This window comes from Rissa tridactyla, chromosome 4, assembly GCF_028500815.1.
Source record: "Rissa tridactyla isolate bRisTri1 chromosome 4, bRisTri1.patW.cur.20221130, whole genome shotgun sequence".
NCBI classification, from domain to species: domain Eukaryota; kingdom Metazoa; phylum Chordata; class Aves; order Charadriiformes; family Laridae; genus Rissa; species Rissa tridactyla.
Window position 1 is genome coordinate 90963329 of NC_071469.1, and position 143093 is coordinate 91106421.

General features: G+C 44.4%; 3 protein-coding genes across 7 annotated transcripts; 2 read left to right on the forward strand and 1 right to left on the reverse strand.

Annotated features, from left to right (window-relative positions):
* Positions 1–2968: 2968 nt before the first annotated feature.
* LOC128908388 (hepatocyte nuclear factor 4-beta-like) lies at positions 2969–40526 on the forward strand. Of its 3 annotated transcripts, XM_054198492.1 has the most exons (13): positions 2969–3396; positions 3998–4109; positions 8609–8770; positions 18699–18920; positions 19249–19420; positions 21347–21441; positions 29890–29996; positions 31114–31269; positions 31820–31907; positions 32718–32870; positions 34656–34892; positions 35545–35658; positions 36663–40526. In XM_054198492.1, exons 4-13 carry the CDS (start codon positions 18854–18856, stop codon positions 36797–36799), a joined length of 1326 nt encoding a protein of 441 aa, XP_054054467.1. In that variant the 5' UTR covers positions 2969–3396; positions 3998–4109; positions 8609–8770; positions 18699–18853; the 3' UTR covers positions 36800–40526. The 3 variants fall into 3 exon arrangements, with proteins under 3 accessions (XP_054054467.1, XP_054054468.1, XP_054054465.1); XM_054198493.1 differs by lacking the exons at positions 2969–3396; positions 3998–4109; positions 8609–8770; positions 18699–18920 and adding an exon at positions 12458–12689 and having other exon boundaries at positions 36874–40526; XM_054198490.1 differs by lacking the exons at positions 2969–3396; positions 3998–4109; positions 8609–8770; positions 18699–18920 and adding an exon at positions 12460–12689.
* A 149-nt stretch (positions 40527–40675) lies between these two features.
* Positions 40676–62356, reverse strand: ZDHHC7 (zinc finger DHHC-type palmitoyltransferase 7). 2 transcript variants are annotated; one of them, XM_054198494.1, is made up of 9 exons: positions 62183–62356; positions 56650–56740; positions 55694–55779; positions 53401–53723; positions 50595–50719; positions 45900–45996; positions 45347–45428; positions 43997–44127; positions 40676–42932 (listed from the first exon to the last, which is right to left on the reverse strand). In XM_054198494.1, the coding sequence occupies exons 4-9, from the start codon at positions 53704–53706 to the stop codon at positions 42756–42758; spliced, it is 918 nt and encodes a 305-aa protein (XP_054054469.1). In that variant the 5' UTR covers positions 53707–53723; positions 55694–55779; positions 56650–56740; positions 62183–62356; the 3' UTR covers positions 40676–42755. The 2 variants fall into 2 exon arrangements, with proteins under 2 accessions (XP_054054469.1, XP_054054470.1); XM_054198495.1 differs by lacking the exon at positions 56650–56740.
* Positions 62357–67647: 5291 nt separating this feature from the next.
* On the forward strand, positions 67648–79061 carry LOC128909508 (uncharacterized). Of its 2 annotated transcripts, none has more exons than XM_054201252.1 (11): positions 67648–67928; positions 70299–70433; positions 71913–72037; positions 72355–72423; positions 72942–73055; positions 73896–74011; positions 74305–74360; positions 75816–75868; positions 76514–76641; positions 77154–77310; positions 78562–79061. In XM_054201252.1, the coding sequence occupies exons 1-11, from the start codon at positions 67725–67727 to the stop codon at positions 78662–78664; spliced, it is 1260 nt and encodes a 419-aa protein (XP_054057227.1). In that variant the 5' UTR covers positions 67648–67724; the 3' UTR covers positions 78665–79061. The 2 variants fall into 2 exon arrangements, with proteins under 2 accessions (XP_054057227.1, XP_054057228.1); XM_054201253.1 differs by lacking the exon at positions 67648–67928 and adding an exon at positions 68469–69906.
* Positions 79062–143093: the final 64032 nt, after the last annotated feature.

A 143093-nucleotide genomic window follows, 5' to 3' on the forward strand; every position in this document is an offset into this window, starting at 1 on the left:
TAACTATTATTAGAGCCGGTAAGGACCTTCCCTTTGGCTTTCATTGCTTTTCCCTCTGTTAAATTTTTCCTTCACTCCGTTGAAGTTGTACGCAATGCGAGGGGGCAGGATCGATGCAGGTTAGATAGAAAATGAAATGACAGATGTGACAGTTTGTGATGAGTTTGGCATCCACAGGGTAAACCAGGGCAGGGCCAAGGGGGGGCTTCCCTGTCCCTTCTGCTCTGGGCCATCAGATACGCCAGTAAGCAGAGCAAGGATGGGAAAGAGGAACTTTATATCCCACGTGTATATTTAAACACACGTATAATATACACATGATATATATTGTACACAATATATATACACATTATATATATTATATGCAATATACATACACATAGTACACACAAACACACACATATATATATAAACTAGTAGCTAATTCTCAAAACATTGAAAAATCCCAGTGCTGTTACATGATATATATTCTCTCCTTTCTCTTTAAAAAAATATTGTAAATGCCACTGCCTTCTTTTCCCCTTGATTTACAGAAGGTGAACCAGTGACACCGCTTCCGTGAGACTGGTGGGATTTTTTCCCCCGGGCTGACTGTTGCACAAGCAGAACTACCAACAGCTAAAGCGTAATTGCCCTGACCAGGTAAGCAAGCGCTGAGCTTTCTAGGGAATTTTCTTTAAAATGAGCGAACACACGACCAAAGCTGGGGAGCGGGGAAAAGGGAAAGCAAAAAAAACCTGTTTTTTTTTTGCTTCCTGCTCGTTACCGTTTAGCGACGCAAACTGCAGCCTTGACGGAGACGTTTTCCAAAACAGTGTTGGTGTTCAGAAATTAAAGCTCAGTGTGAGACGTAATTTTTTGCCCCCACTGTTGCTCTTAGGCAAAGGCAAATGATCATGCAATGATTCAGGTTGAGAGTGGCTTCAGCATCAGGAAGCTTCCAGATGGTCATTTTTGAGGCAGAGAACTGGCTGGAGGGTGCGGAAGGATGTTCCATATTTCATTCAACCGGAATGATTGTGCCCGTATTCATCGTAATAATAAAAAAAAAATCCCTTTCCAAATAGGACTGTGAAGGACAGAGGTGAGCTTCCTCCTTTGTTGCGCTCTTCCCAAACTGCCTCCCAAAGCTCTCGGACGCGTTACGGTCAGTACGTGGCTCTGAATGGGCTCGGGTCTCCAGGTCAGGAAGGGTCCTGCTTGTCGGAGGACTGGTATGGGGCTGAGAAGTAGATGATGATGGAGAAACGTGGTTTAAATCCACATGGTCTTTTTCATAAAAGGAAGATTTTTGTGCGACTCGCTGCTAGTGTGCCCCTTCAGGTTAGATTTAGGCTAGATCCTAATGCTTTTTGAACCCATATGGTCTGACCAAACGAAGTGGATCGAATGACGATCTGCAAAACTCTCCTGATTTCAGTGCTGTTCCCTAAGGAAAGGGCTGGTTCAGTGTGACCACTGGTCACGTAAATTGGTACACAGCATAAAAACACGTATCAGATCTGTCCCTGAGACTGCGACATTTGCTACACATTTGGGTTCAGAAGATTTGCTGAAAACTCTGCTTTGAGGGAATTTTGACACTGCGGCTACTCATGAATGAAGAAACGAGGACTGTGGCATTTGCTGGTTAACTCCAATTTCCAAATGATTCATTTGATGTCACACACTCTTTCAGATATGAAACTGGGCTAATTAAAGACATATGTGAAAAATATAGCCTATACGATGGATATAAGGAAAACATACTTTTCCATGTGAGTGGTAAAGCCCGCAGCCACAAATACCTCTCCAGTTTGCTAGCCTCAAAAATGCATCCGCAAATATTATTCATCTCAGTGGTTTGCAAAGATTTATCAGGGGTTATAGCTTCCTGAAAACATCTGTGAAACTGGGAGTTTTGTGTATGTGTGTGTGTGTGTCACTCAGTAAACAGTCACTTTCTTTTACTATACCCACTAGCCTAAGAGAGCAGTAATTATGAGTAAGGCAGTCCGGAAGAGACTGAAGTGTTCAAAAAGGGATATTATGGGGAAAATATAGCTTGATGTTTACAATAATTTCTCCAATTTAAAGCCATAAAAAACATCTTTCCTACACGTCGATGTGTCTGCTTACCACTTTTTTGTGGGAGAAACTTTTGGAAAGAAAAAATCTGTCTGAATTTGCCCCAAATGCTTTTAAAATAACTTCTCATTTTGGATGAGGAAGGCAGAATATATCCACCTATAGATGAATCCTGAAACTCCAGGAGTTGAGTAACATGCGTCTGGTATTCATTGATTTTGTTGAACAACCGCTTCTTGGTTTATGGGTGTTGTTGAATCACTGTGTTAGATCAGATTTCTTCATGGTCACTAAGGCATGTTTAAAAGATATGTCTACTAGAAATAAGAAAAAAAAGGAAAAGTCCCCATGGGATGCAGGACTGATAGCTTGTTAGAGATTATAAGCACACTTGAGCGTGCTAAAGACTAAGCGTACAAATATGCACCCCAACCAATACCAGCATTTCTTTCCTGTGTTCACAGAGACTGGAGTGCCATTAACGTTACTCAGAGCTTTGGTTTGTGAAAGAACCGCAGGAGAAGCTACTGAATGACAGTGCTGGATTAAAAATTTGCTGATGATACTCATTTTCGGTCTTTCAATGTCTAGCTGGGATGGATGGTTTATAACGACCACTTCTGGCTGTGTAGCTGTGGAGCACAGAGGCAGTGATTCCTAGGAACTACTGGGCTTTCTCATCTTCTGTTTTAAAAACAGATGAAAAAGGGGCTGCTAGTAGGCTAAGCTATCTTTTCCTATTGACTTTGCCATATTTCTTTTTAGCTTATCCCTTTGATGTTGTCCATTAAGACTCACTGGTATTGTTCCCGATGCCTCATTAATTTTGATGATGGCCATTTCAGATAATCTATCATTTACAAAAAATCAATATTTCTTTAGGTTTGTGCCTGTTTCAGTTTTCCAGTCCCTCGCATAAATGGAAGGGTTTTCTCCAGAGCACTCTACACATGCTGGTTGAAGGTCTTTCCTTCTTACCCTGATGCCGAGCTCCAACAAGATCTTTGTGCGTGTACAAGAGCTGCAAGATAAGACATGCAAATATATAACGGATTATTACAGCTAAAGTAGACTAGACCTGTTGTTGGGGGCGTTTTTTGTTATTTTTGGTGGGTTTTTTTTTTTTTTGAGTGTGATGTCTTCTCTCTTTTCTGAGCTTTTTATATTTGCACCTGGTTTACTTAGAAGATAACACTGAAAAGAGTAATTTGGAGGAACTCCATATTTTTTCTGAACCGTTAATTTATCTGAGCAATGGCAAAGCTGGAAAATCTAGGGGGCGAGAACAGAAACCAAAACTACCCATCAAAATGCTGCACAATTTCCCAGGTAGGAACCTTGGTTTCAACTCTTCTATTTACTGTAACACAGATGACGATCCAGATGACCACAGCCAAAGTTCAACTCATTCTTGATGCTTCTCTGGAACCGAGCCAAAATCTTTTGATGTTTATCTCATGTACTGAAAATATAGCACAAAGATATAGAGGGGAATGGAATCAAAATTTTACAACCGGGAAAGGTGGATTTTGGGTGAAATTTGAATCCTCGTAGGGGTAAAGTTGGATCTAGATTAGTCCACAGAAATCTTAAAATACAAAAGAAAATCAAGGAAAAAGGTAAATGCTTTTAGACCCACAACTGGGAATTGGTAAGATACAAGCCAAAATCTAAGTCCTGGGTTAATTTTTGGAAAAGTGGGATGTTCCGCTTAAAGATATATGAGCATGACATTGATAGAAGAATACCTTAAAAAGGGTGCTTTGTACGATAGAAAAGGGCTTATAAAATAAGAAAGGCTTCCCCTAAAATAGAAAGAACAACAGCAACATAAAACACTCATCGTGCTTTCAGTGCGAAGTGAGAATTTGCACTCCTAACCTCCCACACTGGATCTTGGTCTTCAATAACGTTTCTGTTTTCTCTTCAGCTGAGCTAACGACAGATCTGAAGAAGTGTCAACACTGCAACCGAAAAAGCCCGAAGCGGCAGGAATGTCGTTCGCAGGGGAGATGGGAGTCATAGCAAATACTCTTTTCAAGGTTGGTTACTCCTGACTAATGGCATGTCGTTTTCAGCAAGAAAAGCCAAAAAACTTGCCCACAGGCAGCGGAGTGCTCCAGATGAGTCCCATGCCTACCCCAAGGAGCAGCCAGTGAGGTAACGCTGCTCCCGCTCCCTGGCTCCGCTCTCCTCTCCTGCTGCCAGCCCCGGTTCAGGCTGGGGTGTTTGCTTTAGTCAGAGGTTGACATCACCTGCAGCCGAGGAATCCAGCCTAATTCATGATGGCTCTACGTGTCATGTTCTCTGTTGGCAGGGGGAATTCATCTTATGGGACTTTACCTTCCAAAAGGTCACCCGTGCTCCCCCTCCCCATCTGTTTAGAGATTGGCGTCGCTATGCAATTCATCCCTGGTCTCTTGGAGTCTTAGTCTGGGATGAATCACCCTCTGGACATGCCAATTTTTCTCCAGTGGCTGCAGAGATGCTGATGTTTCCAATCTGGATCTCAGTCTGAGATGGCAAAAATTAGGAGAACTGAGTTGCTCAGTGCTGTAGATGGTGAACTGGAGCAGGCGGTCTGCTGTGACCCCATATTTTTCTCAAACTGGCATAAATCAGGACTAGTATGTGGGGAAAATCTCATCCTGAGGGCAATGAAGTGAGTGAATAAGGGAAGGACTGGCAGGTTGAGGGCTTCTTTGGTTTTCTTCATAGGTTTTGGTTCTCCGTATCGCATGGTCCAATGTGTGCTATCTGCTTTCAGTTCAGTGTTGAAAATGTCAACAGTTTGGAGGAGTTTGGGCTGGTTTAGTCTAAAACAGAGGAGAGCTCAGCCCAGACCCTTGCTATTATTTGAGTCTGGATTTTCCTATGTAAGTCCAACCCAGGAAAGACTTGTGTGGAAAAGAAGCGGGTGTCATCTTTGTGGGAAGAAGGTGGAAACGGGGTATTTCCCGGACAAAGAATGAACGAATTGCAAAATGTCTCACCTGTGAGACACTAAAATGAGTTCATTGAAATAAGTTACATGTTCCGTTTTGGTGAGTGAGCTGGAGTTTCACAAATGTATTCATGTTTTCATGAGTTGATGATGTCAGACACGATCTACTCTAAAATCCTTACCTTTTCAGACAAAACTTGTCATTCCCCCACAAATTTGTCGGTCTTGCTTCCTGGGACACAGCTTTCCTCTTAGTTACAGAAGGTAAAATAAAGCTGATCATGAGTTTTGAAATCTCAGCCACATGCACTGAGCAGAAAGCAAGTTGCCAAGGGTCTCAAACTTAAGTCAGAAGCTGGTACCATGGCTGATGTTTGCAAACAAAAACAAGAATGATTTTTTTTTTTCTGTCGTTTCCGTATTTTTCATTTTGTTCATTACTAAATATTTTAATTTCCCTCCCTTCTTCTGTGGCTTTCAAAGTTCAATTGCAAATGAGAAATCATTTTGAAACCAACAGATATTCTTTTCCCCCAAAAGTATTTGATGAAGTGTGCTCCCTTTTTTCACAATTATTTCAAGTGTTGATCAGCTGATCTCTTTCAAGAAAGGAGAACAAACAAGAAGTCCTCTGAGATATCCCCAAGGAATACCCGCCGCTAGAGGTATTTGTTGATGTGAGGAAAAACATGCCGTTTCAAAAATATTGCAGGCATTTCCTCTTTCCGCGAACTTACTCCTGCTTGTGGAAAACAAAGAAGAGAAATTCAAACTGGTGCATGTGGGCATCAGGTGTTTGCTATGAAGCATTTGCCAGCAAGGGACAGGTTTGCAAAGGGCATCAGACTCCAGGAGACCCCATGTAGACTGGGAAATGAGGCTTTACTCAGGTGTCCAAAAAAGGGGATTTATTTCTAAAATATCGGTGATCTGTGGCTACATGAAGATACCTTCGTAAATCCAGTCGTTATTCCCAGTGGGAGCTCCCGTTTCTCAAGAGATCTGAAATTCAGGCTGCTTCATTTTTTAGAAACCTAAACGAGCACTTAGCGCTTCTGAGATTCTGGCCTTGGCCAAACACACTGTAGCCAAGAACGAAAGTTATATGAACTCAGAAAGAACAAGCCATCAGGTTAACCTTTGGTCATCAGAAGAATGTAAAACATCTTAGATTTATTCCCCAAATCCAATTCAGGATTCATCTGCACTGAACAGGCAGTAGATCAGGGAAATAACTGGGAAATTCATGGATTAACCAACCTGAAGTCATTGCTGGCAGTAGGGTCTTTGTGTGATTTGTGCTCGACAATTTGTAAAGACCAGAATCTGTCATTCAAACCTAGTGGAAAAAGTTTTTTGGTGGGTTTTCTGTTTTGTTGTTTTTTAAAAAAAATCATCCTAAAGGAATTTTTTCAGCATAGTGATTGGAGCTTGCTTAACTTTCTATTTTTCCCAAAGAGTTGCTATGGAAGATTGAATCTAATAGATCTAAAAGCACCATGAGTGAACGCTAAATGAATGTGTTTGGCAGCAGTAAAGAAAAATAAGTTTGTACGGAGGGAAAGGAGGCAAAAATCCTGATCCTCATCTCTTTTGCTTTTCTCCTCTCCATCCTCCTGTGTGATGAGTGATATTATTCCATGCCCATCACGTCACTGAACATCATGTCATGTCCATCATGGGACTTGAGGAAAGCTGTATGGTTGGTGCCATCCCTGATGGAGATGCTGTCAAGTCATTGCAGAGAAAAGCCTATGTCCTTACTCAATTTTGTTCACCACCTCAGGGTGTGACTCATGACTGCTCCAGAAATTTGGTATGTCTCTGAACAACCCCAGATTTTGGTGGGTTTGGATTCTAAAGGATGTCTGTCATGCCTGGAGGTCTTTGAGGCACAGCTACTGAAGGGTAGGTTTCCAGCAGGGGAAGAAGTGAATGCTAATACAATACTGCCACCAAGCCAGACCCAAGATGTGTTGAGAGTTTTGCCTAACTCTTTTTCTTTTTTTTTTTGGGGTGGGCACATTGTTTCTTAGTTGCCATTAGCTTCAATGGGAGTGGTATTAGCTGGAGGTGGAGGGGCCTTTTGAGGACTGTAGAAAAGTGAGCAGGGGGTAAGACTGGAGCCACATCTCATTTCCCCTTCCTTGCTCACATAGCTCTTCCATAGCACCGGAAGAAATAAATTGCTTCGATGTCACTGATGGAGTAATTTGCCTCTCTTGGGTTTCCACCTATTCAGAGGGTGGATGAGATGCGAACTGATGGTCGTTCCCATGGCTGTTGCCCAGCACCACCAGATGCTGAATGTCAACGTTAAACCTCATCAGCATCCTCCATGATCAGTCCTGAGACCTCCAGCTTGGGCTGCTGTGATATTGACACTCCCAATGGGTACCTGCGTGTTTTAAACATACAGTGAGTTTAAAACGCGGTAAATTAATTGGCGTGATGCTTTTTGGAAAAATAGAAAGAAATTTCTTAAACTACTTTTATTTTATGAATAATCACTAGACAGACAAAATATTTCTAGGTGGTAAGAGCTGGAAGAACAAGTAGCCCCTCACTATACTGTGAAAGCCACAGCACTGTAGAAATGTAATATTTATTGTAAAAAGAGATACCTGAAAATGTCAAGAGACATTTTGCTGCTAACTGTGTCACAAATATCGTTCAGTGATATATACCGTAAGAAATTGCACCCAAGAAAGGAGGGAACTGATGTAATAGACATCTGGTCTAGATAAATTTGTCATGTCTGCTGTTGTAATTATATGCTAATGATATGATTTCGCACTGCTTATAATCTCAGAAGCATACTGTTTCTAATTATATATTACTCAGAAAAAAGGCCTTGCTTGCTTCTGGCTTTCAATTATTGTTTTTATCCAAACACCCTCCCCCTGCGTAGGTAATTTTACAGCTACAGTTGCTTCTGGTACCTGAGAACCACCTGAACGTTGGTGGGTTTATGCTCACTAATCCCTGCAAGGCCAGGGAAAAGTATAATTATTGCTGCATTTCAGTTGGAAAAAATCTTCAAAAGAGTGGTAGGGCTTTTAAATGTGCTTCTCAGAATAAAAGAAGAAAAATTCTGCGCCAAAAATACAGTTCGTTGCTTAAGTCCACCTCACCGTTTTGCATAGCAACACGTCTGTCCTTCAGTTTTAGTGTCTCGGAGACCTCTCCCCGTGTGCAGCAGCGTTACTTTAAAAGCCAGCCTCCAGAGATGGATGTGCAGCTGCCATAGTTTGCAAACATCTCCCACCGCTTACCTTGCCAAAGAAATGTTTTTTCTGGTGGCTTGCTCGCGGTACTTTGTGTTCTCTCTTAATTAATCAAAGAGTTCTTATCTTTTCTGCACTTCATCTTGTTTAACAAGCATTCCCCAAAGCATCCGAATTTTATTTCTAGGAATAAGCTTGTTGTCTTATTGGGACCATGTGTTCTCCAGAGCTTGCCCTGTCCTCTCTGCAGTACGCACGAGAAACCATATTGTTTCATTCCCAGAGCACTATCTTTGAACATTCATATTATTTTTATTAAACAGAACTCTGGTTTTTTTCTCCCTTCTCCCCTTTCCCCTGCACCCTCCAGCTAGATCCAGCCTCGACGAGTCAAAAAAAGAATAAATGGAAAACATTAAAGAGGCTTATGTCCATATGGAGGAGGATTGACATCGATTTGCAGACTGGGAATGCTGTGTTACACCGTCCGGTTCTGCCTTTGGTTATCCGTACACCGAAGATGCCTGTGCAGGTGAGTCAATGCCTGAGCATCTGAGGAAAAGGACAGATGCCCCCAATCCTCTCCCCTCACTGGAAAACCAGCAAGATGTTTTGCAAAAAAAATGCAGTCACCTCTGCATGCAATGCGTTGTGGTCAGCTCGCCTCCGCGGGCATCGGTTCGGCAGCCCAGAGGGAGTGCTCTTACACAGCAGCTCCTCCCCTCTTGCAGGACTGCTTGCTAAGGCTGGCGTGCGGGGCGCCGCTTCCCCAAGGGGGAATATTTGCTGCTGTTGCCAGCGGGGCTTCTCACGTGTCCCACAGCTGGGTGGCTGCTCCCCTCTCGTAGCCCCCGCAGCAGCATGGACATCTGTGCTTAGCACAGGCTCCCCCCCCCTCCTCCTCCTCTGGGTGAGAAAAGGCAGCAGTACGGGACAGGCAGATGGTTTTGTGCTTCCCTTATCTGTTCTGGTGAAAGCTCTTCAAGCCCGTAGATCTACCTAATTGGGGTTAATATCTCTGAACCATGTTGGAGTTGCCTTTACCTGTGGTCAGCGCTTGGCCTAGGAAGGACCTGAGCAACCCCATCTTTGCACTGAGAGAAGTTTAGAAACAGGTGGTGGAGAAAGATCAGAGCCTGGCTTGCGTCCCACCAGGTCTCCTCTCACCCCAGAAGCCAGGAGTTTCTCCCAGAGCCTTGTGCATTCAATGTAGTAGCCCTTGTTTGACCTGGTCAATTTTTCTCAGCATTGGCACATTGCAGGGAGGCCCAAAACATGCACTTGCAGCCCGCAGACATGCCTAGCTGTAGCTGAAGTAGCTCCTTGAGAGCTAACGTGTCTCTGCCTCATGGGCAACTCAAGTCCTGGGAACAGTGTCTCAGCAGAAAGCTGCTGGCCAACTCCACAAATCTCCACTTTCAAATCTTTCCCTACTGTTGCCCGCCTCTGTGAAGGATTTGGGATTCCTCCTGTCCCCAAAGTGCCTCTTGTGTGCTAAACAAGTGTTTCCACCACAGACCGATCAAGGCTGATGTGTGGCCTGTGGACACCCTGGGAGATGCTGTTGAGGACAGCAAAGGAACTGCAGGCTCGCTGTCATAGAATCATAGAATCATTTAGGTTGGAAAAGACCCGTGGGACCATCGAGTCCAACCACATCCTTCAGGGTGTCCCTCAGATTTCTACGTCTAGCACTTGCTTTAGGTCAACTGGAGAGAGATCTCTCCCTAGCTCCCCAAGTCGTCCACTCTGTCAGGTTAAACCATTGTAACGTAAAGAAGAAACCAGCTAGAGACTTTCGTCTGGGAGAGGTATCTGCTTCATTGCAATAATGAACCGCGCTGAGCAGATGTGAGGGCCCCTCAAAGTGAGCTGGATTTCTTCTGATGTTAATAAAACTCAGTCCCAGCCTTGAATATAGATTACAGTTGAATTGCAGCTGTGACTCAGAAAGTGACGTAAGAAACCGAGGAAAGGAAAAAGAAGAAACTGTTCAACCCTCAGCAAAGTTTTGGTACTCTTCAGGGCTGCTTTTGTGCTGGAGTGGTTTGGAACAGGGTGCCGACATCTGTTTGAAATAGATGGAAATGCCATGTAGTATCACTCCAACACCACCTTCCATAACGTCAGTCCTGATTATCAATATGGATGGGATGTTGAAATCTGGTCCTGAACTACGAAATTTCTTCTGTAACCTTTTCTTGCTCCCAATACCCTTTTCTCATTCCCAGAATGAAAAATGTCCAAGCGCATCCCCACTGCCCAGATTTCTTTGGAAATAAGTCTTAACTCTCACTTTGGACTGAGAGATCAAGAACATCAAAGGATCCCTAAAGCCAATGAGCAGGGGCTGGAGCTCAAATGTCTTCTCTCTGGGCTACAGCTACTCAAAAGCATGGTGAATACCAATATGGCTACTTTAACTGTGAGAAACCCATACAGCTCCCCCCTGGAACTGTAGAAATGTGAGAACTCCTAGCTGCGATAGCGGCAGACTGCTGAGAATCAGGCAGGGTCGTGCCTATAGCGCAGTTCAAAAAAATGTGCCAGATCAATAGGCATAATCAAGACCGACATTGAGTAAGAGGCCAGAACGACTAATCAGATGCTAACTTAGCTGATGCTGGCATTACTGAAAGCCTGGGGGCATAGTCCAAGGATAAAAACATAACGTCTTATCTAACCAAGGAGTCATTTGTGCACCACTAGTTACAACATGTACTTAAAAAAGGAAAGAAGGAAAGAAAAATATCTGTGGCACATGAAATTATTTTATGCCCCAGAAATGATAAGAAAATAAAGCTAAGTCTTCCTGCACCCAATCTTTATAGGGGAAAAGCCTATCTAGAGTTAACCCATGGCAACGTCTCCACGCTAAGTCCCCAGGATATGGAAAAATCCATTAAAAAAAAAAAAAAGTAAAATGGGGATAAAATCAAGATGAGTATATCTAAGACATTTCAAAACTCAGTTTTGGCGCATTTCTTGCTATTTGGAGATTGCTAGGATACATGGGGCCGCCCTGCTCCTTGGTTCAGTGAGAGTTCAGGCAGTCTGGCAGTCCTTTTGGCCAAGGCTCCTTTTCTGGCAACACATCTCCCTGTTTCTCAAGACTCTTCTTTTACTCCAGATTCAACAGGATGTTGAACTGGATCTTGCAGAACAGCTCATGGAGAGGAAAGGCCCTCTGACACAAAACAACGTCACTGGAGAGGGAGCTGTAATGTCAGGGAAGGCATCTGGAAGATGAAACCAAGAATAAACTAAGTGCTTCAAGCTATATCACTTCGTACGCCTGTGTTTTGTTTCCAGCCTTATGCAGTACAGCTCATGAGTCTTAACAAGGAAAGAACTCCTGTGCGAAGTTCAGTAAATTAAAAAAAAAAACACCCCACAACCAAACCACAGTCCTGCGGGGAAAAACTGGAATTGTATTTCCATAATATGGGCCTTTCCCAGAAAAGCCAGGCGCAGGTCAATGTGAAATGCAACACCTCATATGTGCAAGGGAGTCTGCCGGGTTCCTTCCAGCCTTTTCCATTTTCATCATTTGCCATCACTCGAAATATTCTGCCCTAACAACTCGCAACCACAACCGAGCTCTTTCTCAATGAGAGCTCTGGAAGAGCTCTGGCTGCCTAGAGTCAGGAGGGAGAAGACGCAGGTGACAGGGATGCTGAGTGCTGGGTGGGAGAAGTTACCTCCCCTCTGCCTATGGGGCAGGGTGAAACCATGCGGCCTCATTTTTCCCTTCCAGGAGTAACTCAGGGTGTGGTCTAGTGTGCAGGACCGTTGGTGTCTCATGGGAATGCCTCAGGTTCTCAGTGTTGGCCTGTCTTGATGGTCTTCAGCCAGTGGTGACACTGACTCATTGTCTTCAAGTGACATAATTTGGTCTTTTCCCAAGGGCTGGTAGCCGAGCAAGGTGACATCGGCACAGGTGTTATTTGATGTGACCACTGCTTTGCCCTGGAAGAACACGCATGTGCACGAACGCCTCTTCGCAGCCCTTTTCAAAATGTTTGAGCAGGAACAGCCATAAACCGGGCTGTATTGCCCCGAAGATGCAATCCAAGTCATTTGAGTCTAGGCCTTATCTACATCATATTATCAGGACCGAGAGAGCACAGATGCACCCCGGGAAGGGAGGGGACTGCGTGCACGAGAGGGAACGGCTTCGGCCCTTCTCTCCTGGCGCGGGGAGGGGACTGCGGGCAGAGCTGGGTAATGATTTGTCATCGCAAGGGCTGGGGTGTCTCTCTCTGTGGAGGAAACCTTGGCCGTGATTGACAGCAGGGCTGTTTTTTGCCGCTTCCCTCCCTGTTGACAAGTAAGAATGAAGCTTTGTCAGTCCATCATGGACATGGATATGCCAGATTATGTCGACTCCTTGGACTCCTCTTATACCATGCTGGAATTCGACAACCTTCGGGTTCTCCCAAATAACCCTGGTGAGATTTCTCTTTGCTTCCTCTTGAATAACCTCCACTACCTTTGTTATAAAGCTGAACACCCAGGAAAGGCAGGTAGGAGGTGTGGGGCAAAGGGTGGAAGGGGGAATATTTAAGCAGCTGACCTGTCAACTTGTGTTGCAGTTGCCGTTATGTTTGGGCTGAAATGTGACCCCTTCACCTGCCAATCCTATTTTGAGTTATTCTTTTCCTTGGCGGGCTGAGCGTCATGTCCTGGAGAGCCCGCAAGGTATTGTAAATGTTGGTGGACCTCTTGATGGCATGCTATAGGTTTGTCCCCCTGTATGATTTACAAGAGGAGTTATTACTAATATTTCTTCCTTAAAATGTGTGTTTCATCCCCATATATGGCTTAGGTCCATATTTAATCCCTGGGGAAAAAAAAAGTCATCTTAAATGGCATTTGTCTATTACTCAGCCAATACACCGTGTGCCCAACCGAGCACAATTTAACTTAAATTGAGAAGCAATATTCAAGTTGTTACTCGCCTTATATTTTTTTCTGTCTATGAAGAGCGTCTAAAAGCCTTTACAGCACACAAAGAACTTGGCTGCGAGGCGTGAATGTTTATACGCAAAGACTTCCGCTTTGTTCACAGAAACAAAGTGTATTACGTGATATTTAGGTTTTGAGTAGTCCAAAGTACTCTGACATAAGCGGACACTTTTCTGTTAAATTAACTGTTCACTGTGTGAAAAATGAAGGGCGTTTTAGTCATATAGCATGAAACCAATTGTGTAACCGAAAGAGATTCCGACTTTAGCAATGCCTTTGGAGAGTTTTGGCAGCATTTCATTTAATTTGTTAAGAAGCTTAGTGAAATTAAGATGGGATTTTCAGGGTCTCACGTTTGCTCATTAGCTGACTCATAAGAAAAAAATCAGAGTTTCAGTAGGGCTATTGTCTACAATACAAAATGATTGGACTTATTATTGTGGTGGGACATGGAGGGATGTCAGGAGACAAGAAAAGTTAAAAGGCCCAAAGAAATTTGAATTTAATTTGACTTCAAGAAAAGCTCCGTCTGTCCTCAAATAAAGGATTTTCAATACTTTTTTTTTTTTTTTTTGCCAGCTACAGATAGACTGGATCTTATTTCTTATTCTTGCAGAAAGGTTTCCATCTGCCATCCTACTCCAGAAATGTTATTTAACACAGATGTTTCTCTTTGTCACTTGCTGCTGAACAACAGGATATTTTTTTACTTTTTGGAGTGGTGCAAGTTTCCTCAAAATTCAATATAATTTTGCAAATTAACTCCAAAAGCTGTTTGGGGCTCTCTGTTGTTTCGTGCAGTGGAACTGACAGGTTGAGTTTTTTCTGAAGTTTATCTAGAATGAGTATTGTGTTATTTGTCTAGCTGTTAATGAGTAACTGGTTCTCTCAGGAACTAGCTGTTTTGAAATTAGCTTGTTTGTCTTGGGTAAGTGTCCTCTTCTATAGTTTGTAAAAATAACTTCAAAAAAGACCTGAAATGTCCATGCGTGGAAGTATATTGCTCATCAGCTGAGTTCGGTTCCTATAAGTAACCCAAAATAGCAGTTCATGCGGATACTCTGTGGTTTCTGAAAAATTTTCAGAGTTGTTAGAATCAAGAAATAATCTCATTTTAGATAATTTTTCAAGTCATACTGCGCTGTTTTAAATCATATCTTTCCCACTGTGCAAGATTATTCTGTATGATTTCCCCTACTAAATGTAATGGCGCAGTTTTGCCCCCTATATAAATACAAACAGGAAGGGGTGCAATATTTATTTTACTGGACTCAGGATCGTTTCTTACATTCTGAACAGTTCTTAAAGTGAAAATTTGAATACTTTCAAATAAGGTCATGCTTTCTTAAAACCAACCGTTTCCTTCTTTGGAATATTATTTCATTAACCTTTTGAGTTGATTAATGGTGTGGAGCACTTCCGGTGCTAAGCTTTCTGCTTCCGGAAGCTGCTGTCATTTTGAGATTTGCCGAGATAACACGTTTTGGGTTTACCACCTTTAAGTAGCTCATAATTGTCAAGTATTTTGAGACGAGTTCAAAGTAAAGAGTAGAATCCATTATGGGAGTGGAAGAGGAGTATAAAAAATTGTTTTATATAGAAAGAATGGCAAAAGGAAACGAATAAAAATCAACGCTAATCCTGTCTTTCCTTTATAAAATACGCGTTGTAACTGCAGCAACTTTCCCATTCTGTACAAACTTGTTTCCTTTACCTTGGCTGGCACTGCAAGCCATGTTCTCACTTGGTTTTTATGTGCTGTTGATACCCATTTCCTCACACTCTTGTCAGAGTTGTCATTTTGCTTAAAATATGAAGCATTATTGAAATATTGCACTAATTCTTTCGTTGCGTGTCGGCAAACACTTTCTCTCACGGTGTCGCTTGGTTTCCCATCTCAGCACTCAAACTCCACGCCGATCCTTGGCGCTTGGGCACAACGTTGGCGAAACACCGTTCCCAGCCCCGCCGCAGTCTAACCCCATTCAGGTCTTAAAAAAGCCATCAAAGATATTTTGAGAGGGCCTCACCATCCCCCAACCTGCACGTGTGCTTGTGAGGAGCTCTGGCCTTTCTGGCTGACCTCTTCATCATTGTTACCATAGCATTTGGGAACACTAAATCAAAACCTCCCCCTCTGTTTGCTAAAAGCTGATGTAGAAAGTGATTGACCTGCACACGGCCAGGGCTTCAGTGCTAGCCCCCCTTCAGCCCTGCATTTGTATGCACAGGTTTCGCAACGCTGGAGTTGGCCACCAAGTTCGACTGCATGTGTATGCCCTGAAACCTGCATTTATGATCTCTTTACATTCTAGCCCAGCACATGTAATTTGGGGATTCATTAGTTGCAAATTATGTGCACCAGAGCCACGAGCCAAGACTGGCTTGGATTTCTGGGTAGATAAGTGCAAAAGCCATTCTGGAAGGTATTGCAAGGTAATTCTCTTACACAACGTGCATCTAGGAGAGATGTAGCCAGTAACGTAACCGAAAGGAAAAGCAGCAAAGAGGTCTGCAGTGATCAGGTTTTGCGCAGAGCTCCAGCTCTGAATGGAAGCCAGGTACCACTCCCCAGCAGCATCCTCCCTGAGACCATCCTTACCGTCATTTCTTATCACTGTAAAACTTGGCATCTTCATTTCAGCCCTGGTTAAGTAGTGACTTACATACAGAGACAGCAGGTAGCAAAAATTTGGTTGCGAGCTTGGTTGACCCTAAAGCTGGTGAAGCCACTGGAGTACTTTCATCAGCCGTAGGTAGGCTGTAGTTCCCAATCCACACGCTGCTTACGTATAACTTGCAAAAGATGTTTGAAACTTCAGATTTTTCTGCCAGTGAATGTCTAGGACAGTCCCAGTGAGGAATCTGGCCACAACCACAGGCCTTCAGCTCATCCTGGAAGCCACACAAGGTGAAGATGAGTTATGGTTTCTTCTCGGAGAATGTCATCAGTTGCATCTCTCCAGGAGAAATTTCAGAGGCTCTGTGGCATGGCTTAGGAACTGTTCTGTTATACCACGGTGATGAGAGACTGGTACACGTCTCTCAGCATCTCTCTCCGGGCTGGTGAGGACAGCCGTGAGCTTGCTTCAGTTGTTGTGAGCCAGCTGGACTCTGACCAGATCCATCCTAGCAGCCCTCGAGCCCAACTCGGCGCAGTGCTGAGCTCCAGGTGGCAGCCCCTCTAGAAAGGCACAACGTGTTAAATGAAGCTCCGAGCAGGTTGTCGCCTTGCGTCAGGCAGGGCCGAAGCAAACAGTCTACAGTTTTCAGCTGATTTGACAGGCAGGCGACCATGCTGGCAGGGATCCTGGCTTTCCGCTGCCTTTCCTAGCAGCGATCAGTTCAGGGAAAACCCAGACATTTCCCAAATCCGGGTAGGTTTGAAAGCCCCATCGAAACAGTCTTCTGATGCCTTTGCTCTTCCCTGAGCTGACTCTCATTTGGAACTCATCGTTAGTTGGTGGTAGGATTTTGTAATTAAAACTAATCGTAATTAACATGTGCGGACTGGCTTAGGGCTTTCCTTTTCTTTATTTTTTTTTCAAAATTTCTGTTCACCTCCAACCAAGCTGAAAAGGACACGTGGCTACCTAACAGGGACTGAACGTTCAGCTATGTATCTGCTCTGACGTAGAGCCACCATACTCAGCTGTAGCCCATGGGCTTGTCTGTGTTTCCATGGGCACAAGCGAGGACAAAATTTGGTTTGCTAATTTTTCTGGGGCCTCACATGCTCAGTGCTGACAGTCCTTCCTCCAGTAATACTTGGTTTAAGACCAGATTATTAATTCCTTCCTTATACCGACAAGCAGCTCCTCATCTATCCTACTCACATGAGGTGGGGGGGGAAAAAGTCCTCTCTGGTGAGTAAAAGCTTTTCAGCATCAGGGAACATTTTGCAATCTGGACCCAGGACGAATGGTCCATTTGAGACCCAAACTGTATGACCTTGGCTTTATTCCTCTGAAGTCAGTGGAGAAAGCACGAGTGGAGCGAAGAGAAAATTGGCCTTTTTATCTTTATTTTTGTTGTGCAATTGTTTTTTTTTAATGGAATCCAGCACGCTCCTCACATTTGTTTATAGTCATATGCTCCTTCAAAAAAATAAATGGAGCAACAGATGCACGAATGTTTAGCAGTACGGTTACCCTCGAAGGAATATTCTAGTACAGCTCCTTTAATACTGAGTTATCAAGCAAAATAAAATGAAGAATCAATGTAAAAAAAACCCTAAAAAATCAATGGAAATTACCATTAAGCACCTCTGATGCAGACAATGCTCCCAAAGGACCCAAGTGCAACTTACTGAAAAATGTCAGAGCTGGGAGCATCTTACACGGATTTTGCGAACAGGTAAATCTCAGTTCCTGTCATGACCTAGGAGTGATTTTGATGCTGTCGTTCATTCTTGTCTTGCTGCTCCCATCGTGCTACAACCTACTTGCTTATTCATCCATACGTTAGAAGGTGAAACATAGATCAAAAGGGGTTTTTGAGGGGGTGAAAGAGGTCTGACCTTTGCATTTGTGAAGTCTTAGCTAGAAACGTCTTAGTCTTAGCCTTAACTGAAAGACTTTGCAGTTTTTGAAAAACTAAAGCTTTGCTGGCTATTTCTTTTTTGGCTTTTGATTACAATTTTCATTGCATAGCAAATATTTTCACTATAAATTTTTGATGTGTATTTCTATACAAAAATAGCCTTCTCTCTCTCTTCTCTGTGTATATACATGTTGTGTGTGGATTACCCAAAGCTATTTTTATGCATTATGCATTAGAAAACTTTCTCTAGACAGTCCAGATCAGACGGCAATCCTCCCCGTTGAATACTTTTCTCTAAGATTGGCCATTGCTCAACGTTAACAGCAGCTGAGCTTTTCTCATCACCGCCCGGCTCTTCTGCGAGGCAGGACGCGTCTTGTCCCAGAGACTTTGCTGAGGTCACTGTAGCACGAGATCGGCTCTCCTGGAGCGAAGAACGTATCTCCCAGAGGTGCGATAAATTCATAAAACCAGCCTGCAGCAAGTGCCCAGGTCAGGACAGACTCCACAAACATTCCTCCTCTCGGCGAGATGTAAACACTGTCATTTGCGTCTCCTCAAGTGTCTCCTTTTTTTTTTTTTTTTTTTCCCTTTTTTTTTTTTTTGCCTTCCCCAAGCTCTGCCTCAAATTAGGAGGATTAAGAGGGCAGTGAGTCTGGTGGTTAAGGCCAAGGGAGAAGTTTAAAGGGGAGTTTTCAGCAGTGTATACACAGGCCAGGCAGGGGCAGAGCTATTTCTGCCCCAAATGAGTGGGTACAAGTGGAGGACATGACAGAGGGCATTCATATGACCTAATTTTAGGTCCCTAATTTAGAAGGTCGATCTTCCTGCACTCCTCTATTGCTTTCCAGTGGAAAGCAATGAGCCTCTTCAGAGGGCAGTTCAGAGCAGGAACCAGACTTAGGAGAACTAAAGTGACCCCTGTGGGGGCTGCTGTCTCTGTCTTCCAGCTCCAGAGAACCTCTCAAGAGCAGCCTTTTATCTCCAAAGCCTCTGTCATGCGCGTGAAGCAGTCCATCCTTCCTGCCTCTGCTGGCTCTTCTCTGCTTTCTGTTTCTTCAAGTTGATGATGTTCTTTCCACTGACTTTCCACCAGCTTTGAACCATGTTCTCCAGGTGTCTAACTGAGGAGGTGGCTCCCCATCCCTCAAAAGCATATATCTCACATCCAGGTAAGGTTTCTCTGCATCTGTCGAGAAAAGTAGTGGTAATTGTTAAACCCTCACGAGCGTGTTGGCTTACGCTGCTTTTGAAGTCTCGCTGTTCACAGAAGCAAAGGAAAACACCAAATCAGAAACAGAGCGAGTGAGTGACTTTCAGTTGAGTTTGAGAAGACCATGTCCATCAATCCGGAGGCTTTATTAGCAACACGTACTGCGTGTGCGCACACGTGTGTGGGGCTCGGTCAGTGCGTGCCTTGCTTAAAAAAACCAACTTGCTGCCAGCTGATTCTGGTTTCCAGCACAGAGGGGTCTAATGGTCCCTGTTCTCTGCCCGCAGAGGCCATCACAGCCGAATCAGCAAACACCAACCTGCTCACCAACGGCATCAGCTCCCTCTGCTCCATCTGCGGGGACCGGGCGACCGGCAAACACTATGGGGCATCCAGCTGCGACGGCTGCAAGGGCTTCTTCAGGAGGAGTGTCCGCAAGAACCATGTCTATTCCTGCAGGTACTGGCCATTTCTGCAATAAATAAATACAAATTATTGACGCTGTAAATAATTTGGGGTGGGGAACAGGTGGTACGCTGGGGGCCCTATCCCAAACGCCGAATCACCATACCATGAATGCTAAGAGTAATACTGCAGGGGTTTTTTTTTATGGCCGGAGGACAGGAAGTCAAGGATTAAACGAAGTCCTATCTCATCTTGGACCCTGACACCTTTTGTGGCACTGAGCAATCCATTTGGCAAGTTCATTGTCACTGCGTTCCCCACAGCGTAAACCAAGGGAGACTTACAGACCTGAGGTTTGACTGGTGTGTATAATACGTAAGAACAGATTCTGGGTGTGGAGTGACACCATGGCCTTGTCAAAGCCCAGCAAGGGAAAGCCGAGGCGGCAAAGGACCAAAGCTCCAGAGATTTCATGTCAAACGCAGCCCTTCTTGATTTTTCCTGGTAAAAAGCCACAAGCGTCCAAGAACTTGTCACCTCCAAAGCCTCCACCTCCCCCACAGCTTCTCCGTTTTTGCTTTGAAATACATTAAACTATGTACGCTGACATGTCACTGATGATTTTACAATCATTCTGAGAACTTAGCGTGGACCAGCGATGATTCACGTCCCCTTTGGCACACAGGTATACATTTGAGAGATTTTTATTTTTTTTTTACCGGGGGAGGCTATAAATTAAACAGCAGCTCTCTTGGTTGACCTTAGAAAAATGGTGTTTATTTTAGCACAGGAGGAAGGGAGAAAAAAAACCCAAATGCACTCAAGCCCTTCATGTTTAATTAAAACCTGGAAGTTTTCTTTCTGTTCCAGAGCTCTTCCTCCTTTAGGGGCGTTCCGAATTTTTGTAACACGAGTCACCCTGTTTGTTCCAAATGATCCTGGGGTCCTTATCACTCCGGGACACACCAGCCATGAAAGAGACCTGGGGTGACAGCAGTGTCCACCCACATGGTGCCCATCCCAGGAACCGTGGGATCCCTGAAGGAGGGGGCAACAGCTACTACCGGTTTCTTTGACATTTTGGCTCTCAGTCTCCTGGGACCAGAGTTGTTGCCCCTCCCCGGGAATCCATGAATCTCTGTGATATTTGGCAGCTCGGGGAAGATCCACAGCATTGAAGCCAAGCAAATGGCAAATGCTCGCTCGTCTGCAAATCCTTATTTGGTGAGCCGCGCTGTATTTAGCGCAGCTCGGAGCTCTCTTGTTTATCGCAGACGTGAATTCCTTGGAAAGTCTTCGGCCCTTTGTGCCTTTGGCTTTTCACCAGTCTGGGAAACTGCCTCAGCTTTTACAACCTAATGATGGTCCCAGAGCAACCCATGTCGTCTCCTTTCTACGTGGCAGATTCCTCTTCCTTCGTTTCACCCACCATGGCAAGAGCTGCCAAGTCTACGTGGGCCACCCCTTGAACAGCACATAGATTCCTAAATCCCCCGTTGAAATGAATAGGAATTGGGAGGCCACGTGCCTCAAAACTAGGCTGCAGACACAAAAGGGCTTGTGGTCCATAGTGTAATTACTCTACACAAAGCAGGGTAGTGTTAACGAGCGGGATCAAAAAAGCTCCAGCGCCCAACACCCAATAACTGTTTGAAAGTGGGAGATGGAGCTCCTACGCTGCCAGGCACCGGCACAACTTGAGTCACAGTCACTCTTTCACAGCCAAAACCATCACAGTCCTGGCTGGGTGGGTGGTCTGAAATCGCTGCGCTCTCAGCTGGCGGGAACGGCGGTGGGGAAGATGAGGAACTGGGCCAAGCCGATGTTGATTCAATCCATTTCTTGCAAACCTTTGGCGCTTCTCTGGGTTCAGGCAACGTGGAGCTCAGTGAGGTCTGGGGCTGTATTTGGGGCTGCTCGGGGTGAGTGGGGTACAGACGCTGGGCTGGCTGCTCCATGTTTTATTTCCCATCTCCCCAGGTTCAGCAGACAGTGTGTGATAGACAAAGACAAGAGGAACCAGTGCAGGTATTGCAGGCTGAAGAAGTGCTTCAGAGCTGGCATGAAGAAAGAAGGTAGGTGCAAACAGGCATTTCGAAACTGCCTGCTGCCGCCTCTAGCTCTACTCCCACCGCAGGGCATGGTGGAGAGCAGCAGCAGCAGCGCTGGCCAGGGGAGACAATGCTCATGTATCGCAGTGAGAGATTTCTTGTTGTTGAAGCTGAAAGTGCCGTTTCCTGTCTTATCAGATAGGAATTTCAGTTAGAGCCTTGTGACAGTGTTCACCCAGCCTTGGGAGGCTGGTCCCTGGGATGCTTTTATACTGGAAAAGGGATGGGCTTCCCTCAGGGTTTAGTTGGTCTCTAAGCCCTTCGCGACAGCAATTCCTTTGCTACCTACCTGCTAGTGCGGCTCCTAACCCCAGCTGTGACCATCTCAGCAAGGACCTGTCATCCTTAATCTCATAAATGCCAACAGCTGACTACTGCAGGGTAGCGTTTGGCAGTTGTCTTGGCTGATGCTCCTGTAGCTTGATGCGGCCCTTAGGGCAAGGTACAGCCTGAACACGGTGCCTTACGGCGTGAGAGCTGCTCCTCTGTGGCACAGGGCACACAAGCCAGGAGGCAGCCAGCTCATGTGTCCCCCGAGCTGGGACCCGAGTCAAGAGTCAAACCCTTTGGTAGTGCTGTCGTCCTGGTGGCTGTATTAGCCACTATCAGCACTAGCGCTGAAGGGCCAATCCAATGTTGGCTGATGCCTTTTGTTGTGCGTCACACTGGCTGTATGGTGGGGCACTGTAGAGCATTTGGGTACCAGTGACCATCGGGAAGTGCCCTTCCAATGCACCAAAGGAAATATTAAGTGTTACAGTGCCTAATGCTAAGCAAGAGAAAAACCACTTCTGTTAAACGATGCCTTTCCTCCCTACAGCCAGCTTCCCTGGGGAAGTTTGGGAGCTATCATAGCAGGTTGCCCAGAGAGGTGGTGGAGGCCCCATCCCTGCAGACATTCAAGGCCAGGCTGGATGAGGCTCTGAGCAATCTGATCTAGTTAAAGATGTCCCTGCTGACTGCAGGGGGGTTGGACTAGATGATCTTTAAAGGTCATCCTCCTTCCAACCCAACACATTCCATGATTCTATGATTTCTGATCTCTGATAGGTCAGTGATGGCATAGTGGGAGAGCATGGACGATGCTATTTTACTCAGTCCAAGCTTTCTGGACGGGGACTGTGGTTGTACAGCGAGTGCTTGGCAAAATGGGGGCCCAACCCCCAACAGATGGTACACCCCCCCTGATGTGCAGGTGGTTGGGTGGTGGTTTCAGCACTCTTGACCCTGCATTTGTGCTGTTTTCCAACCCACAAACAGCTAATGGGTCAGGGAACTAGAAAGGAATTTGAGAGTCTCTTTCCATGCCAGCAACACCCCTTACCCAACGGGTGAAATCACGGTCCCACTGAAACCAAGGGGAAATTTGTCACTGATTTCTGGTAATTGGTAAGATTTCACTGGTGATGAAAAAATCTTTCCAACCTCCCGACCATACATTTTCCTGGAGAACAAGGGTGTCTTGCAGTTTGGCATAGGTCACGGATGGAGCAAAAATGCCTGCTGGTTTAATTTAGGAGAAATGGAGTAAATACAGCAGATGGAAAAAAAAATAGCCCTCAAAACCATAGAGACCAAACCGAAGCATATCTCATCAGTTCTAGGTGGGGGTGGAGACAATTGCCAATGCAGCAATCTCCGCAGCTTGGAAAGGCTGAAATCTGGTTATCAGCTCCATTCGTTGAGCTGAAGCATGATTTTTACAGGGTTTATGGTAAAAGATATAAAACCTTGGCTCATGCCTTCATTATTGATTACAGCTTGATGGAAGATGACTCATTTCGAGTTCCACATAGTCACATTCTTTGAAACCATTTTATGAGTGCACAGTCAGGTTCTGTGGGCTCACAAACCGCTCACGTGTTTGGTAAGGAAGATTTTTAAAGCACCTTGAGCAACTGCTTTGCAGAAATTAGTTTAGCTGTATCCAAAGCTTGTGTGCAGGACGGCGAAAGAAATTTTCTTGCACAATTGTGTGCACAAAAAGAACACAACTATTTGCTTTAGGGTGGTTCTAGATTAATATTAAACAGTGTTGCGAAGCATTAGGGGGAAAAAAGAGAAGCCATGTCTTGGGATAGAGCGGTAGGAGGATGATACAAGGGTTTGTGCATTGGTTTTTTGGTGGCATGCACCGATCCACGTTGGGAGGCCACAGCTCCACAGCTCAGCCTGTCCCGTTGTCCCAGCACTGGCACGCAAGAGTTCATCACTCTCTTCCTCTGGCACACCACTTTTCAGCCAGCCCGTATAACAGCAATTAGACTTTCCAGGGTGGGGTAACAGCATTGTTTGTTCACCGCAGAGGGGAAGAAGCTGGAGACGATCTTTTTCCCAGCCTGTCTGTGACAATACACCTGGGGTGGGGTTGGCAGGGATGTGTCACCCTCGCCCGCTCCCCACTGACCCACTGCTTGATGAGGGTGCGTGCAGTATCGGAAAACTCGCTGTTCCCTACCAAAACTAACTGATAAACTGGAATTTTGGATACGGAGTGATTTTTTTTTTTATTTTTTTTTTCCCCCAATCTTCCTGTGCTGTAAGACATGATGTGACGCACTTGGATCTTTCTTTTTCTCTCTCTTTTTTTTTTTTTTTTTTTTCCCCATTTTGGTAACAATTCTAGTGGATAATTTCTATTGTATTGTCCATATTATCCAATAGGTATTGGGTGGGTGGGTGGGTAGGTAGGTAGATCGATAGATAGATAGGAACTATGTTATCTCGCCTGGTGGAAGGGATATTTCTGCCTAAAGAAAAAGCCATAGGATGCAAATACCCGAGCTAGCTTTAAGCTGGCTGTCTATAGGGGCAGCAGCGTAGGTGCAGGGCTGAGGGGCACAGCACGAGCTATAGGTTCTACAGGGCTTTGGGACAGCTGGGCAGAGGTTGAGAAAAGCATCAGGAGGGTCCTTCAGGTTGTCTTATTTGCGCACCCTCGACTTGAGCCTGCTTTCGGAAAGGACCAGGACTGTCCCACACATGAGCCCGCTGCCGCCAGGCTTGTGCATTGAGATGGGATCCAGGTTCCATCGGCGCCAGCGAGAGCAAGAGAAGGGCCAAAACTTGAGTCTTGTGGAAAGGCCAGTCCCCAGATTTCCTAGAAATTAGCTCATTCAGAAACACTCCTATCCCAATTACATTTTTGGTATCAATAATTCACTTTAATAACTACAAGTAAACAGTCATTAAAGTTGGGACAAAGGGAGAGAAAAAAGGCTCGCCTGAACACAAACCCTTTCTTGTCTCCTGAAACGCCACTACGATCAGGATTTAAGATTTTTAGAGGAGATTCACTCCTTTATTCTTGCCTTGTGGTTAAGGCTGGGACTGTACCACAGGGTGGTCTGGGTGTTTTGGGGATGTTCTGGCTATTGTCTCTGATTTTCTCTCTTTGCAGAGGAGCAGGTTCGATTTCTATTGTTTTGCACAATGCTACCGGGCAGGTTTTTGGTCACTACGGCATCAGTGGATGAAGAATGCACTAGATACTAAAACAACCCAAAGAAAACAGCACGATACTATTTTTAGCATCCTACTGAGATCATGTTTAACCTTGGATAAATTATCAGGGTGTGATTTTCAAGCGAGCCGGGTCATCTACTCATATGGAGTTGGGCGTCCGAAAATCTGGAAGCCTTTTGAAATGCCAACACTGCACTGTTGGGATTCGGTTTGCTGGCAAAAAAAAAAGAAAAAAAAAAAAAAGAGGGGTTAATATTTAACCTCTCATGTCCTTTAAAGTAATTTGCGAATGTACATGAATTCCTTTATTTTTATGCAGATGTAAAAAGAATTATTGTTGTCACTTACAGCCACAACACAGTGGGAGGATTTGAGGTTATATTTTATTTATTTTTGTTAAATTGGACAGGTTTACAGGACAGTTTTGTTGGCGTTTCACAGGACCTCTGTCTTGCTCCATACCTTTTGTTTGCACACCTCTTCTGCCAGCTTTTTCTGGGGCTGCAGTTTATTGCAAAGGTGGGTGGAAAAGTTACAGGATCTTCCTTGCTGTGAGACAGTCATAAATCAGGCCTAAAGCCCATGGAAGGATTAAATCTGCACGTACCATGGGGATTTATTGGCAAATAAATTATACCGTTCCTACAAAATCAGAAGTATCTTGGGGGAAAAAAATTATTTGTGCATAGAAGTTAACCAGGCAGCAGAAGGGGTAAATCCATCGGTGGAGACAGAAACACGGTGAGCACTGGGGCACTCGCGCCTCCCTCCCCCTGCTCTCTCTTTATGCCATTTATTCATATGTTTCCAGCCCCATCGGCATTAAATAGGGATGGTTTTAGCGGAATACTAACGGAAACAGCAACTCCCATGTAGGCAGGGCTTTAACCTCGGCAGTTACCGTGGAAAGTTACTGGTTTGCTGCTCGCCCCTTCCAACCAGTGCCCGTGCCCATATTTACTGGACTCCCCGGAGGGTCCCCGTCACATGCCCCGTGCCTATGTGGCAAGGCAGCAAGGACAAAATGTTTGGGAAACGGGGGTTTGTTGCAATCTCACAAACACGCCGCTGTTTGCTCAAGGGCCGCCGCACGTGCTCCGCAGCCTGCCCGGCCGCCCGCAGCCCTGGGGAGCTCCTGGCAAAAAAGGGCGACAAAACCCCTCCGATGTCTCCTCTGCGTCAGACGGAGAAGGCGTTTGTCCTCCCGTCCGCTTCCCACAGTCAGGACATGCCGTAGCGGCGGGCAATTCCCTGGGGGGAGACACGGGCACCGTCATGCCCTCTCTTCGCTTTCCCCGAGGAAAAGCCCGGCTCGGGGCCACGCTGTCCCTGGCCGGCAGCATCGTAGGGACTCGCTTCCACTGACGTCCCCTCACGTGGGGCTGCAGTGACCCTTCCCGGTATTTCCTGGCTTTGGGAACTGGAGTGCCGCTGTGCAGAGGACAGGATTAGAGAAAAAACAAAACGGGCGAGCAAAGCTTTTGCCAGGCGTATACTGGAAATAGTAGTCCCCGGGAGACGGTGGGATCCAGCACTGGGATTTTAGACCTTCCTGCGATTGCGCTGAGTTTTATTGGCTGCAAAGCCAAGATCACGTCCGACCCCGAGCACCCTCAGGGGCCAGCACCCCCCCACCCCCGAGCACTCCCGATGCCTCACCACAAGTGACCTATCCCTTCCCTTTTACAAGCACAATAAATATAGCAATATAATTACCACACAGCAAGAGATTAATTTTGTGGCAGGTGAAACATTAACTCCCTTTTGTGTCTAATTCCATCGCATCTCGGGTACTTTCAGCGATAACACCCAAATCACCTTGAGAAAGTCAGTCTGTACCATCCACTTACACTTGGAGACTGAGCTTATCAGAGCGTGAGGGAAGCACTGAAATATGTGCCATAAAAGGACCCGGGAGAAAAAAACAGGCTGAAGCCTCTTAAAGGAGTCCGTCATCAGGGACTAGGACTAGGTCTGCCGAGGTTTGTGGGATTTAACGTAAAATAAGATGTGTAACCCAGTTGGAAAGGCAAAATTTGTCCCTTTTCTTGTAAGTGAGCAAAAAAGAGCCCCATCACCCCCAGAGATCTACATGGGGGAGCATCTGACATGGGAGGAGGTGTAGAGGGTTGGGTGGGGACTTTCCAAGGACGTCGGCGATGACATGGAGTCGGGCGGGCTTGTCTCTACTCAGTGCGGGACGTTGCTGCTCGTCTTTCTGCTGTGAAGGGTTAATCTGTTCTGAAGATTAATCACAGATTATGGCTCCTATAACCACCTTCACCTTCAGCCTGGTGGGGGTCCCCAGCTGAACAGCCTTTTCCATCCCCCCCCGCCGCATGCACAGGGTGATGTATGCTGCTGTCTAAGGGTGAGCAGAGCCTCCCAAGGACTGTAGTTGGTTTTTTCTCTAAATTGCTGTCTAATTGCCTCTGCGTAGCATCCATAGCCTGAAAAGCCACAGCCAAGGCCTACCGAGATGCTGAGGGGACTGGAACACCTCTCTTATGTAGAAAGGCTGAGGGATTTCGGTCTTTTTATCCTGGAAAAAAGACGGCTGAGGGGGGACCTTATCAACACTTATAAATACTGAAAGGGTGGGTGTCAGGAGGATGGGGCCAGGCTCTTCTCAGTGGTGCCCGGGGACAAGGCAAGGGGTAACGGGCACAAACTTGACCATAGGAAGTTCCAGCTAAACATGAGGAGGAACTTCTTTCCTTTGAGGGTGGCAGAGCCCTGGCAGAGGCTGCCCAGAGAGGTGGGGGAGTCTCCGTCTCTGGAGACATCCAAAACCCGCCTGTGCAACCTGCTCTGGGTGACCCTAATCTAGACCCTGGACTAGATCATCTCCAGAGGTCCCTTCCAACCCCTACCATTCCGTGATTCTGTAATACCTGTGTGTTTTGCATCTTTTACGAATGGACGGACCCATCCAGCCCCTTGCAGCCATTCAGGCAAGGTGGGCTCCGAGGGGCAGAATCCCTTTGGTGGATGGACCCCAGCGTCTGCCCCCCCAGCACACCCGGTTCAGCAGCGAGCGGGTCCCGGCTGACAGCAAGGCTGAGCCCCAACGCCTGGAAGATAAATACTACGCTGCTGCCGATAAGGGCGGATATTGATTTTTTGTTGCTGTTGCTTGTTTTCTGCCCTTTCACTTTGTTGGCCTCTCATCAGAGGCCGGTTAAGAAACCAGAGCAATGGTCGGACCTGGGCTGGCAAAAGAACCCCAAAATCTTCCCACCCTGGGTGCGAAACGGTGCCCGCGTCTCCTCCTTTGCAGGAATTCGGAGAAACGGGCCCCGTGCAAAGAGCGGTGTTTCCCCTAAAGCAAGGCCCAGCAGCGAGGTAAAGTCTCAAAAGAGCGACGGCAAAATGATTTTGCTGACTCTGCAAAAAAAGAAAAAAAAAAAAAAAAGTCTTTGCTGGAAAAATCTTCTCCAGTGGCCGCTTTTGAGACAAAACCGCACTGTTTCACATCCAAGGGGTTAATGCAGAGAGTGAGTCGTGCTTTGACAGCTTTGCCTGAGTCATGCGCCTTAAATAAAACCAAAAGGAGCATGGAATTGCTGCACGAAGGAGGAGGGATGTGCTGCATTATCACCACATGCTAAATCTTCCCGCTCCCTCTGCTTTAAGGACCTGACAGCGGCCTTTCCGAGCTGTTCGTAGCCAAGATGTACGAGGTGTCGGGAAAACGCCGAGTCTGCGTTCAGGCTCCTTCCTCCAGCCCCATGTGGGCTTCTTTGCCGCTGGATGGAGGCAATAGAGCTCGGGGGAGAAACTAACACTGAAAACAAGGTTGGACTAGGTCGGAATTCTGCTGCTTTTTTTTCTCTGCTGCTGTTTTACTTGACGGCTGCAGTGGAGGCGAGTCGGTTCTTGGAGCCTGTGTTGCAAAAATAAGCTGCTGAAGTGCAAGAAATCCCTTATGTTCACCGCGTAGGGTTGATGGAGCGTGGGGTTAGATGTGGCTTGTGCTTCAGGGAAAAGGATGGTTTAAAGGGTGGATCGGGCCTCAGAAATTCGGCGTTTTTCTTGTAATTCTCCATGGCGCGCCATACCTTTCCATTTGCAAAAAGCCCAGGGCTGATCTTCACTCTGGTGTGGTCACCAGAGCGTGCCCAAGGTGCCTTGTGTCGCTGTTGTTAAACAGGACGCTCTGAACTGATTTGCGGCAGCGATTTGCACGGGGTGCCAGCAGAGCTGGTGACAAACCCCGACTTGGTTTGTTCCCTTCGCTGGGTGCCGGCATTGCCATCGGGGTTACAGGCGCATTGAAAGCAGCAGTGTGATGGGCAAGGCTGAGGGAGTGGTTTTAAGGTGGGATCGGCAAATTTAAGCTTTCTTTCTTTGGAGCTTCCTTAATGAGGTGACTCTTCCTCCTCCCCGTGAGCGGTGGAGATGTCCCCCGGTACCACCACGTGCCGTGCCTCAGGGGCAGGGGACACTCCAAGGCTGCTCCGAGGTGGGATCAGGGGATGGTTTTTGCAGTGTTGCCGTAAGAAGAGATGCGACCCCAAGAGCGTCCTGCTGCACCGGAGCTCAGGCAGGGAGTCCTCAGCGCAGACATGGCAAACAGGGTATCGGAGGCCAGGATCCAGCAGCATGGGTGCATTACGCAAGTGAAAAAAGTCGACATCAAAAGCCCAAACTCCCCCCTGAGCTGCATCAAACCCAGTGGGACCAGCTAACATCCCACAGATGTTGCTCTGGCTGCCAAATGGCCCTATCACCCTCCATTGCTCCTGTGCTTGGTCGTCCCCCTCTCTGGTGGCCTTTTCCTCTCCCCCGGGACCTGTTTAATCTTATTCCAGCATCCAACAAGGGTGGAGGGTCCTGCAGGCACTAAAGCCCCATCCGCTCCTGTTCAGGGAGCACAGGTAACAGCAGCCGTGGGTTGTGTGGGAAGTTTCTGGCTAACACAACCACCGCTCGCTCTCATTTCAGCCGTGCAGAATGAGCGCGACAGGATCAGCATCCGCAGGAGCAGCTACGAGGACAACGGCTCTCTCTCCATCAACGTGCTCACTCAGGCTGAGGCCATGGCGCAGCAGGTATGAAACACAGGGATAACCCTCCAAACGAGGACGTGGCCTTCAGCTATTCCACACGGGGTTATGAACTCAGTAAACCAACCGGGGCTGGATCTTCTTCTGCCCTTGGATGGCTCTTGCACAAAGCCACGGGGAAGCAAACGCATTAGAGATATCCGAAAGCAGACGGTAAAACTCCTCTGTGCGTTATATCAAGACAACGTGTCCTGCAAGGGGCAGATGCAGCTTTTGGCGTGTGAGACGCAAGGCTGAAATTCCAGGGGCTGAGGGATGTAGCAGACTCCGGGTCCCCTCTGCCCCCAGCCTAAATTGTTGCCGCACCCCTAAAAACTCATTGCATTTCATGCAGACGTTTATCCCTCCTTGCTGCACACTCTGTCCTGCTCAGAACATAATGTTCCCGTCATGGTCAATTATATCTTTTCTTGTAACTTCTTTACCGGGCAACAATTTTAGGGGAGAAAAAGAAAGCTAATAAAATCGCTGGGCTTCAACTAACGCTGATTGCTTTCTTATTTCATGTTCCACGATGAATTTCACCCTGCGCGTCCTTTAAATTCTTATGCAAATATCCTTTCTCCACTGAAACGTACGGTCCAGATGTTGCGTATTGCATGCAGCAATGCGTCCATTTCTTTTTCAAAAATTATTATGTTTTAACCCTCTCCCCTCAAGCAGCTCTTTAGAGGTGGAAATGGGTGGTTTTGTGTCCCAGACAGCTACCTGGGGGAGAAAGGCTGGATGCATTTCATGCATTAGGCTGGCTTAAGGGACTGATGGGAAGCTGAGACCCGGTGCTGCTGGCTACTGCTAGGAAGGGGAATATTAATGAGATTTCGTCCTGAGCCAGCCTGGAGAGTGGGGAAGGAGGCGGAGGAGGGAGGGGTGTCTGTTGGGACCGAGCACCACCTCGTGGAGGCTTCGCCATGGGCTGTACGTGGGACACCGTTCCCCGCTGAGCCAATGAGTGCTCAACCACAAGAGCCGGCATCTTCTCAGTGACCTGGGGAGGTTAATGTCTGTGAAGGCACGCCATGCCATCAATGAATCGTTGCTATCAAGGGTGACAAAACAGCACAGAACTGGTCCCAGCGCAGCCGGGTTGTTCCTCTTTCAGTATTCATCGCTGAGTCCGGTGCACAGCGCGGACATCGCAATGAAGAAGGTTGCAACCATCAACGATGTGTGCGAATCCATGAAGCAGCAGCTTCTGGTGCTGGTTGAATGGGCAAAATACATTCCGGCGTTTTGTGAGCTCCCGCTTGACGACCAGGTAAAATACAAATGCCTCTTCCCTGCAAACCCACCGCCTTCCGTAGGCATTCCCAGCCGTATCTTTCAACAGGAGAATCTGACAGTAACATATAGATCACCTTGTGCAGAGCCATAAACTAGCATGATAGGAAGAATAATAAAGGACAAGGGGACAATCAAAATTAGTCCAGCAGCCAAAATCCCCAGAAATATAATAAGAGTTGATCACGTCGGTATGCACAAGGATCCAGTCAAAACAGACTGCTTTTCCCTTTGTGGACACCCAATAGTTGAATATAAAAGCCATTTATTTCCTAAGAACTCAAATTACCCAAGCCCCTCTTTGCTCCTTCAGTTGAAAACAACTTTTTATTTAACTTGCCGTGAGCGTAGCGCTTCTGAAAAGTAAAGATATACTAATAATTTCTAGCTCTTCATAGCACTTTATCTGTAGATCTGACATATCGAAACAAACCTTAAATTTGGCTTAATCGCAACAGCAACAGCTCACCGTTCCGTTCTCTGCTTTTCAAATGTAATATCGTTTCTTTTTTCTCTGCCGTCTCCAGGTGGCCTTGCTCAGAGCCCACGCGGGGGAACACCTGCTCCTCGGGGTAGCCAAGCGGTCCATACCGTACACCGATTTTCTTTTATTAGGTAAAGTGGTGAAATACACTCCTGCTTTCATTAATTCGCGCACCCGAGTTATTGCCAAGTATCCTGCCTGCCTGAGACCCTCTCTGCACAGCTGGCTTGAGACTGAGTGCTCGAGAAGGTCTCTGGAGATGCTTAAAAAGGAGCAAGCAAATTCACTGGGACTATTACAACCCTTCCCTTGCTGCTTTGAAATTGTGGGTGAGAAACCCCCCCCGATATTTAAATGGAACCTCGAACTGCATTGCCTTGTGTTTGTAACAGAAATCGCCAGGACACAGGCAATGAGGTATTTGGGTATCAGCGCTTAAAAACTTAGCAGAAAGGTCTATTAAAATTCATAGTGCAAATAGGTATTTCCTTTTCATGCATCTCTCTGGCACCAAAACCACAGGTGGAGTTATTCTTGGAAAAAATGAGAATGCTGACCTTGAAAGCCACACAGTAAAGAAAAGAGGGAGGAAGAACTTTGTTTAAAAAAAAAAAAAATAAATCACACCAAAAATAAAGATGCAACACCGCTTGCAAACATGTTCTAGGCATAGCAGGGGGTAAAGCAGAGCAGAACATGGCGCAGGCTTTGTGTACGGTGGGGGTGCACCGACACATGCAAACGAGATAACGAAGGACCAAAGAATGAGGTCCACGGCTTGCTTCTCAATCGTGAACCTGAGTATGAAGCTGCACACTGGAATTCTCCCCCGCGTGGGCACTGGGACTGTCTGGCACCGTGCCGCGGGGTAAGTCCTGGGTGAGATCGTGTCCACAGAGCTAGAGCGGAAATCTGATGGTGAATTTCTCTTGTCTCCCCAGGGAATGACTTCATCATCCCAATGCACTGCCCGGAACTGGAAATCGCTCGTGTGGCCACCAGAATCTTGGATGAGTTGGTGAAGCCCTTGCGGGACATCCAGATCGATGACAATGAGTACGCTTGCCTTAAAGCCATCATCTTCTTTGACCCAGGTAAGGTTCCTTCCTGATTGCCAAGCACAGGGCTTGGAAAGGGGTTGAGGGCTCTCCGGTCGACAGGAAAACCCCTTGGCAGCAGCTCTACGTTTCCCCCTGCCTCTGCTGTAACGAGCGATACTTAGCAGCGCATCAAGGACGCGTTGAGGTGACCCGTTCCTGAACACTTTACCGTTTAGCAAGAATTAACTCCAGCCAGACGGATGTGTAAGACTCCGCAGGCCCTAGAGGAGTTTTGCTGCTTCTGTAGCTCGGCTTCAGGAAAGCCCATCGGTCTGAAATGGAGGGGATGACTGTTAAGGACATATACGCCTTGAGTGAATTATGCATAAGCGAAGTGAGTCTATGAGCAGCAGCGTGGAGCATCCATTGGGGTTCAGAAAGCAGCATTAAAAACCACAGAGAGCTGGACCATTCAGAAAACCCAGAAATACCGAGGATGTCTCTTAATGGATCTTGCTGGCAGCCAGCACCGACCGAGGGCAGGGCTGATCGGCACAGGCTGGAGAGGAGAGCAGGGAAACAAACACAGGGAGGGAAACGAAAGCTTGTTTTGAACCTTTGCTGTATTGTCATTCCACAAACACAGGGGTTTCTGTCTCAGCCCAGGTTCCCCCCGGACGCTCCTGTTTCTACATGCCTGCAGCACCCCCACAACCCCGCCTCGGTACAACACTCCAGCACCTTTAGCGTGTTCTGCCCTGTAGCTTGGAGAAGAGATGGGGGAACAATCCCAAGTCCAGAGCAATGCCCTTTTGCCTTTGGCATCTATTAGCAGGGAGAAATTAGAGCACCTCCCATTAGTTATTGTTTTGCTGCGTCCACTGATTTGGAATCAAGACACAGGAGTTCTACAAACGTCACGAACTTCGGCTCGCCAAAGAGCCTGCTGCAAATCTGCATAAGGATCGAGTTATTAAATTGGGTTTGACAAATTACCTTCTCAGCTGCTCAGTGTCTCACTGAGGCTTCAGATCATTGCGACAGTGAGGGGCTGTGATTTCATCTAAAATGAAAAAGTGTGAAGCTCTACAGAAGCGAAATTCATTCATGCTAACAAGTAGGCATGTCCATGGAGTTACACGCTAACATACAATAATTTGTTGACTACTTTGTCTAATCTCTTGGCATGACAGTCTCTAAAATGTGGTGCTTGTGGATGCTTTGTAGACAGTGAAGGAAATGGTCCAGTGAGCCAGAAATCTCAGTTTTAGGAGGAAAGGCAGGAGTGGAAATCCATAAATCCCGGCACTTCATCCTACCCAGAGAGCACATTTACTTGATGATTAAGCGAAACCAGTGGTCCATGAAAAACAGATCAACCACAGGTCAAAGACAGGAAATCAAGACAAGAACCTGATGCTGCACCAGGCGTATTTGCAAGAGGCAGGCACTAATCCTGCAGGGATTTAGTGGCAGTCGTTGGGACTCAGGGTTTTCAGGTGGAAATTCCAGGCCATTTCCTTGGAAAGACATATACAGTTGAACTTCTAAATGCTCCCTCTTCACTCATGGCAGTCACCAGACATATCCATCTGAAGTAAGCTCTTATTGTTTTACTGTTTCCCCTCAAATTCCCTATACTGTTTCCTTATTCCATGAGAGATATGAAATAGTGGCAGCCCGATGCTAGTCCGTCAGATAAACTTGGAGACTCCGAGGGGTAATTGTCAGAGGATCATTGGCATCTCATCCGTTGCCCTCTGCACAGCCCGACTGACAGGCTAACGCTTTCTGGTTACACAGATCAGCAATTAACCTCATTTTTTTCCCCCCTCCCAGACTGCAAAGGCCTGAGCGAGCCTGGGAAGGTGAAGAACATGCGCTTCCAGGTCCAGGTCAACCTGGAGGACTACATCAACGATCGCCAGTATGACTCGCGAGGCCGATTCAGCGACATCCTCCTCCTGCTGCCCCCGCTGCAGAGCATCACCTGGCAGATGATAGAGCAAGTCCAGTTCGTGAAGCTCTTCGGTGTGGCCAGGATCGACAGCTTGCTGCAGGAGATGCTGCTGGGAGGTACGAACCCTGCTTGGAAAGGACAGCAAAGTTATTTAATTTCAAAGCCGTTATGGGGCTTCACGTCTGGGTTTGAGTCCTTCTCTGAAGGATGTAGGGTAGAGAGAACTTGGTCGTGGGAGGAGGGAGGTGAAGGCTCAGGTTGAATTGCAGCTTGAGCAGGGGTTCTTCTCACTCCAGTCCAACCCCAAGACATTTCTTTCCAGCCTATCTCTGAAAATCTGACCCAGGGACAGTTTTATAGAAATGAGCACAGTCTGTGGTGCTTCACACCGGCGGGGCACTCGAATTTTAGGCAACCTACCAAACTGATGCAGTTTCCGGGAAGACAACACGTTTTTTTTGTTAGCAATATGCAGAAGTTATAACTACGTGGGAAACGCGGATATGAGCAGTAACTGGGACACGCACGGAGACAGATGAGCCGTGCGGTTGGATATTAGCTGAAACCTCAGCCACCCCGGGAGGTTGCCCCTAGACAGTGGGAAGGCTGAGAGCAAAGAGGACAGGAAGGAAGCAAAGACGGAGCCAGGACATTAACCCCCACCCACAGAGGTCTCCCACATGCTCTGAAAAGAAGAGACTTGGCCCGGAACATCTGGCTTCTCGGTAACTATGCAAAGAATGATGTCTTTTCCCACTTCCACTGCAGGAACCACCGTTGATCTCCAGTACCAGTCGGGACCTCCCAACCTCAACCTGGAACAGCTGCCGGGACCCGTCCTCCCAAGCAACATGGGCTCTGTGATTCACGCCGCTCCAAACCGTACGTGTCCATTTTTACCCTATTAGTGTCAGCATAATGAAGGGACTGAATTGGAGAAGCCGTCAAGAAAAAGATCTTTAGGTTTATTTATGCGTTTACAGCCCCCCCTTGCTGAATTCTTTACTATGAAGTCTGGAAACATGCTTCCAAAAGAGAAGCTGAGATTTTTTTCACGTAACAGCATGATCCAGAGGGATTTTAGAGATACTAGATCACAAGATTAAAAAAGAAAAAAAGAAATCTAGATTGGCGACAGTGTGTTTCTACGAGCGTAGGCAGCGCTGGGAAATACCACAAAGCAGCACACACCGTCATTAGTGGCAAGAGTTTCCCTACGTAAAGCGTCCTGGTTGCTGTCAACCAGAACACGATATGACCTGAGTACAAGACCTTCTTCAACCACTCTGGGCACTGCTGCTAGGCAATGGCTATTTGTCGAGGTATTTATCCACTGTAGTAGTAAACGGACCATGCTGTTAAAAAAAAGAAGTAAAAGATGAGTTGCAATTTAACAACCGCTGCCATGTAATCGCAATGTCTTGCACACAGAGTCTCCTCCTGCCAGTTACGGTCTTCTGCCTCTTGTATATTTTTGCTATTTCTCAGCCATATAAATGTTGGCATCATGTATTTTGAGCTTGCTTTATTTATTTTTTTTAAGCCCCCTTGCGGTAAGGGAGGCGAGAGAGCTGCTGTGTTCTGTAAATGAGGTGCAGTGGCCAGCAGGTTGAGCTCTCCTCTGACGAGGGATTAAAAACCAGCTGGGGGCATTTCCCAAGTGTAAACCACCGAGAGGAGTTGGTCCGTGCCTATCAATCCACCCTGCACCTCACCACAAGCCAGGAAGGAAGAATGTGCCTGACCATGTCTGAATTTGGGATGGATCCCCCTGCCCCGTCCCCCCTCCCAGGCTCCTGCTCCTTAGTTTGCTGCTTTTATTTGGGCACTGCTCTGTTGAAGAGCATCCGGGTCCACGTTAATTCTGTTTCTTTTCTCTCCTACAGCATCTCCTGAAACATCCCTTCCATCTCCTTCTACAAGCACAGGCAGTGAAGACTATAAACTAGGCTCTAGCGCAGGACCCAACGCCGTAGCGCAGCTCTTGCCTCAGACAGTGATACCCAAGCAGGAGATTTTATAGGGAGAGGTGGAAGGAGAAGCTGGGAGCAATGTGGAAACCATGCTGAAAGTGAAATGGGCCCTTTCTCTTTGCAGAGGCAAAGCACGGCAACCCCCCGCCCGTAGCCGGATCTGTCGGTCACACTTTTTCTCAGCCGTGAGTCGAGCACCAGGTACCGGAGTGCAGCAGGAGCCTCGCCACGGGTCTTCCACTTCACAAGCGATTGGGGTTAATGCTCTTCTCAGTAGGACCAAGACTGTAAGCTCTTTGGAGCAGGCCTTCCGATTGCATTCGTTATCACCTAGCCCGGTGTGATCACGACCCTTTTAAAGCCTTCGGCCGCTATCTTCATGAAACCCCATGCCTTACGCCGCTACTGGTAACCGTTAATGGGTACAGCGTGTCTTGAATTGGCAGTATGAAAAGGTCTATTCCCATTAAAAATTTAATTACACTCCCATTTCTCCTGCTGCATGTTAAGCGTTAGGAAGAGTATCTTAATAACCCTTAGCAGCCCAGTGCTTTCTCATCCCACAAAGACGTGTCTTGTTCCACATCGACCAGCTAACATTTAATGCGGGTCAGTGATTATTTGTGATCAGGAATGCCAGCGTTCGGTTATTTTCCATAATTTCCAGTATATCTAGAGTCCAGTTGTGAGTCGTTTGGTGCGTCCTCTACTTTGTGCGCACATCTAACGCAGCTCCAAGACGGCAGCAAGGATCTCTGCATCAGACCATTAAACCCACAGCTGGCAGGAAGCTTGAGAAGCTGTTGACTTCCCAAGGCACGGCTTTGTATCTTCTGCAAACCGTTATTGCAAACGTATTTGGAAGAAGAAACAGTCGTAACTAAAATGCCAAAAAAGACCCCTTTTCCCAGCACACAGATATGATGTTGCTGTAGTTTTAGATATCTTTGCAACGTCCATGACTTAGTCGTCAAAGTTCTAAATTAACAGAAAAAAGGGAGAAGCAGGTCTCCTGTGAGGCATGGATTTTAAAGAATATTTGTATTTAAAAACATGAGGTGCTTCTGCACTTCATGTAAAACTTGATCAGCAGTAGGTGACCAACTACTAACCACGTTCCAACTATTTAAAATGACCCCAACGGATGACTATACAACCACAAACTTCCCTAAAGCACGGTCACTGTGGTACGGTGTTTATTTGGCATAAATCGAGCCTCAGTAGAAAGCAGACTGATGGACTTCTACGAAACTTACGCTCATCTGCCCAGAAGTCCAATGACTTCCTTCAGACACCTCTGGAAGGGTTCTGGGCGGCCGTGCTGAACAGCAGGACACCACGGAGGGTTCTTTGTTCTGCCACATCGCGCACATCTCTCAACCCATGCGCGTCCCCAGTTGGTGGCAGAAATGAGGCGACGGTGCCCAGCTGTGGCTTTGTGAGGCTTATTTCACTACTTTGAGGTCCTCGGATGGAGGACACGATGGAAATGCAATCTTATGGACTGAAGGAGAAGCTGGGAAGAGCATCTGACCCTTCATCACAAGGGGAACACGCTGTACTCAGGCCACCTTTCGTTCATCGGGGAGACACTTGAGTCGCCATCCTACAGCACAAGAGCCATCTGACAGCCGCCGAAGGCTGGGCTGAATTTCACCTAGGATCACAGAGTTTTATTTTTCGACTGTCTATGATGAATTTGATCCGACATTCTACGCTGATAACTTTGATTTGAAACAGCTCTATCTAGACACAGCTATGGCAGGAAATCGTTCCTGCTGCCTGACAGATGCAACTGCACTTACCTAACATTGCTTCCAGTTCCTCCATCATGCAGATTACATTACTTTTCTAGAAATTAAATGCACATTTATACTCATTAATGGTACGAAAATAAATCTATGGGGGAAATAAATCTCATATTCTCATATTTCATACGGCCGGTTCGCCTTTTTCCTTTAATTCAAAACAAAAAGTTTTCAGTTTTCTCCGCTGATTTCCCCAGTGCAAATACCTTAAGGATTTTCCCCTCAGGGATTTATTTTTCATAAAAAAAGAATCATCCACGGCTGCAAGGCCCAGCTTTCACTCGAGACTGATGTAATTAACAATCTAAGATATTATCTGGTAGAAGAAAATAAAATTGTCCAGGAACAAGTAGGTGTCAGACTCAGCCTCCAGCGTTCAGCAAGAATAATTCACTGTCTGACAAGGGGCCTGTATCAAGGGCCAGAACAGACTCACAGCAAAAATCTCGTTTCTGGCTTCCCTATGTCAAACCCCGCGCTAAATTAAACCAACATACCTTGGAAGAGTCCATCTTATGAGATTTCTGCTTTATCGGAATTGTGATTTTGTTAACAAAAGAAGTTCAAAGCCATCATTTAAAAACATTTCAGTTGTCCGGCAAGACGTGAATTGTGCATCTCAGGCAATAAGATCTGACCTATTTCTCCGTAAATTATCCATCACCTTGCCAATTATAACATTTGACTTTATTAACGTCAAATCTAAGTCTTATTTTAAATTTATCCTGCACTACAGCATTAAGAGAAACTGCAAAAATATTTGGGAGGTGCAAAGTCACAGTTAAGTTATTAAGAAACTAAGACTGTGATTGCTTTGAGGCATGCTGGCTATTTTCCAGAGCTCTATTTGGGTGTGACAAGAGTAAGGGGCATTTACAGCAGTCAATACGCTACTGCGGGACACACTGCAAAACCTGAATGACAGTGCTTCTCCATGGAGAAATTCAGAACACACGAAAAAGAACAAATAAGTGACAGAAGCAAAAAAAAAAAATAATAATAAAAAAAAATCTAACAATCTCATCAGCCAAGAAGCACCGATCCAGACTCAACCACAAAGTACATCGCGTGCATTGAGTTGTTACGCTGTTCAGGGGAATAACACTTAAAAAAATAAATATACACAACTGCAGTGCTGGTGCATTTCACTTAGTGTTATTAAAAGATCCAAGAATCATTTTACAGTCCAATTTCTGTATTTCAAAAGCTCTTACGCCACTTCTCTCTCTCCAATAGCATTGAATACATTCCCATATTAACACAGCGCCAACAGAAAGAAGTGAGAACAATCGCAGAAAAACAACATTTCCACACAGGATAGCCATAAAGAAGTCCAGAAATGAATTCTGGCTTGTCACTGCTGCTGTCTACGACTTCAGAAAAGGGTTCATGAAACCACCTGACATTACTACTAGAAATTAAACAAGAAAACAAAAGTGAGATAAATTAACAGGATCCATCTGCGGAGACCTCTGTTCCGGATGGAGAGTAAACAAGGTCTTCCCTAAAATATACGTAAGCACAGAACAGCCTAACTGTTGCGGCATACAAATATAATCAAACCATCAACCTGCTCCAAAATACAAGCAGAAGTGGCACAAAGTTTACAGGAATGTATTTGGAGCTATTTTCTCCGTAGAAATAACAGCATACAAAAGTGCGATATTACACCCAGGAAAGGTACCAAAATATTTTTTTTAGAATTGTTGCAAATGGGAAATAAACTGTTTCCAGCCTCTCCATCCTTTCCTGCCTTTGTAAACCTTGTTTGCTCCTCGCCCTCACCCTCCTTGGGTCAGTTGTTCCCTGTCGACAACTACCTGAACTGCTGCTGCATAATTGGCCGTCTTTGTATCCGAAGCTACAGAATTAGTGGAAAAAGTCAACATTTGTGCAGAGAAACGAGCAGTTAGCATAGCTTAAAACCCTTCATCAGCAGAGAAGCATCTTTAATTTGGAGCAGTACCATCTGTTACTTGATACACGCGCACATACAAGTTACAAGCCAAAGGATGCAAGACCATTACCCTGAAGTTGTTGTAACCTAAACGTATGTGAATATGCACGTACCTGTGCAAAAAAAAGTGACATATTGAGCAGCAGTTAATCAACTAAGACTTCAATTCATTACTTTATTTTTTACATTAAAAAAAATTACAACGTAACAAGGGTTTGAAAAGCCAAGTAAACCTGATTTCACACACGCACACACTTGCTAAGTCACAGGGTTCAACCGCTTGAAGTGATATTTTCTGATTTCCACCAGGATATTTTATTAAACAATATACACATTAAGAGCCTCATGACAAAGCCAGACACCTTTCTTCCCAATCTTTAAGGTGTGCAACTGAGCACGCAGAGATCCTTGTGGAACTTCCAACTTCCCCCTCAGTTACACGAGACATAGGTTTTGTTCGTTTGACTGCAATTCCATCAGACGCGTCCACCTAGAAACCGTCCAGCGTTACACGTCGTCGCCCCCAAGCAAAGTGAACATATTACATCGTATTGCACAGTTTTGTTCGCAGGGCCATAGATAACAAATGGATCCCGTAGTAATCTCACCCCCACAATGGTATAAAACCCGACAAAGCTGGAATCGGGATGCCACAAACAGTTACGAAGAAATGGAGAAGCAGGTCACTGAAAAAAAGAAAGTATAGCTTCCGTAGTACGTAAACTTTTTAACGCAAGATTCTTCAGCACGTTGAACTGCTTGAGGTGGGACAGATCCTCAGTGCTACTGGCAAAGCAAAAGCACGAACAGGACAATTTTAAGGCAAGTCCCAGAACAGGGAGCTATTTACTTTCTAGGCACGATTTCAAGCTATGCATCAAGGCTCCTGCTTTATCCTTTATATTGTCAGTAATTTATAGAACAGATTAACAATAATATAAAAAATAGTCTAAATGGAATTTTTAAAGAATCCACTTTTAGCTGAATTTCATTACTTGCAGCTTGTATTTCATTACCTGCAGATTTATAAACATTTCTTAGCACTACTGTTGTTTGTCAGGCCCACATAAAGCAGTTCTAGAACTATATTGCTCTCGATTCTTGAAAGTAGTTTTGGTTGGAAAACGGTTAAATTCAAAATAATCTCTTCTATCGCAGATACTTCTACATTTAAGATCTGCTGTACTTGAGAAAGAGGCAACCTCCCTCATTCCTCTCACGCCTTTGTTCAAGGGATCATTAAGTTAACAGCTTTCCTTCTACGCAAAGTCTGTACAATAAAAAAAAAAAAAGGGGCAGAGCAAGAGCTTACGAAGACAACTGTTTTCAGTTAGTTTACTCCAATCCGCGGTACATTCATTTTCATCTCACGCAGGAGGATACAGTCACCGGTCCCACTCACCCCTGCACAGAGGACTAAATATAATCCTCAAAGACTCTAGAACTCAAACACTTGAGTTCCTCTAGAATCAATGCGTTAAGAATCGGAGATGCATACCTGAGGGCACGGCTTGGCCCACAGACGTCGGCTAAACGTGTTGTTTCCTGAAGATTTAGAACTTACCTAAATGCCACATGAGATTAATACCGCCAAACACAAGACATGCTTTTGTGAGCCTGGGAAGACATTTGGCAGGGGTGTAATAGTGCCTCTGACGTGTTATGCTGTTGTGTGCACCAGTCCTTTGAATCACTTGCATATGAGGAATGTGTGCCTGAAGTGGGACACGAGAGTACAGCTCTGTTTATTAGGACAAACTGAAATATAAATTAAAAACGGAACAAACCCCACTATTCCCTGAAAACTGGATTTAGAAGGCTTGGTCTCATTTGAGATCAACTTTCACCATAGCGCTCCTCCTTATGATTGACAACTGCACTAAGTATATACTTTTTTATAAAAACACACAGGTAATTCCCCAACATTTATCAAATAAAAAGGGTTTAACAAAAATGGGTAATTAATCTCCTAAAATAAATTACAGTAGCATGACAACATTTGGCTTCTTTAGTGTGAGCACGTGCTTTTCCTTTGTTATCTTGCTGTTAAGACCATTACAGATCCAGTTCACGTCTCTGAAAGTTAATGAGATGTCTGTGACGATAAACGTATAAAACTCTGCTTGCTACAAGCAAATGTCCGGTATCAGTTTCACCTGGTCACAGATTATACGTAGACAGCCTTTTCTGGCCCCAAATAAATATTATATAGTATTCTTGCAAGTTCCAGCATAATTAGACTCAAACAGAAAACTCAGGTCCTCCTTTCTTTGCTCTGAGTAGAAGTCGCCTGATTCGAAATCCTGCAAAAGGATTGATCCACAGGAGAGAAGGCTGACCCCCAAAGACAGATTTCATTCCTTCCCAACGTAGTCTCCGCTCCCATGTTGGCTTTTCACTCTTCAGTCTTTCAATCTCCTGTACACAAACAGACATGCAGTGACGTACTGTTAAGTCCAAAGATTAGTAAACTCTAATAGCAGTTATCAAAACTGGTGACTATTTTGCATTCTTTTAATGTATAGCTAGTGAGCTGATTAGTTTCTTACTGTTTTTTATTTAGTAAGGAAGAAATAAGGATGGCTGATTTAGCCCTGTGGGTCCAGGGCAGAAGACTTAGAACACACAATGTATACCAGAAGGTTGGTCTACCTCTACCTCTCTCCCTCACCCCATCGCCAAAGTAAAAGACAAAAATGACCAAAAAAGCTGATGCAAAAGTAGAGGATCTGCATGCAATACACCTACACTAGCAGTTGTTTACTCAGTTAATGAAACCAGGCAATAAGGCTTCCAAGAAGGCTTTTGTATTGCCATTACTGAAGCTAGGCTTGCTCTCCCAAATGTTTTATTTTGATGATCATTTCCGTACTTCCCACTAATGAAGGCTGGATATTTACCAATTGTTTTTCACAGCTACTCCTCAGTACAGAAGTACACTTTAAAACAGCCTGATATGAGAAAATTCTGAACAGCCATAAGATGCAAATTCCTTATGCGTCCAGTCAATTATTTGTCACACAACATCCTCTCAAGACTTTAACACTGCAGATCTAAGGGCAAGGAGGCCAAACGTCCAACTCATGGTTAAAGTCTAATAAAGTATATCAAAATAGAGTAAAGCGTGAAGGGTTGATACAAGATAGCTAGTTTAAGTATAAACCTGAGAAAAGCAGTCATTTCTCATGGCATATATCAGGAGTTTGAGACAGTTGAGAAGTGCAAGTCCAAACTGAAGTCAGAAATTTGAAAACCAAATTATAAAATTTACATCAGAAAAGCAAATAATGCAAGAACTTCTGGTAGAAAGCAATCCCCAAGGAAGTATTTCGAAACTTACAACTGTAGAAAATAACAACGATGACCTATTTCAGATTTGGGGTTTTCTCCAAAATAAGAGCCTCCCCTCATGCAAATAAACCAATATCTAATCACATCTTCCTAGCATAATTGTTAAAGCCCACAAAAGTAGAGCTCTTTACCGTTTCATCGTTGCATATGGAGTGGATTTGGGTGCCAAACATAACTGCAGTGAAAGTGAGAAACAGAAAACCCTCAAGGCACAAGAAGATCATCAGGATCACAGTTACAGGTGGGGAGAAGTCACTGCATTCTGTGAAAACAACACATGTAGTTACAAAAAAAATTTAAAAATACACAGAGCATGTTCATACGGAGACATCCCCCCTTCAACAAACAGCAATAAAAGCTAAATATCTGACACTTGAAACAACATTTCACAATTGTAACAAACTTGTCATTTCTAGCACTGTAGCAGCTTTATTTGCTGTCCAAGGAAATAAAGAATTTAAAGGAAGTAACACTTTAGCCTTTGTATAAAGCACGTGGTACTGCATTACTGCAATCCTGCCTCAATATTTCAAGGATATCAAATAAACGTTTGCACATATATAAAGATCGGAGCAGCTGTAAGTTTCATGCATGACACACGCTGTAAAAACCATCGCCGCTGTCAGCTCGGGCTTGCTAGTTAATCCAGATTTCCGTTTTGTTGCCATTGCTTTACTATTATTTTTTTAATTCACCACACAAAGTAATCAGGTTCTGACTCACACTTACGGTCACATCTCTGGAGATCCTCTTATCAACTAATTAACTCAATTATAGTTAAACAAAGAATAAATGTGATAGTATGCAGGAAGCAGAGTGTTTCAAGTGAAAAAAGGACTGATTCCATCCATTTAACGGAATATTCAGGAAAAAACGGTTACATTGATTCCCCTACTGCTTCAGGTACCAGGAAGAACATATGATCAACCATCTTTCATCAAAAGCACAAGATCAGAATGAGCCCTGGCACACTGGAGCATTAAGAAATGCAAGTCAGAGCCCTAAACAAACAAGTAGGACAGTTTAGGAAATGTCTTTTTTTGCAAGAGCCCCACAGTTGGCTCCAGTAACAGAACGAGGGAGAAATTTGTTTAAGTTTCAGCTGTTGTTCAAAGAACTGTGGTGGGACACACAAAGCCCAGCTGGCAGCTTCAGGTAATGTGCTGCTGAGGTGGCTGAGGACCAGCTATCTGTTTCCTTCTGATTACAGAGGTGGTAAATTTTTACTATGTGGAAAGGGAGTGAGAATGTCTTTGAGAGCCACGGCTCTTGCAGCGAATGACTAAATCAAAGGAAAGAAAAAAAAAATTTAAAAAAAAAAGAGAGAGATAGGTAAACACATATGAAACATTTTCAGGACCTCACTTTAAAAAGATTGAAATCCCAGAATATTTCATACATGGGATGGAAACAGGTGGAATTCCATGACTTTCTCATAATATCTACTAGATTATGACAGTGAAAGTTAAGTATTTCCTTACCAGTCCACTGCCCTCGGACACAGGAGAAAAACTGAAACCCACACAGTACGAGCGCATGAGCTGAAATTAGGGCTATATACATCTGGAAATAAGAGAGAGTGCTTACTTTTACTGCTGCCAGGTAGGAAACCAGACATTCCTTTCAGCCAGCCTTCACCACCGCACAGTGAACATACTTTCCTATTTCAATTTTTAATTCAATACAATGATGTAAAAACAAATTCTAATTAAGTTTGAACCTAAAAATGTGGGCAACAATGACAATTTAAGGAATAGCTCCCTAAATCACAGAACCGTTCCACTCATTGTTACTACATAAAGCACAGCAAGATTAAGATAGTTTAAAGTAACAGTACTTTACAAGATTAAAATGAGTATGAGTAGAAATACATTCCTGCTTGGAAAATATCTTGCATAGAAGGAAAAAAACAAACAAGCCAACACAAAAAAAAAAATGTGACCTTAAGCCATAACTCAATAGTAAGAACAACTAAAATTGCCATAATCAAGGTAGATTCATACTGAGACCAAGCTGCTCTTGATTTTCACTTACCGTAAACAGAACAAAAAATCTCTGATTTTTCTCCCCCACGCAATTATTCACCCATGGACAGTGGTGATCCATCTTTCGAATACATCGTTTGCAAATACTAAAGTAAAGGAAGAAAGACTTTTGTTGAGAAAGAATACTTCGCATTTTAATGTAGAAACAAGGATATCTAGTGGTCATCAGAAAATGTGCTGAAATCTACTTTTTCGAAAAACTGCAAACAGTGATTTTACTCATGTTTTATTTGCTCACTTAAAACGCAGCTTTCGCTTGTTATAAAACCGTGTAGATAATTGTGTAGGATAAGATACCCTTCACATGAGAAAAACAGTATTAATACGAGCACTATTACATCTCCAAACACACAATCAAGTGAACCCAGTAACCATGTCACACTTCACTTCCTCAACATAAAACAAAAATATTGGAACTATAGGCAGCACACATTCTTTATATATTTGTTAACGAATACTTAAACACTACTGTTCTTTGCTAGTCTTGCAAGTAATTGCTTAGTTTCTTCCCAGTTTTGAGGCAAGGTTACTTCCAGAAAGAAAAGTCAAATATTTCAGTGAGTCCATTTTACATCTGCTAGGCCGTACAGCACCCCTGGGCTCATTTCTCTTATATTCAGGTCCATCTGCAGCCACACATCAACAGTTATACAAGAGAAACAGAAGAGTTGCAACATGTGTTGAAGTTCTTCCATAAATCAGTAGTTTAAGTCATGCTGATATTTCATTTTCCTAGCTTTGTACTTAAGATAGTCACACACTCAAAGTGTTTCAGATTTTCCTGCAGAACATCCAAAATATTAAACATTTTCATTTCAGCAGTTACAAAGCCTAAAAAATGCAGGCACTATTATTCAAAATCTTTTGTTTTCAATGCATGCTTATTTATGTACGATATCCATGAGGGCTGCAATGAGAAGCCATGAAGTAAAGTGAAGAAAAGGGAAAGTGTGTGTGTGTGTGAAATCAATACTCCAAGGCATAAAATAATTTTAAAGTCGTCGCATATTCTTGATTATAAGGTAATTCAGCAAGAGGCAGAACACACTCCCGTGCAGGTTATACGATCTTTCACTGTTCCTCTGAAGCTCCCTTTGCCCTGAGCTATCATAACCCAGGCCTTATGTTCCCACTGCCTCCTGTTTTACGGACATTAAAGACAATTCATCCTCTTATGCAAATTACTTTTTAAATACCGCCAGTTACAAATGAAAATCCCAATACCGTAACTAAACACTGCAACCATTCTCTAGCGCAGAAGAAACAGGTATCATTCCGGAGAAGGCAGTCAGAAGGCTCTCCAAAAGATTTTCATTTCACAGCCTGCTGACTGTTCAGCCTCTCATTAATTTCCCAAGCTCTGCGGGAAGGTAAGCTAACTCCAGTCCCCGCAACCCTGCAAGCCTCCTAATGTAACACAGAATATATACTGTCACTCTAAAAAGACTATTAACGTGAAGAATGAGTAAAATCATATCCAGACTCAATCAAGCCAAACAGTGGAGGATGTGGGGTGGGCAGGACACACTTTTGCTCATTCAGTATTTCTCACAAGCCCACGCAGAGCTCTCCAAGACATCAGATGTCTGGAACCTTGCCTTCATTTCTAATCTCACACCACAATTCAACGAACGCTTCCAGCCAACAAACTCACAGGAATGCTTAAAACAGTGGTTCTGCCTTCTTCCTACCCCCATCACTTGTATTCTACTCCTTCCCTCCCCTGTCCAAGCCCAGATGTTCATGTGGCAAGAGTTTTGGGAAGTCATTCCACTAGCTGCAACCTGGGTCATTTCACTATGCATGAACGCTCACGCCTACACAAGAGGCAGGAGCACTGCGGTAGTGAGAACAAGCAGCTGTGGACGAGGGAAGGTCTTCTCCAGCTTGGCACTGCTGCTGAATGCACTCAGCAAACTGCAGGTTCAGTTACAGTTTTGAATGCCAAATATAACATTCAGAAAGACACAGCTAATGGGTAAAGAGAAACTGGTCTGGAGAACAGAAATTCACAGGAAGACCGACGCAAACTTCTCACACACAAATGCAGGCTCTCAGAATAGGCTAGAAATAATGACAGCTGTGCTCCTTCACTGAACATGAAATAGCATTCATCCAGGGTAAACCTCGTCCTTATGCTGAAAACGTTAACTGCTTAGTAAAATCTGTTTAATGTATTTTCACTGAGGCTAGATATTTAGCTGTAAATAAAGGTTTCTTGTTCTTTTTCCCAACACTAATGTGTATTATGAAACTATTTTTCTTCCTCAAAAGAACTTCTGCTGCAGTGTTGCACAACAATTTTCATAACTACATCATGAGAGCCTCTTCTGTTAATAATTTACTACTCAAAACATGCATTGTGGCTTTGAGCCTAACTATTTCCCAACAGGAACCAACTTCAATTTCCATTTTCAGGTCTCTTCTATCAGCAAATTGCCACTTTGACTACTTGGGACTAGACCATCCTTTTAATGTCCTTTGAATGGGTTTGTAAACCAATAAAATATTGGCAGTATAATCAAGCAAACCTCTTTTCTATTCGGTACACTTCTGCAGTGCTAAATCTACGGCAAAGAATCAGATTCTGGTAGCTGGTCTATGCCGTATGTATTCAGCATTCAAAAAATCACAGAAGAATCTTTTGTTTTACTTCAGAAAAGTTAACAGCAACTACCAGTAGCATGTATTTTATGAGTAACAGAAACTACGGCAATTAAACCAGATATCCAACTGCTGAGAAAAACATGTCAGCAGGCTTACAAAAGGACAGCACATACACTTTCAGGCTCTGGCTTTCTCTTTCAGATGTTCTGGGAAGCCAGCTATGCACTGTGCAAGCATTAAAACGCATCCTTTGCCCTTACGTGGAACATCCCACAGGGTATTTTACCAAGGCATAGAAAAGTAAAACAATTCACAAGACCTGCAAAGCTAGGTCCCTGAACCAGTGGTGAGTGAAAACAAACCCTTTGAAAGTATCACAGATTTCCTCTGCTGTAGACACTACCCGTTCTTGCTCTGCTTTAACAATAAATGCCTCTCAAATTCTTGATACAAACAATGTATTTAAAGTCCCTACTCAGCTTATTTTTATTCTTCTTCCACGAAGAAATAATAATTTTCCAATCAAGACTGCCTTATCTGGGATCACAAGCTACTGGAACATCCAAGGTAATCCAGTCCCTGCTGAGGACGACGGCCCAGATGTACCCAAGGGACTCTGCAGGGCACAGAGCTGCAGCGGCTCTGGGCTCTCCAATACTCCAGCTTCTTTACTCATATATAGAGTTCAACATAAGACGTCTTCATTTAGGGCTGCTTCTAAATTAGCAAATCCTATCGGGACCGTGGATGTGGGAAACACTTTACAAAGATGCCTGCAAAGTCTCCGTAGGAGCCAGCCTAAATCTGAGACGAGAAAATTAGCAAGATCCAACCTACGCTCAGCAGAGGCTCTCAGGTGTCCCTTCACCGCTTCCCATGGACACAGTGCCAGGACATCTGAGCAGACTGCACAAAGCTGTTCTGGATCCCCAGAGATTAACAGCTTATATTCTGCCACAAGAAAGCAGCTGCACTGCTTCCACCCCCAGGGCCATCCAGCAATTGGTACAGCTGTGTTCATGTAACACTCATCTAGAGCTAATAAAGCCAGCCGGAACCAAACTCATTGCACGTGAAGGCAGACCTGGTATCTGCAAAAGCCAACGTACAATACAGATAAACTAACTGAAGATAATTCTAAACTTGACTATTTATACATGAAACTTCTCCCTTCACACTCCAGATACAAAAACCCACTCACATCTGAGAGAAGAGCAAGATTTCAGTGCCAAGGCAGAGTATTTATAATGGAAATAGCTCCTCAGCCATAGCTTTCACACAGATAAGTGTAATACACCAAGACATTTAATTTAGAAACCACAAATTTACAGAATAATTTGAGAGCCCTGACAAGGCTTCACTCTGTTCTTTTGATGGGAACTAACTCAGAGACTTTTAAATTTAATATGCCACACAATTCAATACACATCACTCCTCACACCTAGAGAGCGCCACCAGGAACATTTACATGTTTATGTAAGTCTTAATTATGCAGGCATATCTATTTGCAACTCTCACACAATAAACATTACAAATGCAAATCCACAGTGCCCGAAAAAGTGCATTTAACCAATTCTGTGTACAACTTTGGGAAAATAATCGGCCAATTCACACATTAACTTCAAACGATGCACTATGAAGACAAGGCGACACAAACTAGACTATCACTTTAGATAGTTTAAAACTAATCTGTATTTTCTGAATTTAAAACTGCAGGAGTCATTTCTTAAATCAGCTTCTATCAGAAATTTCCTTGAGATTCTTCCCTTTGCCCTGCAGTATCAACAGTATGGCACAATAATTAGAATGATGCAGAGGAAAAAATATTCACAGATCAAAAAGTATTTAAGACACCACCGTACGATTATTTTTAAAACCTCTCAAGTCTCTTGCTTCTTTCCCCTCATCCACATTCATTTTTGGCCACAGTATACTTATAAAATACTCTGCAATGTACGAATTTGGAAGTTTACTGGATATCAGAAGAAATTTGCGGGGAAAAAAATTAAAACAAGTATCAGGAACGTTATTCCAAGACTCAATATGCGTAACTGCTTTAAAGAAAACTCTGGCATACCTGCAATGGTGTGCACGTTCAGGTTTGATACTACAGCACTTTGGACATTTGTAGATCACTTCTCCTGGTTTCAGTTGCAAATTATCCATGTATTCTTTAGTGGCATTTCCTTTGGGTACAGCCCCCTGAAATCATTTCAATTAAAGGAGAGAAAGCTTCTTAAATGGTACGAGAGTGTTTAAAAATACATTATATAGACTTCATACCAGTAATCTCAGGATAGTTGCTGAAATAAGTTCATTTACTCAAAGCTACTTTGCCATAAGTCAGAATAATTTCCAAATGAATAAATTACCTCTGCTTGACCTCAAATTCAGTTCCGCTTTGGCAAGACCCATCTGTGGCCAAGTATTAGCATAACTCTGACAGAATCTGCTGTGATCAGCATACATAAAGTGAAGAGGAAGACGCATCTTTACATACAGATAAGAAGTATTACAGGTACAATATTTGCTGAGAATTTAATCTGAATGAGCACTACTAAAAGAGACGTGCTTTCTTACAGCAGCATATGTTAATTGTTGCAATGTTCAGACATTAGGCCAAGCCATCCACAAAAGTTAAATCAGCAACAACTACTTGAAAGATGTTATTTCATCTCTCCAAACCCAAGATTTAGCCACCTGCCCCACGTACACAAGCTTTTGAGAACCAACAATCATTGAAGGAATTGATGCAGAAGAAAAATAATCCATCAGGAAATTATTTTTTAGTGATCACTTCTCTGAGCTGTTCACCTCAGAGCTGCGTTAGCAGCTGTTTCAACACAATGAGGAAGATGATGATCGGACAGAAATAGTAGGCAAGACTGCTTCTTCCAGTAACAATTTTAATCTAAAGCTTGGCAAGATCAGAATCTAACTTTGGATTAGTAAAAAGAAAATAATGGAAAGTAACACTGCCACCTTGCTTATTTATAGGGTTAAAAGGCCTATCTGTGATAGTCAGTGATTGTGAAATAAACCAGGATGTGAAATATAAATGGAATGGCCTTTCTGTAGCAACTCCTCCAGGCCAGCACTTAAATTCAGACAGGGACAGCCTTCTCCCAGTTGGCTAAAATCATCTGCAACATTCTATAATTATTTCTCATTCAAAAAAAAGCCCAGTAGCAACATCACCAATTTACACAGACACCTTAAGGAAGTTTTTGGGACAGAATTAACAGAGCAGCAGGCACTTCAGATTCAATTGCACAACACCTCTCCAACTAGGCAGAAAGGGTTTTTTTTTTTTGCCTCTTGCCTGGAATAACAATCCTGTGTTTGTATTGCCCGAGACACAGCCCAAGTTCTGCCCCAGCTGAACTCTTTGGCTAAGTGGTGCTTCATCTTTGAGCCAGCTGGCATTTGCAGGGATACAAACTGAAAGAGTTTCTTAAACACTCACGTTGTATTGCTGAAGTGTTTTTTGCAATATGAATGTTCTCATTGAAGTTAATACTTTGGTGTAAACATGATGAATTATCTCAGAGAGAACTCCTAAAGCACAAATTTATCTTGTTCAGGCAACTTTATGCTTATAAAACACATCTCACATTCACCTATTCACCTGTCACTTCGGACAGTAACTTCATGCCATGATTTTAGTATTTTGCTGATAAAAATACACTCATTTTCAAACATATCTTTCATAGTCTCAGGCTGCCACCAATTCCTTTCAATGAAAAATCTGTTTTTATAGTTATAAGAGTAAATTTAATTCACATCTGTTTTGAGGCAGTTTATTCCTTTTTTCCTTGAATCTTTGTTTCTATAACACAGTCATGTCTTCCATGCCGGGAGTCAGCAGGAAAGGAGTGGAGGAAAAAGAAAAAAAAGGTAGTGATTCATTTCAATTTCTACTGTGTTTTATCCATAAAGAACAACATCGCTCTAGAAAGACACACAGTTTTACGAGGACATATTTTGAAGCAATCCATCCTTAAACGATTAACTTTCTTAGCTGTCACAGTCTGTAGAAGTCAACATTTCATCATTGGGTGTGGGTTCTGAAGTAAATCAAAGACCTAGAACACATTAACTACAACACCCTGTTGTTTTTTCTGAACACTCCCATAACTTCTATATACACTGTTACTGTCTCAAAAAATTTGGAGAAAATGGATGTTTTTCCTCTCACCAGATTTATTCCCTAAAAAGAGTACTAGATTTTAATACAAAATCTACAATTTCATCTCTCAAACCTCTGGAATTGAATAGTAAAACTCCTAAGAAATGAGTACTGTCAAGACCACCTACACTGTTGTAATGTGGATGCAACTTAAATCTCCCTTCCCACTGACTCCAAATACCTAAACACAATAATGTATGAATCGTGTAGGACAGTAGTTCTTACTTTATGTCAATATGTGACCGAGGTTTTTCAGCATGTCTACCTCTAAAAGTTCTTTCATGTGCCATAAATGGAAGATACATTTCAAATGATATGACAGGATGAAGCTACAACATCTTATGAAGTTTTGAAAATATATCTGACAAAGAAAAAGTAGGACAGTAAAGACTAAAACTTTATTAGCTTCTTCAGAACCTGGGTTATACTTAGCAAATAAACTGTATTTCTCATGATCCTACCTCTCCCTTATACATTAATCTTATATTGCCTGCTCCTCAAGTTAAAAATTATTTATGGATTCATTAACAAAACAACAGGAGAAGTACAGACATCATCCCTTCTACTTGAGGGTTCTGCATCTAACACTACTTTTCCTAGCAGGAGAAAGCGGATACCACTTCTCCAAATTTCTCTGCAGACGATGAGCTACAGGAAAGAACAATCCAATGTCAAGGAATGATCGCATACTTACTGGATCAGTTAGCATAGTTCTCAGATGTGATGACAAAGCTAGTACTGCCAAGCAGTTAAAGAGAACACCGTTGATCACAGAGTACCAAAAGTCTTTGGAAGGCAGCAACATGACAAAAGTCACTACGAAGTCTGCATAGACAACCAGAAGCCACGTCATTATAGCACAGACCATACCACAGCCATCTCGGATGAACCAAACCCTCTCTGCCATGTCGGCCTCTGAGGAAGATGAATCGTAGCTGTCATTTTCAGCAAGAAGCGGGTGGTGCTCAACATCACGGAATCTGTGCCCTGATGACTGCATGGTTTTCTGGCCTTGCCCTGCAGGAAGCACGGATACCATTATTATGCGTGAGGAAACTGGAAATACAGGTGGCTCTCAGTTTTTATTTCGGTAAGATAAAACATATCCAAGTTCAAAACAGACTACTGAGATATTTTTTCTTGATCAAAACCTGAACAGTTCTATGACTACATAAAGATGAAATATTTCTGTAATCGAAAGATACTTGTTTACAAAATTTAATCAACAACTTTGTAAGCCATTTACCGAGTTTTATAATCCCATAGCTTTTTTTTTTTTCCATCCTGCAACTTCAATGCTTGACAAAGGCATTTTAGAATGGTTTCATTTCCATCTTGGTGTGCCTGTAAATCATTCTTGCCCTTTTGTTAAAAATGTAACCTCTTTCTTTTATCTCAAATTTAAGCCACAAAGTCTTCATTAAATGACAGCTCATGTCTCTTGGAAAATAGCAAATTATGGCACCAGACTGTTCACTATTAATACTGCTCCAGCAACCCAGGGAAGTGCAGGAGGAAAAAACAGAATGGAAATAAGGCTGTTCTAGTACATTGTTCACAACAAAATTCAGAGCAAATAAGAAAAAAAGCTAACTTTGTTGACAAAAGTGCTATTGTGTTGAAAAAAACCCCAAACCTGTTACAAAGTTATATTGTAATGGTCTCAGATCAGACCAAACTTCAGGGAAACAAATGGTGGTGGTTAAATTAGCACGACAATGGATTACATGTATCAGATTTTCAAAGAACACAGTAATTAATTTCATGAAAACTCTTTCAGGGCTTTGTTGTTGTTCCAATGCGAAACAAAAACAAGACTTGAAACCTTAATAGTTTTCATGAAAACAGAATTATTTTCCAGACATGTCTAACAAGCAAAGATAAAAAATGGCAGAACTGAAGTGCTATGAACAAACAGGAGACAAATTAAAGCTTAAACATTATGCATCAAGAATAGCCTGCTACTTTAAAAGTATACCACGTTCTAAAAATCATATTGATTCATGCTATTAAAGGCCATGTCTGAGAGAAACTTGAAAGCATTTATATTGACTGATGACAGTCATGCAGAAATCTCCGTTTTCCCCCCTTATTAATGATAGCCTATATATGACTGTTAGGAATTATGGCACTTCAGTTTACATCCCGAGACCTTGAATATATGCCTTATACACTGAGGCCTCGATAAACATATTCTGCCTAGTAAAGCTTTCTGATTCTTAAATCTTAATGCTAGAACTAGGCAGGAATAATCCAAGAGACTAGATGAAAACAAGTATACGCACATTGCAGTGTAGAAATCCCAAAGTTACAGTTAAAATACTGGGATACTCATAGGAGACAGTTAAGTGTGGGCTGCATTGTGTTTTCTATACACAGGTTGGGGTTTTTTTGTTTGTTTGGGTTTTTTTGGTGGGGTTTTTTTTTTTATTTGGTTTTTTTTTTTTTTTTTTACAAAACAAAAAAGTCACCTCTCCTACCAGAATGCGGCTACTAAGACAGGGATAAAAGCAACCACACACTAGAAAAATACCTTAGAAAAGAATAAACTTCACCTCCCTTAAAAGCAATTCAAACAACTTAACCTAGAGAAGTAAAGGCCCTCTCTTTTGGCTGCTTGAAGTTACTCTAATCTTTCTAAATGTTTACAGTTAAAATTACAATCTATGCCAATTAATTTCAATAGCACTCTGGGATATCAACCACTCCTTGTGGTCAAGACTTGTAAAAGAAAAGTCAAGTTTCATAAAGACTACATAATTAGCAGCTGGAACACAAAGATAATTAGGCAAATTAGCTATTTCATCAAAACCGGGTATATAAAACTTTTAAGAAATATCATTGTCTAACCTTTTCTCTCTCTCATATGCTCTTATTTTCTCTAGCACACAAATTAAATGGAATAAAATTACTGTATTCAATTTGTTTAACTGTATTAAAAACAATCAAGAAATTTTTTAGCACAACAGGAGAAAAGCCCCACGTACCTCACAAATGTTTTGTATGCTATTCTGACATCATGGCCTTCCTTTGGGCTACCCTAGGCTATTCACATAGTCATATCTGATGTAATCTGAAAAGACATCATCAAACTGATTAGTAAAGCACTCTTGCTTCATCAAGAAAACCACAAATAATATACATAGATAGAAGTACTTTGAAATACACTGTATGTACTTGTAGCAAACAAGCTGCCGATCAAGAACAAAAAAACGTTTAGATTAAGCTATCAAAGAACAAACTAAAAAACTTGAAACGGTGTTTCAAGGAACATTATATCTGTCTCGTTCGTTGTTTTTTAAGAAGAGTTGGATATCCAGATTTTAGCATTAAAAACTAATGTATCCAAAGACCTACTTATTTTTCCTGTTTGCCTCTTCTGTATGACTAAGAGATAGACTATGAATAATCTTACTTGATTGTCTTCAGAGCTTACAGCAAGGCTTTTGGTAGCAGATTTCTAATAACAAGCATGCATGCCTACCACTGTTTTTATAACTGTAAGATAAGATAGGAAAAAATTGGTTTAACTCTAATTATTAGACCAAGCTACGGTCAATTTAAAATAAAGAAGCTACTCACTCCAGAATCTGTATGTAAAAGAAAATGACCCACAACTATGCCAAAGGGAATACACACTTAGAAAGTTCTCCTTGCTAGAATTACACCACGTAGGCAAATCATTACCGTATATGACTTATGATATATAAATCAGTATAAGGACTGAAATGCTAGCATAAGCCATTCTAACCATGCTTAATTTTACAATATGAATGTTCCACAATCTTGAATCACATTCCTTCCTTTTCACAAGGATGTAATACTCAAATCCAACACAAACTGTGCAAAGTAGGAGAGCATCAGTAGTTTTTAAAGTGTAGAAGATTTCCTTTTTCGTAATGAAAGAAGAGGAGGAACTTATTTTATTTAGAAAATGAAGTACCTCAAAGCTTGAAAATTTTAGTGGTTAACTTCTGGAAATCACAATGTGGCATTTGGAGCAGGGCTGCAGCACAAAACCTTGAGTTAGATGTCTGTTTGGGGAAGAGAACAGAAGAGGTGTCACCTCAATTTCTAACTGGAAAAGTTAGTGACCACACGCATGCTGCACAGAAAGCGCTGCTGCGCTGGTTTCTGGCAAATTAAGTTGGGACCCCTGTTCTGCACAACAACATTGACTGCCATTGCTGTTCTCTCACCCAGTCCTACTGCTGCAAACTGTGACATCTGTCTGGCAATTAAATCCCCAATACGTGACCAAGGAATATTTTTTTTTGCTTTTATACAGTACAGAATAAAATTACTAGCTTGGAGTAGGAATTTCAAACTTGCATCTGATTAAAGTTGGCTAAAGAAGTACCTAGGTTTATTTCTTCAATTGTTTTATTTTCTAGTATTTAAAATAAGCTTTGTGACATGGAAGCTTCACTTTTTTTTTTCTGGAAGGTTAGTTTAAATTAATATATTTTGAGAGTAATGTAAGGATTCTGACATTTAACAGCCATAGAAAATACTAAGCCACTTACTTCTAAAGGAAAGCTTCTGAAACTAGCTTGTTAGAAAAAAAAATATTCCAAGTACAGCGTTACTGATGGAGTTGTTCAGTATACAATTTCAAATTTTCCCAATTCAAGTGGAATTATACCAATGCAGACTTCCCTTGAAAATTAGAAGCCCCTTATCTTATTTGAAAGAACTCATATATTCTATTACAAGCCTAAAAGGTAATGCAAATGCTTATTATGCATATATAACTGCATGAAGCTAACGACTGATTTCTGTTTTGCTTCATAAATAAGCTTTTATACTTTTGTTAAACAAGTTTTCACAATATTGTGAAATCTACAATCATTAAGTTGGCACTGACATGGCATTTTGAGGAAGCTAAGTAGAAACACACAAGACGACGACAGGTTGAGTGTATCACATTAATTTGCAGTGTCACCCACCCATTCTGTGAGTTGAAGATGACAAGCAATCGAAGACGACATGCTAAGCCTCTGCAGGTGAAATATTAAAGTCAGAGTAATCATTTGAAATTGTTAACAGAGAATTCATCGACAAGACAGGGACACGGTTTGTTCAGTCAGTTCCCTACTCCTAAATGCAATTCTGTGCAAAACTTCAGTGTTTATTGTAGCCTCATCAGTTACGGGTTTACATGGAAGTGCCACCACAGTTCAGCTTTTGCAAGAATAATAGATTTAGTCATTCTCATGTGATCTCTCCCTTCCCTTCCATCTCCTCTGCTTCTCTGTGTTGTTCTCCTCTCCAGCTGCCTACACCATTAGCCCCCACCTTGGTTCCCTTCAAGGGGAAGAGGATCAATGTTTGAAAAGCACTTAGACTTTATGAAGAGCTAAGCATCCCCACTGAGATGCTCACAGCTTTCCTCTAGACTATTAATTTATTCGCTTCAATGTCTGTCCTAACCAAATTTACATTGAGTCTTTGTTGTGTGTTTAAAGCACAAACCTCCAGGACAAAGCACAACACTTTAGTCTCTAATACAAGCAACCCGTTTAAAAATCTTTATCTAGCATTGGAAGATAAAATGAAATTATTCAATGTTTCATGAAAAACGTCACCTATTTGCATACGTCATTGCATTAAACCTAATCTGATGCCATTCTACTCTTTGGTGGTGTTTGAAATTCTCAGATTGAGAATATCTCATCTGACCTGCACTTCATTGCTAATGAAATGCAGGCTCAAAATGCAGATATATTATTGGAATAAAAAGAACTTTTGAAGAAGTTACATAACAAACTCATGATCACTGGAAAGATAGTATTGCAAAATGACTGTGCCTAAGATGTTTTTACCTTTCTAATGGGGCTAAAGAAGATCTACTGCAACAGCAAACCTCCCTTCTCTAAGCTTACTGGAAGAAGGTTACCAAGGGCACTAGGAAGATGAATGACACAATACAGCTATTGTATCACGAGGCCCCTGCACTGTCAATTAAATTTAAAAAAATGGGGTTAAGTACAGTCCTTTTCCCTGTTATTTTTTGAGGATGAAAGGAAAAACATTGTTGTAGGAAAAAATTTAATTCTTTATTATTAATTCTTTATTTCTTTTTTAAACAGATATATAGCTAAGAATTTATATACAGGCTAAAAATCCATCAACTGTCAAAGCTTAAATGTTTTTTGATTGCATTTTCCTTCAAGCTGTACAACGGACAGTTCCTAAGATTCCTCATATTTTAGTTACAACACAGTAAAGAGAATGCTTTTGTTTCAAAATTTCTGATTGCATACTGATAAGTCAATAGTTGTAGGGACACTAACAGATACTGCACACTAGAATAATAATCCTGCAGCGCTTGCATACAATGGATTTAAATCCTACCAAGAAAGCACAGCATCAATAGCAAATCAAAATCACAGAACTGTAGCCTCATTAAAAGGCCACAGTGTAAACATTAACTTCAATAACTGCAAAAATTTTAAGTAAACCAAATGGGCACACCTACTAGTGCATCCAATTCCATGGGCAATTTGGACCATTCACTGCTGACATAAATATCCATCAGGTAATGTCTAGATGTAATCACGCCTAATTTAAGTGAGTAACCTACTTTTTATTACTGATACCTGCAATACAAACTGCAAAGCCGTTTAGTAAGTAAACTGTGGCTTCTTTCAACTTCTCAGTGACTGGTCTAGCAAAGAGCCTCACAGCAAACAAATAAAACTACTCCAATAACTACTTCAACCAGTAAGTGTACTGAAAACCCTTTAGCTCAGCCCCAGCAACAGCCTAACCATAGGCTGTTGTCAGCAACCATAACACGTGTAAGAACTGCTAGAGTAGCAAGTATTCAGAAGAACTAGTCCATCAACTACAACCCCAATTTAGCCCTGCCAGACTCAACTTTTGCTATCTGTAATTACAGAGAGACATGCCCAATTTCAACAATCTGGGGTGTATGTAACACAACGCACACAACTCTGGAAAAGAGCAACTGAAATAGCTTGTGACAGCAACACGATACCACCCCAAAGCGTTATTATCAACTTATCCCCAAACCTATCCCACACTCTCAGTGACACATCTCATCATCTCTCTAAATCCTTGTTGCTTTTGCTCTAACTTAATATATTTTGTACCATATTTATCTCATTAATTTCTTGTTTATGCTTTGTAGCCCTTCTTTGTACTGACCCATATCTGCTCTACTGCAGGCATACAGTGACACTTTACAGCGGAAACACGTAAATAATGTGATGTTGTTTATACACAAACACCTGGCAACAAATTCAAGAGACAATCTTCAGTAAGTGCATATTTAACACAGTCAAGTTTTTAGCTATTGTAATGATTCTCCTTACGCCCATCTCTTACTAAACAGCAAGTGTCAGGCCATAGGAAGACACTGAATTGTTTCTTTTCATGTCTGAAAAGGGGATATGCTTCTTCTAAATAATCTCAGAAAAAAGGGATATAGAAGTACTTAAGTACAAGTATGGATGTCTTACTGGGAAGCTGGTCATCTAACTACTTATGTCCTTATTCCAGTAGCATCTTTATAAACATCTTCAAAACACAGCAAGGAGAATTCAGGGTAAAACAAGTTAGGCAAAGTGAAAGAAAAAAACTACGCGTGTCTTCAGAACACATATTTATAATAAGTATTAAAGAGCTTTGCTATCAGCAATAAACTTGGTATGATTTGCGATATCAAGTCACTTTTCCATAAGTACCAAATAACTCCCGAGATGTTCAGCAAGGTATCTTTTTGGTAACAGATTTTTTCCCCCACAGCTGTGGAAGTCAAAGAAAATATATTTCATGAGACGCTGGTGCCCAGCAAAGGTATACACTATCCGATACACAGAGTTCACTGAGCTACAACAGGAAGGACAGAACACTTCTGGATTAAAGAACAACCTTTACCTGAGAGAAGGACACGAACACAATCTATGTGAGTAATGGCTGCGTTTTATATCTTACCTATTTTGGAATACGGCCACAAACTCAAATTCAGATTAGACTACAGAAAGCTAGATGCTTAAACCAATATCAGTATTGTTATGTGGAAACTGAAAGTTTTACTCATTTGCCAATGTCAACTGGATGCACGGCATTCTACTTTATAGAGTAAAAAATGATACTGTAATCTTTGCATTTATCAATATACTCTATATCCTCACACTCAATTAAAAATAGCTCGGGTATCACATTTACTGATCGCACTGCAATATCAAGCTGGCAAGCACATTTTTCTGTCAGTTAGTATATCCATATCCACACATGATCCTTCCTTCCAGGTGCCAAAAAGTAATGTCATAGATCAAAGCTGAACTATTTTCACTAGCAATTCTCAATACCAATTAAAGGAGCGTTAAAGCTTTTGTTTCAATGGTTCCTCATATCAGACACATGCAAAGCCTCACATTTCCTCTATATTCTTGATCTTCAGCCTTTCAACTGCTACAAAATTCTACCAATTTACTTTTCTTAAAAGTTCTATGTCTTCATAAAAGGCATAAAAAAGAAACCCATCAGACGTATATGACACAAAATATAATGCTTTAGAGCAAAACCGAGGAAGTTTTAGAGAGATGAAAAGTATTATCAATTTCTTTTAGCCACAAAAAGCTTTCAGCTATTTAATTCCAAACTAGAACCACTAAAATTTTACATCAGTTTCATCTACTAATGAATCAGCACGGCTCTACTTTATCTGTAAATTTTCAAAGTCAGAGAGCACCCACTTCAAAAGATCTAATTTAAGCCTGTTAATGTGAACAGTCACAGTGACTTCAACCTAATTACGTCTTCATCAGCGCGAACAATTAGATCGCTGTAATTCAGCATCCTGATACCATTATACAACTGTATATGTAGTATAGAAAATAGTGAATTATTTCCATCAATGATTTCCCAATCTTTTTTTGACGGCACGGATTAGAGACGTGCCGTGCTGTACCAGTCTCCCCCCTCATTTTCCAGAGTGTGAACTGTCTGCATTCCCGCTTCCTGTAAGCGCCGTTCTTCTCTCCTGGAAAGAAGGAAAACTAGCACCACACAAACGAGCCAAACTCCCCACAGCAAGTGCCAGGACGTTACTGGGAAGCGTGGTGTGTCAAATGGCTGATGCTCCCTCAGCTCCTTCCAGCTTCCCACGGCGGCAGATGAGACGCCACAGCACAACTGTGCCGGGGCGCAGGGACCCTTCCACGCACTTGTTTCCATGGCTGCTGATTTATTTTTGTTTAAATAACCCGAAAAGAGGGAGGAGCACAGCCAAGACCTAGAAACACCCCGTTAAGGACGGACACCCAACACCGGCCGGGACGGAGACCGACGGGGCGCCCAGCCCTCGGCCCCGACCTGCCCCAGGAGAGGAGGCTGAGCGCCGCTAACCCTTTCAGCGGGCCACCGGGCCTCCGCGGGCAGGGGAAGGCGGCTGCCCTGAGGGGAACCGGCTGGGTGAGGGGAAGGTGGCCCGGGGTTGGATTTACCTCAGCGGCGGCGGCCCCGCTGCCCTCAGAGCTGCGCCTGGCGCCGTGCCGCCGGCGCGGTGGGGCAAGCCGGGGCCGAGCCCCCGCCACTGGGCTGCCGTCGTCGCCACCGCCACCGTGCCCCGACGCCGGGCGCTCCGCAGAGCCGAGGACTCCCGGAAGCGGGAAGGGCGGAAGCCGGGCGCCCCGCACTGCGCAGGCGCCGCCTCGGGCGGGGCCCGGCCCCGGCCGCGCTGCGCAGGCGCCGGCGGGCGGTGGGAGGGCGAGGGGCCGCGCGCCGCTCTGCGCATGCGCGTCCCCCGGCGGGACGTCCTTGGCGCCGGCGCGCGTGCGTGCGTGCGTGCGTGCGTGCGGCGCGCGCCCTGCGCCGCCTGAGGGCGCGGAGCGGGAGGTGGCAGCCACCTGGTACCCGCCATCTGGTACCCGCATCCTCTCCGGCCGCTGCGGTTACGCGCTTTTCCCCCCTCAGGTTTTTCAAAGAATCACGATTTCAGGCTAAAATGGTACCGATAGGCTTCTGAGGCGGTACCTCAGTCGCGAGGAGCGGCGGTGACGGGCCTGCGGACAGGGCGGCCGCTGCCCCCGGGCGTCAGGATGGGGCAGAGCCCGGGCCTGTCGTCTGGCTCCTTCCATGGGGCAGGCGGCACCTGGGGCACGGGCCTGCCGCCATCCCTTGGGAGGCTTCACTTCCCTGGGGGAGCCGGCACCCCGGGAACCCACCGGCCTCCATCCCTTGGGGAGTCTTCACCACCGGCAGCGCTGCCGTCCGGCAGCAGCACGTCTGCCTGCACCCGAAATCACTGGATACAGGTCCAGATGCTTCTTCATTACGGTCCCTCGTAACTTCCAAGGAGTCGGTCTCAAGAGGGTGATTTGGCAGCTAAGTTGAGAGCCCGTTCTGTGGCCGTTTACTAAGCGCGCCACTGAACGAACCTAGGCTTCAACATCAGTAGTTAAATTAGACAATTTTTAATCTGGCTGAGGGGAAACCTTCTCATTCTCTACAACTACCTGAAAGGGAGTTGTACAGAGATGAGGGTCGGTCTCTTCTCCCAAGGAACAGGCCAAAGGACAACAGGAAACAGCCTCAAGTTGCGCCAGGGGAGGTTTAGATTGGATATTAGGAAAAATTTCTCCACCAAAAGGGTTATCAAGCATTGGAACAGGCTGCCCAGGGGAGTGGTGGAATCGCCGTCCCTGAAGGTATTTAAAAATAAGACAGGTAGACGTGGTGCCTAGTGACATGGCTTAGTGATGGTTTTGTCAGAGTTAGGTTGATGGTTGGACTCGATGCTCTGAAAGGTCCCTTCCAACCAAGACAATTCTGTGATACTACTTCATGATAATCATTCAGTGTATTCCACTGCATATCGGGAAAAGGAGATACCCAGTAGCTTTAAAAACAAAAGGTAAAATAAAAAACCTTGCGGTGTGTGAGCTGAGGGTACGTTTAAAGCACATAAAGGTAAAAAAGCTGAAGGGTGACAAACAAATTAGTGACAGCTCAGGCAGGCTTCCGCACCCTGTTTTTTTCTTGTAGCATGAACACCATCTAGTGGGACACGGGCAGCAAGTGCGTAAGGGTTGTGTATGCTGATAAGCGCAATAAAATACATCTGCCCCCATGTCTGTGTGTGGTTTGGGGTTTTTTTGTTGCATTTCCTTCTGCTTCTGTGCTGAAATAATACGGACCTCAGAAAAGATTGTTTTTTTGTCTAGTCTTCTATTTCCCAACAGCTGGTTTCACACACCAAAAGAAATGGGGTAGCTGATGCCAACGCCTCTGCTACTCAAAAGTATGTCAACACCTATAGATGCAAAATCATAAGAGCTGATCTTTTTCTAAAACTTCCTTCTCCCTCCATGTTTTCCCTTGATATCACTAGTACGTCATTTATTCAGGAATAAAAACGAAATGAAGAAAAGCATTTTTTTCTTGGGTACATATTACAGGGGCACAGTGGTGGTTATAGTGAGCTTAACCCTTAAGAAAATTGAAGCACGTTGCTGTCCTTGCGCTTTTATCTCGGGATGGCAGATATATGACAGTTACCCAGAACTTAGAAAAAAGTTATGTACTGTGTTGGGGTGTTTTTAGCAGTATCAACTCGACAGGACTCTGCATGTTGTCACACCCAGGAGGTTGTACACTTCAGCAGTTCCCACACATGCTTTTATCAGTGACAGCTTCTAATTCAGGGGAAGTTTTGCAATGGATTTCGGTGGAACTGATGTTTAATGACTTGTCACCACACTGTAACTAGTGCGTTTGTCCACTGGATGGTGCATCGCTTATTTCTGCCGCCCTGAGTAGCGTTAGTCATACTGACCATATGACACTGGCAAACAGCCTGCCTCCAGATGCAAATGCAGGGAGGAAACGTGTATAGGCAAAGCACTTATTTGACATTTTTTAAAGAAACATCACATAGAATGTGAAACCAGGAAATTCTCTCCAAGATCTGAGCTTTCTTGGCCATTCTTTCTGGAAGTAGTTCTGAAAATCCAGTTCCATTGGCAGCTCTCTGAGGAGGAGAGGCCATGATGCATTTTTTTTTTTTTCTCTTGGCTTTGATTTCTGCTCAAACACTGCTAGAGAGACTGGCTAGCTTTGCACAGCAAATACAGCCAGGGCTCACTGCAGTGCAAAGATCTGGAGAACCAGCCCGGACCTCAGGGCTACGCTTACTCTGATTTTGCAGGCCCTTGATTCCTGAGGACGTCGCATTTTTTTCTGAGGGAATATAGTCCTAACATACCAATTTCCTTTGCCAGGCAGCTGGATATAAAAGAGGCAGTGCTGTTTAAAACGTTTGCATCGCAATGAGAAGTTTGACAGTCAATACTGCAGATGCTTAAGAGCAAGTTAACAGAAATTCTTAAATTCAGCTTGCTTTGTTCTCTGTATTTTTAGCGCCGTGCAGGTCACAGGTTTCTCATTTCCTCCTGAACTTAAAAACAAATAAAACAGTTGAATATTTTCCTCCCCGCATTTTCACTAAGCGTGTGGAGCAGATCTTAAGACTGTTTTAATATGCACAGCATTGTTTTTTGCCATGCTAAAAACATTACCAGACATGTCAGGACTTTGGTTCTTCTGCGAGTCCTGCTGTTTTGGAACCCATTTCCACAGCAAACAATATTGCCAAGATAAATTGTTTGCCAGAGATAACTTCGAGTCCTCAAACAAATTACCTAAGAAATGTTGAAACATAATGCTGCACGAAGCAAATTGTTTCCATGCTTCCTGTCCTGGTAGGAAGGAACGGAGCTTATCTCTGTTATAGATTCCATAGAGACAGCCACAGTACCTTAACCCATGCGTTGTTTAGACTATGGGAGTTTTTGAATACTTCACATATCAGAGGAAGATACGAAATATTCACGCCCCATTTATCCTGCCCTCAGCAATGCAAATACCGAAATTGAAATCATTTTTATAAGGACTCCCAACAGTTTGGCAAAGGACAGTAGAGCTGCTCGTGGATTGCGTTAGAGAAAAAAGGAAGAGTTTACAAGAATACGTCATTCGCCGTAGGCGCTTACATCTCGAGCAGACTGTTCTGCTGTCGGGGGCTTAATTATGCGCATGTTTGTAAAGTCCCAAAGGTTTCTCATTTGTGTGGATTTTTCCCCATTGAATATTGCTTTGTGTCAATAGCGTGTTTAAATTTTAACTAAAAATAAAAGCTGGCTTTCATAATCCATTCCCTTTGCAGACTTTCTCCGTACTGAGACATATCTGCTGTGCTGCAGGTGCGGGGTGATACTGTTGTGACATGTCTCCTATTTTTGTACCATTTTCAGTCCCTCCACGACACAATCTGAAGAAAATAACCTTTATTAGCTCTCTGGCTCTCTGCCTGCTCTGTGCGGTTAACTTTAAGATGTACCCCTTGGATATTAACCGAAGCAATGGCGATTTACAGAAATAAATTTGTGAACCTTATTGTCTTAATTCTGGTGCCTCCTGCTTTTTAGTTCCTTTCTACCTTTGATTTGATGTGGTCTATGGATAGCAAGAAAGCGATACAGAACAGTTGTGCCCAGTCTCAAAAAAGGGGAACTGTGTAAAAATAAGGAAGCTTTTTAAGAAGAAGGTAAAAGGAACATCTAAGACACTAAAGGCTTCTGAAGCATAGATAGAAACATGATCGTAGAGGCAGAGTAAGTGCACATCGGTATCAGAAAAGATGAGGTAAAAGGCAAAAAGAAGCAGCAGAGCCGAGGAGGTTGTTAAAAACCAGTTGCATTCAAAGAAGAAAATCGAAAGAACCATAAGTACTGATCCGTTACACACAAACCACAGCAGAGGTGGTTATAAAACCAAATCGAGGAACAACTGAGGCAAGGCGTAAAAATGTACAGTAAATGCTTCTTCAAGTAACAGGACGTCTGTTGAAAAGTCCGTAGAGCTAACAGAGTCAAACCACTCAGAAGACAAAAGAAACCAGGGGTTCCAGGAGCCCCGTCTTTCTCTGAAGCGAGATCAGCTACACTTCAACCACTCCTGAGAGGCTGGGTTTATTTTAGTGTAGGGAAATGAGACTAAACGCTTACTAATTGCAAAAGGAATAAAAAGATCTATTGTGCCAGCCAAAAGCCTTCAAAAATATGGGTTCTAGAAATGGTACCTACAAGGGATGCTGAAGGGATGCCCGCTGCAATTTTCCTTTTGGTCCCTTGAATGAAAGGGGCTGCCAAGCCCTTCAGCAGGAGCAAGCGCAGGACCCACTTACCCTGAGCCCAATAAAATAGGGTCAGAAATCTAAAATTGGAACTAGATGATCTTTAAGGTCCCTTCTAACCTGAACCATTCTGTGATTCTATGATTCATTTTTGCCCGGGATCCTAACACAGGCTGAAGGCAGGAGTTAAGCGCTGCTCTTGAACATCATTCCGCCTCCACCACTCACTTCAAACTCTCCTATTCCGTCCACCCTCAGGAAGATCCACATCTCACAGGTCCCGTTGGGACGTTTGGCCAGACGAGCAATCACAAAGGTCTTGTTGGTCTCTGCAAAGCCGGTGAAGTAAACCGAATCCATTCAATGATTCTATGATCCGGATCAAAGAGATGGAAACAGCCACAACCTTCAGCCTCGGGGAAGAGCCACTGACATTGCCCTCATAGCCCCCGGTAGCCCCAGGGGGGAGACCCCAAAACCCACCTCTCCTGCCCCACAACGCTTATCCCGGAGGATTTCCTAGAAAACTTGTCAGTGCCTCTCCAGGGGAACTGCCTGACCCACCCTCTGCGCGCTTCCACGCAGCTGTGTGAACCGCGCGCACAGATCGCGTTTCTCGGGAGAAAAAAAAAAAAAAAAATTAATAATAAAAAAAAAAATTAAAAAAACCAAAAGTAGCAAATGCAACTTCCCAGGGTGACCTCAGCGCGCCGGCAGCCGGGACAAGCCCCTCGCGGAAATGACCGCCACCGGCCCCGGGACACCCCCGTGACCGGCACCGCCGCGGGCTTTGGCCGCAGCCGGCGCCCCGCTCCGCACCCCGCGCCCCGCTCCGCACCGCTCCGCGCCCGGCCATGCCGGGGCTGCTGGCGCTGCTGGCGGCGGCGCTGCTGGCGCTGCTGGGGGCGCGGCGGGCGGCCCCCCCCGGCGCCTGGTGGCCGCTGAAGCGCTGGGTGCTGGGCTGCCTCCTGCTCTTCCACGGCGCCTGCAGGCAGCGGGCGGCCGGCGGAGCCCCCGCAGAGCCGCGGAGGCCGCGACCGCTCCGCCCCGACCCCCACGTGAGTGTCCCGCCGCCCCCCCCCCCCCCCCCCGGCACCCCCCCAAATCCTGGGACCCCCCTTCCCCGGCGATCCCCCTTCCTCGGGAGTCCCTTCCGTGACACCCCTTTCCCTGGCTCCCCTGCATCCCCCATCCCTGGCACCCCCATCTCCCTGCGCTCCTGGGACCCCCCTGTTTCCCTGGGACCCCAGCACCCCTACCCCCCAGTCCCTGGAACCCCCGTCCCCACATTCCCCCACAACACCCGTTCCTTTTGGAGCTGCACCCCCATCCCCAATCCCTGGAACCTCCATCCCCTGGGGCCCCAGCACCCCCATCTCCCTGCACCCCTGGCACCCCCTGTTCCCCTGGGACCCCAGCACCCTTACCCCCCAATCCCTGGAACCCCCATCCCCACGTTCTCCCACAACACCCATTCCTCTTGGAGCCGTACCCCCATGGACCCACACCACCTCCATCTGCAGGACCCCACAAGGACCTGCACCCCTCCCTGCAACCCAGCACCTTGCGGCCCCCCCTGGGACCTGCATCCCTCAGGAACCCCCACCCCCCGCGTCCTGGTGCCTGGCACCCCGGTGCTTGACCCATAACACCTCAGGATCCACATCCTTTTTCCTCTTTCAACACATCCCAGGGAGGGCAGGGTGGGGATGTCGCCTTGGCTGTCCCTTGCAGGGAAAAGGATTTGCCTCTGATCAGGCCAGCTGATATTGGTGGGGAAAAGCAGACACGCTATGGGACACAGAAACCTTTCATTTTAACACACTTGGTGAATTGAATCTAATTTTCCAGGGCGGGGGTACTTGTCTGCTTCATCCCCCTATCTACAACCTGTACCTCGCTTGTGTTCGTGGACCACCCTGCCAAAATACTCCCCGTGCCTGACAGGCAGCTCTGGGTGGGCTTTGCTGCGTTATTTGGGGAGAGGGGGAACCAGGAAGGCTGACGAGATAGGATTTCCCTTGGTTTTCCTTGCCTCATCGAAATTCGTCTTGCAGATGCCAGCTGAGATTTTGGATCCTAAGTCATTTTCTGTGAAAAATGAACTTCTTCCTAACATTTCCCGGAGCCTTCTGGGAATCCTGAAGACATATTTAACAAATGCACTGAGGCTTTTGCTTCGCCTTTTAAAAAAGAAGCTGTTTTCTCTAGCTTTTCCTTTCTGCTAATTAAGCTGCCGCTTAGAGCGTTTTGAAGTGTTTTGCCAATCTCGCCCAAATTTGCTAGGGCAGGAGTGGCACCATCTCCCAAATCAAACTGACATGCAGGGTGCTTTGAGATACAGCCAAGGGCTCTGGGCTTTCCTCTCCGCTCCTCCCAGCAGCAGCGCTGGAGCAACACTTAGAAGGGAGGTCCAGAAACGGACCTGGAAAATACTTCCAGAGATGATGTCCTTGAATTTTTGCGTTGGCATCCAGTAGGCTCGCTTTGTGGGTATTTGCAGATCCCGTGCCCTCAAAATCCCCCCTCGTCTGTATGCATAAAGGGAATAATAATCTGATTTCAGTTTGGGTATTTTTTGCATTTTACGGTGGATAGTTTTTCAGAAGCAGAACGTCATCCGTGCCCAAAAAATGCATACGTAAATATTAATTTCCCCATTCCGACTTTTAAAGTTCTGCACAAGTGCATGAAAATATACATCTGAACGTGAGGTGTGGACTTCGGTGCCTAACGGGTTTTGAGGTTGGAGCTGTACACTGGCCCTACGCCAGCCCAGCTGCTAATCATGTCAGTCAAGTGCTGGGTTTCTTACGGCTTTCTCTCTTTCTCTTCCTTTTTCCTTCTTATTTCTGTTTCCCTTAAGTATAAGTCGTCCTAGATACTAGATAGTCGTCTTAGGTACTTGGATACTAGATGCTGGAGCTAGATGGGGAAACAGCATGTTTGTGGCTCAATTTCTTCTTCTTGAGGACACATTTCATAAGGATTTTGGTCAAAGGAACTTCTCGCTGCAAAATAATCGCCTCAATTCAGGTAATATTTGAGCTCGTCCGTGGCTATCATGCAATAATTACGTTCCGTCTCTAAAACTGCTTCTCATCTGCTCCCTCTCTGCTTTCTCTGATGAGGGAATGGGCAAACGAGAAAGGAAAAATGCTTTTGTGTCAATAAATACCGTGCGTGTTGCATGCCGGATTAACCCCATGCTCTCTGAGGACGTGGACTGTCCTGTCTTGTGAATGAGGTTTCACTGCTGCCAGCAAAACTCTCTGGCTCTTCGCTGGGGTCCCTGCTAGTAAATATAAAAAGTGAAAGTAAAATGTGATTCCTGAGAAAAAAAGCCCATGGAAAACAAAGGATTACTCACCCTCTCCCCCTCCCTTCCTGCCTGCAGCTGGAGCTGAAATCTGTTTCCCTTTCCCTAGGCGCTGGATTCGGTTTACTTCACCGGCTTTGCAGAGACCAACAAGACCTTTGTGATTGCTCGTCTGGCCAAACGTCCCAACGGGACCTGTGAGATGTGGCTCTTCCTGAGGGTGGACGGAATAGGAGAGTTTGAAGTGAGTGGTGGAGGCGGAATGACGTTCAAGAGCAGCGCTTAACTCCTGCCTTCAGCCTGTGTTAGGATCCCGGGCAAAAATGAATCATAGAATCACAGAATGGTTCAGGTTAGAAGGGACCTTAAAGATCATCTAGTTCCAACCCCCTGCCCTGGGCAGGGACACCTCCCACCAGCCCAGGTTGCTCAAAGCCCCATCCAGCCTGGTCTTGAACGCTTCCCGGGATGGGGCATCCACAGCTTCTCTGGACAACCCGTTCCAGTGCCTCACCACCCTCACAGTAAAGAATTTCTTCCTAATATCTAATCTAAATCTCCCCTTTTTCCATGCCCTTGCATGTTCTCTGCATCTTCACTCTCCTAACGGTGCCACATCGGTGCTGTGACTGCAGGCAGTGGTAGAACTGGCCAGATTACTGGTTATGTCTCGTTTTAGGAGTGAGGTGTCTGACACTCATTCCCTTTTTCCCATAATGTGCACAGAACAGAGCATATTTTCTAAAATACATCTTGGGAAGTCTCCCAGGAAGAATTTGAGCATTCTGTCTTTTTGGTGACGTGCAGCACATGGTTAATACGTTACGTTGTGTGGTTATGGGTGATTTTTTTTCCCCTTTTCTAATGAGTGAATACTGTAAAAAGCATTGTGGAATTGGCTCTTTTCAGAGAGAAAGGAAAGCTATTGGAGAGTTGTATGTACATCTGCTTCATTCTTGCTAAAAGGAAGACAGTATTAATCATTATTTTGCCCGTGGATTTTATTTTTTGTTAATAGCTGAATGTAGTAAAGAAGGAGGGAAGATCTGACATAGATCCCTTTGCGATCCACTGACTATCTTTACGTCCACAAATTTGTTTTGCTAAGTAGTTGTGACCAGAAAAAGCAGGAGGTGTCCGATTTGCCGAAAAACAAACCAGGGAAGATTGATTGTAGAAGCGCATGATGCGGTTTTCTAGGAATATTTAGTAAACCAACACTGCTTTGGGGCTTTGTCATTTAGAACTGCCAGCCAAGTTCGGGATCTTCTTAGATCCTTCCCTACAGCAACAGGCGTAAGCTCTCTTTTAGAAAAGCGGCAGCTTTAAGAAACAAGATGTATTTTTCGAAGAGCAGCTGAAGAGTTTTGGGAGCTTGCGTGCACTAGAAATTTAAATCAGTTTAGTCTAAAAATAAATTCACCCACAAAGCCCTGCCCCAGAGCGACAGAGTCACTAACGCAAGGAGCGGAGCTCTTGCAGTGACCTCCCTGCACGCAGCTAATTCAGTTGCGTTATCTGAAACAATCCTGTATTATCTTAGAACGCAGGTGGGTTAGATGCAATTTCCCTTCTCTAATAATCTGATTACGCGAAGCAGGTAGAACTGAAAAACCAGTTCAACCAAACGTTCCCCCTGCAGAGGACCGTCGGAGCAGGAATTCACCCGCGTTGCATCCCCACAATTGTATTAAGCAAATGTTTTCCTTAAATGCCTTTTTAGCACCCACAGCATCCAAACATGATGGTGAGTGATGAATCTGAAGAGATTTGGAGTGCAGGAGGGCTCACTATTGAATACCTGGAGCCCCAAAGTCGCTGGAAAATAAGCTTCGATGGATTACTCAGGTACTGCAGCACCCTGTAGTTTCATTTATCTACACTTCAGATGAAGGGGTTTTGAACACTGTCTGGGAATATATTTAACCGATTTGAACCAAAAGCTATTCGGTAACAATAGCGTGCGTTGATTTTTATGGAATGAAAGTACAGCTAGTAATATCTGTGTCTGGCGTAGGGTTGTAATACAGCATTGCTATTCCACCTTAGCACACAAGAGCCCCATTCTTCTGTGGCGCCTCCTGTTGCGTCCACTTCCAAGCACATAAGAAACATTTTGCTGTTCGTTTGGGAGGGTTACAAAATTGTAGCGCTTTGCCTTACAGGAAAGGAGCCTACCGACAGCAATGGAGTGAAGAGGAAGGCGAACTTGTGCCGGTTAAATTCTCTTTCCAGTAAGACCATTTCACTTTTGCTCCGGGATGTATAGCTGAGTTCATGGATAGAGATTTGGTTCCTGTTTTCAAAGGCTCATGTGCACAAAGTAACGCATGAAGCCCTGCCTCCGCTTTCTGTTTATGGGCTTCTGTGCCTGATGCCTGATACAGACCTTTTGTCTGATAAAAAACGATTTGCTGTCGAAGTAGCACAGCAGTCCTGGAGTAATGCTGCATTTGTGCCTCTGAAGAGACGATGTGAGAGAAAGCAGCACGCTATCGCTTGTGGCTCTGCCCTGCCAGCTTCCCTTCCTGGGTAATCTGTTGGGTCTTTCAGGCCGTCATTGCTCTTCTTGGTTTCCTTTTGTTTGCTGCCTTGAAAAGTCATAACGTATTTCAAATGACAAAAATCAGAATTTTCCAATGATGATGTAACATCCAAAGATTGCCATTGCCAGAGTAGCAAGTGCACAGCTTGGCCTGGTATGACCTGAAAGCTAATAATGTCTCTTATTTTTTTCCCTCTCTTTCCGTAGTTGGGAGAACTTCACAGAAGTCTTTAACTTTAGTGTCGACAGTCACCCCAGCACATTTGCACGTGCTTTTGCCCAGGAACCGTGGACCATCGAGTTCTTCCAGAGGGTCAAAAAGTGAGAGGCGAGATTAATTTCCTCTGGGGTTAATAGTCATTTTTCTGCAGATCTCTTCAGGGTCTGTCGTGTGCTGTTGTAGGTGATTTTAGAAGGTGGGTTTCATTTGAAGTGAGCTAGTAAAGGCCATGGCTCCTGTCAGGTGTCTCCTGGTTTCATTGCTACATCAGACCTGGTTTCATTACTTCATCTAAGGAGGATCCTGCACACAGACGGGGTCTTCCTGATGCGTGGGTGGAGGGACCTGCCCACAGTTTTGGTCTGTAAAACCTTGAGCATTGGGAATATTTCTTATTCTGACTGTATTTCATTGCTAACAACCTGATTTGGGCCGCTTCCAAAGCCGATGGTGCAGGTGTAGCTAAGCAAAGGATCGAACATAATCGTGTGAAAGGAGGGCCAAACTTGGTGTTTCAATTACTACACGAGCTCCGGAGAGCTGAAAAGACGGGAAGAAAAAATGAGTTATCAATAGCGTGTTGTCTAAATACAGGCAGAAGATACGTATACCGAAAGTGTATTGTGCTCGGCGATACCCGCCGACTTCTAAGCAGCGACTGTTTGGCAGTGCAGCACTTTGTCAAACAGCGGGAAATTTTATAGTCTGTCAGGGTGGAAATTTGTCGCCGTTTCATTCTTCAGGTGTCTCAGAGCCATTATTAGCAATAACTGGAAAATGTAGAAGTGGTTGCTAATGTGTAAAATCTGACATAGCCGTGATCCAGATGCTCTGAAATCTCTCCTTCATTTTGGAATATAAGTCTATCAGATTGGCATTGGGGCCGCCTTGATTTTGCCTTGTTGATTTGGCCTCTCCATTTACCCTTTTCTGTCTCCCAGGCAAAGGGAACAACATTTCCGACATGAGCAGTGGGGCCAGTCTGTTGGAGAAATTGAAATAAAAAATCACGAGAAAACGGAACTTTCCCTCAAAGGCGTTCGGAGCCACTCCTACGGTAACAGCACCAGAAACAATTCGCTCCCTCGGCTGCCTTCACTGTAGCTGGTGCTGGCAGGGCAGTGGGACTATAGATTATCCTTAAAAATGACCAATTTCATGACTGGGCACGATGTTAAGACATTTCATAGGAAATACCATTACTGTTTTGGGGACACGCATATGCTTACCATGTTGTGAATTACTGGATATTTCTTTATCCAAAGTTCGGTTCAAGTCGGGTACTAGTTCACTTTTTCCAGCAATGGTGAACTTTAGGTTGGGTGATTTTGCTCTTTTTTTTTTTTGCAGGTATCCGGGACTGGTCTGAGATTTACCGTTACGTCATGATTTTGGCACACTTTGAGGTAGGTATTAACATGCCGATGTGCTACTTGACCATGAAAATGGAGGCATTCCTGAGCTTGTCAGTCCTATTTAAATAACCAGAAATAAGGCACTGGGAGCATCCGCGGTGTGCAATCAGAAGTGCTAACTGGTGCCATCATTAGCACTTATCGGTGTTGGGAGCCTCTCGTGTGTGTAAAAGCTGAGATTTGGCTACACTGGTTGAGCCAACGGTTGTTTTGGTAACTTGAAACTGCTTGTTTTGGCATTTTTAAGAAAAATTAGATAGGCAGCTTTACAGGACATGTTCTCAGTTGCCGCAAATACCCAGCACTTGGCGGAGTTGATGCAGTGCTGATTCACACCCAGTGAGAGCCTGAGGTGCTCGAAGGCATCCTAAGCCTTCGTGACAGCAGTCGGCAGATAATTCTGCCTGCGCTGAGCTCTAATTCTCTGCTTTGCCGTTGTGGCTGTGCCGGAGGAGAGCCAGCGCCGTGGCTGCTGGGAGCGCACAGCCAGGGGAAACGCTGAATGCTGGCCATACAAGCTGGCACGCAACCCCAACAGATGGTCCCGAAGTGGCGTTTCCTTTGCCAACGCAGGCGTGAAGAAATTTAAACTCTCTATTATAGGCAGAATGACAGGAGGTAAGACTGAATTCAGAATAAAAGTTCTTTTGCTGGCCAGCACAAAACCACACCTTGGAAAACCCCACATACGTGCAGATCCAGTAGCTGTTGCGATTTAACATATGCCTGCATACCTTTCAATAAGACTGTGCTTTTGCGCTGTAACGTGTACAATCAGGTAGTAACCTTTCCCTTTTCTTCATCATTATTCGAGCCTTAAAAGGACTGCTGCTCTTCCCCTCCTAATTAAAAGCTGTCTGACTGTTTGCTAAGAAGGAATTAAAGTTTATTGCCAATTGCAGTTTGGAGTCCTCGTACCCTGAGTGTCTGTACATATATAACACCACAGCGTAGGCTTATATTTGCCTCAGAGCAGCCCAAGTGGAGCATGAAGGGATTCGGACTCAAGGATGGAAGAGAAATGAAAAAAAAACCCATGAGATTCTAGTTCCTTCTTACTTAACATTTTTCCTATATGCTGTCCTTGGGCATAGAATAATATAGGTTAGAAGAGATGTCTGATGAAAGTAGGACCAACTTTGACAGGTTGCCCATCAGATTTGAACATGGCTGGCTGACGTCTCTGCAGGTATTGTTTCCCACCTCCTCTTATGCCTGCTTGCTGTGGGCTTTTTCTTGTCCTTAATGTCCTTAACTTGTCCTGCTTTATATTCTTGGGCTCTCTGCAGCCAGAGTTTCATGGAAGACGTATTGAGAAGATTTAAAAGTACGAAGTCATAGCACGCTGCACAACCCGAGTTGTACCTTCTCGGTCAAGCCAGAGTATGATCCGCGCAAAGGAGCCCACAGGAATTAGACTGCTTTTTCTTTATTGCTCTCTTACAGGATGGGACTGCGGCACATTTGACGGTCATTAATATGCCAGCTACCACAACTAAGTGAGTGACCAAGAAAGTTTATGCTGCTAAAAACAAATGTTTTAAAGGTGACAGAAGTTGCTCCGCAGGATGTCCGTATGCACATTCTTGCTTTGAACCTGGTGCAGCCCAATTTCCATCCACATCTTCTTGCTCCCCACTCCCTCCGCCCAATTTTCCATTTGCAATTAGTCACAAGGACAGCTTTTGCCTTCAATTACTTCCTTTCCATTCAGTTTCTGTTTGGCTGATGCAGCTGCCCGTCTTACTGTCCAGATGATTTAGAGCTACAAATTGAGCGCTTCCAGCTATTTAGGAAGGTGTGTCCGTCTGTAATGGGGCATTCCGCAGGGAGCCCTGCCTTGCTGACTGCCGCTCTCCGCATCCAGACGCTCAAAGACCAGCGTTCATGGCCCTCTGACCGAGTGGGACCAAGTGACCTGCCTGTCCCACCACAATCCATCCTGCAAGCTTCATCTTCCCTGCATGCCTGGCTTTCCCCGCCCAGCGCTTGCAATATCCCCCAGTATAACCTTTTTCATTGATTCCTGCTGCTTTCCAGGGATGAAGGCCGTGCTCAGCATTGAGCTCCCCTGGAAGGCCAACGTGCCGGTCCGTTTGAGCTTTGGTTGAACTTTAATTCTGCTCCATTTCTTCCTCCTTCAGCCTCGCTGTAGGTTACGTCTTTTTCCCCGATGGGAGGAAGGCTGGCATTGAGTGGTCCAACGCCTCGCTGGCTGAGATGGCCGATGACGGCGTTATCAAGGATGAATACGGAGTCAGTTTTACTGCTGGTAAGCGACGTGCAGCCCTGTATCTGCTTTCAGCTTTTTGGCACGCAGTTAATTTAGTGGAGGAAAGACTACTCAGTAAAACTCCTTGGAGCAAATTTGAAAGCTAAGCGCATCGTCTGACACCCTGAGAAATTTACTTCTGCGCTTAAAGTTAAGTCATATGTGTGGGGTGTCATCGGTGAAACGGGGGGGTGTGTGTCCACTGCAGGCAGCTGTGTCAGAGGGAGAGTTACAGTTTCTATTTGTGATGACTGTAGCTTATGATAATCCAGATAAATTATGTGATTTTCACTTTTGGGGCATCAAAACGTATGTTATGAGGTGGATTCAGCTGCTCTGGAAATACGGCTTGGTCAAAGATTTTACTTAATTTACAAACCAGACAGGGAAACTATTGCTGCTTAGAAAAGCACGAAAAGAAACCGTATAGAAAAATAATAGATCTTGGGAATTTTGGAGATAAAGTACTGTTGAAGGTTGGAGACTTTCTACCCTTTTTACTCTTACCAAAGGTGGCGAGTACTTCGATGTTTCTGCAGCGCTGGATAAGCAGGCTTGCCCCGCGGTGTATAATGGCCTGACTGGAAGAGGCGTTTTCCACGAGTGCATTGCGGATTTCCAACTAAACGGGTCAACGCAAGGCTGGGGCTTGGTTGAGTTTTATTACAGGTAAAACAATGACAGGCAAGAAGAGGTAAAGAATTCCCATCCTCCTGTATTGACCTATGTGGCTACAGCTCCATAGATATTTGAAGCGTAAATGCACAGATTTTTTTACCGGATGTAAAGAAATGTTGGTCGTTTAATGCTTAATGTGTTTATTAAATTGGCAAACAAGATATATATTATATATATATTAAATCTGTACCTTAAAAGAATGATTATGCAAGCACTTCATACACGAAGACAAACCACGGGCACTTGGTGCAGTTGTTTGTTATATAGGGTTATGCAGGATTTTATATAGATTCCCCATACAGGTTTATGAGTTAGTGGATGGCACATTCTGGAGACTGTCTTAATTAGGCAATCTGTCATGTTATAAAAATACTGAGTCCTCTGCCCCGAACAGCAGGCTAACCGCTTAGAGGGTGAAATTTGCTCACACAAGTATTTGTCAGACTAGAGCACAGAACAGATAAATGATCAGAAAATCAACACAGGAATGCCTCTTCTAGCGGAAAGGATTACATCCACAAAATATGTGCTTCTCGGTGAATTGCTGTTTCTCCTGCCACGTGATTATCACAGTCTTTTCCTGGAGCCTTTTCCCTATTGAGTCTTTTCTCTCATGAAAAAAAAAAAAGGCAAGTTTGGTTGTTTACATTTAGTTTGCCTTTTTAAATAAACACTAATTCTTGGCGGCCGGAGGAAACGCCATAGGTGACTTAGTGCTTAGAGATACAACTTCGCGATGGTTTTTATCAGAGTTAGGTTGATGGTTGGACTAGATGATCTGAAAGGTCCTTTCCAACCTCAGCGATTCTGTGATTCTATGACTTCCAGAAGACTGAGAACTCAGCTTCTTCTGAAAACCAGACACATTTAAAGCGCATCAAATAGGCCACTAAACCCCGAAATGCCCGCTGGTTGAAATTGAAAGCCGTGGCCTGTAGCTGCTGCCCGGTACCTGCTCCACTCCCTTCACTGGCTGTCAAAACCTGCATGGTGGAGGAAATGACCCAGCCCAGAAAGTCTCTGCTAAAACCCAAACAAGGCACCCTCGGCAAGTCCGGACAGCCCTGGACATTTCTAGATCCGCCCCAGTAAGGCTTAATTTGGCAATGCCGACAAAATTCCCCTAGGCTCCCAACTCGTGTCTGCTTCCAACTCAAAACCATGTTAGAAATTAAAGGGCGGGTGTCTGGTTCTTCCCCCTCGCCGCAGAACGCCAGCTCAGCCTCGCTGCTCTTCTTGCAGGGACGAAGCCGCCCAGCTGGTTCCGAATTTGCAGCTTGGTTCAAAAGCCGAAGGACCCAACCATTCTTCTTGGAGCCCTGTGGCTGATGGCTCTCCCCCGTGAGCGTTTGCAAGCTTGTCCCAGCGACGTAAGAAAGCAGCTTTCAATAAATAAATAAATAAATAAAAAGTCATTCTCTGCAAAGTGCACAGTTTTGGGTGTGGAACTCATTGTCACAGGATGCTGCGGGGGTCAAGGGTATAAAAGGATGTGGAGAGAAATGAGAGACACTGGTGGTTGGTAACCGTGATGGTCTGGAGGCGATTTAAAGGAAACCTGAACAGTTGATTGCAGGAGGACTGGACTAGGAGGGATCGCTCTACGCTCTGTCTTTCGGTATTTTTCCTAAACTGCTAGCTGCTCCCCACCATGAAGACCAGGACACGGGGTGACGTGGATCTCTGGCCCAATTTAGCAGTTCCTCTGTTCTTTCAGATCTGTTTTTGAAATAAAAGCTCTATCTTTCTGAACTCTCTGGTTGTTATAGTCATTAAAACATGGGAAAAAGCTATTACAGGAGACTACAGTGATTTGATAGTCTTGTCTATAACTGTATGAGAGCTGAACTGGAAGAAGTAGGAGAAAGCACAACTCAATGAGGTGTCCTCTAGGAACAGCGTTAATGGCCAATGAAATAAGTGATACAAACACATTTTTCCCTTGTCCGAAGCAAAGCCAGGATCTGGCAGTCCGATTTAGAAGATGTTCTGAATTTCTCATCATTCACTTGCATTTAGATGCCATATTAATCACAACGTCCGTTAGTCACTGATAGCTGCTGGCCCAAGGTAACCTATAGTGCGTTCCCTGCCCAGATGCCATTAAGTACTGAAAATTAAACTTACTTAAGATATGTCAAGAAAAAAAAGTTATGTGGAAGATCTGGACAGAAGGAATTAAGGAAAGATGCCTCACTCTGTATGCCAGGCAGCAATGCTGTGCAACTGCTGGGAGCATCATAAGGATAAGGATCATAAGGATCATAAGGGCCTACAAGAAAGCTGGGGAGGGACTTTTTAGGATGTCGGGTAATGGTAGGACTGGAGGGAATGGATTAAAGCTAGAGATGGGTCGATTCAGACTGGACGTTAGGAAGAAGTTCTTCACCGTGAGGGTGGTGAGACACTGGAACAGGTTGAAGGTGTTCAAAGCCAGGCTGGACGGGGCTTTGAGCAACCTGGTCTAGTGGGAGGTGTCCCTGCCCAGGGCAGGGGGGTTGGAACTAGATGGTGTTTAAGGTCCCTTCCAACCCAAACCATTCTATGATTTTGTGATTCTAAGATATGTTATAATAGTACCTCTACCCCATTTAAGAAAGTAATGGAATCTGGGTGCACATATATATATATATATTTATAATCTCTGCTTAGGTTGATTCTGGAGGACAATTTAACAGACTTTAAAGAAGACTTTCTCCTTTCTGAGATAGTTCTTACACTTATTACTATTACAGCGTTACATGCAGAATAGGTGCGTGAATGTAAAATTATTCACCCCATATGTATCACAGGAATGACTGCCTGTCCAAATTTGGGATGCGTTACTGAACAAGGCTGGGATGATGCAAGCAACAGCCTGATGCGATACAATGGGCTGATTTTGTCAGCAGTCTCTTTGGCAGCCGTGCGGTAGGGTAGAGAGATTCCCACTCCCTGATTTATAACGTTGTCCCTGTTCGGCATTTGCGCCTGCGAGCTGTGCCCCACCGAACGCACAGGTTTGGGGTGCAAGCGCCGTGCCCCCCCTTGCACCCCAAACCATCGGCTGTGTGTGCGAAGCAGACTTAGGATTGCATTTCTTTTGGGATAGTCATTGACTCGGAGCTTTGGATTTTAGCCGGGCTTCTCCTATAAATACTTCTTTAGTTACAGTGGATTAAGAAACGCATTCTTGTGAGCCTTGCACAAGTTTAAAGATGTCTTAAATCTGCCTGAGCGCTGGAAGTCTCAATGCAGCGAAACGGGGAGCTTCTAAATTACTTGAGACAATGGTACTTTGACAGAAGGGAAAGCCTTATGCCTCTTTTTACACATAAGAAATCAGTCAAATAGGTAATTTTAGAAAGGTTAGAGAAACAGCGGCATTCTGCATCACAGTTTGTTCCTCCTAAGTATGTAGCTTGTCTTGCTATGATCTCAGGAACATCTGTTCCTTTTTTCTGTGGAGTTTTTGTCATCTCTCTCTTTCCTTTTTTCTTTTTTTTTCTTGAAGACCAAAACATTAACATTTAGAAAAAAGGAACATACAGGCACATCATGAGCAAAGTCTTTGGAGGTGTGCGCTTCTGTTGGATAACGGAGATAAGGAGAAGGACTGTTAGTTATTACTCTGGAGCGGTAGTTCGGGAAATTGCTGTAAAAAAATTCCCTGTCCAGGCCAAAAATTAAAAATCCATCCCATCGAGGAAGGTATTGGTCTGGCTGTTTCTGATTTGCAGAAGCTGGGCTGCAACTAAGGATACTGGGGGGCAAATGGTAGGTATCTCCCCCGAATCGTAGTCTCTGAAGTTCACGTTTCTGCAGCGGAGGAGGCAGAGGAGGATGATGCAGCCTTCATCGCCCTGCTTTTGTCCTCTTTACTTGTTTCTTTTGGTACCAGCGGATGGAGAAATAGAGCACTCCTGAGTTCAGTTTGGAAAAGTTCACGCAGGGTACAGAAAATGATTAATAAAGTTTTGAGCTGGCAGGTTTATTTGCCAGGTGATGAACTACTGGTACAGTATTTCAGCTTGAAGGACTGAAAAATTGACTGTCGGGGGTTTTCTCCCTGGATTTCAAATTAGTTTATAGCGAGCTTGTGTCCAGGACACATGGAATAACTTATTTAATTTAAAATAAATCTACCAAGCACCACGCTTTGACCATATGAAGTGGTCCTTCTCTTGCGGCTCCTTTCTCGGTGGAAAAATCCATCTTGGGAAATGCTTCTGCAGCCCAAAAGCATTAATTTTGAGCAAAAAAAAAAAAAAAAAGCAGTAAATGGAGGTAAGTCCTGGCCAGAAATGAAATGTAGCATATGATCTGCTCTCGTCCGGCATGAAGGGAGGCAGCTGGAGCCTTGTCGGGATGAGCTGCTTTCCAGCATCTGCGTTTTGCACGTCTGGGAGGAACTGAACACCTGTAATTCCTGCTGCTGTCAATGGGCCAGCGCCTGACGCGGCAAAATACTCGCAAAAAAATACTTGCACGTCCCACTGGAGCTCACATGCATGTTGAATTTCAAGATTCAGGCACTTATAAAGAGGTCACTTAAAGGCTGTCAGCCCCAAACTAAGCATTTCCCATCAATCTGGCCTTGGCTACTGATGTCTAGAATGGTAAATATTTCACTAGGCTTATTTATTCTCCTTCCTTTTTGCAATCTTTCATGTATTCATAGTAGAGATGTAAAGGCCATTTTCAGTGACGTTGTATTTCACTGGTAGAAAGAAAGGAAGAAAAAAAATCTTTTTCTGTTCGGATTTATGTTCTAGCTTTACAGTCGGTGAAGCGAAGTGTAGCCCAGGGAGTTCTGTAATCTATCAAAAAACAAAAATGCGCTGTATGGCTGAATTATCCCTGCAAAGCAACCAATTATTTCAAAAGTAGACTTTTCCCTCCATAAGAACAAACTCAGCAGCCAAATGACTCAAAGACATTCCAGACAAAATGACTGATAACCACCCACTCCCTTCTCCCATTTACTGGAACCCCGACGGCCTCACGCTCCCTCTTGTTTACCATAAAAAGCCACAGCAGTCTTTCTCCGTCCAAAATTGCTCTTCCCTAAACAGTGGCTCTTTAATTCTTGCTGCTCTCCCAACATACTTGGGCTCAGAGCTCAGGTGTCTGAAGCAGGGCCTCCAAAGGGATCTGCTCTGGGGGGCTTTTTGGGTCCTGCCCCCCGGTTTTGAGCTATTTTCCTTTCCTGGTTGAGACTGTAATTAGTTACAGCATTGATTTTTGCTTTTATTCAGCACAAAAAACTTTACTAAAAACATAGTGCAAGTGAAGTTCATTCTAATCTGGCCATAAAATTTTACGAGGGATGTAAATCAAAGGGAGGAGTGGCAGCTAATGCTCTGGAACAGTTGAGCCCTGTTCGAGTTTTCTCAACAGAGTTAAATCCCTCCAGGAGCAATTAGCCTAACAAGCTGTTTGGTCCACTTTTAAATAACATCACCGACGGAGACGTCTGGAGGTGTCTGCTCTGTGCATAGGAGACTTTCTAAATATGCTGAGTGGTGAGTGGCTTTTTTTTCCTTAATCCGCAGCAGTGGGGTGGAGATGCATATCTGACATGTCCCAGCAGCTTCACTCACATATTTATCATGTTTTCCAGGAAAGATAAGAGAGGGGAAAGTAGGAGTGCCATGCTCTTCTGGTGTGTCCTACATTGCCTGGTAGCTGTGCATGGAACAGCATGTCCTAAGCGCTGAACGCAAATGCTTTGGCCAAAGTACTGTAGAAATGGCCCTGTGCACGATAGACCTGGAATTGTTCGTAGCTGAAGTCCTTGTCGCAGCCCCTGTGAGAGCTGAGACTGGAGAGGGACTTCTGGTTGCTGTAGGTGTTAGAAATGTGATTTGCAGAAGGAGGTCCATCAGATGCCATTTGAGCAAGGAGATGTTGCCAGGAGTGAGGGTCTGAGTGCAGCCCATGGCTGTGCCAGTCCTGGAGGGCTGGGGCATGGGGGAGTGAAGTTCTGCCTCTGCAGAGTAGTATCTTTTCTGATCGTATTTGTTGGAGGGACTTCAACAAGGTGGAGACTTCTTTGGCATGTGACCAAGTGACTTTGGTTTCTGTATTCAGGCGCCTCTTGGCATATTTGGCCCCATGACCTCAGCTAACACTAACAAGAAGGCCTCATTTTTGCCTTCTGCTTGAGAGCTGGCCTTCGTTTTCCCACCTGGCCCGCTGGCTTGAAGTGTCGTCTTCGTTTTTTTTTTAATTATCATCTGTTTGTCTTTTCTTTTTCTAAAATGCGTTGTAAATTTCTAGCCTTTGTGCTCTTATGATTATGCAGCACGTAGAGAGCTTACCCCATAAAACTGGCTTTGTGAAATGCTATTTAGAAGTTTTCAATTGCAAGGACAAATAACTGCCCATATCGCTTCAAAGTTCGACTTTTCAAAATGGGGCTGAAAGGGGGCCTTAGGCAATCTCTGCCAAAGCACGAACCCCACCATTGCTGAAATAAACACCCACACAAGGAGAAAACAGCACTGGGTAATTACGGTAGCCTTGAGGTGGTGCCTTTAACCATAAAAAATGGAGACTTTCTCAAGAAAATAAACCTCAGCACAGATGCTGCCTTGGTTTCAACCCTCATATGACTCCGTCGTTTGAGTTTGTTCACCAAACCCAGCAAATTCTCATGTGTCAGGAGGCAGGAAAAGTTTTGGATGAGAGGAAGAAAAGGATGGGAAAAAGATGAAAGGCCTTTGGTCTCATCCTGTTTGCACCTTGAAGGGACAGATCGGTGTTCTGCATATTCCAGCACAGAAAAATGTGCTGTTGTGGGCAACTAAATACGCTGATATCTGGGTGCAAGTGAAAACGGCAATTATCTCTCTCAGAAGATGTTCTACCATAAAATCTAAGTTGGTTGAGGCCAGGTTTGGTCAGGTCCTGTGGCAAGGGGCTAAGATACAACACATCCAGGCGGGACTATGCAGCTCAACACCGGTAGGATAAAAATTGGCCTGCCCAGAAAGCCCAGCGAGCCGAGGTGCCAGGGTGGGGCCCAGAGCAACGTCGTGGTTGAAGGCGTGGTGCCAAGCACACGCCTCTGGTGACATCTGCCATATTGTGTGTGTATCTATAAACAGGGAAAAAGCGACCATGAGGACATCTGGGACCTGACTTACACCTTTGTGCAGGTCAAAAATTCTATTCATATTTTTTCTCCACTCTTATGTTCGTGAAAGTTGTAACTATTCAGGCAAGGAGACAATAATGATATTTCTTATGCCCATCACCCCTTTCCCTTGGAAATTGCAATTTTTCCCTCCTGCAAAATGACCCAAATTTTGCATAGTCGATACATTTTGATTAACTTTTTAAACCTTCCTTTTGGATGAAGCGCAGGAAATTCCACTGTTTGTCGTTTTTGTTGTCAATCCTAAATGTCATAGAATCATAGAATCATAGAATCTTCATGGTTGGAAAGGACCTTTGAGATCATTGAGTCCAACCATACACAGGCACACACAAAACCAAAAAAACCCGAAAACACCCCCCCCCCCCCCGGCCCCCAACAACCTACAATCTCCACCCTCCAGAGCATGCCCTTCAAGTAAGGGCTGGATAATCAGTTGGTAAGGAATTAAAAAAAAAAATAATTACAGGCCCCCCAAGTTTATGAATATTTAATAGCGTTTTGCAGAGGTGAGGAGTGGGAAAAGCTCTGAGGTTACACAATGTGCCGTGCTGCTGGTTGTCTTCACTAAAGCATCCAGATCTCAATGTTTCCTTTCCCAGTCTTGTTTCTGCTGTTATTGTAAGGCATGTAGGCTTCTACCACATGTTTATAAGCTGATAAAACCATAATGTCAGGAATGTTTTCCTTCCTCTATTAGATTAACAAAATAAGTGACTTTTCAGATACAGGCCTGTTTACCATACTCCACACCGAAACAATAGTTGTGAATAGGTGTCGTAACTCGCGGAGAGGTGAGAAAATAAGAGCTGCTCAGCGTAAACGCCGACGTAAGATGAATCTGTGCATCTCAGTGCTGATGAGAAACGTTCTGCTCTCCTGACATGCTCTCCTCGCAGGACCCCCGGTGTCGCACCGCTGCTTTGCCGGGCTGGCAACCCTCAGCTGTGACAGGAGGGGTGACATAACGTTCAGTCCAAATATCTAAGAATTAAGTCCCATCAGGCATGACTGAGTCCTTCTGCAGCCACTCTTGAGCAATTCATAACTGTATGTGTCAGGCGGCTTTCTGACGACGCGGGGTTTGACTCCCATTAAGACAAAACAGCCACACAAAAGACTTTTCATAATGAAGAAGGACTATTATAAATGATCTGTAATGAGATTTTCCCGAAGCCATAAATATACTCCTTTTGGTCTCTCGTGCACTTAACACAGCCGTGTGTTGTGTGAGGCTTTCAGAACAAACACCGACATAGAGAACTTTTGGGGATGGGGAAGAGCCTTGAGCCATCAGAGCCAATTACACTAAACTCCCAAAATACATAAAGCATTTCATCAAGGGAGATCAAAGTGCCTTTCATGGGAAGGAAGAGCTACGGTCTGTCTTTTCCCCATGGGAAAACTCTGGGGAAGAAATTGTCTGGCCAACTCTATAGCAGCATTTTTTAAATGTTAACCCGAGAGTTTACATTCGTCGCAGCTTCCCACACGCCCTTCCAGCCTCTTGTGAGCTCTGCCCAGACCTACAGCAGCCTTTACGCATTTTGGGGTGGGACATGGAGCAGACGAGATGAAGAAAAGAAGGGGGGGAAGTCTGCAAAAGAAACAAAATGCAGTCAAAACCATGAACAAAACATGTCAGCATCCGCTGGAGATACCTGGGGTGTGTTGCACCACATAAATGCTGTGCAGTCACCTCCAGTAAAAGGGCTGAGGAAATATTTTTGCAGTTGCGTTGCCCGCTATTGGTTGGAAATTGTTGCTTTGGACTGTGAAGAGCCCAATGGCTACAAAGAATCCACAGTTTTAATATATCTTATGAATATACCATGATGGTAATACCAAGGTTTTTCCTTCAAATCACTGCTAGTCTTTGGGTTCCATAGTGATGACTGGATCAGCTCAAGCAGCACAGTTAGCATCATCTGGATATTTAGTGGAGCACCTTGGTCCTGGATAATCTGGCAATCTGGAAATGGTGGAAAAGCACTGAAATGGGTGATGATTAGCTCAGTTATCCCTCACCTTAATCAACTGTGTATAAAATGTTCCTTAAACTTTATTTCCGTGTTGTCCCATTTGTCTCGGGGAGAAAAGGACGCAGTGGCAAAGCATACAGAGGAAGTCCTGCTCTACACACGAACAAGGAGGCGTGGAGTCAGGCTCACAAGAAGACTGAGGGTCTGCATTCGCATTTATGATCTCTAAAACACAGTAGTTTCCCATGGACAAACCAGCCCTGATATTACCAGAATACTAAACGTTTCCGCTGTGATCGGGAAAGTGAACACTAATTAGGTTGATGGGCTTCATCAGGCTAAAACATCTGGTTCTTCCATTGTTCCACCTTTTGTTGAGTTTCCTTCACCAGGACTAGTCTGGGCTGAACTCTCAGGACACTCGTTTTGCTCTAATAAACATGCAGGAGTAACTGACGGGCACCTAGTGAAGTCCAGCGCTTTGCTGTGCCCAGTCTCTGCTGACTAAGAGGACTGGAAGTGGGAAGTGGTTATGGAGTTTGGTTTCATCTCTTGGATCCTGAATTTGGCCATCACTAAGTCCTTGAAAGGCTCATGTAGCATTTGGGAAGCGCTGGAACACAGAGAAGCTCTGCTGATGTTTGAGGCTCTTCTGGAATGGGTATAAGCTGGTTAATGAAGACCCATTTCCAGCCATCTCTTTCTCCCTCAGGCTTTCTCAGCTTCATTGACGGGCTGTGATTCTCCACCCTCTTTTACATGGACTTGTCTGACTCCGTCTCAAGGGAAAAATATCAAATCATGACACGGAAACTCTTCTCTGCGTTTATTTTATTCAAATCCTTCATCACTCACACCAGAAATCTGGTTTAAATGCTATTTGTTATCATTACTGAGCAATATTTCATAGAAAACGATAAAGTTTATGGCACTTCATTAGTTCAAACTGACTGAGAACCCGGGGCAATTTTGTGCAAATACATGGACAAACTTGTGCCAGGGGCAGGAAGGCACCCGGGTGTGTTCATTGCCTTCCACGTTAGCTGGAGTTGTGTTGACACAGACACTCCTGGTGGAAAGCTCCTCTGCGTCTACGGGCGATGCAGTCCCAGAGGAGAGCATCCCCCCGGCCGCCTCTTTGCTCGCTTCGCGTTGCTGCTTTCTCCTTTCGTGAGTTCGGGATGGTTTTGCTGCCTCTCCCCCCTCAGTCTGCTGGGACTTGCACTTCCAATTTGCCTTCTCGAACGACTCCAGAGGGTGTTTCCGGGAGGACCTTGTCTCTTGAATTTGTTTCCCCTGTCTGATTCACAGAGCCTGAGCTTGTTTGATCTCCCAGGGCCGGCATTTCCAGCAGCTCCCTGGGGCTCCATGAAAGGGGAGTAAGGAAGAAGAGTTCACATATGCTACACAGAAATCTCCATATTTTAAAGGGTATCCTGTATCTCCGCTGGAACATTTTTAATGGTCCACAAATCAGGGGGAGGGGGGGAAAAAGTTGAAAACCACACTTAAGGCATTCATTGTTCAAAGCCCCGATCTTCTGGGGGCCGCCGTCTTCATGAAGGCTCCATGGGGCCGCGATCTGAGGAAGTCTGTGCTGAGATCCGACTCGGAGACCCCGCTTGCCCGGGGCTGGGTGGGGGCGCCGAGCCCACGCTCTCAGGCACACGGTGTTTATCTTTCAGGGATATGTTTCCATTTGTGGTAAAGAAAGCAAGAGAAACGCTTTACAAGGAAGAGCATGCAAAGGTATTAGCCATGGAGATTTATGCCCTGCTCATGACAGCCGATGGGGGTTTGGTGAAACGTGTGTTCGAATAGGTAAAGACTGATTTTATTCCCCTTGAAAACTCCTAGAGCAGGATTCTGCTTTCCTTGTGACACCCTCTGATGAGACCCGACAGTTACCACAGCTGGCCAAGACAAAAATTGTTCTTGGGGTTTTCAGGAGTGCTTGGTAAAATCGGGGCTAATTCAACATGTTGCAGCTTCTGTCTTCCCTTCGGTTTTCCCTTCGCGCCATCCGTGAATCCACTGTGACTAACACAGGAAAACGAACAGCTCCAAAAATAAAGTCTGCTGTGAACTTCTTAATATGTGTCTTCTGCTTTAGTCTTTGGTGGTAAGAGGAATCACCAGGTGCTGAGAATGCTCCAGCTCTTCAGCAAGGAGATACATTTTGTGGGAATTATATAAATATATATATATGTATAGGCTGGGGTTTGTTCTTACCGGACTGAGAAGAGCAGTTACGTAGGCTGAAGAAACGATATCCCATAGGAAGCAAATGATGGGACTGGCCAACAATTTGCAACTTATCGTTTAGACAAACGGAAAGAAACAAAATCTTTTCTTGTGAGACCGAGAGAATAGATTCTCCAAATGTGTCCGCTGTCATCTATAATTACTTTCAGCATATGTTTGTTTTGCAAAGTCTTCTTGGGGTGGGATTTACATATAAAAGCATTTGTGCACTAAACATTTGGTAATTTTGCTGCTTCCTGGTCAGTAACTGACTAAAGCAGAAATAGTTGGTAATTATAAACCAAAGCATAATTTCATTTGATTTCTGAACGTTCTGAATCAAAAGGTACTTTCTATAACCATTTTGCAAGCATAGAACAAATATTTGTAAGGAGGTTCAAAATCGATATTAATGTTTCAATAACAAAGTTGTGCAAACTCTTAAGAATGTTTACAATCTAGAAAGGTCAACAGCTTGTAGGGAATTCCCATTATTTCAGCAGAGAAATTGCTAAGGTAACCGCTCGTTTGCTAAGATAGCATCTTTTGCAAATATCCTCCAGCATAGGAGAGGTCTCCAGTTAAAACCATTAAAAAAGGACTTGACACTTTCCCCATCCCCCCTCCAGCTTGCAGTGCCAGCCGTGCTACCGTTGACTGACCTCTTGTTTGGTACTAGATAAGATGTTTTCACAAGGAAAAGTATCTTTTCCCCTGTTTATCTACAGGATAAGCAAGAAATACTTGCCCTTTGCCTTAGCTGCTCTCGTAAGCCATGGACTAATCTATCTTTTTAATGCCCAGGGAGAGCATGGATGCAACCACAAATGACTTCTTTCTCCCCTTTGGAGACATTTGCCCACTCCTGCAGACGCCCTGTCCATCCTCCTCCTCCTCCTGGCTGAGGAAGGCCAAAACGTGCCAGATCCAGAGGGGGCACGCATGGGGGTCCCCATGAGCTGGACGTGAGCATCCAAACATCCGTCTGATTTCAAAGGAGGAGAAGAGCAATCCATGGAAATATTCTGTGATTATACAGGGCTCTAGAGACCTCTCGTGGACAAACACACTTGTTTCCATCACGCCACATGTTTGCGTTAGGGATAGGCTGCGTTTCTTTCCCAAGCCTTAACCCAGTTTGGTATTATTAGTGGTCCATGGTGCCGCAAAGGCTGATTCTGATCCTACGGTGATGATTAAGCAAACAACGTTTTGAATATTTTTAATTGACTTTCTCACTTTGCCTTGTTCTGCAGTTTGTTTTTATGCTATAAAAAATACAAATTGTATTCTCAAGTGGTATATGGCAGTGAATATCATTCACATTCACGTAGCTGCCTTATGGCTCTTGACCAAAAGGGGTTTGGTTTTTCTTAATATTTTAACTTGTTAGGCAATATAGATGCTAGAGGAGGAACAACAAAACCAGTAACAGTGAGTTTTATTCCTGTGTATTTCTTGTTGAACATAAATTATTTGAAAAGTGGTATTTTTTCTCATCCTAAAAACCTATCAAGATTCATCGATTTTATTGACTCTTTTCCCCCCTATTTTGTATTGACAATTTTTTCCTCTGTCACAAAGCAGAGAATTGCCATCAATTAGAGAGAAATCTGGAGGTTACCGAGCATTTCTCAGGCTGGTGGGAGGTATGGAATGGTTGAAAAACACCATTCTTAAACAAGAAATAAATCAGTGATTGAGTTTTTATTTACCGATGAAAAAAAATTCAAAATTTTTCCCTGAGAAATGCGTGAACCTGGTTGGGTCCAGGCCCCGGGAGGTGCCTCCTAGGAGACAAGTGTCATACCAAAATCCATATGTTTCTACCCATCTGCCAGCGCAGGGATAACTTGCTTTTTCTCCAGAGATTATTCGATTTTTTCCATGATCCGCCTCATTTTCCAGTTCCATCCTTTCCTCGCTTAGGTGAATTATTGGTGACCCCTGATGTTTTCACTTAACGAAAAGCATAAGGAGAAATGGCTGTTTCCTTCACTGCCCTGGCGTTGCGTGGAAGTGCCATAAAATCAAAGGCAGACTAAAAGTTTTCTATTAAGGGGATATAATTAAAGAGCGCGCCCAGTTCTCAGTGCTTATCTTCAGCCTCTGTGAGCAGCCCACTGCGTGGAAGTCAAAGGCAAGGTAATTTTTCTTTTTAATATTGCAATAACTCCAAGCTGTTTCAAGAGAAAAATCTGCTGACAATTTTGGACAGAAAGCTACATCCCAAAAATAAATTAAAATCTTGGCAGGAGGCGCCTGATTTCACAGGAAAATTTCAACGTAGCAGAGAGCTGACAACCAAATGAGCGGGATATATTTTAGCTGAATACCCTTTGTGGTTTTTTTGCCAGGGGAAAAACACAGATCGGATGCTGCCTTTTTAATTCTTTTCTGTCATTTTTCTGCAGGGGAAAGGACCGGGGAATACTTTTTCGTCGTACTTCGTGGCTTTGGTTGCGGGTGCAAAGCGTTAACGGGGGGAATAGGGAAGAAGAGGACAAAGCTGTCGAGGTTCAGAGCTAGCTCTCCTTTTCCCAACCCGTGCTAGGAATGCTTTAAATGCGGTGCTCTAAGCAGATTTAAAGTGGATTTTTAAGTGGATTTTAGAGAAAATTTCTCTCTTCAGCAGGTTGCTCTACTCAGCTCCTACGCCGGTGGAATTTTAGCACCGCTTTTTAATTTATTCTTGTCCCTGTGCTGACTGTAAACCAGCTTATTCTCGCAATAAGGCTCTGGGTATTTTTAAGACATCTGGGAAAGACTGGAGCAATGTGGTAGTGGGTTTTTTAATTTATTTTTCCCAGGTTTTTTTCCCCCTTTTATTGCAATCCTGGATATCAGCTGTACCCAGGCCAAACACGGATCTGGAATCCCAACTTCTTGCCCCATTTTTCTCTCTATCTTTGCCTAAAGATTTCTCATTTCAGTTTGACAAGCCACCAAGAAGTTTGAGTCTGGATATTATTTTTTGCGGTACATCTTATCGGCCAATTAGTGTTTTAATTTAAATGTACAAGTGCCTATCTCTCCCTTCACAGTTATTCTGCCTGATATAAAACAATTGTTTGGTTACAGACTTCATGAATCAATGTTATCACGACTCGTGAAGTATCTTATTTGCTTTGTGATATCAATGTTTAGCGTATTTTTAAATTGTTTTCTTGGTTTTTACTTTTATGTGCCATGAAAACCAGAGTGATCTCAGCAGGCTATTTTCCTGTTGTTAAGCCCTGAACCCTAATCTGAAGGAAACAAACCCAGCTCCTCTTATTTTCAAACAGATAAGATTTGCGAGGTTATTAATCACAGGTTCAAATGGCTACGCTGGGAATTGAAAATGATATACAGTTTTATATAAAACTTGTCAACATTTATTACAGAGACGGACCATCCGTCCAGTGGGAGCCTTAGAAAGTCATTATGTGTCTGGTGTATGATAAAGAGCGATTTAACTGCATAAACAGCCATGACATCATGCTGAACTTACATGTTCTTTCATCTGCCCCTAAACGATACCGTTTCTTTTTGGCTGTAGCCCTGAGCTTTGATTTTGGATGGGGGAGTTCTTTCTCCTCCTGTGTATCGAGTACTCTATCTATCCCTTTTTTTTTTTTTTTCTTAAATAGAGCAAATCGCTGTTGTGGCGTTTATTTTTCTCCAAGATCTGAAAAAAGCTTTCTGGCTGGATTCAGAGGATTAGCTCCTGGGCAGGTGTAAATCAACATTATCCCGCAGAAGTTGGCTTCCGTCAGACAAGGGTTTAGCTCGTGTTGTTTAATCTTGGTGAATTTGTACGCTGGAAAACAGGAAATTATATCCTCCCCCACATAAACAGATCCTCGTAGGCGCTGAACACATAGAAAGATGAACTCCAGATTGCTTTCTTTCCCTTCTCAGCGTTGCTCCTTGGACATTAAACTTATTTCATGGGTGACCGATACATTAGGGCTACCCAACCCGCCGGCTATGCCGACAATTAATGACGCAGATAACTTAAAAAAGAGATTAATTTCTTTCTGCTGTAGCTGCCATAAGCATTACGAGTGCTGACCAGCCTTTAGCTGGACGAGCTTTCAGCGTGCGGTGTAACATCCCCATTACTATGGCAAAGCAGTTTAAAGCCCTCATAAATATCCCATCAAGACCTTCCAGTGACCGTTTGGTGCTGAAATAAACTGACAACATTGCTTGAAAAGGGTGAGATATCTCTATCTCTATCTCTATCTCTATCTCTATCTCTATCTCTATCTCTATCTCTATCTATCTATCTATCTCTATCTCTATCTCTATCTCTATCTCTATCTCTATCTCTATCTATCTATGTCATCTATATCTATATCTATATCTATATCTATATCTATCTCTAATCATCTCTATATCTATATCTATATCTCTCTCTATATCTAGGTGTGGATGTACTTTGCAGCAGTTCGTGGTGGGAAGGGTCCCCTTGCATGGATGCCACGCTGCAATTGCACCCACCGCGGGACACCCCGGACACCCTCCCCATTTATTGCCACGGACTGGAGTAGCTGGTGATAAGATCACAGTATGCAATAAACCTCCCGAGCCCCTTCCAAGGGATAAAAGATGGGAAGCGAAGTGTTTTAAGCGCTGCCAGATTGCCGTCCTCGGCTGGGGAGAAAAAAGGAAAAGCAACGAAACTGGAATTTGGAAAAGTGGTCTCTGAACCGTGTAAAATTGCGTTTGGCATTGAGAAATTAAGTTATGTGGAGGCGAATAAATGCAGCTTTTTGCAAGTGGTGGTGCTGCAACCTTGAACTGGCATCCCCAGGGCTGCCGATACCGAAGGGCAAAGATGTGTCAGAAGTGAAGTGGAGAAACCGAGTCTTGGAGAATGACGAAATTTCTCTTGTTCCTTTCTGCGAGAGGACGAAGTGCAGGAAGACTGCTAGAGAGAATCGCTGGATTTTCCCTCGTGCATACAAGAAGGTGGTTGTCAGAGCAGAGAGGAAGAGCCGCGTGTCTTACAACGAAGGTGTTAGGGTGTCTTTTGCAAATTCACAAAGGAAAAACAGAATTTTGTGGGTTTTGTTTTTTAAATCCCCTGTTTAAAAAAAATAGTCTCTTCTGACCACCTTATGTGTACGTTTATTAAACACCACTTAAATTGCTGCTTGGAGCTGCTGTACATCTCTACATCTACACTCTCATCCCTGATAGTGCTTGTATGACTTCTAAGTAGAAATGTCTTCAGAAATCATCCTGGATCATCCTTCAGCGTAGACGATAGTCTCCATTTTCCATTTTTTCTGGAGAAAACAAAGTGTTTTCCATTGCTTTCTGAACCTGATGAGCGTCTGGTCCCTCTTCCCTGCACACCTGCTGCAAGGGCAGGATGCTCTCATAACGTTGACCACAGTCTGCCAGAAAATATCCTCAGTCTTTAAAAATCTCAAAATCCCAATAAAAACAATGCAAGGAAAAGAAAGATGATCTCATTGGAAATGGGATTTCCACAGGGCGTTTCTCTGTTTTCCCAGAGATGGATGCCGCAGTCCTCTGAGATGCCAGTCAGGGAAGAACTCTGTGGGACATGACCACGGTGCAGTTAGCCATAAACGTGTCGGCCGTGAACTGGTTGCTAGCTAAACTCCAAAATATGTACCCCACATCTCAGAGGAGTTCTAAAGCCTGTCCTGAGCTTTACTTTGCCTCAGCTAAGTACAGCTGAACCCCAGGTGTAAAATACTAACGCAAAACACTGACAGCAGAGTGGCTCTTCCCTGCAGCCGGGATATTCAGTGTAGATCATCCTCCCTCCAGCTGAGTTTTTCCTCTTGCCACTGTTTAGTTAAAGTATTGTACTTGCTGTTATTTGGAAGAAGACATTTCCACGAGCTGGCTGCTCATGAAGTCCCTGGCGGTCATAAGCAGCCGAGATGGCTGTATCTGAGGATAACATTTCTTGGGAATGGCAGTGATTTGCATGAGTAATGCATCTACAAATGGGTTTTCTCAAAATCCACACGCTGTGTTTAAAGGGAAACATTTTTCTGGGGCTTTCTCCGTTCGCGTTTCAGTTTTTGCTGTAGGTTGTTTTGCCCTGAAGTTGGCATCTGATTTTGAAACCCAAGATTTTTTTAATGCAAAAGACGACTTGATTATTGGCTAAAGCTGATGCTGTAAAATGCTCTGCATTTTACAGCATCTGAAAAAAGGTTCACTGTTTATGCAATTCTAAATTCTTCCTTTTAAAATAAAATTTACAGCCTCCTGAAATGGCTTGCACAGACCTCCCAGGCTTTGATTTCTCGCAGAGTTTTTGAAATGCATATTAACCCTGAGACTGGTAACAGACTGAAATAATTACACTCAATGGTAGGTGTTAATGCCTTTGACATTGCCTGCCAGTTGTCTTCGTGCTTGTGAGAAATTTATGCACCAACTGCCCAGCGTTTTACTGCCAAACTGTATTCTTTCCATTCCTCTTAGGGATTACCCTCCATGCCACGAATCTGCTCGTTCATTTGTCACAGCAACTCTTCAAGTCAGATTTATTTCGAAGAAGAAAACAAAGCGTGGGCTACAAATTGCTCAAATTGTGGTGAGGTTTCCAGAGAAGGTTAAGGCACAGCGCCGAGCACCCTGCGCAGGCATGGCATTGCCTCGTGCGTTTGCTGTGCACTGATTGCGGGACAGAGGAAAAGCTGGGGAAGGTACCTGGGGCGTGCTGTAACTACAGGCAATGTGCTGAAAAGCAGCCTCCAAATCTGCTGAGATGCAGATTTTGGAGGACATCTAATGACAAAAGCTTGGTAAAGCTCCACCTCTCAGTCTTTGTCTTGGCTGGAGAACACGGCATGGTTGGTTTTCCGGTCCCCTGGGTTAAACATTAGCTGTCCCACTGCAGAACAATATTGGAGATGAGAAAATTCAGTGTTTCTGTGGAGTAAACTCAGCTGTGGTGGCACTTGGCCCATCTCCCAGGAGCTCAGAGTCAGCACATCTGGAGCATCACCTCTCCTTGCTTGGTCTTATGAAATCATTGAATCACAGAATGGTTCGGGTTGGAAGGGGCCTTAAAGATCATCCAGTTCCAACCCCCCTGCCATGGGCAGGGACACCTCCCACTAGACCAGGCTGCTCAAAGCCTCGTCCAGCCTGGCCTTTAAATCCATTTCTTCTCTCCACAACCTCTTCCTCATTCGCCTCCATTTCAGACTTTACAGCGTGATAATGCATGTCTTATAGCTGAAGACAACTCAGAAATCAGCTTTTTGCCAGATTTCCAAATGCTGGAGACTAAACCTGCCTCTTGGAGGTCTTCTATGACCTTTGGAGAGAGGACGGGGAAGGTCAGCCTGGAGGGAGGCAGGAGGAGGACAGGTCACGGAGGACTGAAACCTCACCTCAACCAGGCTGTGCCTTCATGGGCAGCGTTGACCTCCTCTCCTCTCAGCTCAGTGCCAGCTCTGTGGTAGCTTTGTAATGACAAAACGAGGATATACTTGCTAAGGTGCAGGTCATGCCCGCTGCCTGTGCTTTATTGGGTTTTCATCCAGGCTCTAGGTCAGAGGTGGATCCAAGGTGACATTGCTGCGTGTCCTCCACCCGCTGCTCCCAGCGGTGCCCCATGGCAGGGTGTGCCATCAATCGCAGCACCTCCCAGGCACAGATACTGCTGTGGTTTTATAGCAGGGTGGGACCACACGTCCTCTCTGATGTCTGGGAGTGCTGAGCCAAAAAGTCATGACATGAAACGGTGTGATTTCACCTTTTGTTTCCTGGCCCACGAGTGTGTGCACCACAGTGCAGGAGCATGTTTAACTTGCCCACGTTGGGTGGTTTAATTCTCTTCTTGGTGCTCTCACAGTGGCTTTGCTTCCAGAAAGCAGATGTGCAAAAGCACTGGAGTAATTTCCAGTTTGATCATCTAAATAGATGACCATCTAGATAGCAGGGAAGCGATGTGTTTGTTTCCAATAAATGGCTTTGAAGGGAGGGTTGTTCATGCAGATAACTGACCTTCAACACAGACAAGTCACCCCCCACTTGGAGAAGTCAGAGCTTGATGAGGTTTTGCATCGCGTCCTGATTCCAGAAGAGTTGAAAAAGCTGCTTTTTAGTCCATGAAAACCAGCACTGAGGTGTGTCAGTGTCTCCCATCCTGTATGCCGGAGTTGCAGAGCGCAACACGAGGCACCGGTATCCCTGCAGGAAACGCCGTGCTGCGCTGGGCAGATTGGATCTGGGCTTTATTTTTCCAGGTGGTTGTGGAAGAGGCTGGTTCTGTCCATTGTGGTGACAAATGGGGCAATTTTCCTATCGGGTTCTGACATGTTAAACTCTTCTGAGTGATGCTGAGGAGACTGTGAGAGGATTTGAGCACCTGAGCAATTATAATTATCTGCAGCCAACACACGGTCAATACTGATGCTGGAAGCGAAAGCGTTTGAGTGACAAGTAGCAAAAAAAGAAAAGAGGCGTGGAGAAGGAGGAGCAACATCTCCACTCCTTCTGTACTTCTCAGAAGGGATTTGTTGGGCGTATACGAGTGTCCTGTAGAGCAGCATCTGCGCCCACGTTTGTTGCTCTGGCGTGTTTGAGGACCTCGGGACGGCTGTGTGCAGCGTGCACAAACTACCTGCAGGGCTGGAAAACAAATACAGCATGAGGGGGCATTTGTCACCTTCCACACGTGCTTCACCAACTGCCTTACGCCTTGGTGACATCTTGGTTCGACCATTAGCTTAAAGAAACCTGATGCCTCACAAGCACCTTGAAGGGCATATTCTGCTCTCCAGGGGTACGCTGGTTCTCTTTTCTCTTTTTTGCCCGTATAGGGGCTTTTCTAATCACCCCAGAATGTAGTTATTTCAGTGTCCAGTGCTCATGGAACACAGGTAACCCAAATGATCTTTTTGTAGACTATTTCCAGAACTTTAGACTAATTTTGAAATCCAGAAAATCTGATAACTAGTAATTCATAGCTCTTGCTTTTAAATCCATCAGAAGTGAGGAAAGGGAAGATCGGTGGAAAGCTGCTTTCCTCTTGGTCTCTTTAAAGAGTTTTGCTAAAACAGTGGAGTACTTTAATAATGTTTTCAGCTACACTCCATCAAATTGTGTGGCTAAACAGGGAAATGGCCAGACCTTTGAACTATTTTTGTGGCTCCTCATCACTCACTTCCACGCAGAACTCTCCCATAACAGTGATCCCGAGTAGAAAGGCAGGAGACATATTTAGTACATGAGCAGTGTTTCCTGCCAGACCTCAGCTGATCTCAAAGAAACTGTAAATGATCCTACATCTAGACAGAACCATGGGTTGCATCGCCATCATTTTATTTTCATTAATACCTTGGCTGGGTGTAAACCGTGAGGAGGTCCTTTGGCTTGGACCTCTGCAGAGGATGCGGTACAGATGAAACCTCCCTATGGGTTGAAAGAGACCCTGTGAACCAACAGCTATGTCTTTTACGTTAAAAAAATGAGAACTATCCTCAGACTCATTTATCTCCCCCTGCAGTGAAAGTGCCACGGGGATTTGGTTCCTTTGAAGTCGGAGTTAAGAGAGGAGCGGGGAGGTCGATATCTGGGGGGAGGCGCTGCTCCAAAGAGGAGTCTCTCCTGGGTTAAGAACAAAATAGCAGTGGGTGAGCTGGTAAGAGGCAGCTCTTTTTGGACACGGGGTCCCCAGGGTGGTCAAGCAGATCTAAGAGGTCTCCAAGACCTCCCATCTTACCGTGCAGGAAGCTCATGTAGAAAAACCACAGCCTCCCACCCACCTTCTACCTCCTCTGCTAACCTAGCACCAAACTACCGGGAAGCCTTCCTGGGTGAAGGAGACCCAAAATATTACAAAATCAGTGAGCCTTCAGGTGAGTTTACAATCCTCATCCTGAGGCTGGGATGCCAGCCCCCTTTCTGGGCGCGTGGGAGCTGGAGGGTGGCCGTAGCCACGCTGATGTCTTCGTAGCCACAGCCACAGCCAGATCAGACACAGCCCCGGCTATGGCTGGGTGTTTCGGGTCCGGTTGTTGGCCGGGGGTGGGAGACTGCATGTCTCTCTTTAATAGGAGATAACCAGCTCTTGTGGGATGCAGGCTAGCAGGGCTGAGCCGAGCGCAGCCGTCGGCACCATAGTGGCATATTTCCTCTTGCAGATTAAAAGCCCTTTCTATAACCTCAGCAACACCCGCTGCCAAAAGCATTGTTTTACAGAGCGCTGTAGATGCTGCCCATTAAACAGCAATTAGTCTGGGTTGGATGCATGGCCCGCTCTCTCTCCCAGATGGCTAGTTATTAAGATATTTATGGTTAATATGAATTTCCCCTGCCATAAATCACCGGCCTTTATACCTGCAGGGAAGTCACAGCAATCAGCGACCCCGCTCAGTCGGCCCCGGGCAATGAGCGCTGTCTTGTAAAATAAAGATTGTAACAACTTATCGTCATCGTAAAAACAACAGGAGAGGGAAAAATCCCAGTGCTGGTATCTGATAACGGGCTGTAATCAAGCGCTTGCATATCCTCTTCGAGGAGGCTGGTAAATGGAAAGTTACACAGATTCATTTGTCACTCGGGGACTTCTGGACAAGGAGCCAAAGCCTGTTGCAATCCGATGGGTGGGAGGATGAAGGAGCAGTGATGCCGTCGGCTTGTAGGAGCACCGCGTGCCAGCAGGCGTGGGGGGCAGCTCACCCAGCACGGGGAGATGTGGGGAACGGCGGATTTCAGGAGCTCTGCTGGGAACTGGGACGCCACCCCCTGGGACGCGCTACCGTAGGTGCTGCAAGCTAAAGTTGTTCCCAAATCAAGGCTGTTCTGAGAGGTGTACGTGTTTTCTGCGCAGTTTATATGCTTCACAATACACATGTATCTCAAAATAAATACCTCCTCAGCAGTAGTAGGTACGCACGTGGCACGTCGTTGTGCTGTCGTGATTGGCATTTGGGTGTAGAGTGGTTAGGAGCAACGTGAAAGTACACGGAGTATTTCTACCTCTGGGGCTGATCTCATTTTTACCCTGTGACTTTGGTGTTATCAGAAACGAATGTTCATATCGGCACCGACTGGTTCTAACCACGGGCCTCCAAACCAGGAAAATCACGGTTCTCTTTCCTCTTTTTTTTTTTTTTTTTTTTTTTTAACCTATCTGGGAAACGTTAATTCAGTGAAGTAACTCTCCCTAAAGTGCCTTAGCTGACAGCGGCTGGCAGGAGACGACACATCCTCCCGCGCAGGTGTGCGGCTCCCAAGCAACCTTTTTTCTTTTTTCCCTCATTTTAAGACACCGGTGGCCCCGCTCATGTCACTGCCGCAAGCCACATCGCCTTGTCGCTGGTCCTTCCTTTCAGGTGTTTCCTCTTGTCTTAAATAACGTGAAAAGGGATTTCACGGGCACCTCGCACAGCGACATGCCTTTCGAGCACGGCGGAAGACAACTGACCATCCTCGCATCCCCCATTGCGTTTTGCAGGGGAAAATCCACACGTGAACAATATCTTTGCCTCTGGATTGACACCAGTAGGTTTAACACCTGATAACGGCCCTGCTAGCACTAGTCTATTTTCTTCCAGTATCAGTTTACAGCTGCTTTAGTACCATCTGAGCGGCATGCCCCGCTGAGGGAGATAATACAACAACGAAGGGACAGAAAAATCAGCTTTCAAGGTCTTGTGCTGAGTTCACAGGAGTTGTTTCAACCGTCTGGGGAGAGTCTTAAAATACAAAGTCAGTAGATGGCACTATTTTATACTTTATGAGGACACAGCACAGGTAGGGAGGGAGCGGTAAAGCTCAGGAGATGTTGTTAACACAGATTTCCTCTTTCTCAGTCAATGCAAAGGGCGCGAGAGAGGTGAGGGCTTGGCTCTGCGTGATTCCCCCTTTTCCCTTTGCTTGTACTGAGCCTTTTGCAAAGGTTCAGGTTTAAGGACAATCGCTATCATTTATGGTTCTTGGGACGATAAGCCCCCACTGCCACGCGAAGGTGGAGATGTGTTCGTGTGCTTATTAAGCATCTCTAGCTGATCCTGCTCGGGGGGCATTCGGATCGCTGCAAAGCGCTGCGGATGGTCTCATTTGCTCCCAGAAACTTGCTGAAAGTGGGCCAAAAGGGACGGCATTTCCAGTCCTCTGAGGCCCAGAGTTGCTTATGGAGTGCTTGAGAGCAGCTTTTTTTTTTTTTTTTTTTCAACTGGGCACGATTTCAAGGTCTTTCTAACGTAAAATGGAGCTGGGTGTTTTACACCTTGGCATAAATCATTCCGTGATTAATACTGTGTTGTAACCTCACTTGGGCAAACACGAGGAGGGAGGAAAGGTGCAAACTGGGGCAAAATGTGGCTTTTCTGGTACCCGCTGTAAGGCAGAGATAATAGCAGCCTGTCTCCGCAGCCTAATTCTTTCACCCACTGCCATAATGACGGGATAATGCTGGAAAAATCCACTGGGTGACTCCGGTTGGAGGCTGGGATGCGGGAGCAGAGTTTGGCCGCTGTCTGTCCGTCTGTCCGTCTGTCCACAAGAGCTGCTGCCACCGCGGTGGCGCTGGACGCAGCCACACGATGCCGCGGGTGTGCGGCTGGAGCCACCCGAGGGACCAACTCTGCCACTTGTGGCCATTTCTTCAGAGCTGGCCCGGGTTTATTCTGGAGGCTTTAAAGGTCAGAAAGTTCAAAGTTCAAAAATGCTCATCAGAGTTAACATATATTTTGCCTTTTAGTTAAAAAAAAAAAGAAAAGGAATCTGTCCTTCACTGCTAAATCCCTTATATTAGGAATTCCTGTCATCCTCTGACAGTGACATTTTTATTCCCTTTAACTGATTTTTTTTTTTCTTTTCCCCAGTGCCTCCCTTGTTTTAATTCTTGCCATTTATTTCTTTTCTTTTCACTTGTCATCTCGGAGAACCGTTGCCATTCCGCTAGTGTGCTACTCTGTCCCTTCATACATATGTTTTTTCTTTCGCTGCACTGAAAACAAATAAAAGACATGCCCGAAGAGCAGTAAAACCTCCTGGTCTTTGCTAATGCTGGTCGGCAGAAAGACTAAACCGTTCCCATTTACACCCAAGTCATTTCCCCCTCTCTGCCCTCCCGCCTGGTCCCTTTCCGCTGCTGATGCAATGCAAGATTTGTAAAAAATCCTGACTACTATACTGTTTTTATCTCGAGGAACATCTAAATCACTTAGAAGTCTGTTGGCTGAACTCAATAAATAAATAGCAGAAAGCTCACTGGTAGCAGTGAGTTATGGCTTTTCTGTCACTGCTACGCGGGGTTGTGTACAGCAGCTGCACTAACAGCAACCCCTCTATTAGCATATGTTTCTTTTAATCCAGTTCAAGAAGAATTAAAGCAGTGTTCCCCGCATTGGGGAGCGTGGCGTTTTATAAACTATCCAGATTAAGGTCTGCCCAGGCGGCGTTTTGCTGCCGGTAAATAGTCACGAGGGTTTGGCCGCGGCCCCCTCCCGCTGCCTGCAGAGAGGATGCTCGGACCTAATCGACACACGCGACCCCCGTCGGGTTTGACGGGGAAAATGCTCTCTTCTCGTGAAAATCTCCGAGGAGTTGGCAAAGCCCAAAGTGAAGCAGAAAGCCAGCGATGCCCTCTCGGACGTAAGCCCAGCTTCACGAGGAGAGGAAAGGAAAGCAGAGTCCCGCCTGGCGCTCGGAATTTCCTTCCACATCTCTGTACGCGTGTGTGTGGCCATATAGATGCAAGTGTCGGTACAGATGTCATTAAGTCTGTAGCATATTCATTTCCACTATGACTGTACGCACGACATTATAAAAATAGGCACGATCTCTATCCTAGCACATCCACTACATGTGTTAACCGTATAATACCTTTACAAGTCACTCTGTACGTGCCTGTGTGTGACAGAGATCTAGTGTAAATACGTTTGTGTTATATATTGTGTCAAAAGTACACATGACATCTGTGATTTAAGGAAACAAATAACTCATTATTCACTTGTCTTCTCTACACCGGTTACAAAAACCCTAGTTTTCAGTTATCTACATTTTGAATATGTTTTCTGCGCCACTGAAGACTGATGGCTTGGTTTTTTTTAAATATTCTGATTTTTTTCTCATGCGAAAAGCACACTGAGTTATAAAATATTCTTTTTTCTTTAATCCAGGATAGCAGCGTGACTCGGTCCTGTTCTCAACTTTTGATAAAGTTTACAGTTTTAGGTTCATTTACAGGGTTTTTTTTTTTATTACAGCCTCATAAAAGCATTTACAATATTTCATTATATTTTAAACCAAAAGCACCGAGAGAAAATACATCAAATAAAAAATGCCCATAATTTTCCAGTTCCCTTGTCACTGTCTGAAAACCTTATCAGAGTTCCTCATTACTTTAATGGTATAGGATTAAGGGTAATGAAGAAACATTTAGGGTTCTGCAAATCACTTTGATTTCATTGTATAATGTAACAGCACTTCTCTTTGATTTACTACTCCGTTGTTTGAAATAGCCCATGGTATTTATCAGTCTTGGAGGAAACTCTGTTTCCTTGAACAATTAACTACTCAGACTAAAGTTGTGTAACTCTTTATTCGTTTTGGTTTTTTGTTTTTTTTTTTTTTCAGAGCGTTTGTGGATGAGAAATGACGAACTCTCCACTGGATCCTACCTTTAAGTTTAGTGGGGTAGAGATGAGTATTTTTACGGCAAATTTTCTTGCAAATGTTTTGATTGCCTAGACATTTTTCCCCCTGTTTGAAGGTTAAAATAAAGGTTGTTTAAAATAACAGTTGATCACTGTTAAATTTGGTTTACTTCTATATTTTTGGTAATTGTCATTTGCTCATCTTGATTCTGATTTTTCGCTTGGTTTTCAGTTCAGATCTGTTTTCCTCATTGCCCGCGTGGTTTTCTCAATTTCCTCACTGAGGGGGGTGTTTCTCAAGTTAAAAAAGATTATGTTTTGAAATAAAACACCCGCCTTCAAACAGAACAATAACATTTCTGACTATTGCAATGCTCATAAAATAAAATAAGAAACCCAAAGAGCTCCAAAATCACCCGTATAAAAACCTTGCAAAAATGCTGCAATTTTCACGCCAATTAATCCTGATGTTTCTGCTTTTCCTATTCATTAGCTACTGAAGAAAGAGTCTTTCTCCATCAAATTTACCAACTTCCGCGGGAAGATGCCCTGCCTCAAGGTGAGTATGGCGGTATAAAACCAAAAAAGAGGTGACTTCTTGGCTTATATTTCTGTCGGCTCAACCCCTGGCACACGGTTTTGGAGCTGTGCTTGCTCCGGCGCTTTCTGCAAAGTGATTTCTTCTGCTTGGGATTCAAACTCCTCCGTGGTCTGAACTGATGCTGCTGCATCAGCCGGGTACGAGGAACGCCGAAGCCCCCCGCCCCGGGTTCATGGGCAGTTCAGCGCATGCGGCGGCACGCAGGGCTTCAAACAAAGCGCTGGCATCGTGTCTAAAATGTTTCAGAGTTCCTCAGTGCAGTAAGCTCCTTTAAGCAATTTAATAATTGAGGATTAAAATAATGTATCTGCGGTTTTGCTTTTGCTAAGATGAGATGAATGTGTAGCCGGGCCAATTCTTTAATTCCCTTTGATGAATTTTTCCCAAGGTATGCACTAGCCAGGTAAAATTCACTGTCGGTTTGGAAAGCCTTTCTGTAAGCACAGGCTCACTTCAGGTTCAGCCCTTCGCAGCAGGACGATCAGGAATTCGCCCTGACACAATTGTGGTTGCAAAAAATGAATAGTATATGGGATATCTCCACCCTTTAAGGGTTGATCAACACATCTCTGGAGCTGGAGATGACCAAGTAGGGGAGGTGAGGAAAGAGTACCGAGAGGTCTAGGAATGCCTCTGAAGCCTGGAAGGTGGTGAGTATTGGTAATAAGGCAGGCATCTCCCAACAGGCACAAGGAATTTGGTACGGAGGAGGCGGTGCTGGGCATGACTCTCTTCCCGGTCCATTTTCTTAGGGCACGAGCTCATGCTGTAATTCCTCCTCTTCCAAGTTGCGTGGAAATTGCCCATCATGCGGTTGTGCTTTGCGTCCTGTAAACCACTGGACAGGTACATGCTGTGAAACAGCTTGAAATGCCAGCGTGATTAAAACACAACTGATAATACCGATTCGATGGTCTGTCACTTGGCAAAGATACCGTAAGAAACGGCCATCCAAAGCTTTCGAAGCAGCTAGCTACAAAAGGCACCGTAGGGCATCTCATGATTTTTTTTTTTCCCTTGAGAAATAAGGAATATAGAACACAACCTTAAATCCCGAAAGACCACTGTCAAAAGCGTATAAACAATGTAAGAGCTGACAACCTACATTGAGTCTAGCTTTGTAAGGCTTGGAAAAGTTGAGTCCCACGTCTGCTGTTTGGAAGTCTCTTCACGGAATTCACAGAGCTCGGATTAGTGCCTGTTAGTTTCTAGCTACTTGCTTTACAAGTTTTCAATGATTTCTTTTTAATATCTCTGATCTTGTAAGCAGAGAAGTAGCGTAGGAACCATAATATATCATGTGCCATATTATACCGGCAGTATAATCCTATATTGCTATTGGGAGATAGCAATATACTTAAGAACTTCAGGAATCACAGAAGAATTTTGTCGTGTAACCAGTGCTACCAAACCCCCTCTCCCAACATTTTTCGGGGAGGGGCAGGAGGAGGGAGACATTTCAAGCTAATTCTTTCCATCTGGGCTTCATTTACGGATTATGGGGGGAAAAGGCGAGATTAATGCATCGGAGGAACGAGCACACATTAATTTGCCGTCAGCGGATGTAAACAGGAAGCCCAACGCATCGTGCCTTAATGCGTGCTTATTGGTTTAGTGCGGAAAGATGAGTCGACGCCATGGGTCTTATGCTGAAAATATTTTAGTAAATTCTAATAAGATATTATAAACAAGTGTCAGTCCAAAGCTTTTCTAAAAAGGGGAAAATAACATTGACCTTGGATACGAGAGCAGCTGATAGGAGGGAAAAAATCCTTTGAATGAATTTGGCAAGAAAATCTCACTTGCTCGAGATTATTTTTCTTGAAGTTTGACTTTTTTAAAAAAAATTTTGTTTGAATTGAGCATGTAAATGAACCCCCATGTTCAACTTTGGAGCTTCTGCTGCTCCTTTTAAAATTTAATAACTGGCCTCGAGGACCGACAATGCTTTTAGAGCACAAGTTTAAGAATAAACCTTTTGTACTGTGATGGCTGAGTGAAAGAGGGATGATTTTCTCCCCTGGCCTTTTCTTTTCGTTTCCCGTGCATTCATTCAGACCGGCCCAGACCACCTACGTGAGGCGTAACCCGGACGTCTCCCTGCTTTGCTCCCAGGTGATGGGATCCCATCTCTTTCCACGCTTTCACTCCCTGAAATACATATCCCTATCTTTCCCGAGCGGGTTTCTCCGGAGAGGTGGAAGCTGAGTAGTTAAACAGAGACGACACCGATTCTTCTTCTCCAAGACCCGTAGCTCAACTCCCACCTTCCTCTCCCGTGGCAGGGGGTGGTCGCTCCGGCCCCTCCGTCCTGTAACCGCCACCGAAATGCTGCCGCGTGGTTTCCCATCGTCTGCACACGCAGGATGCCGGCAAGATCCTGCAGCAGAGCGGGAATGGAGCCCCAGCAAGAGCACGCTGCAGCATCACGCCCGGGGAAAGTTGCGGAAGGGCCCTATGAAAGTGGCAGCGTTTCATTTCCCTTAGGCTAAAAAAGCCTGCATCAGACTCCGTTTGCTCACAGATTATTCAAAGGGTGATTTTTGTCTGTCCGGGAAGTGGCTGTCACACTGGGTTTCATAAATACGCCCAGCTCTCTGCAGACAAGTGGGTCTTTCAAGCCAGGAGTGTTTATTTGCTGTCCCTGATTCGAGACGGCGATCAGGGCTGAGGACAATAAATGTCAAGCCTTGGCATTCATAGCTTTACACAAAGTTCATCTGAGAAATTAGGACAGGTTGTTTTTACGGCTGGCTGCAGAAATGGCGCACTCCTTCCTCATTTTAACCCGCCTATCCAGCTCTCGGGATCCGCTGTGGACGTGGGCATTCCCATCCAGCAAGCTTTGCAGGGTCGGGTGCTCCTCGCCCTTCTTTCATCTCCATGCACCCTACGTCGCTCCTGGCCCGGGAATCTGCTCCAGGGATGTGCTTGGTGGTGGCACAGCGTGAATTTCATTTTTGGGGAATGTGTGGGGCTCCTCAAGACTGCTAGAATCCCACAAACCTGGAAGATAACTCATCTAAACCTCAGAGCAGTCTCCTTTCCTGTCCATATCTCGTAATTACCTTCTATATTTTTTCAAGTACATATGTGTATGTGTGTGCGTATGTACGCATCTACCATTAATTGTGGGGTTTTATAAATTTCCATTTCTGTCTAATGACTTTTTAGAGGCAATGTAATTACCAGCTCTTTTTATTGCTATTATAATGATTCAAACATGCACATAAAAAACAGGGTACTCCAGCTAAAGAAACAGCTGCTGTAAAATTCTATATATATTTTCTCCACATTGCTTTAAATTAATCCATTTTTATTAGGGTGCTTGGCAAAAAAATTAATCGGAAACTGAGTCCAAACCGATTAGGATTTATTGCAGCTCTATAACTCTGAAGAAGGACTTGATGGATTTAAACCATTTTTACAATTAAAAAAGCTTAAAAGCTGGAGAACCATTCTCCCTTCTCCTGCTCTGCAATTTGAACCAGCTGAGACGATAAACTCCAACTTCGAGTCTTTCAGCGAGGAAGACTGATGAACTCAGACCAAACAGCATTTGGGAACTCAGCTCTCAGCAGCGGCGGGGACTCCCGGTGTCCCCATAGATGCTGCTTGGTGTCACAGCACGGCTCCCTCTGGATCCGTGGTCGGGAATTTGGGGATTCTCTGTGGGCAGCACCTCAATCCAGAAGGAGATTAATTGATTGCAAATTTTGAAGTCGGATGTTCATCAAACGTGCGGCAGGGTATCGAAGTTTAGCAACAAGCACTCTGAGCTTCAAGGATGCTAAACTCTTCCTTCCTCATCTCTTTAAATAGGACATAATTTTATGCTCCTTTATTTTCTTTGGAGTTCTTTGTGCAGAAAAGTAAACGCAGTTAAAGCAAGGAGATGCCATTACGTCTGGGATGCCCTGTGAGATCCAGTGCCTCTCTGTACCGCGTCTTGATGAAAGCTAGTGCTGGTGGCAAGTCAGTGGGTGCTGAGGGCTCCTAGGACCGCCTGTGACCGCAATGGGCTGGGCAAGTGTTAATTAAACCTCTGCTCCTTTGGAGGAATGTTTTCCAAGACTCATTTTACAGGCTTTAAATCAAAGCACAGAGAGTTTCCTTTGTATGCTTTGATAAATGCTTTTTTATTATTTATATTGCCATGGTGTTCAGAGGGCTTTAGAAGAGGCTGGGGTCCTGTTGCAATAGGTGCTGCACAAAACCTCTCTGAAGAGCTGACAATTTAAACAGCTAAGGCAAAAATTGGAGGGATGGAAATACAGGGAAGTGATTTGCCAAAAATATAAGGAGGCTGGGACCAACTCTCCTTCCCCACTGCTTTGGTCACCCAATGGTCCAGCTAGAATGGCGTAGCTGTGGCCAAAATCATTCCACTCTCTTAGATGTTGGCTTTATTCCTGCCTCGGCATCTGCTTTGGAGAAAACAAGGTCTTGGAATGTTGTTCAGCATGAGTTGAAATCCAGGAGCTGTAGGGAGAGAGCGTATTGGCATATCACGAGAAGGAGAAATGATTTGCAGCAAACTGGGAGCAACCCTGCTCACCGCATTCCTCTGACTATCTCTTTTTGGAAAATGAACTTCAAGATTACAATACTTTTCATCCGTTTTAGGGATTTTTTTTCTCAACCTTCAGAGAACTAGGAAACATTTTCTATAACACGCTGAGCAGCCTCTAAGAGTAAAGTGAAGAGCCACTAAGCCTCTTCTGACCCAAGGGCAGCTGCCTGTCCCTTGTCTGTCACAGCGTGCCTTGGACTGCCACATGCTCTAGTTGCTTTCTCTCACACAAATGAGCAAAGAAAGTCACTCAGCCCCCACTGGGGACTTGGTCCCCATAAAGGAGCACAAGGTCATTTATAATAACTAGCAGGGGCCGACCCACCGGCAAAATGTGAAATCCCAGCGCAAACGTACATCTGGCCATCCTGGTTTTTAAATGATGTATTTTCTTCCTTCCCTCCAAACTTGGTCCATTATCCTGACTGGTGTGGACAAGACAAATAGCACCACACACCAATGTGTCTCTGTCAGAGGACGGAAGCGGCAACGAAGGCTGCAAATGCCTTCTCAGAAGTCAGTGTTGACCTTACTACTAACACAGACGTTTCTGATTCAAGAGGCGTCTCCCCCTGTGCTCCTATGCGTTCCCAGTTCCTGTAGTTGCTTGGTTATTTTTCTTTATCTCCTTGCTTTTTTTCTGCTAACTTCTTCCACCGGCAATGGCCATCACTCACTGGGTCACCCCAAGTCGTCCTGAATCGGAGCATTGGCAGCGCTTCACTTATTAGTCAGCCAACTCATGGGATTCTGGCAACCTTTTTCTCTCTATAAGGATAGGGTCCAAGCTGCTCTTTGATGTTGTCAAACCATGACTTCCACTGGTCTCCCCGCTGATTTCTTTGCTCTTTCTCCCTGGGAGTAGAAAGCCGCAGGGAAGCACTTAGTGTTGTATCAGGCACCAGGCCAATATGGTTTCAGTCTTTGTCACTGTGTGGAGCAGACAGCCTGTCCGGTCCAGGATCTATACGAGGGATGCTTTCATCTTATAAGAATGTTGTGTATTTCTGTCGTTCAGGTTGTTCCACCTATAGGGCCCATCCAGGCAACCTCTCTAATAGTCAGGAATAGCAATAACAGCAATAGGAATAACAAAAATAACAAGAGTTCAAAGTTTGCCCAGAATTTATGTTTTATGGATTCAGAAACACAGAGGACAAGGTGAAATCTGCATTTCTGGTGGGATATTGATTTATTTCTGTTCCATTTGCCTCCTAAGGCTTGACATATGTGGACAAAAAGGAGTCACTCTCCATATCTGAGGGTGAAATTCTGGCCCCCATTAAAGTCAATGGCAAAACTCCCATTGACTACGGCGGGGCCAGCATTTCACCCCATGATTTCTCATCTTGCTTTATTTTATTGACCTTTCTCTTGAATGCTAGCGAAATGCAAATATTTTTTTCCAGCACAAGTCTTTGTACTCTATGAACTCTGCTGGATCCAAAGTACTTCATATGTATATAAGAAAAACAGTCAAAAACCGAAAGAGAGCGCCGTTAACTGTACAAATAATGATCTCCAGCATCTATAAAAAATGGCCGTGTTCAAAAAAGAGACAGTGGTTTAAACGGTCAGAATAAATAAAACAGGCTTAAGGCTAGCATTTGCACCACAAAGAGCATTCTTAAGCCTGCATGGTACAGACCACACAGCTTGGGAATGCAGATCGCCTCTGAGGCCACCTCAGCATGGCTCCGCAGTGGCCATGAAATCACAGACACTTTAATATCATTTTAACATCATGCTGATGTACAGAGCCTAAGGAATCCAACAGTCTTGATGTGAGAGGATGGGGGATGCTCCCATTCTTTTGGCATTGTTATGGCAAACTCTTCACAGGGGAAAAAAAATGGACGTTTCTTTCGATGTGGGTTCAGTTTCATCATGGAATGAATAAAAAAGCTGATTTCAGAGGCAAAGAATTGCCCTCTTTGCTTTCTCCCAAAGCCTTGTCTCAAGGCCTTAAAATACTTCAGGCTAATCCCCTCTGTGTTGCAATTGTGAATACAGGTACCTTCACAACTGATGAAATTATCATTTTGCATTTTTGTGGAGAAGTGTACGGGCAGTGCAAATTGACAAAGCTGCTTTTCACAATAATCTCGCTTTTCACAGCACCCACCCCTTGCCCACCAAATCGGCACTTTCATCACAAACCTTTCAGCCAGCATCGTTCATAATATTGAAGGGCTGAGATGGACCAGAGATTCAGGCGGCACAGTTGGAATAGACCTTCCAACAGTACCTCAGGGATTTGCAGATGGTTTGCATGGCTTAGACGGTCCTCAAAACGGTGGAAGGATGTGACCCTCACTAAAATGATCCTGATTTTCCTACAAGCAAACAGAAGTCGTGTAAATGACAAGCCACAGCTGTGGTGGGAAGAAAGCAGAACTCTTGACTCCCAAAGCAGACGTGGTATCATACCCAGCACCTTGATATGACACAGATATCAGAAATGATACAGGCCAAATGATTTGGAAAGCTTGATATCACTACCAGTGCCCCGGTGCAGAACAAGAGCAGGCTGCGTCCCTCATTCCAGCCTTCCTCTTCATCTGCTGCCCTAGTGCTTTTCAGCATCCTTAAACCCATGGACAACCTCACTTTTGCAGGGTGTCAAATCCAAGGACCATCTTGTATGGTGGTGCTGCAAGGGCTTTCCTTTACAGCCAAATTAAAATGAGGCTACATTTTAAGTGCTTTGGGCTTACATTTTCTCCCTTTTCATTTTTTTCCTGTTTCAGAATGTGCCTTTCTATTTAAAAAAAAAAAACCAAACCCACAACAGAGAAATTGCTATCTTCTGTTGGGCCATGTTCTGATGCCTCATGGACCACCGGTGGTTTGCAGACCACAGGGTGAGTAATGGTGCACAAGAGAACATTCCATGCTAAGTCCTCCCTTCTGGCTCCTTCTGCCAAAGTAACTCTGTTCACACTAGCGCGTTCGCCCATGCTTTGTCAGACCCAATTCTGCGTGATTTGAGTTATGAAGCTTCCATCATATCTTGGGGGGAAATTATTTCACTGTCTACCGGGTCTCTTGGGCACCGATGTGGATTTGTGAAGCCTGCGGTGTGTATTTAGTAGAAGAGCTCTTTGAAATTAATAAGGTTGTGGAAACGGGGCCAAAATTCTGTCCTCAGCCTCGCCGGTGTGGTGCTTGTTAGAGCGCAGAGGAGCCGGATGAATGACAAGGAGTGGAGGATGGGGGGCTCCTATGGGGGCTGGTGCATCACTGAGTTTTGTTACCTTTGGGAAATCCTTTGACTTTAATCACCCTAGCTGGGAAACCGAATAAACCATCAAACCCTTGCTAAAAAGCCAGCTTCTGCAGTTAATCGGTGTTATCACTTACATAAATAACAAACAAATCATACGGTTTGGGCTCTATTTCCTGGCTGGAAGGAGCGTGAAGACTGATCACTCACATAAAGCAAATTTTATACCAGTTTTGCTTTATAACAAGTGCTGTATTGCGCTTGTGAACATGGGTTAACAATATTGTTCTTTCTGAAAATGTTAGCGCTCACTGAAATGTTTCAGACAAACATCCTATGAAGACTTAGTGGCCTCAGCTTGTTTGACTTGGAATCAGACTTGATTTCTAATTAGCCAATCTTCAGCAGTCTGTCAGAAAATGCAACAAGCTGCCAATTTTCACACCTTAGCCCAAAAAAAGATCCCAGTGAAAGTCTTAAGAAAAATGGCCTAGCACTTCTACTGCTAGCAACTTCCCAATGTGTTCAAGGTTCTTCTTCTCCATTCACACACACGCATACATACATGCATATATAAGTTTGTGCATACGCGCATACATGACCACCACCCAAATCTTCATATGCATAAGCTTAGAGAGCCCAAGGTAAGAACATTTGCTTAATTTCCTACAATTTTCCATAGAAAAGGAAAGTTCCATGTATTTAAACAAGCCTCAATCATTTAAAATAACCAACGTTAACCAGCATTTTAGCTGTTTAAATCAAAACACGTGCACTGATGTTTTTATAACAAAAATCTATGGGGAAATTAAAAAAAAAAAAAATGAGAGTGGATAAAACATGCTGAAATATAAGCTATCAAACAGCTGTTTAGGTCAAGCATAGATAGAAGTGGTATAAATAGCATAGCTCAAAGGAGTTGAAACTGCGCCCATCATTATTTTTGAGGTCTTTAAAAAATTCCATCACAAACGTATCCAAAAAGTCCCAAATGTATCTGTCGCGTTTTCCTTCCAAATTTTGTTCATTTGGATTCATCGCTGATCGTATTCCATGGCCCACAAATCTCAGATGTAAGTGGCTTCCAGGGAGACACGAAACTGCAACCTATTCTGGTAAGAAAAGAAGAAAAGCTTGGTAATTTCCATCCAATTTTTTCTCTGGGTTTTATCAAGATTTCTCTTTGCTAGACATTTCATGACTAGTTTTCGTCACTTTTGCATGGCCATTTATCTTCATGCTTTGATTTTAGAGCCTTTGTTTACAAACATATTACAGTCTTCACTTCAGCATCTTGCTTAGAGAAACGGCTGAGAGTTTGGCTCCGTCATAAATGTGTATAATCTTGACTCAGATCCATCTCAGAGGGAATCCTTGAAGGGACTGAACTCACCATGGACCTCACGTGCCATCCTCTTCTACAAAAGTGGCTAAGAAGCGGCAATCTGTACTCCATCTGCAGATAAGCTATCTTTGGTACCCAAAGGATCATGGGCATAGCTTAGTTCCCCCGTACTCTCTGACCCTTCTCTGTTTGGAGAAGTAACTTTTGCATCACGGAGATTAAAAATCTGAAAACCCATTCAAAAACCCCAAAGGAAGTATTGCTGCCCTTGTTCCTCAAGTGGTTAATTTCCCTGGAGGTTATTTCTCTACCTTCACCCCTGAGGACTAGAACAAGTTAACATGTTATTTCATGGAACATGGTAGAAACGGAGATGAAACAGCAAAATATGTGCTCTTAATGGTGTTGGCAGACCCAGAGATGTCTCCATCTAACTTTTTGCTTGTGCTTCACATTTTCAAGTACGGTTCTGTCTTCTTTTCTCTCTCTAATAGTATTCAGATGCGAGGGAAAATATTGTTCGCTGTCAGCCACAGTGGTTGGACAGCTTCAAACCCATATACTGTGCCTATAAACTGCCTTGTGGGGTCTTCTTGACACTCAATCAGAGCATCTGGTACAAGAAAGAGCAGTGAGTTTTAGTCCTGAAGACCCTTTTCAGCTGTTACGGAGCCCCTAACCCACGCAAATTCCAACTGACTTCAAGAGAAATTTTGGCCAATTAAAATCTAGGTGAGAATTCCCGGATTTGGCCAATACTAATAAAATTAGAGAAATGTGACTTGCTTCCTCAGCTAATAGTTTCCTTAAAGGCACTACCACATGCCACCACGTTTCTCGAATCTCCCTCGGCTGCCCAAAACCAGCTCCTCTTGTTTCAGTCCCTGCTTCCATAGATGTCAATGGCAGTCATGTCTGCTAGGGATTATTTGCATTCCTTAAGCAAGCATTCAGCCCATAAATTATGACAAGAAAGGCTCTTCTTTGAGCCCTCGTTTTAAAATTCCTCTTTAGGAAGGTTTTCACTCATATCACGATCCATTAACTAAACCATATGTAGGTTCCTCCATCCAGAACCATTCCACTCCCCAAAAGCACAACTGCTAGCGAGAAATGAATATTTGGATCCGTTTCTTGTTTTCTTTTCTGGGTGTTTATTTAACACCGGAAAGATTATTGAAGATGTTATCTCAGAGAGAGTTCACTGGGGCATTTTTCTGTGACGGTATTATTGCAAGCGCAGTCGGCTGGCTCTTATCTTCAGCTAATAAAGGTGCATTAAGCAGGCAAAACTGATCAAATGTGCGTTGACCGTAATTTCATTTGAGCTTTTCTTGGTAAAGTAAATATTCTATTTCTTACATCTTTTGTTCAGTTTTAAATGGTTCTGCTTTGCTTTCCCTACCTAAAAACTAGAGGGGCTTCATTTCGAAAAGGACTATTTGGGTGGCTCAGTCCTTTACAGCCACCAGCACCTACATAATAGTGTGTAACCCAGAAAAGTCCATATGTTCACTGTGGAAAAGCTCTCCAGCATCCCATGGCAAGCGTGAAGTCCTTGCTAGGAGAAGTTATATATGGATGGAAATGCCTGGATGGGACTAAAGCATGATTTACAGTCCAGGCTCCTGCAGAAACTGGTCTTTCTGCGCCTCCAGTCTCCCCGGAGACTCCTGCCTGTTTGAGGAGGGGGAAAATGTGTTTCCAGTTGCAGATCTGGCCATTTGTAGTCATTCACATCTGCCAGGGCTGCCATGGATCTGTAGGCACTTTTGGTGCCCCACAAAGCTCCTTCGCAGCCTGTTCTGACACTTCAGCAAGGTATTAATCCGTGCAGTAAGGAAACGTGGGATTCTTCTTATTAATACCGTGTTAAAAAAGTGCAACAAGTATCATACAGACTTTAAGAAAGGCCTCGACATCATCTTTTGGGCAGATGAAGTTTAACTGTACTCTTTTTTTTTCCCCATTTCCAGCATTTTTAACAGACTGAGACTGAATTTCATGGCCTGTTGGTAATTTGTATGCATTGTTACCACTCAATGATCGTATTCTTTCTGCTGACCCCACTTGAACTTGCTTCCCTCGAGGCCACAGCAAGTCCAGGAGGCAAGGGCTTGGTTTACTGCAACGAGCCCTCGGTGGGACTACACCTTTGGACCACCCAGGACCAGCAGCGAGCTGGAGCGCTGCTCATATCTGGAGCCCACCTGCGCTCCTTGACCCGTGTTGGCTTCCCGTTCATTTCAGGTCTCCTTCAGACCTACCGTGCCCCGAATGGTTTAGCTCACGGGTACCTCAGAGACCTCATTTCTTTCCCCGTCCCTTTCTCTCCTCTCAAAATCGACTGCAGTGGTGGAGCTGGCGTTATTTGACTTAACCAAGAGCAACTGAGTGCAGCTGGTGTGAATGCAGCAGGCTTTGCTGGAAGCCGCGGGAAGTCCCATGCCAATTTGCATCCTCTAAGAGCCTGGCCCAGGATGTTTTCTATTTTAATTTTTATGTCTGCACCTAGCGTTCCAGTTGGATGCATTTTAAAGTAAACAGAGTTGATAAATAAAAACTTGTGCATTTCCCAGTCATCCCGGAGTATTTCTGTTCCTCCCTCCTTGCCTCCCCCTTCCTAGTCTTTTACTGCTTGCACAGATACAACAATTAAATATTCAGCCAACATGCCAGTTTCCTCTTGCTCAGTTGTTGATTCATCCTGAAATCTGGTTTTTGAATGGACTTATTCTAGAAGTAGTAGCACCAGAGTAGAGAATTTAAGTTCTTGGGTGGAAAACTCCTTATGCAGGACTTTTCCCCCCAAATTAGTCATCAATCATCAGCAACCAAGTACGTTTTACTCTGACCTTGGGCTTTTCCAGAGCCAAAATGCAGAGGCTTAATAAGAAGGATGGGAGCAGTAACACCCAGACCATCAGCAGCCGGCAAAAAGCCCCGTGATTTCTTCTGGATCTGGATGGTGGTAACAACAGGGGAGCATGCCCACGTTCCAGGTGAAGGGGAAGGGGGGCATAGAGACGGGTCTGCCTCCCCCATCAGCTCTCGTGATGCTCACCTTCCCTGGCCTCCTGCATCACCAGCTCCGTACTGTGTGTTTAGGCGCTTTTCCAAATCTGTGACTTCAAGAGAATTTGCCTTAGTTTGAAGCACCAGCCTTTGATCCTATAACCAAGGTCTTTATTTGTTTAAGATGGTAATTAACTGAAATTAGTAATGGAAAGATTTTTTAACTTAATGGGCCCCTAAGTGTTTGGAAAGCACTGTTGGATTTTTAAAAAAAATACAAATCCCACCGTTTTACCATTTTGTGAAACTGCTTTCTGTTCATCCTTCTCATGAAAGACCTCAGAGCTAAATGCTGGGGCTTGAGACTGGGAGGCATATGGATTTTACAGCCCATGCAAACCGAAAGACGAGGCATTCATCTGCACAGACCATTCCTGTTTGTTTATTGTCCCAGCAATGGGACTTCTTGGCTCGGCAGCCATCGGAGCACAGGTTCCAGACTCTTGGCTTTTCAGGCTCTCACTGTGTGTCCCAGCTGCTTTAAGAGCCTGGCAGGTCTAATTCTTCTCCGACGGCCACCTTCCTTCACTTAAAACAAGCCTGGGGATCGTCAGGCCTTGGTTCATTTCCAAAGTCTATTAATTGAACCTGGAGGGCTTAGTTCTCCTAGCGCACAAGGAGTCCAACTCCGTAAGCTCTACACAGCTGCTCTGCCTATTGCAAATGCAGAGCACACGTCTGCCTTACATCGCTACGTGGGAAATAAGGGACTATTCCCAGTCCAGAGGGACTAAAAAAGAATATTTTTATTTTTTTTAAAAAAAGAAGGTCTCGTTGAAAGTATGTTTCCTGGCTATGAAGAAATTATTCCTACACAAAAATTGTTTTTGTGTCCACACAGAGCTGTGGAAAGGGTGGGATGAGAAAGAAGTTTGCCTCAAAGGCCCTCTGAATAAAGGAAGACTTTCTCACACCCTGACATCTGCTGCCCAGAGTCCATCCATCCTTGCCCATAGCTAGAGAGAGTGCTTGGTGACAGGAGCCACTGGGGGAGGGACAGGAACTTGTTCCCTAAAGTGGCCCTTTTGATGCAACATGTCACAGCTCAAACATGAGACATCCCGAAGCCAGCAGAGAACTTCCAGAGGCTTCTGAGCATCTTTGCCCACTTCTCCAGAGCTTTTTGTAGCTGTGGTTCGATTTTTTTCAGACACATGGGAAAACAGAAGAAGGAATCCAGGATTTGCATCGTACCTTCTCCACAGCAAAGGGCTTATTCTGAGGCCGTGCAGAAGAGCTGCAGGTTTCTGCTGAATGACGACTGAGCAAAACAGACTCCTACTGGGGTCCTCACCCCTCTGAGGAGTCTTCACCTTTGCTGATGAAAGCAAACACCTCCTGCCTTTGTGTCTCCTTTGCCTTTTCCTCTTTCAAGCAGGGGACACATCTCTTTTCTGTTTATCTTCAGCTGGGGATTTTCTGAGTCTCCAAGCTTCCAGCCAATCTTCGGACAGAGGGTGATTAAAAGGCTCAAGTTATCAACCCACATGTAGCTGTCTAATGTTTAGGATCTCCTCAGGGTTCTCTCTGGCCCCAACAGTTACTCCCAAAGGAAATGGGTGTCCCACAGGTCCTGTACCAAATCTGGCAGCCCTTGTAGTTGCCTCAGAGATTTCAGGATGTCTCAAGGCAACACATTCAAGCTCCAAAAGTCTATGGCTGGGTCAAGGTCAATCCTCCATTGCCCTACTTGGACGTAACTACTCAATGTCCATGACCCCTTGCAAGCCTTGCTTCACCTTCCAGCCTGCTTGGGCCCAAAAAGCTGGAGATTCCCCAAAAAGCTGGAGATTCCCATAACAAGCAATAGTTCACTGCATGAAAAGGGAGTGAGAGGTAGGCACAGCCTTATCCCACCACTGGTGAATGCAGGAGAGCTGTTTCCATCAGCCTTTGCCTAGGTAGAACCAGATCCCACAACTGGCTGGGGGAGGCAGAGAGCAGAGGGGAGCGAATGCACAGAAAGCCATTTGTTTGAAAACTGGGACACACATTGACTGAAAATAGTTTGCAGCATTCACTCAGCCCTAATAGGAACTCACACATTCCTTGAAATGGGCTATTCATTATACAGCAGCTAGTAAAAAAAGAAGGGATTTTTTTCCCCCAGCCCTTAAACATATGATTTTCAGCCCCAACAAGGACTTTACGAAGTTCACGTGGAGCAACTTCATGGAGGGCAGCGTGCACCGCCGTTGGCCGCGTGCGGGGCTGGGGCATTTGCCCGGCAAGCCTGGTGCAAACCCGTCTTCATGGGCCCCTTGTGCCTGGGAAGCCGTGCCAAAGTCATGAGCTTTTATTAGCACTAACTTTCCATTTAGTCGGGAGGGACCTTTCCATTTGCTTCCCCGGCAGTATAGCACTGGCTCCACCTCAACATTTGCACCTTATAAAGTGTTGTCATGACCCGACTAGAGCAGTTTATACAAGGCCCTTCAAGATCCCCAGTAATGAAGAGTAAATAACCGAGGAAAGCTTTCTCTCACTTTGCAGCTTTCTTTCAGTCTCAAAAGAAATAAAACAACTTACTTAACAGCATTCTTTAATCTTTTGCACCAGTGGCCTCCTTTATAGGGTGTTATACAGAGCCAGTGTAAATCCAACCTCTGTAATGGGGTCAGTGTTTCTCAACAGGTGTTGGGTGGATACAGTGTAAGATCTATTTTTTCAATAAATGTCAAGCCAGAAAGCTTGCTGTTCATACACAGGCAACGTTAACATGTGGTTCTCTCACGCGCTCGCCCTCCCCTCCCCAGTACCCCTTTGCTAATCTTTGGGTTTTTTTGGTTTGTTTTTTTTTTTTTTCCAGCAGCCCACGAAGGCCTCCAATTTAATAAAGGAAAGCCGTGAATGCCCATTGCCCAGTCGCAGGAGCAAAAGCACAAGAGCTACTGACCTGCCATGCTGCGGGAATAACAGACCCCCAAAAGATGACAGAAATCCTTCATTTTCTGGAAAGAAATCCCTCCTCCTGCTCTCTTTCCGCAAAGGGGTTGCAAAATGCACTGACGGTGCAGGGGAAGTCCAGCAGACGAAGTCCTTCGAAAAGACTCACTGCATTGTTTGGGAGCAGCCCCGGGCCTGATCCTGGAGCTCTTAATTATTTCTTCACTAAGGCAAAACACTCTCTGGAGCCAGCAGAAAGCTCACCTGAATAAGGATGACATGGCCCATGGCCACCCAGTTAGAGCCAGAACCGAGTTTGTTGACCAACAGATTTGTTTCAGCCACGGCACCATTTTAAGTCTCCTATGCAACGGTCCAGGAAACCATATCATTAGGAAATACGATAATTAGCTATACAATTAGCTCCCAGAGAAGCAAGTTATCTAAATAATGCAAATTTACGCTCATGCATATGACCATTATTTTAAATGGCTCTTCTTAAATATTTGCGTTTTAATATAAATGGCAATCTTTGCACGTGCCTTCTTTGGATCAAGCTGATGTTCCTCAACTGGTAACTGCCAGGTAATTAGTAATTAGGCAGCTCCCTTGGGGCTGCTGCTCCTCCCTGGTGCCAAAAGCTGGTGGAGTACCCCTTCCCCAGACGGTCTGCCCCCGGGAAGGATGGGTCCAGAGCACGAAACCTTCTTTGCAGTATTTACTTGTGGCTACAGTAGACTGTGCTGCCTCCCTGCTCGCTTGTCCAAATACCACATGGGAAATTAATGCAAAATATTTCCGTGAGTATTCATTTGATGGGGGGGGGCGGGAATCGCACTTTGCAATCATTTGGGTTTATTCAGAAAAGTATTTACTTATGTACTTAACTTGAAGCATGTTCTTAAGTCCATCTCCTGTGCATCAACACATTTCAGCATCTAAATAAATCCTTAAGCACTTCGCTTTATAAGGGACTATAAGAATGGAAGCATACTGGGAAAACATTTGTGGAAAGCAATTTGCTTATTATTATATAAACCAGATCTTAAATTTGCAGGTTCAAATATCCTTGCTATGCTCTTTCAGTGAAAAATACTATGTGGTCTGTCAAAACTGAGCAACAAAGTTCTAATTCCAGCATTTCTGAACAAATTTAGGGTCTGATGAAAAAAAATATCCATATAGATTGTCATCAAACAAAGCAGGAAAAAAAATAGGTTCAAGGGCATCGCAAACTGTTCACATATATTCCATGAGCCAGTACAAAAACACATTTCAAGACATATTAGATATTTGTTGTTAATTTTTATCTGGTGGTGGGCATAAAATTACCAGCGGTATACAGCAAATAAAAAATCTTTGTTCATATCAGATTTGATTATAATGGCATTTTGTGGCCACCAACCCAGTTTCGTCTGGCTGGATGTTAGTCAGTTAAAAAAGAAGAGGTTTCTTTCTGCTCTGTTTTTATCTGGTAAACCAGAAACCAACTTAGTCATTATACATTCTGAAAGCAGTTTTAATAATCTGGGTAAAGTGCTGCAAACGTTTATGTACTTGGGGAGGAAGAATGAAACTGCTGCAACGTAGGATCATGTGGGCTGTCTGAAAATCACATTTTCTTTTTTGTTTTCTTTTCTAATCCAGCTTGAATAGTAAAAATTACCAAGCGAGTTGGTCTCTGCCATTGGTTTTGCATTCGTGTTGCTCAGTTCCAGTGGGTTTGGATCACGTCTCTACTGTTTAGTTGACAGAGTTGCAGGAGAGTAGAATGCAGTCCAGGGATCCATACAGTTTGTAACCAGCTAGGGGAAAAAAAACCCCACATGGATAGAAGTACTTTTAAAACACAAATAAACAACAAGTACAAAGAATACTGTGTTCAGTTTTGGACCCCTCACTAAAAGAAAGACTTTGAGGTGTTGGAGGGTGTCCAGAGAAGGGCAACGGAGCTGGTGAGGGGTCTGGAGAACAAGTCTTGTGAGGAGCGGCTGAGGGAGCTGGGGGTGTTCAGCCTGGAGAAGAGGAGGCTGAGGGGAGACCTTCTCGCTCTCCTCAGCTACCTGAAAGGAGGGGGTGGAGAGGTGGGGGTCGCTCTCTTCTTCCAAGGAACAGGCCATAGGACAAGAGGAAATGGCCTCAAGTTGCACCAGGGGAGGTTTAGATTGGATATTAGGAAAAAAATCTTCACGAAAAGGGTTGTCAAGCATTGGAACAGGCTGCCCAGGGAAGGGGTTGAGTCACCACCCCTGGAGGTATTTAAAAGGTGTATGGACACTTAGGGACAAGGTTTAGTGGTAGAGACTTGGCAGTGCTAGATTAACGGTTGTGCTCAATGATCTTAAAGGTCTTTTCACACCTAAACAATTCTATGAGTCTATGGTTCTATGATTCTAAAATTAGTGAAGTAGTCATAAGAGAGAAGGAATGAGATAAAAAAAACAGCTGTGAGATCAAGTCCTTTATTGGTAACTTCCAAGAATCTTTGGATGACAATAAAATCAGGAAGAGACTCCATCTAAACACTTCCATGGATGAGTAATGATGAAAGTGATTTATTTCTAATGAAGATACAATAACAGATATTTTGAAGACAGATGGGGTTATGCGGCTATCTAGGGTGCTTTTGGGAATACATTTTTTTCCTGATGAAATTATATTTGATTGAAGAACCTAGTCTTGATCAGAAGACTTCAGAGTTTTAAGAGGCATGAGAAAACACAAGATTTGAAGATGCAGCAGAATGTAGTTACTTCTAATTTTAAATTAAACATGGATAATTTGTAATAATAATAATAATAATAACAATAATAATGCTCTCGTAGTAGCAGAGAGTTACTGGTATAGGGAAAAGAGGTTAAAAACAAGGGCAAGAACAGAATGATCCTTTCCCTGGTTTGTCCTTCCAGCTCCCAGCAGCTTAGGAACTAAGTAAACCAGACATTGCATCCAGACTCCCATCTTTGGTAGCCACCACCGAATTTATCCACCATTAATTTGTCTAATCCCTTCCTGAATGCATTCTTTTGGCCCCCACGACATTCTGTGGCAGAGATGCTGAATAAATACGATCTCTGGATATTTGTTCAGATTTTGCAAGCATAAAACAAATAGTAACATAGGGCTAAGTCATGATTGTGCAACCTCAGCTCTCACGTATCTCAATGGGAGTTTCAGCTGTTAGGTTTCATTTGCAGTTTGGTGTTTCTGTAGGCCAGCAGCTGCGTGTTCCTCTAAGTTTTGTTCAACACTGTGTGAGCTAGCATCCCTGGGAAAGAAAAATGGAGCCCATTTCAGTACAGAATTTGGACAAGGGCACATTATTGTCCCAACGACATGTATTTAAAAAAAAAAAACACGTTTGTTTTCCTAAAAATTACCCATGCCTTTGCAAACTTTTGCCACAGAAGAAAAATTGTGCAAAAATTGAAGTCCAGAAATTGAAAAATTACTAAGAAAGCACACATCTTTCAGTTTTCATTGGAAATATTGCAGAAACCTCGCAAAATTCTATTTAAAAATTAAGGCAACCAAAGCAGACACCTTTTGGGAAAACTCCCTGAATTCAAGCCTTTAATTTTCGGTTAAATAATGGTTTGGAAGAAAGTTTTCAGGCAACCCAAGTAATGAGTAACTTTCGTTTCTTTACTTCCTTACAGAGATCAAAACCTTAGACAATATCAGTTTCTTTCGAGCAAGGAAGTTGTTCCTGCTTTCAGGCTGTGGGACAGCCTTTCATTCAAGTGTGGTAGCACCTGTGAAGTCAATAAATTATACATCTTCCTCTTGCTATAGATGTGTGAAGGAGAGATTTAGAGAGTAATGGTGTTGTTTATTCTCTAAACATAGAGATTCAAGTTACTGTGGATATAAACAGCCATATCACATGAAGGATCTTCCCAGGTTCAATGCTGGTATTGTTAGATTTTGTTGGTGAGCTCCTGAGTCAGAGCTAGCTTTATTTTACTCATTTTATGCCACGCTAGTTCATTCCCTAGTCGTACCTCGGTCCGTTAATTAGGGTATATACCATGTTATCCATCATCACGACAGTAGCGTCAAGCTTTAAGCAGTGCCATATCTTTTAATTCTCAGAAGATCATTCACATTTTAGGGTTTGAACAAAGATCTGAAATATTATTGGAAAATGTAATACCACAAGGAATTTTTTCGACACGTGAGACCGCAGCTGCCAGACACAGATGGGAGGACAAACACTACTAGTAATGGCAAGACCTGGTTACCCTCAGATGTAATTACCAGTAGATAACTTTACCAGAAAATTGCAAAAGTAAATACATTTTAAGCCTTTTTTTTTTGGCACGTAGAGATGATCTTCTGGAAGGGGAGACTGAGAATCAGGATAAAACTCCAGCCACTGTGAGCTGACACAAAGGGGAGGGAATAAAAATCCCAAACTTTGTGGCTACCAGGTCCGCTTGCTCGCTTGATTTTATTTCAAAGAGTGATCTTCGATTATTAAAGGCTCTGATTAGGGCAATCAGCTCCAGCTAAGCTTTTGCTGACTTGTACTTGCAGGATGTTTGAAAACTCTGTGCACCAGAAGTGGAAAACTGATGTGGGTCTCACACTGCAAATAAGAGAGGAAAAACTTGAAGGGTCCAGAGGGAACTGGCTCACTTCATAGGCTCTGTTAGGGATAAGAGTGGAAAAAGAGATGAATCTGCAAAGGAAGCTGCATTTTAGAGGTCAGCAAGCATAGGGGTAAAGTGAGAACTGCCAAAAGTCAAGCTGAGTTAGACCTTGCAAAGGATATTAAAATAAACAACAGAAGTTCTTTAACCAGAAGAATAAAAAGAGAACCAGAAAAAAAGGCGTGGGTTTGCTATGCAGCAAGGATGGCGATGAGATTAAAAGAACCTGAGTATAATTCCCAAAGTTCAATGAATGCGTTGCATGTGTTTTCGGTAAGGAAGAGTGTATAGAATATGGGGTAGAGGTTGGATGGCTCATGAGTGGCTGGGAATGGAAGTTACCACATCTGAAGTGGCAAGAAAACTCAGAGGACTCAATATGCTGAAATCAGTGTACAGAGGGGAAAAAAAAAATCACCCAGAATAGTTGAAAAACTGGCACGGTCCATTAGCCAGGCTAGAAATAAATATGTCCAACTGGAGTGACCTGAGCAACTACAGATGCCTGCAGCTGTCCTCAGTAATCTGAGAAGCTTTAGGAAAAAAGGAGAGAATAAGGGTTATTACAGACATCAAGGTAAAGAAAAGAAAAAAAAATGTGACATGCATTTACCTGAGGTAATTCTAAATTCTAAGTCTTTCCCTGATCTTTTTGCATTCTCTAAGCAAAACTAAAAAAAGCAGGTAGTGCTTCAGAGGAAGTCTTTGGGTAAAGAAAAGAAGATAGGAGCCTGCACCAAATTGTAACCGAGGAATAAACCTGCTAAACGGGAGCCGATCACGTCTGGAATAGTTGGATGGTGGGAGGTTATAGACGATTCCCAAAGATCCATCTGGAGACCAATTTTAATTGGCGTTCTCAAGAACCAAAGTTCGGACAAGATTAGGTAAAGAAGCAAAATTAAGCCTGGAGACCTAATCATTACAAAAGAGGCTCAGCATAACATCTAGAAAGAACTAGAGGACTGCTTCAACTAGGGGCTGAAGTAGTAGAAAAGACATTAGGTTTAAGACTGCAAGATATGCAGATGACGGAATGAGAGTGAGAATTTCTGCAAGTCTGAATCTATTCTACTCTATTCTGTTCTTATCGGTGGAAAAAGATAGAGGGAAGGACAGACCTGGTGTATATACGCAATCTCAATAAGACCAACAGCTGCCAGTGAGACTTGCTTTTGAAAGAGAGAGGTGAAACACTGATGAAGGCATTGAAAAGAGGGAAATAGGAATGTGACGGTGAAAGATACTGGTCCTCACCCGGAATACCATGTGCCTTCAGGTATCTGATCTGAACCTGAAAGGATGCAGTGGATAGGCATGAGGATGTTGGGTGGAATAGGGACCTTGCACTCTTTAACTTGGCAAAGCAGAGATGGAGCAGGGACACAACTGTCCCCTGAGACCGCGTCCAGGGAAACATGCTGGCGAGGAGGGAGAACTCACTGGATAAAGAACAATATTGGCATACACAGCACATGCTGGCCAGAAAGGCATTTATGGGTTTAGAGGGAAAATAAATGATCCGAAAACATCTAGTTTGCTCAATTTGGTGGTCTCTTCAGACCAAGTCATTTCCATTGGCAGCAAGAGGCTCTGGAACAAACTTCCTGCAGAAGTAGCAGAATAAGGAGCAAAGTAATTAAAAAGAGGAAACAGACCCCTGAAGTTCTGTGCAATTCCTTATTTCTGGACCAGTAATTTGAGGCTTTGTCCAGAGCTTATTAAATTGTGCAGAATTCTCCATCCAGGCCAGCATTTAATACCTGTCCATATAAAAGCCATCAGGGATCAGCAGGTACTAAATATAGGTATTAAATAGTCCAGTGCTCTGTTACACTGGGTTTCCATTCCACTTGAAACTTCTGAAGTCCTCTCTTTCCTTCCCAACCCTCCTTTTCAAACAGACATTTTTAACAGAGAATCGGGCCTGAGCCATAAACGAATTTTCACGGTTTCTAGGCCAGTTGGCATAAATCATTGCCACCAAGCTGCTGACCAAAAGAAGCATGTATTTAACAGATAATCTTTGTGAAAGGCAGCAATAGTTACAGTTTTACAGAGCCGCATAATTTTAACCTCTAACAAATGTTACAAGGAACGCTTTATCCTATTTAACCTTGAGTCACTATCAAGAGCTTATTTCTAACGTGTTTTTCTCTGTTTACTGTCTTTCCTAATGTCATCACTGACATTCAAAAAAGTTCGTAAAGCACTGACATGTGGAATAATAAAGTGAAGATCAGTTTTTAAACACAGGAAAAAATCTCTTTCCATTCACATGAAATATTTTCAAGTTAAATAAAACAGTTTACGCTTACCAAGTTTGCTTTTGGTTTTTCCCAATTTACATTTTATGAGCAGCCCCGTTCAATGTTTTAAAACTCATCTTCTGAGTACTTTTTAATTGAGAGAAAATCTTTTAAAATCAAGGGGACCATGAATAAAATCTGAGGAACACAGGTTTAACTGATCTTTCTTTGCAAGCTCTGTGCAAGTCGGGATGTGGGATAGTCACTTCCTGACCTGAAAAAGCAATGAAGCACTGTCCCAACGTATATAGACGTCAGTGCTCAGATATAATGAATTGCAGCCCGATATTAAATCTGTGCAATTTCCCAAGCTCCGGATATGCTGACCCAATCACATGACCAATAAATAAAAAAGAAAAAACCCGACGAGGATTTCTCAAGAGAAAGCATCTAAGTTCTATTTTAACTGTGCAGACAGGGTACAAGGTGCCTCTCCGTGATTAAAAGCTGTAATTCATTCTCTCAGGCTAGACTCTGACCGACAAAATACACCAGATTCTGCCCAGAGCCTAAGTTCATACAATTTAAGACCAAGAGGGATGATTAGATCATCTAGCAAACAACCCAGACTCTTGCATTTCACCCTCTTGCTCCAATATTGAGCCCTAAAGCAAGTGCTTAGTTAAATCATATTTGTGCTCAAGGTATCCTGTCCCTGATACAAGACCATGGAGCTCATCAGTTCAGGAGATAAAATTGCCCTTTGAAGCTCTTGGGCTGATAGCTTTCTGTTTTATGGGATGATGGCTTCAACAAGCAGAACCCACCGTCGGCTCCAAGGTAACTGGTGGGAGAAGGCGGTGGATTGCCTGCACGAGCCCATGAATGCCAAATCCTGAGCCAAAGACTTCTCTATATGGCCAGTGTTGCAAGATCTACAGGTCAACCCATAGCTGTGGGACCCCAAGAGTGTCCTGATCTTTATCTCTGCCTGGGAAGAAAAAACGGTTAATGCAGCACATGAAAATGAGATCTCCACACAAAAGGATGAAGGCTGCTTCTTTGGTGATGGCAATTTGGGGAACACGCCTTGCATTCTGCAAGGGCAAGGGACATCATTAACCTTTTTTTTTTTATTATTATTATTTAAATCTGTAATTAAGAATATCACTCAACTTTCTGTTTTAAAACAGAGTGTTCTCATGAGAGCTCCACAGGTTGTTTGAAATCTGGGCCTCTTCCCAGTATTTTTCAGCCAGTTTCCTGAGCTTGCTGACAGAGCTGTCTGGACGGCCACTGGCTCACATTCCTCGCAGTCTCTGCTCCAAGCCAGCTTCTTTGGGCCCAATTTCAACAAATACAGACGGACCACCACAATCCAGAGCTCAACGTGGGACTGGCACCACATGCCTTTGAGATATTAAACATAAATCAGCTGTGGCAAGCAGAGACAGATGTGGGCGTTAAGAGAACTGCCAGCTCTATACGCTAAATATGGAGTTTTGCATAGGAGATGCCAAAGATCGCAGGTCTTTCTTTAATGCAAATTCGGCTGGAGGAGCAAGAACAGCAGCCAATTAAGCAGCTTTCAATAGAAAGCAGGCACTTTCTATTGAATTTGCAGCTGGGAGGCCCGGGTTCAAGTCAAGAGAGGGGACAATATTGAAACGTTGAGTTGCTTTGTTTGAGACCCAGGAGAAAGAGTGTTATGTGTCCCCATCCCTGGAAGTGTTCAAGGCCAGGCTGGATGGGGCTTTGAGCAACCTGGTCTAGTGGGAGGTGTCCCTGCCCATGGCAGGGGGTTGGAACTAGATGATCTTTAAGGTCCCTTCCAACCCAAATCATTCTGTGATTCTATGATGCTCACGCTGGGAGAGCATCACTGCTGGGGACCCTGGTAGGCCTCAAAGGGTTTCTGTGCCTCTGAACTGGCAGAGCAGCTACTCACCTGAGTCCTTGAAGGAGGCACAAAACCAAACCTGTTTCCAGAAACCTGACCGAAAGGACATGACTTTGTCAAGTACGATATGGGACTAACAGGGAGGGGGAGCACAGCATCGACTTGGTCGTTTACGGAGGTTTCATGGGATTTGTAACTGGCACAGGGAGGCGTTTCCCTTATTCCCAGGGGAAGCCACAGGGTATCACACTGTGGGCAGCTGAGGCTTTCGGGCACGTGCTGTTGACTATCCTCATCACGAAGGCCTGCAAGAGTCAAATGCAAATATAGCCTTGTGGTTTGGGTCAACCCGGTATTCCCGACATGTGGTTGATTTCATTTCTAAATCAGTGCTGAATTTGTGATCCTTATTTTCAAGGGTGTCTCGCTCACGTCTCACCCTTGCAGACCTGCAGACACCAAGAGGTCAGGCTGGGCTATGCCATCAGACACACCACTCCATCCAACAGCTAGTGTGTCCCCCAAAAAAGTGCCATATTGAATCGTGCCTAAATACGGTGCAGAGCCTATATGTATTTTTAATGCTGCTTAATTATTAGTTCATTTATTGACAGTGACGACAATACTAAAAAACATCATCTGCGAACACACCGAGGGTCTCACTTGTAAGTATTTATGCACATGAATAACTTTTCTCATGTGCCTCAGTCCCGCTGAGGCGAACAGCTTTCAGGCATTGGAGAAACCTAAACCAAAGCTTATGGGTATGTATCAGCTGGGCTCGGTCTGAGATGCTGCCCATGTCGATAAGGCTGTGAGATGCATTTTGGTCCCAAGGTACCCCAGCTGCGCTGGCTGGTCTCTATTTGATATCTCACCTGCCAGCTCCATTAAAAAATGTTAGATGGCAAAGGAAGATTAGAAACTACTTTCATTTCCAGAGCCGTAGCTAAAGCGGGGCCACGTTATGCTTAGACAGAAAACGAAGCACTGTGTGTTTTATTCAGGAACTGGGACATTCCGCCAGGTTTCGTATGGGAAGTTTACATTGATTACAGACCAGAAACATCTTGTTAAAACCCCTGAACCGAAAAGGGACAGAGCAGCCAGCAGCTGGCAGATGACGGAGGTGAATTCTCATGTTAGCATCTTATTACCATTGCATCAGGTGGCTTACCAACACGGGAATGCTGACACGCTCTCCCGAGTGCCTTCGCAGGCTGACAGTCACCGCAACCAGATCTCACTTGCTGGATTTCCCCTTGCAGGGAAGTATTATTACTGCAAAAGAAGTTGCAGCGAGGTGGAAGCTGACCGAGTTTTAAAAGGGATCTATCTGCCTTTGTAGGATGGAGAGCAGTCATCTCGTGGCAAACATTTCTGGTGTCAAATTTATTGGAAAAGTATCGCCGCCGGTATCGGCTCAAATCTTTGCCAGCGCAGAAGTTGGCATCGATACCAGTTCCTGCCAGAGGTGGAAAGCCGAGACCTGAAGGAGGCAACAGGGGGGTGAATATAGATCCCCTTTTTAATAAGATGACAAGGTCAGGAGAAGGTGATTCTGTCCTTTGTGCTTCTCAAACCTCTCTTACCCCTGTGGACACCTTGGGTGACAGCAAACGAGCCCCCTTCAGGCTCACTGTTACCGAGCATCAGAACTCATCTCTAAAAACCGTCCCATCATCGCTGCAGAAATTCCAAGTTTCCCATCGTATTCCTACGTTACAGCATAGAGCTCAATAAGAAAGGGGAACTCGCATGAAGCGCATTTTTCCCCACAGATAACAACATTAAAATTCTCTAGGCGTGAAGATGCTGTCTTAATTCCTACCGCTTCCTCGGCCCCTTTTCACTCACCTCCAGAATAATTTCTCTGAAACTTTTTGACGTGAAGAACAGAAAGTGGTAGAGTGTTAAAAAGGAGGTGCATTTGGAAACCCCTCTCCGTAATCCTCCCGACGCTCGGGGAGTTCTGCAGTTTATATCCATGACTCCCCCCTCAGCAGTAACGAGGTTTCTTGAATTCCCAGCAAGTGAGCGAAGAAACATTGGAGGCTTGACTTTAACATCTCTTAGCAAAATATTTTTTCCTCTTCAAAGACGACAGCAACAAAGCTATCTGTCCTCAGGACAGCAAATTTGGTATATAAGATACACTGTGCTGTCTGGGAGGGTATTGCTATAGGTCAGGGTGTCTCTGAGCTGGCAGGCAGAATAAATGCCACAATCTTTAATTTTTTGCCTTTTTGTTATCGGGCTTAATTTATATATACAAGTTTGGAGGGGTTTTAGGATGCAGAATTAAGAAAGCGGACAAAAACTTGGGAGTTGGACTAGATGGTGTCCAGAGGCCCCTTCCAACTCTGAAAAATTCCGTGATTCCGGTATCACTGCAGGCTTCGTACATGTCCATTTAATAGAAGCCAAATTTTGTAGCCAAGGAACTGAAAAACAAGAGAACAGGATGTCGCTGGGGTTCATTACAGAAGGTGAGACTATCAGCAGTATTTCTGGGGAAGTAAATGTTTTCACTAATTTTATTTGCTGAGAGGCATCGCTTTGCACTCTCGGTGAGTTGGGAGGAGAGAGAGCAAATTTCTTTTTAACTGGAAAAGAGTAGAAGCGGCAGCCTCCTCTTTCCTTTTCCTATAAGGAGAGCAGTAACTTGAAAATATCCCTGCTGCAGCCCCGGGCTCGTCCCCCTCCGCAGCCAGAGTCTCCCCAGCAGAGAGACCATCTCATCTCTGTCCCCTGAGCACAGTTACCCTCCTTTAACTTTTAGCATGTTCCCTGAACTGAAATTTCCCTCCACCAGCATGTGTGTGAGACGCAGGGAATACGATAAGAATTGTAATATATCTGTCTAATTTCTTTCCTTCCAGTGAAGATAAAGAGATACAGCTGAATTCTTTCCCCATCCCCCTAGCAGCAAAAAGAATATCTTGGGGGGGAAAAAAAAAAAAAAAAAATCCCTTTTGAAGAGGTTGTTGGTTGCTGCAGCTTGGTTGAGGCCGGGAAGACAGACTAGCTATCTCCATAAAAATAAAATCAGAAAAATAAAGTTTTCAAAGCATTAGTTCAGAAGAACTAAAGAAGCTGCTTCCTTAGAGAGAGAAAACAGAAGCAATTTCTTTTGTCAGAAAGAAAGAAAAGGAGAATGGATCTGTCGCCCGCTTCCCGAGAGCCGGTTATCAGCTAAAGCCTGGAGAAGGTACCGGGCACTAACCTGAGGGCAGCCTCCGATAAAAACCCCCGCAGCATTATCTCAGGTAACCCCACAGCAGCACAACCTCACCCCAGCTCTTTTGTGCAAAGTGGGGGGGGGACTTGAGCAAACTTATAAAGACCTCGTTAGCATTTAGGCAGCTGGAAATCATGGAGAAAACTCAGAAAGCTAACGCCCTGGTTTCTTCTCCCCTGCCCTCCCATCCCCAGTAATGCAGCTCTGTGCAAGGGGCAATTATTTTGCAAACCTGCCCCACCTGCTCTTTCAGTAGCGCATAGCGATGCCAAGCTCTCCCTGTTTGATGACCATTTGACTTGGTGGTTTCCACTGGTGTGTCGTGGAAGTACCTTTCTTGTTACCGGGGTTGGACCTACTGGTGGGCACGCCGTGGTGACGGACAGCCCTCCCCTTCCTCCCACCTAAGGCATTTCCAGGTGCGAGCCTGACACGGGGGAGCCCTTCCACAAATAAAAGGCTCCGTCCACGTCCCTGGTTAAAAATAAAATTCCCGTACTGGAGAATGACTAAGTTATTGCTGTTTTGCCATGGTAGGGGAAAAAAATAATCTATCTGAGCCTATAAAGTTATGCTAATTAGTTAAATGAGGATGCCTGACGAGCATATTCACTGTCTCACCACACTGGTATTTGTGATAAGCTTTAAGGAGCGTTAGAATTAGGGAGGCATTAGCGCTAGGTTTTGCTAAATTGATAACTTCTCTTTGCCAGCTTTCTTCTTAGAGCAGGCAACTTTCAAACGTTACGATCGTTTCTAAATCAGTTCAGGAATTGAGCGCAAGATGCCAGAGGAGTTTGACCACGTGATGGCTCTTAGAAGGCGAGGAAGCCTCCCGTGCAACTTGTCCTATATCTTGGGAAAACCTTTCCTACGACAGAGCTGCCTACAGGCTCATAAATCCTGAAGGCAGCACCTTTCTCTGTCAGTAAAAGCTAAACCATGTCCCACCTCGCCCTCTGTTATAGCGCAGTTCTGGTCCTGAGCGTGTTTGCTTCTCGCCAGCGCTGAATTCGTATCCAGGAGCAGCAAAGCTATGGAAAAGAGGTGAAGAATACTGTTCCCTCCTCGAGTTTTGGGTTTCTTTCTCTGCTTTGTACCGTTACAACACCACCGGATAGTTCGAGCAACTGCATCATTTCAGATCAAGTCATAAAGCGTTTTGGATTAAAAAGGCTAAGGAGTGATTTATATTAGCACCACGTAGAAGCACGAGGGCGTGCCAAGAGATTAGGATATGCCAAAAAGCTACAAAAGTTCAGTGCAAAAACAAAATCTGTGGTGATGCTGCTGAAAGTCAGGTTAAATATAGAAATGGTTTGCTAGGAAAAAAAACCCAACCATACAACCAGAAAAATAAAAGCGATTTTTTGGTTGGTCCATGTAGAGGCACATAGGTGCCATGAGGAAAGTTGTTATGCCAGATTAAAATAGATTGCAGCTTTTGGAGGTTAATAAAGTCTCATAGATTGAAACCCCTATTAGGGATTTGACCATTACGTTTTGGTTCAGTATTGAGCCAGGGTGACAGAATTACTGCTAATGAAAAACTTAATGAACCTCACAGGTAATTTGTGAGGACTGAGTCTTGGATCAGTATTAATTCCCAGCCACTTTGTTATCACCAGTTCTGGAGGCCAAACGTCTCTTTTTTTTCTTTTGGTTGAAGTTGTAGCAAATTAATTATCTCCTTTAATCCTGTAAAAAAATCAACGACGCAAAAAAGGCTCTTCCTTTACCCGTGCGTGATGGGCCTCACACCTTGTAAATCAACGCTCCTTGAGCACTCGGTTTTACCCTTTCCAGGGTTTGACCCTCCTGCATTTATAAAGGACACTCTTGAATGAGATTCCTTGATTTCTGAAGTTTAAGTTTCCCTCTTCGGTGTTTTCAGCTGCCGCTGGTTTTACTAGTGGGTATAATGGATGCTAAATTTACCCTGGGCACGGTATTTCCAGTTTGAGCTGCCTTTGATTCACCGGCACTCCAGTAATTCAAAATGCTCATGGCTGTTGCACCTAGCAGACCCTTGGCAGCTTGTGTTGGCTGCCCATTTTTCTTGGGAGCATTCATGGGGAAAGGAATTTTATGTTCGCTGAAGCCCCTGATGGTGAAAAATAAAACACAGCACAACACAACACCCCCCCCGACTCCCACCAGGAGAGGTCAAGAGGGCAGCGAAAAAACTCCTGACACGATCGTCCTTCAGAAAGATCTCCGTGTGAGTTGTAAATAAGCTCTCTGTTTCTCTGCATCTCTGAACCTCACGATTCACGGACTGCTCGGAAATTGGGTAAGTGGGGGTTTTTTTGGTTTTCTTTTTTTTTTTCTTTTTTTTTTTTTTTTTTTTAACCCAAACTTGAGTAACCGCTTTTAAATGTATGGTTGGAAAATCTGGCTTGCACAGCAGACCTCACAGTCATTCTCCCAGTGAAATTCAATCCTCTTGGTTTATTTCATTTTACCTAAGACACCACTGAAGGAAAAATGGTTTTGGAGTAGATAAATCTCTTTCCATCCATGTCTATGGTTCTTTTTAAAGAAAATCTCTTCTTTTTCTTTTTCTTTTTCTTTTTCTTTTTCTTTTTCTTTTTCTTTTTCTTTTTCTTTTTCTTTTTCTTTTTCTTTTTCTTTTTCTTTTTCTTTTTTCTTTTTCCTTCCCCTTCAGCTGTAATTCAGATAGTTTGTTTTCTACTCTCTGTTTCCCACCGAATACACGGCAACGGCCCCTTGCAAGGGGCAGGCCGCTGGACGTGCGACTTCCTACGGCCGTGACTGGGTGTCTTTGCTTGCTGGATTTGATAAGTGATCCAGACAGCCAGGAATGATTTACTGCAAGTCTGCGTTTGCCCTTGTGCTAGGATTACAATCTGGGAGGTTTTTCAACAAGCATTCTCAGCCCCCATTTTTAATCAGTCTTTCGCCCGGGTAGGCCAAGAAAAAGTTGTAAAGTCAGAAGAAACGCTGGCATCTGTTCTGTGACTCAGAACAGAGCAGAGGTTGTCTCCCTTCCATTTTCTGCAAACTCCAATTTTTTTTTTTTGTTGACCACACACAAATGGTTCTAATCAGCTTCCAAAAGGCTCTTGTTGGCATTTTAAGATGTTTGCTCTTTGCATTCTTCTCTACATCCCCCTTTCCTTTCTCATCTGAAAGCAAAGAGGATGTTGAAAAAATGGATGATTTTTTCTTTTCTTTTTTTTTTTTTTTTTTTTTCTGGGCGATTTTGGTTTTCCATTAGCTGAACACTTCTATTGAAGGGTGTTGTGCAATGAAAGCGCAACGGATATGGAAACCTCTTTATTATGCTTGGAATGTCAATTCGGACATTTGTTTTAGTTGGACCATGTGAAACACGGTCGTGGCAAGAACAAGCCAGCAGTTTGCTTCTTTAATGACCCTTCCTCCGCTAATGGGGCTCAGGCTGTCAAGCAGTGATGCATGTTCCTCGATCGCAGGTGAATTCAGGTGCTTGTCCACCCGGGGCCAGCTGGGAGCTGACAATGCCCGTGTCAATCAGCTGCCCAAGAAGCATGGTTGGTGACGCCTCTTCGAATGGAGCATCCTTCAATCATACCGCCAAGGGAAGCAGTTAAAGGCCTTTTTCACCTCTGATGGCACTGAGCTGTTGAAGGCAGAGAGAAAAGTTGAAAGCTTTTCGAGAAGGAGAAAAAGAAAGGTGGTTGCTGGCGCGAGAGCTGTTGTGACTTCCCATAGCGAGAAAGCACAGAGGTTGCTGAGAAATACAGAGCAAGAAAAAGAAAAGAATATAATGCCCAGCAACTGAACACATATATGTGTCTTCCAAAAGATTTTCTCCTCTGCTATAATATTGACAGTGAAATATAGTCCTTTATATAAACAAAAATAACCCCCAAAAAATGAGCCCTTGGCATAGGCCGGTAAAATCACACATTCTGAACCGGGCCAGGCCAAGATGGAAAAATACTCAGTCTATTTTTCCTAAAATCTACCATATTTCTCCGCTCTCTTTTTTTTTTTTTTTTCTTCTCTCCTCGGTGTGAATGTGTATGCAGATACTCAGGTATGTTTCAGCGACGCACAACCGCAACCCCGATGGGCGAAACCGCAGCGGCCCTCAGTGGGCTGACTTCTATGAAGCGAAGTCCAACAGTTCTTGCCTTGGCTTGAGGAACATCAGATGTTAAGTGACAAACATCTCCAGAGAAAGGATTCCCCACCCCTCAGTGGACTGGAAAGCATTTCCACAGGTAGCCCCCCATGGATACCACAGCCTCCACAACGAAGCAACTAACAAGAAAACACTGAGTTCTTCCAGAAACTATTTTTTAAAAACAGTAAAAAGGTGAGATTTTTCATGAAAATACTATACAAAAAAAAGAAAGGGCCAGAGCAGGGAGAAGGAGACTTACTTCTTCTTGCTTTCTGGGGAGGTGGCACTTCGAAGAATATAAAATGACTTCTATTTCATAGCTGTTTGTATTACTTATGCACCAACAGATAAACATTTGGCTTTTCCAGGTTGTCCAAAACGGATAATGTTCACTAACATCTTCATGGCCAGGAAAATAATCAGAAAGGCACAATTTTATTGGCTATTATCCCCCAAACCCTATTGATCCAACATCCAACAGGGCTAATTAGGGACCAGTGCAAAAAGCTCAAAGCAAAGGAGTCACTAGAATTATGAGGAATTATTCTCATATTCTCATATATAGCATTTGCTCTTGTGTCCTCCTGCGAGTTGGAGAAATCGGGTTTATTCTGTGTGAGTCATCGTTTTCTCCTTGGGGCACAGAGGAACGTTTGTGGAGGTGACCACACCAACCAGCCGGAAGATGTCCACTATTAATCAGCTTTAGCAAACTTCTCCTTTAGATTTTTCCCCTTTGCGCAGTTTTTTCCAGCTTAGATGGGACTTGGGGTGAATCAAAGACTAGTTGACAGGATGGTGGTGGGGCAGACTGGTGTCTAGACCTAGACCCCAACTGACCCCTGGAGGGGAGCAGGCATCTCTAGCCCCATCGTGTTTCTCCTTCTCCTTTAAACACCCACATGATTTTGGCTTGAGTGGACTCGGGTTTACGAGGGAATGTGCAGGTGACAAATGCAAATGGTCGCATATCCAGGAATTACATAGAATTGTCATTTTCTCTGGTCAGACGTGCCAAGGTGTCTGAAACAACTGGTGTACACAGAATAATGGAAAACTGAAACTTTGCCCAAAAAGGTTGTTAATATCTAGGTTCTATTGGCAGCGTCGAACAATTTCTTTTTTGTTTTTCCTTTCTCTTTTCTTCAATGCCAGCTATTCAGCAACAGCAGCGTAGGTAGCATGACAATATAAAGCTCTGTTTTCATTATTTTGAACCAATTTTGCCCTGCTATTTTTAACTACTGTAAATGCTACTGCCACAGGGAATAGGTACAATTATTTTGCCATTTTAGCACACTGGAAAGAAATTGAATGAACTTTTGCATACAGTGGGATGTTACCCTTGCCAACACTTAAATGAAATAGGTTTGCCTGTGTTATTACAGGACCATAATAATGTAACTACGTAGTACTGGCAGAGTGTTTTACATCTCTGCAGTAGCCTGACATTAATCTGTGCGGAAGCTGAATTTTGTCCCCATTTCACAGATTAGGAAAGTAAGGAGAAGAGTAAATCTCTGGGGTGATAAAGAACATCAGTACTATGGTGCATCTAGGAGGAGGCACAGAGTACTTCCTGCAGGACCGAAACGCGAGCCTTAGGGATGCTCTACTGCCTTGTATAACTTTTAAGGTAGAATACTCTGTTGGCTTTTCTTTTTTCGTCTTGACACAGACGTATTAACCGCTTCAGGAGCTTTTCAGGGATGACTCCGACCATGCATGGGGAGTCCTCTGCCCTCTGCAAAGGTGGGCAATTGATAACCTAGCTACGTTTAACGCATTTATTCTCACATCTCTGTATGAAGGGAAACCTAGGCAACGAGGCGCTATATGGTTTACACAAGTCTCCAGGATAATTGGTTATAGGGACTACTCAGCTACAGCCAGACATGCTTTTGTCCCTTCCCCACCACAGCCCCAGCAACTACAAGGGCGTTTGTGACAGAGTGGTTTATTCAGTTCTCAAGAACCCATTTTGAATTCCTTTCACAGTCAGCGCCCAAATTGATCCAGAACTGTAGAAAACACGTGGGTCAGCAAGACTGTGGAACCCATGATGAGACTCCTGAAAAGCTGTCCTTTACTCCCCCCACAAATTCACATCCCATCTCCAAGGACACTCTCTTCACTCCCCAGAGGCAGCCACCTTTCTTGGAAAGCCTGTCTGCGTTAACCCTGAGCAGCCTCACAGGCTCTGGATAAATTCTCTAATGAGTATCTCCGTGACCAAATTGCATCTTTCCCTTCTTTCCTGGACATCAGCGGGTGGGAGGGGTTGCAAAGTTAACTGAACACCAGCAGACTGGTCGGTCGCTCCTGGTGGAATTACATGGGCAGGGATTTCTTGCAGCTTCACTCATGGGTGAAACCGCCTCTGCGGATCTATAGTGATTTGTCATTTCCTCATTCCTGGAGGCCCGCTCTTCTCTAGCATCCATGTTAAGAGGCCATTTCTATTAATAGCTCTCAGGCTTTGCGTTTCCTGCATCCAAAGTGCTAATGAAAACTCCTTCCTGGTACTCCCCCAGGGGAAAGGCAGTTTCCTCCGTCTCCCCATCCCTATCTGTACATCTGGTCACCCAACCTTCTGGACGTTTCTGTCCTATGGCAGTTTTACATGAAACATCTGCTACTTCTTGTTGGGGTGGGCATTTTACAGTGGAAAGCCACAGACTGTCTCAGGACAATAACTGCTTCTCCCTGCCCAGATGACTATTCCCATTCTCTGGAAGGGAAATAGCAATCAGACCTTTTGCCCTGGTTGACTTATCATACTGCTGCTTCTGCCTGAGTCAGGCTTCCTCTAGGGCCTGCTAAGTGAAATCCTTCATCCTGCACAATTAGAACTTCATCCTGATGCTGAGGGCTGCTTTGACAGCTCAAAGAATGTGAGCTGTGGATGTTGGTCCATCTGCAGATGTTGATATGGGAATCACTTGGCAAGGACAAATGTTTGAGAAGGGTCCTACCTACATACAGCTCTTCACTGAGCAACAGAGGAGTTTTCCATGGTGGCTTTGTTCTATTCCTTTGTTATAGATATTTTCTTGATATAAAAGACAGGTACTGATCAACACTCTTCTCTGTGCAATGTGCACCAAAGCTGCAAACAACTTGGGCCAGGAGAGCAGACTCCAGCATTTTCTTGGGAGTTGTACCGTTGCGCACACCGCATTGCAAACCAAGGGCCGCGCCACCGGCTCTGCTCAAGTTAAATGTTAAAACTATTATGTTAAATTTTAAAACTGAATGCAAACGAGCTTTCATCTTCCCTTGACCCCAGAAGAGGTTTCTAGAGATGGTTGAGGTGATGCAAGAGTTAAGCTTCTCTCCCCCTGCCCTCTGCCCAGCCTCTCTGTGCTATCAGACTTCCTGGAGTGATTGTCATCTCTCTGTGAACCCCGTGGTGGGAATGGCACTACACAGGGCGAATCCTCATCCCGTCTCAGCCCTGGAGCCTCCCTGAGCTGCTGAACCATCCCGTTCATGTCCTTGGAAAGCGCTCGGTCCTAGGCAGCCCTTCTGCTTGCCAAGCCAGGCCAGTGACTGAACCAAGGGGGATGCCATCCAATCCTGGGGAAAGGGGCAATTTGCAAGCAATTTTTGGTTTCCACTCATTTAGGAACCAGGGGGGAAGGCAGGGCGTGTGTGTTGGGAGTCTGATGAAGTCTGGCACTTTTGAGGGAAATGGAGTAGCAATTTTTTGGGGGGTACGTTTCCTATTTTTTTGCTAAGTTTGTATTTTCTGCAGTGAATGTGATACGTAAAGTGCCAGCAACATTTGGTTTCCATTCCTCCCAAAGAGACGTTTGTCTCCAGACTAATAAATCTGAATCTGAATGTGCAGCCTGGTAAAAAGCTGGTGCCAACATGACCTGTTTATGTCTCCTGTGTCTCAGTTTTCCTGTTTGAGGAACAAATTTTCTGTTATAAGGTTTTGTAGGGTTTAAAAATGACAGGTTTTGTGTCAGTTCGGCGTTCCAAATCAATACATCCACCAAATTATATAGAAAAGACACATGCAAGGAACTATTTCTTGTATAAATGAAAGTATTTTCATAAAGGATCTGTCACCAAGATGGTTTGGATGGTTTCGCCTCAGCAAAGTGTTGGCTGTTGAATATTTTCTTTTGAAAAGAAATACCTCGACAGCAGCTAGTTAAATATTGTGATTTCATATGGCGCCTTTATTTACAATGTGGCATTATCTTTAACAGCATCTATTTATAATGATCTCTATGAGATAATAAACAGTGCTATCCTATTAACAGGGACCTCAGGGTTCAGCCAACAGCAAGAGGAGCCTGCCAAAAGAGCTAGGTGGCCTTCTCGCAGCACAGAGCAGCGCAGCTGATGGTATTTTTTATGTCCCCGTATCGCCGTGTTCCTATTCAAATAAATACGCATTAAAAGTGTGAAGAGAAGTTTATTGATGTGTGTGCAACCCCATGACCATTTGGGGTACTCCAGGTGGGAAACGGTACCACTAACACTTTCCCACCAGGCACCTCCATAAGAGTAAACCAGTAAGCAAACTTAGACGTTTAACGAGGAAAAAAAATCATATTATTTCCCTGAGAGAGCTCTCCTCCCCTGCAGTCACCCAATGGGAGGACACATGGTCCTTCACCTTCCCCATCCTGAGGCTGGGAGATTTTGGGACTGAGGAGACCGAGGATGAGCCTTGCCACATCACAAGCGTCGGGGCCAGAGCCCATCTCCATGCTAAATCTCTTCCAAATTATAAAATAGAAAAAAGGATGGATTTCTGCTGAGATAGAGCTCACCTGGCATGAGGAAGCTCCTCACTTCAACCCCAGTGGTTTGCTGTGAATGCTGCCACGTTTTGGAGGTCAGACAGAGGCAGCACCCATGAGAGGTAACTATTTTTGATGTATTTTCTATGCTTTTGGGGCTGGGAGTGCTCTGCCTGCTCCCTGCCGTGGCTGTTGCCTGCCTTCCCTGGCGCTGGGTCCACCCCAGATGAAAGGGAGTTTCGGGAGCGGATCATGCCCTGGGGCAGCGTCTGGGACAGATGGAGGCATGGATTGGAAACCTGTCTGCGGCAGACAGAAATCCCTGTGTTAAGCCAAGCGGAGCGTTCCCCAGGGTGTCCGCACAAACAAGTCCCTTTTCATGCAAACACCTGCCTGGAAAACTCGGTGCTCCCCACCAGGGAAAAGCCCGTCCCGTTCCAGTGCCCAACGGATGGCACGTCCCACCGGAAAGCTTTCCACTCCTTTCATCACATTATGTATTGCTTTCTTCCATTTGTGGTGGAAGAGATGGTTTTACCCAACATCTTCCATTTTCAAAGCCAAGGAAGCCACTATAAATGTCTCCTGTTGCTGCTGGGGTTTGTGCATGTTATACGTTTGACATCATCAGCCATGGCTAAATGTGGCTATAAGCAGTAATTATGTGACTGTATTGCATAGGAGATTGCGTTTTAATTACAGCCCTAATTCAGCCATTTCTGAACCTTGGGCCTCCTGCTCTTTGGAGTCAACAAGTCCAAAGCTTCAGGAGACCTCCCAATATCACACAACACCTTTTATACAGCGCCATCCTTAACGTCGAGGTCATCTGGGAAGCAAGATGGAAGCGACCCACTGAAATTCGGGTCCTGCTGTAACGGCTAGAAATTTCCAGCCTCAATTTACAGACAGATACTTTATCCTGAAGCTGGTCCAGCAACAGTCACGGTACCAAACAGCCCGGGGAGGACATTGCAGTCATAGGAAAAGAAGGATTACGTCCTGTATTTCTTCTCAGAGATAAGGGGGGAGTATTATCTGTGCTGGAAAATAAATGATAGCTTGGAGAAATACGCAGCGAGCTCCTGTACGGGCTCCCAGGACTGCCTGCTGGTATTCACAGCAGCGTGTTTCTGTGCCGGCCAGCAAGTCCCATTGCTCCGCGGGATCTCCACCACCATGCAATGGCCCTCCCAGGGTGGGTTATGAGCTCCAAATGTCTGCTCCTCAGAAAAGTCCCAGCCTGCAAAACCCTGCATAAACAGCCTGTGGGTCCTCAAAGTGGGACCTATGACATGTATGATGCTCAAGAACATCTGAGACCTGCCTGTGGAGATGCTGCTGAAGGACACGGTGTTTCTGGGAGTGATCCCTAATGAAAACTGAATTTCTGAATACCTTCAGTTCCTGATGATACCGTCATCCTTTTCTCAAGAGGATGTGTATGAATATTAATATATTATATGTTAATCCAATTTTCAAAACTACTTTTCAAGATGAGTTCAGTCCTCTCCAGCTCTATAGTGGAAATGTATGAAAGATTTAAAAACCTCACTTCTGGGTTGCAAAGCACCAATGAAAGCAATCTGGGAAGGGTGGCCACCTCAAGCACATCATCCCACCATGCACCCCACATCCAGGGGGTTCAGACTGTTCCTTGGGAACCCAAGAAGCACAAGACGTTAAGATGGGGACTTTTTAAGACGGGCTTGAAGGGGATTTATGACCCTGGAGGCTTCACTAAGCCTTTCTGTAGGTTTTCCTGCAGTTCACATAACAGCCCTAATTCACAGCCCAGCACTAAAAACTTGGACTTCCCTCAGAGAAAATGGAGGAGAGAAAAAAGATACCAAAGAGATCAAAACTGTGTTTGCGTTAACATCAGAAATCAGATGGCAGCAAGGTCCTCTGAAGAAAAAAGGCTTCGATCTTTTCCTCTTACCGGTGTCCAACCTGTAAAAATTAATGCGTCAACATCTCCAAGAAAATATTCTCTCCATGACCTTCCTATTCCCCCCTCAACTGGAGGCTGCTGCTCATCATAAAAATGTTTTCTCTCTGTTATTTCACATGATAGATTTGTAGGAAAAGCCATTATATTAATGCAGTGTTAATTGCTTTGCTGTGTAGAATTACCTATAAAAGATATTTTTATTCAGGGACTAAAAAGGCCTAAATTCCCCCTACAAGCCCTCTCCTCTGCCACATGCAACCCTGAAATCCTTTGGCTACATGACTTGAAATATTAATTCTTTTTGGGGTGGGAGGTAAGTTTATAATGTGGCTGAAAGGATACTTTTCATCTCCCAGCCAGTGGTATCTATTTATTTATTTTATTTTTTTTTTTAATGAGAATCCAGCTGAAGACTAACACTTGACTTTAGCAACTGCAGAGGAAAACTTATTAGCAGGGTGATATATGGTATCTTTTTACTTCACAGATGGGCTCTCCCTAGTTCAAAAGAAAACGAGGTCTCAAGTAGCCTGTTCTTAAAAAAAATAATAACGCTTGACTTCAGAACAATGGTATGTGCCCTTAGGGCCGCTTTCCAGATCACGAGGGGGTTAGGGAGAGGCAAAAGATATGCCCTGAAATACGCGGGTGAGCTCCTCTCCGCAGCCCTTCCTCTGCAAGCACCGCCAGGCAGGTTTGGCAAAAACACTGCGGATCCGCTCAAAAAACACAGCGGCCGATGGTGTTTGGCCATTGTTCCCAGAGGGAATAAATCCTTACCGGCTGGAATTAGCTTTATTCTGCCCTAGCATAAATACCCTACACCCATATTCCCCTGCACTGCAAATTTTGGAGTCCTAAGGCTTGACACACAAATTACCAGATTCCCGATGAATTTGCTTTGCAGATTGCTGTGGGTCAACTTTTTATTCCTGGGCAAAATGCCGGCCAAAGGTGTTCGTCCCCCCGGTTTCGAGCCGGCAGCCTCTGCTGGGGCTGGAGCATCTCGCAGGCAGGATGTCAGGCTGCACTCGGAGCAGGGGGATACACGCTGCCGTCCTTCACGGGTTACCCGTGCGGCCAGCGAGCACGTCAGAAATTCAACGTTGCTGCTATAGTATAACAACACTGTCTATTAACGATGGATTATCTGTGCGAAATAGCCATTTTAATAAAAGCAAATCATTTTTATAGAGACTGGAAG

What these genes read in the sequence shown, in the direction of transcription:
- LOC128908388 (XM_054198490.1), top strand. Translation starts at nt 12,575, where the DNA reads ATGAAGCTTTGTCAGTCCATCATGGACATGGATATGCCAGATTATGTC. An exon ending in CTGAGGCCATGGCGCAGCAG is followed by an intron (nt 29,997 to 31,113) that starts GTATGAAACACA and finishes TTCCTCTTTCAG; the next exon opens with TATTCATCGCTGAGTCCGGT. An exon ending in CATCATCTTCTTTGACCCAG is followed by an intron (nt 32,871 to 34,655) that starts GTAAGGTTCCTT and finishes CCCCCCTCCCAG; the next exon opens with ACTGCAAAGGCCTGAGCGAG.
- ZDHHC7 (XM_054198495.1), bottom strand. Translation starts at nt 53,706, where the DNA reads ATGCAGTCATCAGGGCACAGATTCCGTGATGTTGAGCACCACCCGCTT. An exon ending in GAACTATGCTAACTGATCCA is followed by an intron (nt 50,720 to 53,400) that starts GTAAGTATGCGA and finishes AAATGATTTCAG; the next exon opens with GGGGCTGTACCCAAAGGAAA. An exon ending in GAACGTGCACACCATTGCAG is followed by an intron (nt 45,997 to 50,594) that starts GTATGCCAGAGT and finishes CCTTTACTTTAG; the next exon opens with TATTTGCAAACGATGTATTC.
- LOC128909508 (XM_054201252.1), top strand. Translation starts at nt 67,725, where the DNA reads ATGCCGGGGCTGCTGGCGCTGCTGGCGGCGGCGCTGCTGGCGCTGCTG. An exon ending in CGCTCCGCCCCGACCCCCAC is followed by an intron (nt 67,929 to 70,298) that starts GTGAGTGTCCCG and finishes CCCTTTCCCTAG; the next exon opens with GCGCTGGATTCGGTTTACTT. An exon ending in TTCTTCCAGAGGGTCAAAAA is followed by an intron (nt 73,056 to 73,895) that starts GTGAGAGGCGAG and finishes TCTGTCTCCCAG; the next exon opens with GCAAAGGGAACAACATTTCC.